Here is a 123,788-nt window from a genome sequence, read left to right on the forward strand (position 1 = left end):
AATGTCTTTATTGGTACCCTCTCTGCCCCCCTCCAAAAACAGTGAGTGATCCAATTGCAGATGTTCACAACAGAGGTGTTGTGTTTTGGGTTTAGTATTTATCCTCTACTTCCTCTAGCAACTTCTCCAGAGGATCAGCTCAGGAATGCCAAATGCACACTGTCTGTTGCCTCTTTGCTTATGGGGAGAGCCTGCTAATGGTGTACTGAATTACTCAATCAGCTGGTGGGGCAATAAATAAAAATGAGCAACAAATGATATTTGGCACATTACAAGAGCTATGAGCTGCTCTGGGCTGTCCTTTACTGAAGGGCTGTGGCAATTCTCTGCTTAAGGTCTGCATGATCTAGAGGTCCAAGAATGAGGAATCCCTGTTGCAAGTTTTCCTGGATGGATTTGTCTGAGAAGTCAAAAAGCAACTGTTCCCGTGTTTCAGTAAATGCATCTTGGCATCCAAGCATGAAAAGGAAGAAAGCACAAACAGGGAAGAAGTGTTGATTCATTCATGGTTCATTAATTTTTCATCAAGGGCAGCAAAAAGACAAACATTAGTGTTAACATCTCAGATTCAGAGAATTGCTTCATTGTAAGAGGTATTGAAGCTGACTGATAAGGAAGCAGCAGAAAGTACACCAAAAGAAAATTGATATTTCACAATGCTACTGTCAGACCATTCATAATGTTAGCAAAGGCTAACAAGACCATGAATTTCAACTTCCCTTATACATGCAGCTGGATATGCTGCAAGTCTCTAGATGATATTCAAAAACTTCTATACATGACTAGACTAGACTTCCAGTCCAGTACTTTCTTTGTTCATAGCTACATGTTGGGACTTTTCAGGCATGTGTGTGTGTGTGTGTGTGTGTGTGTGTGTGTGTGTGTGTAAGACAAAAATGTGTATGCTGGCTGTGTACAGATGGCCATCTTCATCTTGCCTACTGCCACTGCAGAGCCAAGCTCATCCATTCTGTTCAGCTTTGCAGCAGAACATCAGAGCAGCCCCGCTCAGGCACTGAATCTCAGCAGAAGTGCAGGCACAGCCAGCATCATGGAGCCACACCTGACTCTTCCCCATCACACTCCATGGAATCCAGTGGAATCTGCAAGTCTGTGGACAGAAAGATTCCACCCTAGTTTTTCTCAGGAGAAAAAGAAAAGCAGGTTACTGATCAAATCTTCAACTTCTCACTTTATACTGAGACCCCTGACATCCTCAGAGATCCTCAGCATAGGCCCATCCTCAGCAGAGACCCTCAGAGACCTCACCAGATCAGGTGCCAAAGGAAATGCCTTTCTTTCATGGAGGAGGAGTCACTGTCACAAGAACAACAAGAACACAGAGAAGAGAGACCAAAGCACAGATCTCCCTAACTTACAGAATTATGTACTTTGAGATAGAAAGGGCCAGGGTGCTGTCCTGTGATCCCCAGCCCTACAGTTTATCACCTGATGCACATTGATACATGGGGAAGCAGGAAGAGCAGAATGGCAATAACATTAAACCAGTTAAACTGACTACTGATGGACCAGACAAGGGGCAAATATGGAGTTGAAACACACACAGGCAACCTAATCCTCATCCTGCCCTCTCCTGGGCAGGATGAGGATTGGGCACATACCTGGAGAACTTCAATGAATAGAGATTTTTTGAGGGGAAGTTTCAGTTGCATCAAGTGGAAAGAAAATCCCTGTTTACAGTGGAAATGTCAGGGTATTCCCCCCCTAAAATGGTCACCTTGTTACAGCAATGTGGAAACCCAAAAGAAATTCCCAGGAGAGGTAATGCAAATGGAGACATCCAGCTAAAACCCATGTAAACAGAGTAGAAGATGATCTCTTAAAATTTCACACCTCTTCTTTCTTTTGGAACAGCCACATCATTTTGTTCTTTGCATTTTCAGCTCCTTTTGGAACAGCCACATCATTTTGTTCTTTGCATTTTCAGCTCCAGCTCTCAGGAAAGATAGAAGTTGGTAGGAGACAGACACTGACAAAGGCTGTACTGGCAAAGTGTCAGGTAAAGGGAAGCCATTTTTACATTTCTGCTCTGACAAGAGAGGACAATATATTCTAGCCTGAGAGCTTAGATGGCAGAAGCAGCAGTGATTAATTGGTCTAATTAGGGCTCCAGATAGGAAAGAGTGAGTTTCCTGAACTATTGCATGCTAAATTTCCTCGCTTCTATGAATAACTGTATTGCTCAGAGGAGATGGGCATCAGAGTGCATCATCAGAACAAACATTTACCCACTTCAACCTAGGAATACCACTACAACCTCAACACAACTAACTAATGCAAAGACACAACAGGCCATTTTGGCAGCTGGGAGGTAGCATAACAGTCCAGTTTCTCTGCTTCCCTGAGGGATCATAAGTCAGAGAATCACAGAATCATGGAATGGCCTGGGTTGGAAGAGACCTTAAAGACCAACTACTTCCAACACCCCTGCCATGGACAGGGAGACCTTTCACTAGACCAGGATGCTCAGATCTCCATCCAACCTGGCCTTGAACGCTTTGGGGCATCTGGCAGCCACAGCTTCTCTGTTTCAGTGCCTCAGTACCCTTACAGTAAAGAATTTTTTCCTTATATCTAATCTAAACCTACTTTTTTCAGTTAGAAGTAATTTCTTCTTGCCCTGTGACTACATGTTCTTGGAAACATCTCTCCTCTTCTTTCTTTTAGGCTCCCTTCAGTTACTGAAAGGGCAAATTAAATCACCCTGAGGCTGCCTCTTCTCCAGGCTGAAAAATCCCAATTCTCTCAGCCTTTCCTCATAGGAGAGATGCTTCATTCCTCTGATCATCTTGGTGTCCTCCTCTGGACTTGCTTCAGCAGGTCAATATCCTTTCTGCACTGGGACCCCAGAGCTGGATGTAGGGTTCCTGTACTCAAATGCATGCATGAAAATGGGTGAGCTCTTAGTCTACCACACCACCACTTGCTGGTTTCAGTGAACTACGAATTTCTGCTGGCCACCCACGCTTTAACAGGAGATTTTTCTATAGCAGGGCTGGCATCTTAATCCTTTCGTGTTCTTTACTGGTGTTTATACCCTTCCACCTCCACCTGCCTTTCAGACACCAGTGAATAAGTGTCAGGTCCTGATTCTGACCACTTTGATGTGGAAATGGAAATAAAATCACTACAGTCAATAGAATTACACAAAAAAACCTACCTCATATCACCAGAAGGAGGAAAGAACATATAAAGTGCTGACTGTCAGCTTTACAAAATGCATTATGGGAAATTCTGAGTACACTTCTTCAAAAAAAAAGCTGGAAAGTGTTTAGCAAAAAAAATCCCACAACATTATTGTTGGAATATATCCTACACAGCCCAGGAGTCAGCCAACTTTAGCAACACTCTTCTCTCATATGCAGGAAAAAGCTTTTGCTTCAGCTGAGTCCAGCTGCTTCTTATTGACAATCAGATGTACTGGCACAGAGAGCATCTAATCTGGATTGTGGCCACCTACAAGTAGCTAGAAGCACACAAATAATAATGGTTCATCACTGCACACTGATTTATATGAGGCAGGCAGTGACATGCATATATCCATTACTTTTCTTTCAGTCTTTGTTTGAACTCCTCATTGCCTGACTAATAAAACACACTGATAGAGGCCACCAGAAAAGGAGGAGCTTAGCACAGGGGCATGCCAGCAGCATTTCACATTCAGTAAGTACAGGGTTCCTTTCACTGCCTGTGCCTGTCAGAGGAGTTTCTACAGCGCTTCATCACTAGAGAGGCTGCCATCAGGGCTGCAGAGGATTGCAGGCTGGTCTGAGAAATGTTCCTACTGGTGAAGCAAAGCAGAGCAGAAATATGCAAAGCAAGCCTCACTACTGATTGTACCCTCTCATTTGTATGCTCAGCACTCTTCCAGTAATGAATCATCAGCCCAAGTTCTGCTCAGCTCATCATGGCTGGAAATGCTGCAATAGCACCACACTGGGTGGGGGGACACAGATTCATCTCCAAATGACCAAGCAGAGGAGATAGTGCATGGCTATGAAAGTGGCAAAATTATACCTTGCTGATGTTGAAAGTGTCATAATATACAGGTATCCATGGCAGAGCTGAATAGAGGAGAGATACACCATGACAAGGTGTCTGCAGTGCAATGTGCATCAGTGGTGAAGCAAATGTTATTCCCCTCTAGTCAGAGTACTCTAGAGCACAGCAAAATTGCACAGCTGTGTCCATGTTTCCTTTAGTGAGGAAAACTTTTCATGTCAAGGCAGGGGAAAGCAACGTATGCCACAGAGAAAGAACACTCTATCCCTTTCCAATCACCCAAACAATCTAGGGAAATAACACAATGTTTTAGACAAAATGCTTCATACATTCCCAGCCAGAAAGGCACGCTCTGTTCCAGGTGTCTGCAGCACTTACCTTAACATGGTGCCTGGAAATTGCACCCTGGTGAGCAACAGAAGGGAGCTTCCAGTCCCACGGATGCCTGAGACCCACCATGAACTTTTTCCTAGTGATCCCATCTCTGTAAAAAGATGCACCTGTGCCTGCCAAGAACAAAGCTTACATGTGGAGATAACAGAGCAACACAGTAGGTTTTTTTCCAAGATTTTATTATGAGAGTGAGGGAGTTGTTTTTTTTTTTTAACAGCTCAGTTTTGGTTACAGAGATTTATGCATCAGCTTAGCCAAGTGGAACAAAGCAGAGGGCTGGAAGAAGTGGAGGGACACACCAACCCTCAGGTACTGCCTTTTGCCAAAGTTGAACTCATACAAAATTTGCTTTGTCTTGGTGCCCTTCAGGGAAATAGGAACAGCTGAACAAGTCCCAAGTGCAGAGGATATTAAGGAGCACTGATGCCATATATGATAAAGGGGAGACATCTCTAAACACAATTTCAAAATTAAAAATCTAGAATCAGTTTTGTAAGGTGACATTTTGACATGGAGCCATTTGCCTCCAGTGTCAGTGGTCTCTCAGTTCCTAGACATTAGGCCTTTGAAAGCCTGAGGAAAGCCTTACCATCAAGGAAATTTGGGATCCTTTATAAAGCCAGTCCTGAGGGAACAAAGATTTCCCGTTTTGTCATGATCCACTTACAGCAGAGCAGTAAGGGGAACGATTGCAGGATCACAAATGTCATCTTCAGAAACAAGGAAACATTTTATATGGATAAAGGGATAATGAAATGGAGATAGGAGAGGAGGAAATGAGAAAAGGTGTATTTTTAGGAGAGCAGGGGTAACATAGATCACAAAAGCTGTATTCTATAAAATACACAGACTGGCATGCATCTCAGTTAACGACTGGAGAAGTCTTTTCTTTCTCATGAGTTGACCACGTGGTTCCTTAGACTATGTATGCTCCTTTTCCTCTGTCTTAGTTCCAGAAATTGCTGCCTTTGCCGTTTTTGCTGCCTGGCAGTATTGTGGGAGGAGGTAGCAGCTCTCCATACCATTACAACCAGGACAGATAGAGCCAACAGGCCATAGCTTTGCACAAACACATTAGCTCCAGGGATTAAGACACTTCCTTTTCTTGCTGTATTGTTGCTAGGGAGCTCCTGAGGTTCCCCTGGATACCATGCAAGAGATAATAAAATGCTGTCATCTGTCTGAACTGAACGGTAACTGCTACCAACAGTTTCTCTTGTTTTCTCTAATTTTTTTTTCCTTGTTTGTTTTAACCCTCGTTTGTCCCCAAAACCAAGGTACTGCCTATGGCTGGTTTGGCATAGGCAAGAGAGCAATAAAACGACATACATTCAGCCTTGCTTATTGTGCAGACACTGAAGCAACACAGAAGCAGCACTGAAGCTGCTGTGCATGTCAGCAGCTTTGTCTGAACCTGCTGGGAGAGGCAGGGATGTGTTCAAGGCTGTAACCTAATGTTTACGTCGAGCCAGGTCCTCATTACATAACACAGCAGCACTTCCAGGGTGCATCTGCAGCACCTCCTTGCCTCTTACTCACTGTCCTAGCTTGCCTGAGGTGTCTGCTTATGTGCACCTCAAAATGCATGTGGCAAATTAGATTCTGATTTGAAGCCAAAGACATAAATACCTTCTTTGTAAACCACTGTGACCCATGTGTTGCCTGTGAGGATGCAGGCTGGGGAACAGCAGGTCTGAAGCAGAAGAAGAAATGTCAGATTGGCTGGAATCGTGAAGTAAAGTCAGAAAGGGAGAAGTGCTCCATTCATACATCTGCCAGTAAAATTTGAAGATGGTTTCATCTGTTGGATTTCCAAATGAGCCAAGATCCAAACATGCAGCATCACTGAAGACTTGTTCATGTGCCTTTCAGCTTCCTAAAAATGTCATTGTTTCTCTATACCCCAAATATTTCATATTCAAATCACAGCACAGATCCTATCTGCAGAATCTGCATGATTGAAAAAACTTCACAACCAGAACAGCAGGTACAGATAGTCACTGTATCAGATCTAGCTGACAGCAGGTACCAACAGTGATGCATCATGTCAGCTTAAGCAATAATAAAAAAAGTCTGCCCAAGGCTCTCAGTGGCCTAACACATCTCAGGTATAATAAAATCCCAACAATATTAAAATTATTCTACCAGCCAGCTCCAAAACCTCCTCAATAATCATCCATTGTTACTGGGGCCATCTATAGCCCTTTGGTGAAGGCAGATAAGACTATCTCCTGCCTTTCAGTGAGAGAAATACTGCCTATACTCAGCAGGTACTTCTACTGGCATCCCCAGTGAAAATTAATTTCCTGTCTCCTTTCAAGGAAAAGTGAACCTTGGAGTCCCTGAGATCAGCCAGAAGATAGGTGAGGACCAAGGTAGTGTGACCTCTTATTCAATGCATTTTTCTAAATCAGGACAGAGATGCTGAGTGACTGATATTCAGGCATTTGTTTTCCTGTGCTTTTCATATGCTTTTCCTATGCTTTTCCTTCACCTGTGAGAGGAGTTCCTATGTTTCTCCTTTTGCAGCTACTTGCCCTGCAGAAGAATGACATCAGTCCCCACCTTGGGACTGCACTGGCACACAGAGCCCAGACCCTGGAGCAGAAGTGGGATACAGCAGAAGGTTGTTTGCCCAGGTTGTCTATTACCAACTGGCCACAGCACCACTAAGCATCCACTGGTGCTACAGAGGTGCAGGCTTGTTCATCTGGTGCAGGAGGAAGGGAGTGCCAAGTCAGAGATCCTGACAGCCAGTCCTGTCTCTCAGCCATAGAAAGTGGCTGCTCCAGCAAGATGGCATTGCAGCCAAGCTCAGCAGGGTGTGTGGGGTGATAGCGCTCCTGCTCAGGAGACCTGCTGCACTCAGGTCTGCCTCAGTGCATTCACCAGTTGAAAGACAGAGCAGCAGCTGGGATAAATTGCCCAAATTCAGCTCAACACTTATTCAAAAGCCAAGGGAGATATTGGGAGGAAGTCTTGACCCCATCAAAGGCAGAGAGGCTCTGCAGGGAGACCTAACAAAGTACAGGGCCGCACAGGCCCAGCAAAGCCTGGCTCTTCACAGGCCGCAAGTCCAACTGCAAGGGATTACCTCAACAGAGACATGAAACCCTCATCCTTTGTGGCCCCCTTGTGCCCACCCTTTGTGGATAATAACTCAAAAATGCAAAACCAAAAATTATGATGGCTATGTTCTGCATAAAAGGTGTGAAACTGGCAATGGTGAATTAACTGCTACATTTCACCTCCTCTTCTCTTCAAAGAACTTTAAATGACAAAAAGGTGACCTTGGTTCATCCATTTCTTCCTCAAACACCAGCTTCAGGGCTGTGATGAAAGAAAAAAATTAAAGTTTAAAAAAAACTGTTAACAAAATATCTGTAAAATGAACTGATTTTTATACTTCCCCACAGACCACCATTGACGACAATGGCTCCTGAGAATACAACTCCAAGAACTCCCTGCAGAGAAGGAAAGCCAAGCCTTTGTAAGTGTTATTAACACTCATGTCAGCACTGCTCTGATCTTCTCTCTTTCTTTGTCACCCTCAGCCTTATATATCATCTCCCATCCTATTTTCTCAGCTAGGCACATCCTTGATCTGTGTTTCTGAGATGATGCCACCTCACAAGGCCAGGAATAACCGGTAGTACATACACAGCATAACTATCTTAAGCATGTGAGCTGGAAGCATGTACTCTGCAGTCATTAGACAGAGAAAAAACACAAAGCAAGACAGGAACCTAATTTAGCTGCACTGAATTGCCCTCTGAAAAAGAACAAGGTGCTTGATGACAAATCAGGAAGATAATCTCTCTAGAGAGTTGAGGATTTACCAAATATGCCCAAAATGATGTGGCACAGAAGCTCACAGGCACAGGGACTGCACTGAGTGCAGAAATGGAGACTGGCTGCACTGCATGAGGCTGATGGGGGCTCACCCATGGGCCGGAACACACCACTGCTCAGGCATGGCTGAAATCAAGAGGGGAGGCCACTTGCAGCCCTCCATGCCCCCATGCCCTGGGATGGCCAGCAGGTGCCGAAACTTGGACAGCTCCCTTAGCACTGTCATTTTCCTGAGCTCCAGCTCAGGGGAGGGCTGTGCTGCAGCACATGCCATCACACAGCGCCTGGAGATGAGCCCTACCAGCAGGCAAAGCACAGCCCTGATCCTGCTCAGTGGCTGCTCAGAGGGTGGTTTCCATTACTGCCTGACCCCCGCGGGCAGGGAAGTGGAGTAATTCAGCTGCTTGGCTAAAAATAGAAGGAGAGACTTCCCTTTCTCCCTTTGGCCTGTTCAGTGAAAGCTCTCCACACTGATTTCAGCCACTTTAACTGTTGTCTGCCTCTTTCTTTCTCTAGCCTTTCACAGGTCTGATATTCTCTGCCCCTACATTTCATACGCAGACTTCCCACCTCTTTTCTGCCATGCCACTTCATACTTTTCTGTCTCCTTCTGTTTTTGCAGCTGCATCCTACCCCTCCAAGTTCCCTTTTCCCATCACTATTTGTACTGTCATGTTTAGGGCATCACAGATGCAAATAGAAGGCATATGACACCATCATTTTGAGCACAGCCACATTGCTGCCTTGCCCTCTGATGGTGACAGCTGGCAGGAGTCAACATCTGCTTCAGGCACCTGGGCTGGTGGACTCGAGGTTCTGCATAGCCAGAGAGCAAACCAAGTTCCAAGAAACACGAGCCTGATCCTTCACACAGCGTCCACCCTGCTGTGACAGCACAACAGCATCGGGTTAGCAGCTGCCTGAGCACTGGGAGGAAGGCTGAGGGGATGGACTGAGGCATGTGGCAGCTTGGAGAAACTGAGACTCAGACTGTACAGTAGCTGTATATGAGCTATCTTTGTTTAAATTCTTGCTTTTCCTCCACATAAAAGTTAATCCAAATGAGAGCAGAATCTGGCTTTACTTTTCATGTGCTCTACATGTTATTACATAATCCCTTCTGAAAGTATTTAATTACACTTGTAAACACAGTGTCTGTGATAATAGAAAACTCCAGTGGTGTACCCTACTAAAATCCTTTAGCCAGCATCTACTGCTCCATGGCAAGACACAAAACTCTTGGGCATTAAGTTATTACCAAGTAAGCTGCTTGTAGGTTGTTTCTTTCCAGCTTCCAATGAAGCTAAAGGATAATCTCTGCCTGAAAGCATAGGACAGAATGTGCTGATTGCTTTCCTTTAACTCCTTTTTTATAATTTAAGCAGAGTACTGGTTTTGATCCTGATTACAAAAGTTGTGGGCTAGATGCTAATAAACAGTTGGGAAAGAAATCAACAGAACAGTACATGCCCTGCTCACCAACTTTGGCACAAAGGAGTCATCATGGAATTTCACTGTCACTAAAGTACCTAACATTAAGGCTTGTAAGGTAGAAAGATAACTTCACGAGTCAGTATCCTGGTATCAAAGCTGCCACATCATACTTATGTAAGACATAGACTACTGACCACTTTTGTGGAAAGTAGTCCACACATATAATGTTTTTCCAAGCACAATATTGTCAGAACTAGATTATAAAACAAACAAACAAACAAACAAATAAATAAAGGCAAGTTTACTATAGTAACATTGGCAGAATGGAATTATTCTACTGAAAATATAAATTACTGCATATTTACTTTAGACCAAAATGCCAGAATCTGTCCCACTTCTTTGCAAAAATTTCAGTGAAAAGCAGAATTTACACTAGATGAAGCAAAGTATCCCTGGTGCAGAAGATGCATAACTACACAGAAAATTTATTTCCCAGAGGAAAAAAATAACCTACAACTTCTCATTAGGTAATTGCAGATACTGTCATGAGATGTGAGTTATCTACCCAGTGACTAAATGTCATTCATCCTTCCCAAAGGTAACTGAATAGGTTTACCACATCTCAGGAGAAAATTACAGGTTATTCTTGTGTGGTCTGTATTGCTGACTTCCAAACACAATTTCCTGGAGTCTCCCATACAAACTCTCCCTCATGCCTGATGACCATACACAGGCTGGTGCCTGGACTCATGCTAAACATGTAACTGTGCAGCAGGTTTTTACTGATTTTGGAAGGAAAAGGGTTTTCTGAAAGAAGAGTTGTTGGCTTCCTTTTAGTTCTTGTGAGCATGAAGGCAAATGAAAGTAAGAACTAAATTTGGTGTCCAAATGCTTTGCATTGTTCCAGAAAAGGTACGGTGCCAACAGCAACCAATTCTGGTGCAGCACATTCACAGTGATAGTGGCAGTCACAGACCATGTCCAGGCCCTGTTTTATCAGATTTCTCTAACGCACTACGTCCTTTGCAACAGGTGGGACAGCCTGGGCAGCACAGGAAACTCATCACATTGAAAAGGAGTAATGTCCTCTTCCAACTGGAAAATAGGTAAAATCCAGCTGAGGCTTCTCTTGAGCAACTAGAGTTTCCACAAGGGATCAGGTACCAGGACTTCTCTCTGGGGAGAGAAGTCTCTTCAGCTAGAAGAGAACTACTGCATTAGAGGTGAGACCAAAAAGAATCCCAGCCAAGGCAAAGGAGACTGGAACATACTGGTGGTGCAACAAGGGTGTTCTTTGCAGCTACTCTGCAGTTGCAAGATGATCATCTGCAACTACCTCAGAGACAGCACGATCTGCAAAACCCCAGGTGAAAGACACAATTCTGCTTTGGTAAAGTTGTCAGACATTACTCCCAAGCTCTTATTTTAACAACTGAAACCCTGAGTCAAAGATTAAATTGAAGAAGGGTAGTTAATCAACACTAGACTTTTCTTTAGCTGAAACAAATCAAAACAGCATGTTTTGGGAACTTGCAATATCATACCTCCTGTATAAAATAAGTATTTTTACTGACATCCTTACAAATCCTGGGATTTTATCAAGAGCTTAAGTGTTTATTTTGTTATTCAGTTTAAGATTCAGGAATCATACAGATACAGATTTTGGTCTCAAAGTTTCTATCACTTATGGGATACATGGAAATTTGGAAAGCTTCATAAATCCCTTTCCCTGTCTTCTGCCTGTCCCCAACCTTCCAGGCCCCCAGGAATAAAATATCAATAAAAGAAAAGAGGCCCACTATGATTTTGCATCTCTGTCATAATACTCAGATGCCACTTCAACAGTATTTTTTCTTGGATAATTTATGAAATTTTTTTTGCTACCACCAAAGTTACATTCCTTGATAATAATCTAAGCTATTAAAATAGATTTTTCTTCAAGAAAAAAGACTGGAGCATTTCAATTAGCCTTTGAGAATTAGATAGAGATAATTTTCTCTAATTAACCATTCCAATTTCTTCCTAAATTACTTCCCCCAGTAATTCAAACATATTTCCCTTCTTAATTCTGCTACTACTGTGTCTAAAATAAGTCTACACTCAGTTTTACATTTCATTTTCTGCTACAGTGGATCTAATAAAGCACCCGATTTACAGAAGAGAATGCACAGTCCTTAGGGGCTGCAGGGAGAGGTTGTCCAACCCATTGGTTTCAGAGAGTAATTAAAATTTTCCCTCTCTCCAGCTCACAGCAAATAACAGACATTTTGCCAGCTCGCTTCCCAAAGGTCAGCAAAGATGGCCGTGACTGGAAGAGGAAGATGCTTGAGGTGATGTGCTCTGAGGATCAGTGATTAAGAGATGGGAAAGAGTGGGGAGTGCTGGTGCTCACACAAGGTGACCTGCTGCTTGGTGCTGCAGGGGCGGCCACACCGGGCAGCACAGCCAGAGGCAGGCAGGGGGCCAGGGAAAGGACACATGCCCTGCGTGACAACTGGTGGCACAGTGTCCCTGGGGAGGGACAGCTGGGGGGTGAGGGCACTCCTGGAGTGGCAGAAATCACTGAAATCCCACACCACAGAACAGGACCCATCACTGAACTCTGCAACAGCCTAAACACAGAATGGGAAAAAAGATTTGTGTCAAAAAAACTCAGCTGTCAGAGGTATCAAGAAAAGGATTTTAGGTGTATTGCCAAATTGTCTCCAAATATTATCTCCCATATTATCCTTGATCAGAAGAACATTTGTGACTAGTCATTGTCCAAGACTGAATACTGGAGCTGGGTGATTTGTAGTCTCTGGTCTCAGTCAAGCATTTCCTCCATTTCATTTATAGACTTCTCCAGAAAAAGGGGAGATCCTAGTCTCAGGGGGAAAATAATCTCTCTTATCTTCTGAAGCAGAGATTTTCAATATCCTGTTAATCATGAAAACACTTTAATCATTCAGTATCATACATATTCCCCCCAAACAGGCCTGCCATGTTTCTCCATTTTCTAGGACAGAAATCATGTCCATGCATGGAGAGAAAGTTTTTATAAGGACATGCAGAGATAGGATAAGGGGGAATGGTTTAAAATTAAAAGATGAGAATTTAGATTAGTTATTAGAAAGAAATTCTTCCCTGTGAGGCTGCTAAGGCACTAGAAGAGGTTGCCCAGAGAGGCTGTGGATGCCCCATCCCTGGAAGTGTTCACAGTCACGTTGGATGGGGCTTTGAATCATGTGATCTAGTGGAAGGTGTCCCTGCCCATGGTGAGGGATTTGGAGCTGGGTAATGTTTAAGATCCCTTCCAACCCACCCCATTCAAATAGAAGTGATTCTATGGTTCTGTGTCCAGCTCCCTGCACAGAACAAGTCCTGTCACAGACGAGATTGTGCAATGAACCCCTGGGATCCTGACCGACTTCCTCTGCATTGTGTACTGACAGTTTAACACGCTCATTTCAGTGTGTAGCAAATACTGCACTTGCATAGAACAAACCAGCTCCTCTGCAGTGCTCCAACTTGAAATTTCTGCATAATAACTCTGATCAGGACATTGAACATCTGGAATTACAGGCAAACATCCAAATATGGCAGATTTCAACCAAACATCATTTTCAGCAGAGATGGTATATGTGAAAGAGCTGGAAGCATAACAGTTTTATTAGCCCAGAGCCAGCCAATCCTGCCAGAACTGAAATCTCCTACTCACTCATTATAAAATCAGCTTTTTTTCACAACAGAAAGCAAGTATTTTTGGCTTTTTTCTTTTTTTTTTTTACAGAATTTTTTATCAAAGACCTAGAAGAGCCATCCCATCTCTCTTTCTATTCTCCCTGTGCTTCTCAGGTACTAATTCTCTGGTTTTCCATGCTGTCACTACCGGCCTGACTTTCCATGCCTTATTCAGAGCATAAGGAGTCACTGGAAGTTTTTCTGCTGATTCAAGCCCTGAGCACACCTGCAGTCTCCAGAGAGTTTGTCAGGGAAGGGTTTACCTTTATCCAGTCCAAAGCCATTTAGATTGCAAACTCAAGAGAGGCCTCTGGACTTAATAAAAGGAAGCTGCAAGTGTCTCCTGAAGATCACTGTGTCCCAGCCCTTGTTGTCTCCTCTCTGCCTTGTGAAGCAGCACGGACATGAGCAGAACAATGGAGAAATGAGGCTGCCACTATGGGAAGCACTATAGGCAGAGGAAGAGAAAGAAAATCCCAGGAGCTGCAGCCAGTCTCCCCACAGACCAGGGGAAACCTGGACAACCAAAAAACATGTTTTCCTCCAAAACATGAATTTGGCATACACAGCTGTGGGGCCTCTGGAGATGCACATGCAGAGGGCACATCACTTGGGTCTACAGCTTCTAAACTGAAATGTTTATGACAGAGGAAGAACCAGCATTAGACCTCTGGTCAGAAGAACATTACAGCTTTGGGTAACAGATAGTCACTTCCTGTTATCATGTCTGTGGAATGTGTTAAAACTAGATAAAAATGTAGGTATAAAAGCAACTTCTATCATGCCTGTAGTAGCCTTCTTACCTTTCTCCAAGGGAAGAAAGGCTGCACCCAAATGACTCTTACAATCTTCTTCCTGGCAAACAAAATTTTCCTCTTTAGAGTATTTCAGTGTTGCAGTGCATATTTCACAAAGAGCAGAAAATCCTTTGCTAGGGAGCAGCAGTTTGCTATTAACAAATGCAGAGTGTTACTGCCTAGTAGAGCAGAACGGCTCACAGAAAATCTCTTTTTCCCTTTTGATTCAAAAGGTCATACAATGTCTCAGAGACAGTATCTCCTATTTTCATAGCTGCTTCCATTGCTAGGATAGAACTTTGCATAGCTGCCTGAACACTAGAATTAGTCCTTGGCATAGCAGTGAAAATTTGGCCATTGAGCTACCAGTGAGAGCTTGGCCATTCAGCTAGCTAGGAAACCATCCCTGAACTTTTGTGCAACTAATAAAACATTAATATATCCAATAGCAGGAGTAGCAGTAAGGTTCAATACAGCCATAGACAAAGCCATGTCAACAGCCCAGGTCCAGGCTCCATCTGTTTCACTCCCAGACTCTGATCCCAGACTGATAGCAAAGATTTCATTTAACTCCCTCTTGGAGGAAAAATGCATAGCTGACAAGATAATTTTTCCATTATTGTCTCCATCATGATCATCCAATAGACCTGCACCCCTAAAGGTTTTTCTGTTTCATGGTGCAGACAACAGAGCATGGAAAACAGAACACCTGAGAGTTTGTCTACCATGAAATGGGGACATGCTAGTTCCCACAAGCAGGAGAGAGATAAGTCTCAGCCTAAGATTATGTTTGTCTTCTTCAGGCCATGTAGAGTCATGGCAACATAGCCCAAATGTACATGCTTGTGGTGGTTTGACCAGAAAGAAGTGGGAATTCTGGGATGTTCTGGTCAAACCAATGGGTGCTTGGATTTTGATATTGGCACCTGGGGTAGCCAGTGGGTTTTAGGACACACCTCCGAGAACACCCAGGGGTTAAAAGCAGAGCTTCGGCGCGGGGAGGCTCTCTTGGGACTTCGAGGGACCGAGGTCGGAGCTCTCCCCCGTCCAGCCGCTGCCGCTGGGCGGGGGAGGGGCAGCCATGCGGTAGGCCTGGGCCTGGACAGAGATGGGAGTAAGGAGGCCTTGCAGGATGGAAGGGTGGAGGAAGAGCCCCAAGAGACATCGGACAGCCTTCCCCCCCCCCCCCTTCCCCCGGAGACAGAGAGAGAGAGAGAGAGAGTGCAGCCTGTGTGGAGTGGAGGAGGACGAAGGAAATGAACCAGTGATGGAGGTCTGGACCAGAGAGAGAGAGTGAGAGATGTTGAAAGAAGGGAGAAGATGGAGTGGCATTTTATGCTGGACTCTTTTGTGTAGCCATGGACAGAGCCATGTTTCCGTGAGATACAGAGACTGAGTCCAGGGGGAGAAATGTCCCAGTGCCAGAGAAGATTCAGTGTGGGTACCCCTCGGCCCCAGGGGGTATATAAAATATGGGGGGGACGGATGTCCCAAAGGTGAGAAGGTGAGATACTGTGTTTTTCTGGAACTGGACAAAGCATCCTTAAAAAAAGACAACCCTGGAAGCAGCCCTGATCCCTGTTCGGTGGTGAGAGCACCGGAACAAGGACGGAAGACGCCACCACGACACACAGAAGGACTCCCTCTCCTCTTGAGGAGCTGAAAGTCTGAGCAATCTGAAGGGTGGTGTTGGACCTAGAATTGGTGATTTGGAGGATGTATTGTATTGGGAATTTAGGGGGGAGGAGGAGGAGAGTGTTTTTGTGAGGTTTTCATTTTCCTTGTTTTTTTTTTTTTCTTTTGTGTGTAGTTTAGTAATTGTTTGTGTGTAGCTTAGTTAATAAAATTTTCTTTATGTTTAAGTTTGGAGCCGGCTTTGCTTATTCCTGGTCCCATCTCACAGCAGACACCGGGGAGAAGGTGTACTCGTGGGGGCTCTGGCTTTGCCAGGCCCAAACCATAACAATGCTTTAACTTCATGCTTGTAATTCCGTGTGCCTTGCCAATTCTTCTTCTGTCCATGGCCTTCCTTGCCTAGGCCAAGGAAGAAGTTTCTGTATAGTCTTTCTGTTCCTGAAGTAGCACAGAAAAAAGGCTGATCTGGCATCCAGCTGCGGCCCTTCTCTCCCAATTCTTCCCTCTCTCCCTTGCGCTTGAGCAGGACAGACTGGCTTTGCACTTGGATCAGCCAGGTTTGGGGCCCAGGAGGGGCTGGGGGAGCAAAGGGTTATGCTGAGATAAAGGAGGGAAGGGGCATGGAGTGCGATCCCTGAATCTGCAGACAGTCCCCTCTCTAATATTCAAGTGTCTGGGTACCCTGGGGGCTATCACCAGAGAGGCAGTGCCTTCCCCTCAGACCCCTGGCCAAGCAACCCATGCCAGGACAGGGCTTCCTGCAGCACCAGCACCATGCAGGTTGTCAGTGGTCCAGCCTGCCCCGTGCCTCCAGAGAGCAGTAAAGCAAGCCCTGAGATGAGCCAGGGGGTTGATGCATTGCTGCTGCATTCCTATGTGATTCCTCCACTTTTGAAGGATGCAACACCTGCAAGTCACTCTGGGGAAGAGGACTGAGCCACAGTGGGGGTTAAGGCAAGCCCACAGGGCCTGCCAGACCTCCCCAGATGAACAGCAAGGTGGGCATTGCTGCTCTGCTAGACGCACGTGGCAGGAGTGCTGAGGTTCAAGGGCAATCTCTGGAAGATTGCGACTCCATCACAGCCCTCAATTAAGCCAGATGGGAGAAACTACCCTTCATTTCAGCTTTGAATTTGTTTTGTTTTAATCCACAGCAACTGGGCCTTGTTATCTGTCTGCCTGCTTTACTGAAGTGCCCTCTGTCATCACATCTCTGTTTCCAGCAGGTACTTACAGATTTGGATCAAGTCAGCCAGTGGCCTCCTAGGTGATTAGTCAAATAAGTTGAACTCCCAACTGTTTCATTACAAAAGCAACTTTCCTGGTGTCCTACTTGTTTTTCTCCCTCCTCTCAGAGCCTCCTTCAAATTAGCAGCATGTTTCTGAGCTGCAGGCTCAGGGCTGGACACAGCATTTCTGCTGCAGTCAGCCCAGTAGTGTGCACAGTGGTGACACTGTTGCTCCACTGCTATCCCAGTGGTGCTCTTTTCTTTCCAGACTCTCTCTAGGATACTCCTCCAGGTGAATACCAGCGTAAGATCTGTCATGCTGAATATGGGCTGCCTTCTTCATTGACAAGATCTTTGTCCTAATGGTCTGTCAGCACCCAGCTCACATGGTTCCAGGTTCTTTTATAGAGTAGTGCAATATCTCAGTAATTATTTTCTAATCTGTGTTTATTACAACCTTAGTATTGTAATTTCTTTTATGCCCCCTGATGCCTTGATCCAATCCAGCACCACATCCCACTGATAACTGTCCCCTTAAAGTGGACAGGAAAATTCCTTCTCCTCCTAGGCAGAAAGACATATTTACCTATCAATGGATACGTTGGCACACATCCCAGGCCATGCCAGCAGTTTTGTCCCCCTAGCTGTCAGTGCGTGCCACCAGCACACCCTTGTCATAGTTGACTGCAATATGCCAAACCAGCCAGAAGAAACTCCTGGAAGAAAGTTTCTCCAGCACAGAGTGGGATTCAGCCCCAAGCTCTGTACCTTGTGTAGCAAAAGCCAAGAGCAAGGAAGGAGGGAAGTGGTTCTGTGGCCATGGCCTCTCCACAGAACAGCGGCCCTACAGGGAGGATCCACGCTCCTGTCCCCTTGCCATGTCTGCTGTGCCAGGCTGCAGCCATTCCCAGAGCAGTGACACAGCTCAGCAACTTCACTTCATCGTGTGAAGGAAGATTGCCTCCCAGATCCCACCTCCTTTTATATTCCTGCATCATGGCCAGTGTGTATTCCTTGAATCCTTCCTGGGGCAAGCAAGGTTTGACCGAGGTGGCAGGCTGCTGGTCTCCAAGCCTTTGTCATTTCTTCATCCAGCATGCACCTGCAGCAGTGTCACAATCACTGCTATAAAGTTCAGGGTGGCCCCTTGCAAGGAAAAGAAGATGCATCAACATTGTCTCTCTGTGCCCAGCTGCTAGAAAAAACTTGAAGGTATTTCCAGCTGTTTGAGAGGGAGTTTAATGCATGGAAGAGTCTGTCCCAGCTCTGCTCCATGATCGCATCCTATCCAAAGGCACAAGAGGATACCTCCAACTGCTGTGAAAGGGAAGATGTGCTTGGAAATCTGACCTAATTAACCCAGCCTGTCATCAGAGAGTGTTAAAAAAGAAGAGCCACTCCACAGAGACAACCAGGGCTTTTCTTCTTCATTATGTGTTTTCTCCAGGATACTTATTTACCACAGATTTAAAGATCTTGCTTAGCACTACTGTGAGCCCAAAACACTCCAAGGCATTGGGGCATGAAGGGCACTGGAAAACATTTTTTAGCCAAATAATTGTTTAATGCCTTTTCATTTAGAAGGTATTCTGATGACATGTTCCACAGGGCTGTATTCAAACACTCTCTCAAGATTCATTTAATGGCCACGTGAGAAATGACCATAATAAGTTTCAATTTGATTTGGATTCATTTGATTGCCCTTCCAGAACTCTTGTACATTAACAAATGTTTGCTGTATGAACTTTCTAACTAGTAAAGTATTTTAATACCCACCAGTAGCTGTTTGGCTTGACTATTACTCGAGACACTCAAAAAGCTCACATTTCCTTTGATAAGCATGGAGGCACTGTTGCAATGCAGTGAACACAATACAAAGGAGCTTGAGGGCTGAGTTAATTTTGTGTAAGGAGAAAACCTCAAATGCAGACATTATCCTTTGTTTCTAAGAGCAGGTTTGTCAGCTCATTACTGAAGGAAAAGAAATTAGCTCAGAAATTAGACTATGGATAACGTTTTAGAATAAATGCAGATCAGACATGTTTCATTTTTGGGTTTTGGATGACAAGCCATGCAGAGCTATGAAACTGTATGTAGGTGTGTGTGTGTGTGTGTGTGTGTGTGTGTGTGTGTGTGTGTGTGTATGTGTTTGCAGTGAATTCATTGACTGAGTAGCAGTGAACTCTGTAAGGAGGTGGGCCAAGAAAGAGATGCAGCAGTCCAAGCGGTGGACAGAAACCTCTGTCCCTCAGGAATGAGCATTCACATAGCTATGCCTAAATTGGTGGCTTCAAGCAGCAGGACAAGCAAGGAGGAAGAGCATATGGCTTTTTTCATGTTGTGGCTTATGCCAAATATTTTGTCATGCATGTTGAGGTTTTGGAGGGATTTAGCACTTTACAAGCACGCATTACAGGAAAAGGCCCATAAATGGGGTCCATATGATTGCATAAATAGAGGAAGGTGCATTTGGATGCTGTGAGGAGAGCTTCAGGAGTGGTCCTGTGACTTAAAAGAGAAAAGAGGCATTAGTTTTATCATCCCTACAGATTGTCCCTACCTTGCAGTTCTTCCTTATTTTCAGAATAGCTCCCAGAAGCTTACAAGAGTACTCCTGCACATTGCAGATATTCCAGCCTGTAATACAAATATCCCACTCCCTTCCTCCCAGGACTCCTTCGCCAGATCAAGATCTGGTGAAGCTTCAGGAGATCCTGAAGATATCTCAGGTTTTCAGAGAGAAGCAAATATTAACATTTCCAAAGTCACAGGGTTCCTAGGGGGCAGCAGGGTGGCCAAAACCATATCTGACAGAGTCTCACCCCTCTGCATCTCCATCCAGTATCATGTGGCTTCCTCCAGCACTAACTCCTCCATCCAGAATAAAGGCACAGGCAAAAGGGTATTCTCCTTGCTGTGGAAGCAGTGGTAATTTCCCCTCTGAAAGGAAAATTTCCTCCAAGGTACAAAAAGAGAAACAATAAGACCGCCTATATAATAACAAATAATATTGTTTGTTTTGAGTTGTCATAACTTAGTTTAGTATGTCTCCATGTGAAGTTCTCAGACCACAGAAACTGACTCTTATAGTGAATAGCTTTTAAATCTGTTATCTATGAATGGATATTAGTAATGCTATAGCAGTAGGCTGGAAGAGTGCACACACAAACACTTAATCCTAATCCAGAACACATACATGACTCCATGTCTCTACATTTCCCACTCTGTTTCTTTCAACGGCAGGAATTTCACATTACGATCAGTTCCAACTTTAGGTATCTTAATTTGGAAATAATCTTTTCAAAATATGTTAATGCCTTAAGCATCCCACACAGAACTGGTTGCTCTGAGTTCTCCATTATTCTTTTAGCATAGTGAATGCACACTTAAAATTTCCTAATAGGTACTAAGAAGCTCAAGGCAGAAAAGATTTCCAAAATAACTCATGCTATTTTCAGAGAATCCAATTTAAACAAGTGCCAGCTAAAATATTTCTGGATTGAAAAGTTTTCTATAGTAACTTGCAAATACAAAATCAGTCACCAGGACAGTTCTAGCTGCTGTCTTTTTTGTCACAGACCTATACTTCTGTCCAGTTAAAAATTCCTAGTTTGAAAATAGAAAGGTGTGAGATGAGCACTGATTTTTATCTAAATGTTTCAAAAAACAGATTCATGTTTCTAAACCACAGGTGAGATTACAGGTGAGGTCAAAGGATAAGTCTGTCCAGGGGTTAGAACAAGGCTTGCTCCTGCAGCTACTGGAGGAAATGGAGCTATGGCTTCTGAACACAGGATTGATGGTCAGGTTCCGGCCAGTGCAAGTTTGGGCCAGTTGTGGCCCACAGCCTTTTGTGTGGATCTCAGAGACCTTGTGTTGCAGCATCCCAGACAAGTGCATTTGCAAGATCAAGACCAGACCCACTGCACCTATTCTATTTTTCATCCTGGCTCCCTCTTTAAATTCTCACTGCAGAGCAAAGCAAAAGCTACTTCATGATACAAAAAGGGGAAAAACTGGAGCTGAACATAAAGAGAAGCTCAAAACCGGGTGTCAGTCACGCGAAGCTATTGGGTAATTCTGTCATTTTGTTTCCAAATGTTAAAGCCTTTGGTATGTTCTCTGCCCATCTGAAGGTCAGGCTACAGATCTCAGCCTCTCTGTGAGATTTTAAGCCTTTCAGCAAGCAATTTCCAGACTCCAGGCTCTTCTCACAGACTCCTGTGACCCTTACTGTGTGCACCCAAGTCAAAGAATCTGTTAGGAGGAGGTACGAAAGGTATGAAGGGTGTGCTTGAATGCTCAGGCAGGCAGGGAAACATGGCTCATCCTTTTCAACATCTGCTGCTGCTGTGAACCCTCCTGCCCACACTGGGGCTGGGCTGGGCAGAGGGCAGCCCCTGCTCGGCACGTTCAGGTCCCTGGACACAGGCTCCTGCTTCTATTCTGAACAGCTCGGAGACAGCTTCTCTCCCACAGCAGCTCCTCGTGTCCCTGCACCTCTCCCCAACCTCCCTGGCTGCCTTTTCATAGCTCAATCTTTCTATTTAGCTGCTTTACTTCCAACACCGACGACAGGTCCCCTGGGGCAGCTCTGTAAGTAGAATCAGCAGATGGAATTGTCTGCATCGAGAAGCAAACAGCAAAACCCCCTCTTCTTTAGCCCTAAAGAAGTGGATGCCAAGCCCTTCCCTTCCTGGAGAGATGGGGACTATACAGGTGTCTAGTGTGACATTCGCTGCCACAGAGCAGACCCCAGCACTCAGGAAGATTTGAAAGCCTACATCCTAGAAACTCAACAAGATCAATCCCACTGGGGATGGAGGAGCCAAGGCAGAGCACTGACTAGCACCCACATACATCACTTCCTCCTCTGTCTCAGTTGCACAGACAGAGCACAAGCCATCAGGAAAGTTCACACACTGTTGCTTTAAATAGCAGCTAATTCCCAGACCCCAGAACTCAACAGAAAACTGCCTGAGGAAAAACATTCAACAGCCTGAAAATCCCAAATTAATTCATTCTGATCTCTGCTGCCAAATAAACTGAAGTGGATTCATGGCAGCACATAGCAGACAACTGAATGTAAGGGCTGGCTTTTGCCTTGTTGCTCAGCTCTCCAGAAGACATCACAGCACAGATCCGTGCAGGGAGCTCCAGCTGCTCTGCCCCCAAGCAGCATTTGTGAGACAGGAGGCCAGGGGCTGGGGCTAGGGCTCCACAATCTGTGTGGGCATGCATCTGCTTTCAAGGACATGTTGAAAACACCCCAAAATCTGCCTGTGGAGGACCAGGGCTGAGTTTACACCTTGCCCCACAGCCCCAGTGGAGTTGCTCACCTTCATACAGTCCCAGTGCCACTGCCTCAGCACAAGCCCTGAACCACCTGCCCTGGCCCATCCCTGTCTGCAGAGGGTGGCCTCCTCACCAAAGATCTCACACTAAATTCCCTTCCTGCCACGTTCTGCCTGTGTCAGACCCTCAAGGTAGATCCTCTTAAGACAGGGGCAACAAGTTAACTCCAGGCAGGGCTAGTGCCCACGTCATGGATATGGGGCTCTGTCTTCCCTCATAACCCATCCGTGCCAGAACTTCACACACTGAAAATCAAATCTCCTAAATGAGCGTGTGCACACCTGGGAAAATGGTGGTGGCTTTCTGTAAAGCACAGAAATTAAGAGCTCCCCATCTTCCATTTCATTTGGGAGCCTCATCCTCTGGCAGCCCTTAGCTCCTTGAAGCAATGTCCTCAAGGAGCTCCACCTTCACCTGTCAGCACCTCATCAACCAGCTTCTTGCTTTTGTTGGGTGCACCTGAGAGAGCAACATGGCCAGAAAACTGCTCCCCTCTTAGATTAGACTGGAGATCCATGTACACCTTCAGATAACTCTATTCTTGGCTGTGCACAAGCCTCTTGAAATTCTGTGCTGCTTTTCTTTCAGGCTTTTTGTCTGGACAAGATGGCCCTGCTCACTTTGTGCAGTTTAAGAAAGTTTTTGCCTTTTCTTCACATATTATCTTTGAGGTCTGGAAAACAGTTGTTTTCAGGTCAGTGAAGTCTCCAGCTGGAAGGAACCCCAGTTGGAAGGAACCACTGAAATGTTGCTCTCACACACCAGAGGAGCAGACTCGCCAGAGAAATCATTTCTGTTTAGATACTTACATGAACATGGACATTCACAAGTATGAGAGGGACTGCTGAGTACTAGCTTAAAGGACATCAGTCTCTAAGAGCACCAGCTGAAAGCTTCCCACAGAGCTGCAGGAATTACCAAGCTCTTCCTTCCTGCAGGTCAGCTGGCAGTGAGATGCTGCAGTGTAGTAAGCTGCCTTCTTCCACAAGCCCTTGTAGATGGCCATATCAAGGAATGTTGTTAGTTGGGATTTCTGGGAGCTAGCACATGTTTTCCTTTGGCTTTCTGACTTTTTATCACTGATATTTCCCTCACATGCATATTCTTTGTGTAGACATTCATACAAGAACTTACCTGATTTTTGCCTTAGCTAATAAAATTTATTCTCTCCCCTTCATGCCTTGCAAGAAATCAAGTCATTTCTAGAAGATCTGACCTGGCCTTGTGCACAGGGACATCTCTCTGGGTTCCCTGCAGGTCACACTGCAAGCTGTGCTGAGGGCAGGGCTCCTTGCTTTCCCTCTCAGTTCTTCAGCTTGCGTAAGTAGTGTAAATATTCACAGCACAGAGGAAAACAACTCATTATCTGAGGGAGGGACCTCAGCTCTGGTGGACATTCAGCTGCTTCATACAAAGGAAAAGACAATCAGCAGGAGGTGGTTGTACTGGGTTTGTTTGGACAGGATTTGGTAGTGGGGGCACTACAAGAGTGGTCCCATGGCTGTGGATACCGACAGCCTGGTCAGAGAGGGAAAATTTCCCAGGAATTGTTCTGGGAAAGGCTGTGAGAAGGTCAGAGAAAAGAATTTAACAATTCTTACATTTCTGCGCCTGGTGTTTGTGAACATATGGAACGTGTTATGGGAAGATGTTTACCAGAGGGAGATGTCTTAGTTAGCCAATGGTGATGGTGTGTTGATTAAAGGACCAATCAGGTCCACCTGTATAAAACCATGTATAAAAAGAATGGGCTTCCTAATAAAATTATTATTAGCCTCTGATCATGTACAGAGTATGTGCCACCTATCCTTCTGAGTCCTGACTCAATGGTGACACATGTCAAACAGAGCCAATGCCAAATGGCTCTGGGATGGACCTGCCACTGGTCAGGGCTGAGACAGCCAAGAATTATAGTACTGCCTCTGTGGTAACATATTTTAGGAGGGAAAAAAATGTTACTGTGGAGATGCAATTGCAGCCAGAGAAGACTGGGATGAGAATATGAGAGAGGAACAACTCTGCAGACACCAAGGTCAGCGGGGAAGGAGGGGCAGGAGCTGCTCCAGGTGTCAGAGCTGGGATTCTCCTGCAGACCCTGCTGCAGCCCTTGGTGAGCAGCTGTGCCCTTATAGCCCGTGAAGGATCACCAGGAGGCAGAGACCCACCCACAACCCATGGAGGAGCCCTGCACTGGAGTAGGTGGATGCCTGGGAGGAGGCTGTGACCTCTGGGAGGCCTGCGCTGGAACTGGCTCCTGACAGACATATGGAGAGAGGAGCTGGAGCAGATTTCCTGGTAAGACTTGTGACCCTGTGAGGGACCCATGCTGGAGCAGACTGTGCCTGAAGGACTGCACCCTGTGTAAGAACGACCCGTGTTGCAGCAGTTAATGGAGAATTGTCTCCAGTGAGAGGGATGCCACACTGGAGCAGGGGAACAACTCCTGCCCCTGAGCAGCAGCAGAAACAATGTGTGATGAACTGAACCCCTTTCCCTGTCTCCCTGCTCCTCGGGGGAAGGAGGTAGGTCTGGGAAGGGGCAGGGGGAGAGGAGGGTAAGATGGTTTTTAATACTTTTTTTATTTCTCATTATCCTCCTCTGATTTTGCTACCAATAAATTCAATTAAAATCCTAAAGTGCAGTCAGTTTTGCTCATGATGGTATTTGGTGAGTGATCTCTCCCAGTCCTGATCTCTCCTCATGAAAACTTTTGTTATATTTTGTCTCCCCTGTGCACTGTTGGAGAGGAGTGAGAGCGTGTCTTTGGTGGGTGCCTGGCATCCAGCCAGGGTCAAACCACTTCAAGGGTAAAAGCACACTGCAGTTAAAGCTCCTGGCTGCCTAGAGCTGGAGGGACCCAGAGAACTGTCTCCTCGTCTTGGCCATACTGAAGCTCTAATCAGAGGACTCTGGAGAAAAACCTGCCTCTGCCAGTTTTCTCTCCCATTTTGTGACCCATCTCTAAGCATGAAATCAATGCTGTGAATTCAGCCTGGACTGAGGAAGCTGAGCATGGGTAGAAGCTTATTTTCCTGTGAATACTTTACACAGCAGAAGAAAGGATAGGCTAAGTGTTTCCCTTTGCCTTCCTCATTCCTCCTCCTGCAAGATCAGAGCTAAACCAGCTGCAGTTTCCAGCGATAGCATGCTGTCAGCCTCATCAGTTAGCAGACTGAAATACTAATGTTTTTGTGTTGTTTTACACAACAGACAGCAGTTATGGAGAAGCATGCAGAAGAGGATGCGTTTGATCTCTGCCATTTAATTTGGGAAAAAAATTAATTTTTCATTAAAAGGAGCAGAATCCCAGAAACTTCCCCCTACCCCTTTTGTCTACGTGCCAACAAGGCAGTAATGGCCCTGTGAAAGTAGGGGCACAGCACTGCTGATCTAAACTAGCTTCTCTCAACATAGCTGTGTGAGATGCAGCAGAGGGACAAACACATACACAGAAAGGCATGCATGAAGTTGTGAGATGCACCCTGAAAGAGGCACATGGTAGTGGTGCTCCCACAAGCTGGTTTGTGAGCAGCTGAGTAGTGCAAGGACTCAGCAGTTAAAGAAAGAGAGGGAAAAAGTTTCCTGAAAGCTAGAAGCCATGACACAGAAACAAGCAAAACAAGCAAATACAGATGCTGTCTTCCTCTTGGAGTGGTTTTGCATATTCCTGTAAGAGGCTGTGCTCCCTCAAAATAAGGGATTTCTAGATACATATCTATTCATGGACTTGCTGTGTTCTTCTTTCACCAGTAAAACTCTCTCTCTTTAAAGCAATGAAAAGTCTCAATCACTTTCTAACTTTGTCCTTCTTAAAACAAGCTTCCCTCCTTCATTCACAAGCAGGGACAGGACCTTTCTTGAGATGTTGCCTTGAGGGAGGAAGCAGCTCTGTGAAGTGGGAGCCATAAAATGAGTGTTTTGTAAAACATTCATGCATGAAAAAGGAAATTGCTCTGTACTATCAATTCTAGCAATGCTCAGGGTGCAATGTCTATGGATATTTGTACATTACATTTACAGCTTTCCCACCCTATTCCTGCTCTCCATAGCATCGTAGAAAGATTTGGCTTGTAAGGGATCTTTGAAGATCCTGTAGCCCAAGACCCCTGCAATAAGCAGGGACACCTTCAACTCTATCAGGTAGCTCAGAGACCTGTCCAACCTGGCCTTGAACATTTCCAAGAATGGTGCATCCAACACCTCCCTGGGAAACCTGTGCCAGTGTTTCATCACCCTTATAATGAAATATTTCTTCTTTACATCTAATCTAAATTTCATAGAATCCTAGAATCATAAAATGGTTTGATGTAGAAGGGACCTCAAAGGTCATCTAGTTCCAGCCCCCTTGCCATGGGCCAGGACACATTTCACTAGTCCAGGTTGCTCAGAGCTAAACCCAGCCTGGCCTTGATTGCTGCCAGGAATGGGGCATCCACATCTTCTCCGAGCACTACCCTAACAGTAAAGAACTTTTTCTTAATTCTAAATCTTCTTTTAATTTAAAACTATTGCTGCAGATCCTAATAAATTGTTTGTCTCCATCTTTATAATAAAGTCCCATTAAGTACTGGATGGTGCTGTAAGTCTTCTAGGATGTTTTTCTTCTCCAGATTGAACAGCTTGAATTCTCTCATCCTGTCCCCCTAGGAGAAGTGCTCCAGCCCTCATTCTTGTGGCTCTTCTCTGGATCCACTAGGTGGACCTGCTCAGGTCCATGTCTCTCTTGTGCTGTTTTTCTACCTGCACTACATCAAGGCACATTGCTCTGTGCAGGTCTGAAGCTGCACAGAGGGTGATCATGACAGGATCCCATGAAGTGCTTGCTAGTCAGCAAGCCAGGCTAAACACAGTGAGCCTGGCCAGCACTCAGATATTGTACTGTGGGATGCTGCTCATTAGAAATCATCCAGTGTGGAACAGAATGAATGTTCCATGAGATGGAGAGAGAGAGTTCTCAGTAAGAGCAGAGAGTTTTAATTGGTAGTTCTTATAAATGCTACTGGTCTTCAAAATAACTTAGTTTTCCATGGCTAGTCATTTTGTCCAGCCTATGTTCTTAAGCCCCCATTAGTTTTCTTTGTATTTCAATTCACAAATAGAGTGGATTGAAGTTGATCACAAGCCCTCAAGAAACACCTTGAAAACAGATTTCAACCCAGCTTTTTCACATTGCCACCAATAAGTTGAAGGATCACTCTCTGACACTGAATTCACATATTTCAGTCTTCCTCTTTTGCCTCTGTTCATTTGCCTTCCTGGTGTTTTCTATGTCCCATCTGGCTACTTCCATCTGATTCCAAACACTCTATCCACACTGCTCTTTTCCTGCCTGCAATTGTTCTCACCACTTCTCCTCTCCTGCTAAGTCTCTCCCTCCAACGACCGGCCCTGCTCAGGGGTAAGATGGAGAGTGCCTCTCCTGTGTCAGTCTGGCAAATGCAGACCCAGCCTTGAGCACAACAGTAGCTGGATGTCTGTGTCATCCCTTGGGAAGGCCTTCTCCACATGCTTAAGCATTTTCAGGATCTGGATCTTTTGTGACTTTGAATTAGAGAATGCACCATTCTCTTTGCAAGATCAACAGCACTTAAGGCAATTACACTCGGAAAATAGGACTTAATATGCATTTGCCTACATAAAATCAGCATGGCACTAACATTTCAAATGAAGAATTAAACTGATTCGGTCTTTATTTTCTAAGAGTACTTCATACATCTCAAGCAGTACAGCATCAGGCAAGTGAGAGATTTCAGGGCAACTGGAAATTATTTGCAAGTTAGGGCTCTCTTGGCACTATGAGAAAAACACCGCTGATTTCAGTGGGAATAAGCAAGGCTCGATTAAAAAGCCCATTCCAGGGAAACAGTACGTTTAGTGGAGTTGGGGCGGGGGGTGGGGGAGGCACGTCACATGTAACAATGTAAAATAATGTAATTGGTCTGATGAAAAAAAATCCAGCAATTTGATTTAGGCATCTAACAGCAGGTGAAAAACACTTCCAGGGAAGTTACACTTGCTCTGTATGCAGCTAAGATATTTTCAAACCATCACATATCAAAATACAGACTAATTATAGTCTTTGCATAAAAGAGGAAAACTGCCCAATCTCTGTGCTTTTGTTTCATCTAATCTACGTTCATTGCACTCCTCATGCAAATGAGCACATTTGTTACAAATGGAGTAAAATTACTTTGCTAATCATCTAGTATTTTATCATCTGAGTTGCAGGCTTTAAATATCTTGTTTGTCTATACCTGTCTGCTAGCTGTGGTATATAGCACGTGGTATACTTTTGGCATCATGATTTTTGCTGTGCAAAATTCACCCTAGGGCAAGCCAGCAGGTTCCACACAAGTGATCCTGAAAAGGCAGAAGGAAGTCAGACCTTTGTCTGTCTGTGCTGATCTGTGAGCTAGGACAGTGTTGAGTGTCTCCTCGGGTGCAGACAGCCCCCAGCCACGGCCCTACAGCATTCAATGAGGAGGAAAAAGCGTTCATTCCCTGCTCACTGTTCAAGTCTCAGGCAGGCTGTGTGACATTCCTGGCTCCCTTTCTGCTGAGATGGGAATGCAGCGCAGACAGTGTCACATACCCTGACAGTGCAGCAGTGTGGGGGAAAGATGGAAAGTGTGACTCATTTTGATCCTGCACTTGTACTCAGGAATCAAAACAGGCAGCAGCTGTCCAGACTCCACCACAAGGATGCTAAGGCAGAGGTGCAGGTGTTGGCCATGGTTGTGGATAAGAGCCTTCACCAAAAACCCAGCAAAATTCCGCTACTGAGGCACATTTGTCAGATGACTGTCTCTTTAGTGAGTAAGGAGGAACTTGTAGGAGCTTCTTCCCTTTGCATTTAAATAAGGTTGTTCCAGGACCAGGGGAAGTAGCAAGGTCAGGTTCCAACAGCTGTTCTTTGTCCAAAGCCTATGTGCATGGACTGGTCAGGCTGCTGTTATGTGGAATGGACACTACCTAAGTTCTGACTGCCCAGAATCACTGAATTTTTAGGGTTGGAAGGGACCTCAGAAGATCACCCAGTCCAGCCCTGCTGCCAAAGCAGGGTCACCCTGAGCAGGTGTCACAGGAACATGCCCAGGTGGGTTTTGAACACCTCCAGAGAGGGAGACCTCATGACCTCCCTGGACAGTCTGTTCCAGTGCTCTGCCACCCTCAATGTAAAGAAATTCCTCCTTGTGTTGAGGTGGAATTTTTTATGTCATGGTTATGGCCATTAACCCTTGTTCTGTTTCTGGCACTGCTGAGAAGAGTCTGGCAGCATTCTCTGGGCATGTGCCTTGGAGATATTTGTGTGCAATTACAAATCTCCCAGTCTTCTCTTCTCTTCCCCAGACTAAACAGGTCCAGCTCTCACAGTTCCTCATTTCTCATAGGAGAGATGCTCCAGGCCCCAAATCATCTTGGCAGCTCTCCACAGGACCCTCTCCAGTAGCTCCCTGTCTTTCTTGCACTGAGGAGCCCAGAACTGGACACAGCTCTCCAGATGTGCCTCGCTAGAGTGGAGAAGAGGGGCACAATCACCTCCCCTGACCTGCTGGCCACACTCTTCCTGATGTCCCCAGGATCCCACTGGCCCCCCTGGCTGCAAGGGCACTGCTGGCTCATGGACAGCTTGTTGTAAACCAGGACCCCCAGCTCCTTCTGCACAGAGCTGCCCTCCAGCAGGTCACCCCCAGCCTGTGCTGGTGCCTGGGGCTGTTCCTCCCCAGTGCAGGACTCTAAACTTGCCCCTGTTGAACCCCATTAGGTTTCTCTGTGCCCAGCTCCCCAGCCCATGAGGGTCCCTCTGAGTGGCAGCAAAGCCTTCAGGTGTGCCAGCCACTCCCCCCAGTTCTGCATCATCTGCAAACTGGCTTAGGGTTCATTCTATCCTTTCATCCAAGTTGTTGATAAACAAGCTGAGTAAGACTGGACCCAGTATTGATCCCTGGGGAATGCCACCACTAGAGGCCTTCAACTGGGTTCTACTCTGCTGGTCACAACCCTCCAAGCTCTGCCATTCCAGCCAGTTCTTGATCCAGCTCACTGTCTGTTCATTTAACCCACATTTCCTGAGTTTACCTACCAGGATTTATGTGAGACAGTGTAAAAAGCCCTGCTGAAGTCAGGGTAGTAGCAGAGGCCTATCCTGGGAACTTCCTACATTAGACATTGTGGATGTTTAGCCAAGGGATATGGAAACTCAGAATATCCTGCAAACTGTTTTTCTCCAGGTTTGATTTAAACAGGTCAGCAGGACAGATACAGTCACTCACATACTTTTTATTTCCTTCTGTTCCCCTTTCTCTCCACTAGCAAAACTTTTTGAGTAGGATGTTGAAATCAAAGCCTATTGGAAATCAGCTGTTGTGAATTTATATGTAGCTAAACTATTGGTTCCAAGCAGACAACTGTCTTGATTATTGTGATTGGGTTTTTCTAGTTGGCGTTTGGTTTGGTTTCATTTGGTTTCGTTTGGTTTGATGTGGTTTTTGCTTAGTTGGTTTTTCCCTTTTTAAAAATTCTGGTGTTTTCATAAAAGGGATTTATTATGGCTTGCTCAGAAACATGTGTTGAAAGGGCAGATGGCATTGACAACACAACCCATCCTGCAAAAACTACCCCTCAACAGAAAAGTTCCACATCATTGCTCTCAAAAACTACCATTTTGTTTCATTCTTGCACATCCCTTACCACAGCTCTACTTTCCCTTAAATGTTCTTCGCATCCCACCAGGGAATCCTCTCAGTCTGCCACTGTGAGCCTCACAAATTACTCCAGTTCTCTTAAAGGGGTTTCCTGGGCTGCCCTCTGTGCACCCAGACCTGCCAGGCATGGAGATCTTAATCACACACAGCTGAGAATGGCTCTCCACATATCCATCTTTCACACGCTGTACACATCAGACTGTGCCTTGTAAACCAAAGCTGTGCCCCATGCTGCTGATCACCAAAGGATTTATCACTGCAGTCACCTCAGTGCAAGTGACCACACAAAGTGCTGTGCTGTGCTGTGCTGTACTGTGCTGTGCTGTGCTGTGCTGGGGTCCCTGAGGCAGTGCCACCCATTTCCCTCCCATGGTGGATCTCCGCAGGGCTGCCCTCACGCTTATGGCAAAGCAGGAGGGAAGCCACTACTTATGTGCTGTGGCACACCGTTGAGCAACATTAAACACGCAGCGTTGGAGAGTTTCTGCCTCACAGAGCAGAAAGATGTTCGCGCTCCCAGAAGCATGTCTTTGTCAGAGCTGTGGACAACAAATCTCCAGTCGTAACTGCACCTCCAGCTGTGAAAATCCTCTCTAACAGGCCTCTGTCTTTTCTCAGCAGCTGCCTTGTGTTCCAGTTGTGAAAGGGAAGGACCAGAGACCTTACTCCACTGACAAGGCCCCTCCAGCAGGGCTTTTGTGGAGGATCTAGGCTTTCATTGCCACTGCCGAAAGTGCCTGACCACTGATGTGCAGGGTGAGTTCATGTGCAAGCAAAATCTAAGAAGCTGTTCATCCACTCCTAAGCCACTCACTGCTATGGGGGTTGACTCCAGCCATGTTACTCTTCTAAACATTTATCCAAAACAAAAAGCTACCCACAGTACAAACCAAAAACTTGCCAAACCAGCAAGCCAGACACTACACGGCTCTCCAATGCTGTCCCTGTAACTAGACTCAGCTTCCCCAGGGGACCACCCCATACTAACAGCCTATGCAGGTCAGCAAAAGCCTAACACCATGAAGGGCTATTTTGGGAATTCCTCAGCCTCCAAAGACATCAGCTTTTCAGGGCTTTTTTCTATTAGGAAAAGTTGACCTCAAGTCTTCCTACCTACACAGATAGAATCAGCTCTCAGGGTAACAGGTGCAGGGTCTTCTGAGTGTTTGGGACCTCATGTCTTCCTGCTGGTGACTGACACACCAACATGCAGCACTGGGTGCACATTTGCTGGGTCCCATTTGAATGGGACTGTGTCAGGTTCTGCATCACAGGTAGCCTTTGCAGCAGACATCAGCAAATACAACACACTGCAGTGGAAATGTCAGAGGTCAAAAAAAGGCTTAGGTGGTTAAAGTTTTGCCGTGTACAGTTCATCTTGAGACTAAGTACCATGCTTAAGGCCCATCTCTAGTGGCTGGCATCCTTAGTTCTTAAATGACAATGATGTTATGCAAAAACAGTGGTGCTTTGAGCAACAGATTGAACTTTTCTCTGAGTTACACCTTAACCACTGTATCACAGGGAAAATGTGTCCTCAGCACCCTGCAGGTGGGGAGGACAACAGTGTTATACTGAGTGGGAGAGACAGCTGAAGGAACAAGGCTATTCCTCATGGCAACCCAAGTTTTCACCAAATGTTGAGGGACAGGTAACAAGTCCTTTGGGATGACCCTCTGTCCCCCATTAGGAAAACAAAAGGAATGAATGTCCACAGGCCTATTTCTCAATCTGAAAACAGTAAGTTAGTCACCTATGTGTGTCCTACCAAACATACTCAATTTGGGCCTGCAGAAATCACAGTCAGGCCAAAAGTGTCACTTCAGGCCTGATAGGCAAGTTGAACACTTTGGGGAACCATCTGAATCCTAACAGAGACAATACAGAATGGGGAACCTTTTGCAATCAAGTCTGGAAATACTCAAGCTACAGAGGCACTGAAGGGCAGGTGACATTACAACTAGGGTGTAAATGCATGGCTACAGAAACTAGTAACAATTTTCAACTGTGAGGTTTATCTGGTTTTTTTTATTGACACAGATATTTTCTTTTTTGTTGGTTTTTTTAATTATGAAATCAATTACAAAGTTTTTGACTTCAGGAAGTAACCTGTGAAATGGTCAGTAAGAAATTGCAGAGACGGCTTCAAGCACAATAAAAACACAAAATCCTTGCTGACTGTTGGCTGGAAGAGAACTTCAGAGCACACACAGTACAACTTCCAACACACAGTGGGGGTAACTAAATGAGGTTGCTCCAGTGCTGGAAGATCTCCCAGGGTGGACACCTGGGGCTCATCCCCACAGTAAACACACAGGTAAGAAAAGAGTCCCCTGAACTCCTGGAAATATCCTGTACTCCAACTTGTGCCTGTTGTCTTTGAGGCTCTCCCTCTCCTCCTCTGAGAAAAGTTCACCTCTGTGCCTTCCCTCTTTGGAGCTGATGGCAGCCAAAAGGTCTCTGATGCATCCTCATGCCCAGGCTGAAACAAGGCACAAATCACTGTGAAGTTAGGTGATAACAGACTGTTCATGATTGCACAAAGGTCAGATGGGCAAGGACTTGCTGAGGATCTCAGCTATCCTAATTGCTCAATCAGCAATTTATACTAATTTATTTAGATGACAATATAATCACTCACTAAGCAACTGGACAATTATCCCTGGTGTGAAGTACACCAGGATTAGTAAAAAAAAAAGAAATGTCTCCTCCTGAAGACCTTGCAGACTCAAGGAATTTATTGCCTGGAGGAGCACACAACTCATGGGATCCACAGGGAAAAGCACTTCAGGATTCAGTAAAATTTTATGTGTGTTTAAGGGGATTGATGGAACATGCAAGTCATTACATAATACTTAGGGAAGAGACAAAAGGACAAGAAAAGGAAAGACCAAGATGGCTCAGAAAGGAATAAGCATGGAAAAGCAGAGGAAAATGTAGAGAAAAAGTGCTGACTCTGTATAAACAGGCCTCTAGTATGCATACTTCTGTGTGTGTCCTTCACTTCATCGCTGCTGAGTGTTCCCTCCTCTCATTAAATCCTACTTCTTTTGAGTGCATCCTCTACTCTTGATAGATGTTTATGAATAGCAGTGAACTTCAAGCTGGGCTCACTCATAAGAGAAAAGGTTTGTATACCAGCAACAGAAGCTGGAAACCTGGGGTTCCCTTGTCTGACTGACGGCAGCAAGGCAGGCCACTGGGATCTAGGCCAGGTACTGGATACACTGTCCGTCCATGCAGACATGTGTGCGCCTGCTCCTTGAACAGTGATGAGCTGGGGAACAGGATCAGGCTGTCAGGGCTGCTCAGCAGCCTGTGGGCACCATCCTGCACCATCACCAGCCGGGACATGTGCCCAGGCTGTACCGCAGGCTGGCAGCAGCGTGCCAAGCTCTCTCCAAAGGGTGGTCCTCGCTTTAGCATATACACAAGTCCCCCTACTCGGTACCATTTCCAGATTTGCTCTGGTCTCTCCCCTCAGCCAGCTTAAGAACGATCCTAAAGTGCCTTGCCCTAGTATCACTTCTTCTCTGACAAACAAGGCTGAGATGGGGTGACTGAGACATTGAGCCCAAAGATCCAGTCCATCCTTCAAGCCTACTCATGTATTAGCTCAACATGTGGCTGCCAAGTACACCCTGCTAAAGGCCTTGCTCAAGTTGTTCAACATCCACGCTCTTCCCTTCTCCACAGAGTCTGTCATCTCTTAAAAGAAGAAATCAAGTACCAATGGGCCAAACACATTGGGCGAACTCCCTCTCAGTCATTTTCCCTCCATCTAGCTCTTGGCAAAGAGTGTCCCTCTGTATTATCTGCCTGTGGACTGAAGAGAGGCTATTTCCCAGACTTTCTATACTTCTGTTAGATGGTGCAATGCCAGCCTCACAAACATCACCTGAACACAGTCTTTCACAGTCAGGAGAGTGGGATGCCTCTAATGACATCAGCCAGCTCCTTCTCCTGCCCCACTGACCAGTGGGATCACAGCTCCCTTACCCTACTTCTGCTGGTGAAGCACTCAGGAAAACTTTGGTTTTTCAGAGGAAGTCTTTCATGGTATCTTGCAACTGTGGCCCCTCCTCTGCAACTGTGCAATTGTGGAGCTAAATCTTGGATCTTTAGTTTGCAAATGCCTGATGTGAGAGATTCCAGAAACTGCCCTGACCCTTACAGAGAGAACCACAGAGGAACAGTGGCCTAACACACGTGTCCTGCCTACTGGAAAGGCTGGGGTTCTCACTGTGGATTTTGTGCTGGCTTATATAGAAGCAGGGAAAATGGAGGCTTCTTTTCCTAGAGAGCAGAAATACATCTATGCAGAACCTGAAATACAAATAGATTTAATATTTTTTCTTAAACCTGAATTCATTTACAAGAATGAAGCTCAAGCTTCACCATTGCGAATCCATGGGACCAGACCAGACATCAGCTAGGAGCTTTGAGTTGTGCTGGCTGGTGGTGACCTAGTGAAATCTAGCAGAGCAGGCAGTAGCCCACAGTAACTGGCTGCACTGTCTGAGCAGAAATATTTAACATGGCAAAACTTTATCCAAACAGAGAAAACATCCCTGCTCAGAAGGTATTTAAAGGAGGAGTCTGTGCCTATGCACAGGGCACTACCAAGGAATTCCAGTCTGATCCCACACTGGAGCAGGGACTACAGGTGACTTGGACAGAAGAAACTGATATGCTCAGAATGGCAAAAAATATCCCCAGTGGCATTCCTGCTTCCCACATCACTTGTCTCCTTGTCTGAGGGTTTAAAACATGCTGAACATGACAAGAAGTGAGGTGCAACAACTAACTAGTGAGATAAGAATTTGTATTCAGGCATTTGCTTCATGTTGATTAAAAATAACATTATTGTAACATAATCCCTCAGTTAAAGCTTGGTTGCCTTCAGCAGGAACTAATTCATTCCTTCACTGCCTAAGATTTGCATTGCTACAGCCCAGCAGCTCATGAAGCATTATTTCATTTGCCTACACGCAAAGGGAAAGGGTGAAAAAGAATTGAAATGTCGATTCTGAAGCTGAAAGCACCATGTTTCTTTCATATATCACGCAAACTCATGAGCTGACTTGAGACAGAGATGCAGTCTCTTCTCCTTCCTCCCCCCTTTCCTGGTCTTGAAGACCTAAGTAACAGCTTTCCCAAGCCATTTAATCCTATATCCAATCTGGACATCTTTCAACTTCAGAGGGGAAGGGGGACACTGATCATTTAACTAAGTAATCTGAAAAAATTCAATCTTAATACACACACAATACTTTAGATTCCACTATTTGATAAAAGAGATATACTAGAAGCAAAAAAAAACCCCACAAAAAACAAACAAAAAAACCTCACCCAAACAAAAGAAACCAACCAACCAACCAAAAAAAAAAAAAAACATAAAAAAAACCCAAACAAAAAAACCAAACAACAAAAAAGCAACAACAAAACAACAACAAAAGACAAAAACAAACCCAGAAGGAAGCAATAAAAGACCTTGTAAATGTCATCCCACATTGTTTTAGGATTCTGTTCACCAGAAGCTCTGCTCTATGCCTTCCATCTCTTTATTAGCAACCTCTTCCACTGATTTAAATGTCTTATAAACATAATCTGTATGAATTTTAGGGAGGAATGCTTACAAATTAACAATGTAAGTAAACAGAGAATATGTTGATAATGCCAACATGGCTGCTAGCCAGCAGGTAACCAAAAAAAAAATTGAGCATTGGGAAAATGGTAGATGTACATTCACAAATACAAACTGGTTTAAATAACCATAATTGCCAGTAAAATGTGATTTATTAGAAGTATTTAATTTTCAATCTTCCAGCAGGTCACAGTAAAGGACATTAAGATGGAGTATTCTCTCCTTCAGGTAATGAGCAATATGCTGCCAGTATATTGAAAATTTTAGTTGTTTTATAGCTGAAAAAATATTTCATTATGAGTAATCAAGATGGCCTAGTATTAATGTATAAAAACTAAAGGCCTACATTTTGAGATCTGCATTATCTGTAACATGAGACAAAAAGCGCATCAGTTATTTTAACTGTGCTGTCAGCTATATAGGTCTTGAAAGCTTTATTTTTCCTTATTTGTAACAAAAGTTAAAAGGTCTGCTTCTATTCTGATATACCTCAAATATAGAGTAACTCGATGGACAAAACATGGACAAAACTAAGAAGTAAAAAGACCCCACATGAATACTGACAGTCAGTATAGTCATTAACATGTATCTTCTTTACAGAAGAAAGGAAAAACAACATTGTCAGAAATTAATCACAGCAATTACAGAAATTACAGAAATTAATTCAAGTGAGATGGCTAGACAGGTCACTAGGAGGGTGGTGATGCAAACTGCAAACACACCTTTTACACATTTTATTCTGCTGCTAACTTAATCCATTAAACTGTTTTCCTGTTTACTGCTCAAAACTCTGTACCCATGTGTGGAAAACATGATCAAATGTTCAGCATAGCAGCACCGACCTGATTTGTCATTTATACATTGATAAGAAGAAACAACATTTTAGCCGTGAATGGACTCCATAAAAGATTCCTTACTTTGTTAGACCATAAGTGTTTCTTATTCAGTGTCTGAAGTGCAGATCGAAATCCATTACAAACAATGATGGCACTCATCCTACAAAGAAAAATGCTGCTTTTAAACAGAAATGCTTGCTGCTTATGCAAAACAAAATCTCTTACCTGGGATGTTTGTACACTAGAAGTTTCAATGCATCCACTAGAAAGAAAACAAACACAAAAATTCCCTGAAGCTAATGGATTCAGGATCTTTTGAACAGCACCTAGAAATTCTGCACATTTTTAGGATTCTGTAGTCTAAGAAAGTAAAAAAATTATATGCACACAGGATTTCTTCTGTGCCTATGAGGCACTGGTCTGTATCTATATCAAGATGTATATTTTCAAATTCAAAACATGTAATATCACCAATCTGTTATCTGGGAAGTGCTATAATGACAGCTATAGAACAAAAGGTATCCTTGAAAAGACAGTTTATTTCAATTCAACATTTCTAAAGCAAGCTCAGTTTTAACACAAGACTGATCTTGACTAAAATAAACAACTCTTTTAACAATTTACTCTTCAAAATCTCCACAACAATTTAAAGCCAGTATTTTCCTTCTTCCAATCCAGTGGCACAGTGGACATTGCAACGCAGAACCACACACCACACACCCATTTTCAGTCTTGCACTTTGTAGGAGTGGTTCTGATCCATTGCTGTGAAGAACAGGCAGACAGCAGCTGTGATGAACACATGCACTCCCTCGTAGAGGAGCTTTGGCGAGAAGACGCTCCATATGAACAGGTGGTAGCGCAGACCTGTCACCAAAACAACGTAGATGGCAACGGGGATGGAACGCATCAGGGCGTAGCAGAAACAGCCGTGACCCACTGCTGCAGAGTTCCTGGGAACAAAAACACAGGAGGTCATTCTCAGACAAACTCAGAAAAGACACCTGAGTTCTCCCCCTCTGCAGCATTACTTCACAGCACAAGGAGTATTCAGAGATCTCCACTTTGTTTTAGGAAACTGATTGTTAATGCAATGATGAACCAATAAAATTTGTTCTTGTCACCTCTATATATCCTATAACGTGTATGTCAGATGTAAGCATAGATTATAATAAAGGTGCCCAGTAGTTCACTTCAACCTTATATTGTTCTGTACTTTAATGTATTTTATTCTAATTGTCAAAGTTTCCATTAAGCAGTTTCAAGACCGCTTTGTCTCCTGTTGGATTTATAGCGCCATTCCACCAAACCTGAATGGTAGGAAGAAGAGAGGACAACAGTACTTCTCACAAAGCTTCTAACCTGTTCAACACACAATCAGATGGAGCATGCAGCCCCCTCTTAAAGGGCATTAAACTTGTCAGAGTGCACCACTGCCCCTATAGCCAGCAACACTGTACAGAACAACATAAAACCCGTGCTATTGGAAAGCTTCACAAAGCTAACTAACATAACAACATTCTCCAAGTACCACATTCTAAGGCTCACAGGAGTGATACACTGCATTCCTGTCACAGGTGCTTAGCTCAGCTGGGTCCACTGCATACCAAGAAATGTCTGCCCCACGTAACTTACATGGACCATATTTGCCACATCGATGTATTTTGGTGGGTGACAAGAGTCAAATGAAAATGGAAGTGAGGTGTTCTGCACTTTGATTGTCCTCTCTCTCCTGAGGCACCAACTCAAAGCAATGCTGGGTTGGCCCCTGTTTAATTTCCCCAAAATACATCTGCTGAGATTAATTCACACTAAATTCAGATGTTTACCCCTTCAGATAAAAGGAAGGAAAAAACTATTTCACTGGAATAATAAGCGAACATTTTCCTCTCCCCCTCAAAATATTTTACATAAGCAGTTCCCAAAAGAACACACTGGCAAAGAGTGGATATGTTTTACAGCGAAATCCTGATCTGAGAATCTGTTCTGCTCCTCCCAGTTTTTAATTCTAATCTTGTTCCAAGTAATAAAAATTTAACAAGGCTAGCACTTCTGCAAAATGTTAATTAGTTACTTATGACTAAGTAAGCTACAGAACGCAGTATTTTATATAAACCATTATAAACTTCTTATTTTTAAAATAAAAATAACTTGGATACAGCCCTGTTTTCCAGTGAAGTCAAGATCTAAATTCCCACGGCTTTCAGTAGAAGGAAGAACAGGTAATGAAAGCAGTGTTTTAAAATCAAGAACAGCAGGCATGAATGACTGAAAAACATATATTCAGTTCACAGAAAACTATTTCCCTTGCTGCTTAGCCAAGAAAACTGAGACTTGGGAGTGAATTAGACTGCTCCTTGCTTCGCATAACTATCTTAATCTTCAGTGAGCTTGTGTAAATAATCAACTTTATATTTAATAACTGATTTTATTGACAAGGATTAAACAAAGTTCAGTTCACTCAGTCTTAGCTGTTTTGATGCTGATATGAGTTCAAACAGTATTTGTAGTAAAATAGTATTTGTAATAGTCAGATGACCACTGAATAAACAGAGGAAATGGCTTTTCAGTCAGACAAACAGGCATTTTTAAAAATATTTTCTAGAGTTAAAAAATGCACTTAATAGATCGTATAGATTAATCTCCAGGTCAATGATCCAATTCTTTCTGTATTCTGATATCATAAAAACAGCTAACTGTTTTCTGCTTACAGGATATCTCTACTTACAAAAGCTCTCAGCATTCACTTCAGTTCTCAAGATAACACTGACACATACCTTTAGAGGGAATATTGGACAGTTTTGCTGTATAACTCAGTGGCGCAATTTAGAGAAGGCAGCAAAAGCACACTGTATCCACAAAGTTAAACTGTTAGTGGGGTTCAGCAGCAGAATAATTGGGTTTATCTCAGAGCTGGTGAAAGTGTTCACACATGCATCGTTGCGGACAGAGCACTGGAGTGACTGAGCAGAAGCAGTGAGACCTACCCTGATCCTAAGGCAACAACTTAGCACATCATAATCCTTTTCTCTTACTTTGGCCAGGGACAAAATTTGCACAGCGAGTAGTAATATCCTTTGTGTGCTCCTTCTTCTCATTCTACAGACACAGTGCACACAGCATCTCCAGGCCACAAGGAAGGCAGCATCCATGGATTAGGCAACTATTGATAACATGACCATGACAATCCAGCTAGTTCTGCCAGTTTCTGAGTTACTCCGAACTAATTCACCAGAAGAACAGAGAAAGCTGTCTGTGGGATGCCACCCATGTATGCTCATGTTTATGATCTGGACCAGCCAGTAATGAACAAGCTTGCAAATTCTCAGTGCTGTTTCAATTAAAATAATGGAAGACTACAGGACACATCTAAAGTATCAAACTGTAACTAATCCACACTGAGTCGTTCTTCAGCAATTAATACCTTTCATAATTTAAAGGAGAAGAGCACAGACAGGTATAAACTACCTCCATGTTCTGACAAAAACAGCCCACTATTAAGGCCTCTGCACAATGCAGGAGTAACAAAAAGGAATACTCAGCTTCTAATAATCATCTCATCTAGAAAGTCAGCTTATGGGGACTTGAAAGAGAGACCCATATGTGTTACAGATGACAAAGCATATCCAAACTTCATGTGAGATCCCGGAAAAAACGTTTTTTGAGAGTTCTGAAGCAAAGAACACCACAGATTAAAATCACTAGACATGCTGTAATTAGAATGCAAACATTAAGTATGGTCTAGAAAACATTGGCTTTCAGCAAAAACTGTCTCTTAACAGAAAATATTTAATGTGTAGTAAAATATGCCCAAGAAACTGTTATATTAATAGGTTTACCTCTTCTTTTGATATCCTAAACCCTAGTAGTAGATGTTCCATCAACAAATTTTTCACCTCTCAATCCATCTCTAAGGTGCCACTCAGTAATGCAAGTCTTGCAAAAAGAAAAAAAACTACAATGTAAAAAAAAAAAATCCACGCTGAAAAAACCCCCACAAAACAAAAAACCCCAAACCACTATTTTCTTGTGAAAACATGTCTCATAGTTATACAGAATACTTGGCAGTTGGTGGCAACAAGTTTTGTAGCTTAAAAATCAAGAAAAACATCTCCGCTAACAGCCCTACAAATGCATCCACAAGGAATTTTAAAATAATCTTTACAGTGTTTACAGTGTTCCAACCCTTTTTCCAACACACCATACCAAATAAACAGCATAGAAACATGCAGGCATATGAGGGTGGAATACCCTAGCACTGTCGCTCTTCTGGGGCTGGAAGAGGAGGCTCGCTCTGGAGGGTTTCACTGCGAATGTGCTGAGTCCTTTCAATGCAAGTTACCCTCTAGCATTTCTGCCCTTCCACCCCCCCTTTTCTAGTTGAACATCACTGCCTAAGTTATCTCCTACTGGAGATCCTGAATTTGCCTATTTGAAGGCAATTTTTACTGTATTAACATCTTCTACAGTATTAAGTGGCACTTCTCTTTCTAGGCATTCTGCAGTTTCAAAGATCTCCCTGTTTAGTGCCCTCTGAAAAATACTCAGGATTTTGTTCATCTGCCCCATACATACTAATGAAGGGTTGCACTCAGAAACAAGCTGTGTAGCATTCCAAATTTCTCCATCATCTTAGTGTATCTGCAATGTGTATCTGCAATTTCTCTGATCTAAGCAAGTATCCATCAGTTCAGCAGCAAGAACAAATTTGCTGTATCTCTCCCACATGTCCCATTCTCACTTAGTATAATTCTACAACACTATTTTAGATTACAGAACACAATCCTGCGTTTTCATGGAAAAACACCTTATATATTTAGCAGTTCCAAAGGAATCAAGAGTCCTCTGGAAATTTACATGATTAATTCTGGTAGAAACTATCAATCAGAACCACAGTTTTAATGCTATGAAGTCACGATTTTTGTCACCACACCCTATCAATGGATAGATGTCAAAAATGGTGCTTGCCAGGAAGATAAAAGGGCTGTAAAGTGTATTCTGCTGCCATGGAAATGAGGAACTTGGGGAGGACTAATTTTTCTCTACCCTCTGCATTTTTTTCCCAGTAAGAAAGGCAGAGAAGGTACAACTACCTGAGCAAGGTCATGTCTGTGGCAGTAAGTTACAGGGGACTGTAGGACATGTGGATTGTAGTACAGCGTTCAGCAGGTTCTCACACCGACTTAGCTGTAAAAAGCTATTAGGACTTAAAATTTCAATTCTCTTGATTTCAGCATCAAGAGTATGAAAAGTAGAATTGTATCAATGTTTTTTCCTGTTCTCACTGCTGGCATAATCAGTTGTGCTGTGAGCTTCATGTCAGCAAAATAAGCAAAAAAAACCCCCAACAAAACAAAACAAAACAAAACAAAACAAAACAAAACAAAAACCCCATATACACACACAAAGAACCCAAAACAAAAACATACACACACAAAAAAAAAACCCTGAAAAAACCAAACCAAACCAAAAAACAAAACAAAACCAAAAAAACCCCACAAAAACCAAAACAAAACAAAAAAGACAAAAAAGAAAAAAAACACTAAACCAAGTCAGTCTACTCCTTTGACACTGTCCCAGATTTTATTGCAGTAAGGTATAACCAAACTATCCTAACAAGCAAAACACAAACCCTAAATATTTGAAAGCCCAGCATCAGTCAATTTTCTGTGATGATTCTTCCAAAATTCACTGAACACTTCATAAGGTTTCCAGTAGGAAAAAAACCTGAAGCATTTTACAATGGCGTCATACATGCAAGGAAAAACAAGGAAATTCACAGGTTGATTTTCTATTAAGGTGCATCTGCACAATTTCCTGCCCATCTTTGTAAACAAACAGTTATTCTTCATGACCTTAGCTAAAGGTGTAAAGAAAAATTGCATCCGACAATTGTTATTGACAGATGGGATCTGAAGAAATTTAACACAGACTGTTAGTGTCCAAGTTATTCAATTAAATTCAAATGTAACATGTTAAAATATACCAGTATACCAAGACATATTGACAGTGACACAAGGCATTTCTAGAAAGGTAAAGCACAATTTATTTAAGCGTGGATAGGAAACTGGCCAGCAAGGCCAGAATAGGTGGTAATCTGTGTTTTTTACTCACTGCGGCAGTCAGTCACAAGTAGGGTATCACAGTGAATGCTACTGAGCCCCAAATGGCTGAACATTTTCATAAATACATGATTAATTCTAGATAAATTATGTCTAGATGGTGAGGACTTGAAAACACCTCTGCTAATGTGCTGTTGGGCACTAAACTGGGCATTGAGGTGGACAGAGTAGAAGGGAGAGCTGTCTTACAGAGAGATCTGATCAAGACCTATATGAAGTTTCACAAAGCCCTGCACCCGGGTTGTGGGCTAGGATGCACGTGACTGGGAAATAGTGCTTTCAAAAGGGACCTGGGGGTACTGGGGAAAACAAGCTAAACACAAGTCAGCAGAGCACTGCTGCAGCAACAGGCAAATCATGTTCTGGGCTGCATTCTCGAGGGCACTACTAGCAGGGAGAGATGTGGTTAGTCCAACTCTACTGAGTGCCTGTCAGGCCATACCTGTAGTACCATGTTCAGTTCTGTTCCCCACCCTTCCAAAAAGACATGGACAGGCTGGAGGGGCTCTAAAGAAGGACTCGAGAGCATGAAAGAGTTGTACAACATAAGACATTAGAAGTTAAGTCTCTTCTTCATGGAGAAGGCTCAGGGAGACTTTATCACAGCATTCCTGTACTTTATTATTTCAAGATGGCAACAAAGGATGGAGATGCTTTCCTCACCAGGTGGCACATGGAGAAAATATAGGGCAATGGGTACAAGTAGCACTGGGAGAGGTTTCATCTCAGTATAAAAAAGATATGTTCTATAGTGAGAACTATCACTCACAGATACAATCTTGCCAGGGATCTGGTAGAGTTCCCCTCATTGCAAATTCTCAAGACAAGACTGGACAGCATGCTAGATAATCTCATGGACGCTCCTCTTCCCAGAAAAGGTTGGACCAGATGATCTTTTAAGGGCATCTCCAACCTGGGGTGTCTTGTGGTTCTGTGAAGCAATTCTCACTCTTCTGCACTGAGGGTAGACTCAATTCTTTCTCGTGTTTTTTCACTACAGTAACTATTTTTAAACTTACGACTTAAATAAAATAACAGCTCTCTCCTCAAATTACTCCTGCCATCCCAGTAACACACACATTCAATAAGAATTTGTTAACTTCAAGAAAAGGTGTGAGAAAAGAAGATAGAAAAATCCTAGATAAATGCAGAATGACAGTATGTCATGCACAATCCTATCCACAGCTACCAGAACCAACCAGTTATGTTGGTCATGGAACAGAGGAGAACAGTAAAGTAATGGAGAAAAAGGAAAAAAAAACTTGTAAGAATAGTAGGACTAGGCCAATACCAGCAAAAGTACAGGTTATATCTAGAAACACTGCTACAATAAATAGGTATAAGTGGTATAGAGGTAAAGAGGTATAATAGGGACAATAAAGAGGTATATAAGCAAAGCTATGCAAGTATGACCCTCTCTTTCCAGCAGGGCTCTTCTGAAGGACTCTGCTTGTGCTTGAGCAGCAGCAATAAACAACTCAGAGTCCAACATCATCACGCAGCTCTTGCTGATTTAAGAGAGGAAACCAAGTTGGTACTATTCTCCAATCTGTTTCAGAATAAATAGGGAGGAATATGCAAAATACTGAAGAGAAAGGGACAATGGAATAATTTCTTCAGTGAACTGTGCATTCATGCATTGTATCAGAATATTGCTCCCAACTTTCTTCACAGCTTTTTCTAGCACAATGCACAGCATATTCATCTTCAGAGACTTTTTATTCCTTGTGGTGCAATGAGATGCCTTCTGGGATTACACAGGGATATTCTTAATAAGCCCAAGTGTCATACACACTTTTTACTTAGGCAAGTTTATAGGAGTGTTGGACTTCTTAGTAATTCAGCTTTGTCCAAATTACTTTTAAGAGCAATACTCAGCATTGGGATAAAGACTGCAGAGCCCCACATACCTCCTCTGGGAAGCAAAATGGATTACAGCATGATCTGTAGACCTAAGACCTCTGCAAGGATGGAAAAGATGAAACGCTGCTAGTAACATTAAGTGCAGAAGGAACGCTGAACAAAATGTAACTAATTGCAAGATTAATCTGATGTTTTATGAAGATACCTTGATTAGTATCTGCAGATCCTCCTCCTCTTTGGACCCCAGCTGAGAAGAAGACAAATCAGAACAGGATTTTTCATGCCCTAGTTTTGGTGATACTGTAATTGGAATGGCTCTGAGACAGAAAATGTAAACAGACAGAACACAACTTTCAGAAGATTGCAGTTGTTAATTTGCAGAAGGGAAAGGAGGAGGGAGGGAGGGAGGGAGGAAGTGGCGGAAGGAAGGGGCGGAAGGAAGGAAGTGTCGGAAGGAAGTGTCGGAAGGAAGGAAGTGTCGGAAGGAAGGAAGTGTCGGAAGGAAGGAAGTGTCGGAAGGAAGGAAGTGTCGGAAGGAAGGAAGTGTCGGAAGGAAGGAAGGAAGTGTCGGAAGGAAGTGTCGGAAGGAAGTGTCGGAAGGAAGTGTCGGAAGGAAGTGTCGGAAGGAAGGAAGTGTCGGAAGGAAGTGTCGGAAGGAAGTGTCGGAAGGAAGGAAGGAAGGAAGGAAGTGTCGGAAGGAAGTGTCGGAAGGAAGGAAGGAAGGAAGTGTCGGAAGGAAGTGTCGGAAGGAAGTGTCGGAAGGAAGTGTCGGAAGGAAGTGTCGGAAGGAAGTGTCGGAAGGAAGGAAGGAAGTGTCGGAAGGAAGGAAGTGTCGGAAGGAAGGAAGTGTCGGAAGGAAGTGTCGGAAGGAAGTGTCGGAAGTGTCGGAAGGAAGTGTCGGAAGTGTCGGAAGGAAGTGTCGGAAGGAAGTGTCGGAAGGAAGTGTCAGAAGGAAGGAAGGAAGTGTCGGAAGGAAGTGTCGGAAGGAAGTGTCAGAAGTGTCGGAAGTGTCGGAAGTGTCGGAAGTGTCGGAAGTGTCGGAAGGAAGGAAGGAAGGAAGGAAGGAAGGAAGGAAGGAAGGAAGGAAGTGTCGGAAGGAAGTGTCGGAAGGAAGTGTCGGAAGGAAGTGTCGGAAGGAAGTGTCGGAAGGAAGTGTCGGAAGGAAGGAAGGAAGGAAGGAAGGAAGGAAGGAAGGAAGGAAGGAAGGAAGGAAGGAAGGAAGGAAGGAAGGAAGGAAGGAAGGAAGGAAGGAAGGAAGGAAGGAAGGAAGGAAGGAAGGAAGGAAGGAAGGAAGGAAGGAAGGAAGGAAGGAAGGAAGGAAGGAAGGAAGGAAGGAAGGAAGGAAGGAAGGAAGGAAGGAGTGGGGAACCTATGTTGACTGAGAAAGACCAAGAGAGTGTAAAAGTGATAAACATTCACAGTAGAGACAAGGGACACTTGAGCAAATCAGAGGTAAAGTGTGTATGGGAAAGTGAAAGAGCCTGTCAGAGAGGGAATGCACGCAATAGAGCAAGAAACTGAGGAAAAGAAAGTACATGAGAGAAATATGGGAGAAAGATGAAAAACAACAGGGAAAAGGAGGGAAAGCATACCAGGAACACACTGAATGTGTCTGTGGGTGTGAGCATATGGGGACGCCAGAGAGAAGATTAGAAAGTATGTGCACAAGAGAGAGGAAAGGTGTAACAGAAAGAATGAAAAGGTGTCAGAGAGGGGACAGGCACGGGAAAATGGATGAAAAAATGAGAGAGAATTTACATACAAGATAATTTTATTAGGAATACACATGTGGAATCACAAGCATGTGACAGAGCAGGAAAGTACACAAATGAGATGGAAGGTTTCAAGTCAGCACTGGAAAGGAGAAAAATGGCTGCATAAGGGAGGGAAAGCATGCCCAGGAGAGGGAAAGTAAAAGCAATAGAGAGGAAGCGTAAGACTGTGAGATGGGGAAAGTGTACCAGAGAGGAAAAACCCATGCAGAAAAAGGGGGACACACTATAGAGAGAGAAGGAAAGCACGCATGCAAAGAAGTAGAAACTTAAAAGATGAGTAAATCAACAACAGAGTATGAGGCAGAGAGGGTGGGGTAGCATACACAAGGGAGCAAAGTGTACAAGGGCAAGCAAGGAAAACTGCAGCAGACCAAAGGAAAAGCACATGCAACAGAATTCTAGGAATTGAAAGCATTAACTAAAAGGAAAGCATAAAAACAAACAGGGATGGAATGTGTGAAAGAGGGATGGAATGTGTGAAAGTGACAGAAAGCATGAGCAAAAGAGAAGAGGGGAAGTGAAAGAGCAAGTGAAGACATGGGTAAGAAAAGGCAGTGTGCATGTAATTAGAAAAGTACAAGCAAGAGAGACTGGGATACTGCTCAACTGAAACTAAATGTGGTCAAGAGAAAGCAATAAAGGCCATGAAGTACAAAAGAGAAACAAAATATGTGAGACAACCCACAAGGAAAGGAAAAAAACATGTAAGGAGTGCCATAGGAATAGAGAAATGCATATGCAGAAGAGCGGGAGGCAAGACAAGCATGGTAGAAAGGGAAGAAGCTCTGTGAGGCAAGTCTGAGAAAGCAAGGAAGAAAGTGATAGAGTGTGTGAAAAAGTAAAAGAGGGTAAGAAGGTGAAAGATGTCTGATAGTGGGAGCCAAAGGTACAGTGGGTGGGAGGGATGTCCAGAGAGGGGTGAAGGGAGAGGGAAAGACTCCAGGAAAGACAGACTGATGGAGAAGGAGCATGTGGGAGTGACAGAACCTGTGTATGCCAGTGAGTGCCAGGGTGTGTGAGAGGCAAGAGTAAGGAAGCAAGAGAAGGAGTGCTAGGGTGAATTTTGGAGGGTAAGTGAGGGGGCAGCAAGATGAATTAAATTATGGGAGAGAGAAATGCAGAGAGAGGGAACTAGCAAGTAGACAGTGAGAGAAGTGCTACTGAGTGAGAGACACACAAGAAGCACAACCAGGTGGCAAAGTGAGAGAGCCCACGATAGAGGGAAAAGTGTGGGGAAGATGGAGACAAACAAGAAATCGTGCAAGAGGGAAGGAAAACAAGAGAAAGAGAAAGAAGGGAGAAGGGAAAGCAAAAGGGATAAAAAAAAGATGAGAGAGAAGGAGGAAAGGGGCACAGGAAATTGACAGTAGGAGTAAGAGAAGAAGTACAAGCAGAGGAGAGGAGAACTGTGTGCTTTGTATAGCAATGCAAGAAAGGGAGGCAGCAGAAGAGCAAAGGGACAGAGGGCAAGGGTGTGCAAGAGAAAGAGGATACATACAAATGAGTGAAGACATGCAAGCAAAGGGGTCAAAGAGCATCCAAGACAGAAAATGCACACTCAAGAGAGAGGACATGAACACTGAGGACAGCAGTAAGGGCAGAGGCCAGAGAGGGAAACATACTGTGAGAAATGTAAAGCTAGAGGAAGTGTGAAGGGCAGCAAGTGGGACAAGGACAGAGAGCAATAGAGAGGGAGGTAGCAAGCAAGGGGGGAAAGCATTAGACAGAGGCTGGAAGGATAAGCAAAAGGGAAATCCAAGAGTTAAAATGTGAGAAAGGTGAGAAAGCGTGAGAGAGGAGGTTAGTGAGAGAGAAAGACTTAACACAAGATAAAAAAGGGAACAGTATAGCACAAGGGGAAGACAAAGCATGCAAGGGAAGCAAAGCATTAGAGACTGAGCACAAAGTGCACGTCCAAGACAAAAACCACATACCAGACAGACAATAAAACTGAATGACAGCATGAGGGAAGATGTGTGTGACAGAGGGAATATGGATGAGGTGAAGATGGGGAAGAGGTGTGAAAAAGTGCAAGGTGAATAGAACATGACATCAGTAAATCATGAAAAGTTATGGGGAAGCACATGACAAAGAGAGGCACGGCAGGTGAGAAGGAAGCAAATCATATACTGCTGGGAAAGTGTGTGAGAAAGACGAGGCAAGTGACAGAGGGTGGAAGTTGAAAAAAGAGAGAAGTAAGGGGGAACTGAGGACAATAAGAAAGAGGGAAATGAGGAGAGAGGGAAAGCTAGAGAAAAAGAGAAGGAACGAGACAAAGGTGTAGTGACAGCAAGACAGGGAACAATGACACTAGACAAGACAGAAAGCACAAGTGGCATTGAAAGTGCAAACAGGAAGAGTAATTTTGTGAGACAGAAAGCACACAAGAGAGGAAGGAAGACACAGAAATGAAGAATAGCAATACATGTAAGAGAGGGCAGTGCCAGAGAATGAGAACAGCAAGCAAGAAAAAGCATACATGGGAGATAATGTAAGCATGACAGGCGGAATTTATGTGAGAGAGGAAACACATGAGAGTGAGGAGGATGCATCTGAGAGGGAGGCTGTTGAGACAGATAGGTGCACCACACATGGGTAAAATACACACAGAGAGGAAAAGGGTGTGGGAAGCCTGTGAAAGGGTAAGTGTGAGGGAAAAAAAGTAGAAGAGGCAAATGACAGAGCCAAAGGGAAAGGGATAACAAAGGGAAAAGAGAGGGATACTTAGGGAGAATGACAGAATCACAGAATTAACTAGGTTGGAAAAGACCTTTGAGGTCATCAACTCCAACCTATGAACTAACACCACCTGATCAACTAAACCATGGCACTGAGCGCCACATCCAGTCTTTCTTTAAACATGTCTAAGGATGGTGAATTCACCAACCTCCTGGGCAGATAGTTCCAGTGCCCAATCACTCTTTCAGTGAAATTTTTTTTTCTGACATCTAATCTTATCTTCCCCTGGCGCAGCTTAAGACTGTGTCCTCTCGTTCTGTCAGTTGTTGCTGGGGAGAAGAGACCTATCTGGTTACAAACACCTTTCAAGCAGTTGTAGAGAGAGGTAAGGTCTTCCCTGAGCCTCCTTTTTTCCAGGCTAAATAACCCCAGCTCTCCCACCATTCCTCACAGGACCTGTGTCCCAGACCATTCACCAGCCTCGCTGCCTCCCTCTAGACACATTCAAGCATCTCAACATTCTCCCTAAACTGAGGGGCCCAGAACTGGACACAGCACTCGAGGTGTGGCCTCACCAGTGCCAGTACAGGGGCAGAATGACCTCCCTGTTCCTGCTGGCCACACCATTCCTGTCACAGGCCAGGAGCCATTGGCCTTCTTGGCCCCCAGGGCACACTGCTGGCTCATGTCCTGCTGGCTATGGACCAGCACCCCCAGGTCCCTTTCTGCCTGGGCCCTGTCCAGCCACACCATCCCCAGCCCATGTGCTTGCAGGGGGCTGTTGTGACTCAAGTCTGGGACCTGGGACTTGGACTTGTTAAACCTCATATCCTTGGACTCAGCCCATCCATCCAGCCTGTCCAGGTCCCTCTGCAGAGCCCTCCTACCCTCTAACAGATCAATACTTGCTCCCAGCTTGATGTCATCTGCAAATTTATGGATGGTGAACTCAATCCCCTTGTCCTGATCATCAATGAAGATATGAAACAGGACTGACCCCAGCACAGACCCCTGAGGGACACCATGGTGACTGCCCACCCACTGGATGTGACACAATTCACCTCCACTCTCTGGGCCCGGCCATCCAGCTGGTTCCTAACCCAGCAAAGAGTGCTCCTGTCCAAGCCATGGGCTGCCAGCTTTTCCAGGGGTGGAAGTCCTGTGGACAGATGGTGTCAAAGGCATTGCTGAAGGTCAGGTGGAGAACATCCACAGCCTTCCCCTCATCCACCAGGTGGGTCACCTGGTTATAAAAGGAGATCAGGTTGGTCAGGCAGGACCTGCCCCTGCTAAATCCATGCTGGCTGCATCTGAGCCCTGGGCCATCCTGGAGGTGCCACGTGACCACACTTGCGATGATCTGTGCCATTCTCCTGCCAGGCACAGAGGTCAGGCTGACAGGTCTGTAGTGTCCTGGACCTTCCTTCCTGCCCTTTGTGTGGATGGACATCACTGACCAGCTTCCAGTCATCTGAGACCTCCCCAGTGAGCCAGGACTGCTGGTAAATGATGCAGAGAGGCTCACAAGCTCATCTGCCAGCTCTCTCCTCCCCCTGGGATGGCCACCGGGCCCATAGACTTGTGAGCATCTAAGTGGCTCCGCAGGTCTCTGAGTGCCTCCTGCTGGATAACAGGGGGACCATTCTGCTCCCTGTCCCCACCTACCAGCCCAGGAGAACAGCTGTCCTGAGGACAACCTGCCTTTCTGTTAAAAATTGAGGCAAAGAAGGTGTTAAGTATCTCTGCCTCTTCATCACCTTTAGTTACTAAATTCCCTCCCACATCTAATAGAGAATGGAGGTTATCCTTGCATCTCCTTTTGCCATTAATGTATTAAAAATAACATTTTTTATTTTCCTTCACAGAAGTGGCCAGATTGAGTTCCCATGGGGCTTTTGGCTCTCTAATTTTTTTTCTACATGACCAAATAAGCAACATTTCCCTTAAACATTTCCTGAGACACCTGACTCTCCTTCCAAAGGTGATACACCCTCTTTCTTTTCCTTAGCCCCTTCACAAGTTCTTTGCTCATCCAGGCTGGTTATCTTCCCCGATGGTTCAATCTTTTGGCACATAGGGGACAGCCTGTTGCTGTGCCCTCAAGATTTCTGCTTTGAAGCATACCCATCCATCCTGGACCCCTTTGTTTTTAAGGGCTCCTTCCCAAGGAATTCTCTGAGTAAGTCTCTTGAATAGGCCAATGTCTGCTCTCTGGAAGTCCAGTGTGAACTTGACCCCCCGCTCCTTGTTTCACCAAATACTGAAAACTGTAATTTCCATGATCACTGTGCACTGGGTGGTCTCCAACCACCACAGCTCCCACCAGCCTTTCTCTGTTTGCAAACAGCAGGTCTAGCTGCTGTTAGGCTCGCTCACCAGCTGCGACAAGAAATTGTCCTCCACACACTCTAAGACCCTCCTAGACTGGCTCTTCTCTGTTGTGTTAAGTTCCCAGAAGGTTAAAGGCACCTACAAGAACAAGGGCTGGTGATTGTGAAACATTTTCCAGCTGTCTATAGAAAATATCATCCACCTCTTAATCCTAGTTGGGTGATGTATAACAGATTCCCACCAGGATGTCAGCCTTGTTGGCCTTTCCCTTGGTTCTTAACCATAGGCACTCAACCATATCATCACTAATCTCAAGTTCTGTGGTATAAAGAGCCCCCCTAACATACAGGGCTACCCCCTTCCACCTCTTCTCCCTTTCCTGTCCCTTCTAAAGATGTTGTAGCCATCCATTGCAGCGCTCCAGTTATGCAAGTCGATCCACCACATTTCTGTAATGGCAACAAAGTCACAACATTCCTGCGGTACCATGGCTTCCAGCTCCTATTGTTTGTTACCCACGCTGCACACATTAGTGTACATGCACTTCAACTGGGCTGCTGATTTCACCCTTGACTCAGGCTTACCACCCATGGGCTTGTTTGTGGAGAGCCTAGTTGCATCTACTTCCCCCTCTGAACGTAGTTGAAAGCTCTCTAAATGAGTCCTGCCAATTCATGTGCTAGAATCCTGCCCTTAATAGATAGATGAAGCCCATTTGACTCCAGCAAGCCATGTGGTGTAAAAGCAGCCCCATGATCAAAAAACCCAAAATTCTGCTGATGGCACCAGCCTGCTTGGTGAAAATGTGGGTTCGCATGTTCCTTTCATCATTTGCCCTGCCACTGAAGGGACTGAGCAGAACACCACTCTACCCCACCAACCACTTGACCCAGAGCCATGAAGTTCCTTTTAACTGCCCTGACACTCCTCTTTTCAGTCTGATCACTGCCAGCCTGGAGTATCAGCAGAGGGTGATCAGAGGGCTGAATCCGCTCAGGGAGTCTCCTGGTGATATCCCATACCTGGGCCCCAAGGAGGCAGCAGATCTCCCTGTAGGATGGGTTTGGTCAATATACAGGGTCCTCTACTCCCCTCAGAAGGGAGTCACCTACTATGACTACTTTTCTTTTTAATGCTAGTGATCCATTTGACAGATGAAATGTAATCTGGAGGCTCTCCAGGCAGATTATTTTCTTCAATATCATCTGGCTGACCCTCTGGATCCAGGCCTCATACCTGTTCTGTATGTGGCACCTGGGCAGGTAATGAGGGTCAGGAAGAATTTTTTATTAAGTCCCCAAGAAGGAACCCATTTCCATTCTCCTTCATCAGAGGTCTCCTCCTTCTGCCTGATTGTAGGAGGCACAGGGGTCCTCTGGCTCCTGGTGGGCTTCTCTCACAGATGGAAGGGTGAAACTCCACAATATTTCCCTTTCACTTTCCGTAATACTCCTTAGTCTTTCAACTTCCTCCTTAGCTTGACCACCAGACAGGGGAGATCATTCAGCTGTTCACACCGCAGGCAGGCATCATCCATCCTTTGGTACTTCTCACAGGCTCAAACACTCCTTACAGGAAAGGGTCTGGACAGATGTGTTGGGGGGTTCTGTTTGGGTTGGCACACTTTTACTAGCTATGGCATCGTTTAGAGACCATTGCTGAAAAAATCCCAAAACTAACTAACCAACCAACCAAAATAAAAACTCCACTAGGAGGATGACTGCCACCCTGCCTGCACAAAGTGCCACGCTGCTCCCTCAAACACAGGCCACACCCTGTTCACCATGCTCCTTAGAGCCTTCTTTTGATTGCACCTCTGCACCTCCCTGCGTCTGAATGGCTGCTGAGAGGAAGGAGACCACCTGCTCAGCTCCCTTTGAGAGAAATCTGTGAGGAAAGGGGAGAACGAGCACATCAGGGAAGAAAAGCGTGCCTGAATGGTATGGGAATGGGAAGAGATCAGGGGTAGGGAAAGTATAAGCAAGAGATGGCAAGCATGAGCAAGAGGGAAAGTGAGCACATCAAAGTAGAAAAATGTGTCTGACATGGAAAAGCAACCAAAGGGGAGGAAAGAATGACAGAGAGAAGAAAGAGTGAGAAGAGGGAAGTGCAAAACAAAGTAACAACACTCAAGAGAGTCAAAGCATGTGACAGAGGGACAAAGGGCATGTCAGAAGCAGAGAGAGGTGAAGAAAGTAAATAGGGAAGACCATATGAGAGAGTGAATGTGAAAGGGAAAACATCTGAGATAGAGTAAAAGGAGGGTAAAGAGAGTAGGGAAATGGGAAGATCAAAGGAGGGAGGGAGGGAATTTGGAGACAGAAGAGAGAAAAATACACAGGGAAAGTGAAAGCAAGAAAAAGAGAAGCCAACAGGATGACAGCAGGGAGGAAAAAGTGAGGAACACAGAAAAACAGAAAAGAAATATATAAAAGCGTGAACATTCACCAAAACATAAGGGAAAAGCAAACCAAGAGAGAAGCAACATGTGTTTGAGATGTTATGTATGTGAGAGAAAGCAGATGTGTTTAAGTTTACAACCTTAAACAGGAGGGCAAGGTCTGTGAAAGAGAAGGCTGATCAGAATGGAAGAGAAAGAGCCTCTACAAAAAGGAGACAGTTTCTTTGGGAAGAGGAAAACATGGCCAAGAGGGAGGCAAAGGTTGAGAGGCAAGAGGGAATTGACTGAAAAAAGCACACTGCTAAGAGGGAAAACAGGGAAGGATAGAGACTAGTGGAATGCAAAGAGGAGTCCAGAGAAAGCCTAAGACAAGAAAAGACAAAAGCAGAAGCTACACAAAGGGAAGAAGAGAGTGAGACTGAGAGGTAGTTTGTGAGGAGGGGAGGGAGAGAAAACACATCTAAGACAAAGAAAAAGCCCAAGAGACAGATGGATAGAGAAAGGAAGGCAGTGGAATGCCAAGAGCAGGAAATAGTAAGCAGTGTAGGGAAAGCACAAGCAAGGAAATGAAAGCATGAAGGGAAAGTGCATGCAAGAATGTGTCAAAGAGGTGGGAAAGCACATGAGGAATGGAGAAAGTGAAAAAGGCAAAGCAAGGAAGAATGTAAAAAGGCAAACATGGGAAAAAACATCATGCAAGTGAAGTGAGTGAGAGGCAAAATATGTCTGGAAGACAAGAAAAGCTGCAGGGCAGAGATACAAATGAGAGAGGAAAAGCCCATCTCATGGAGGCAGAAAGAAAGGAAACAGCAGAAGAGATGAAGGAAGAGAAGGACAGAGGTCAAAGAGACACAGATTGATGGGGAAGAGGGAGGCAAAAGGAGATGCAGAGATGGAAAGTTCAGGAGGGAGAGGAATGGTTGGGGGTGTGACTGAGAAGAAGGGATAATGAGTGAGCAGGAGAGAGAAGTACAGTGAGGCAAAGAATGAGACCGCAAGTGACACAAAGGGGATAGTGAGAGACAGAAAGCTGTCATGAGACAAAGTCCAAGGAGAGAAAAACTGAAAGATGGAAATGCATGAGAGAGAAGAATGTTAGACACTATAAGAAGAGAGACTAGGAGAGCAAAATGCCTAAATCGACACAATGACTGCAAAGCACAAAAGACAAAGCCGCAAAATGCATTTGTGGGAGACAGAGTGGCAAACCACACACAAGAGTCAAAATGCACATACACAAGAGACAAAGCATGAGTGCAAAACACTGAGGAGAGAGAGAGAAAGAGGAAGTGGCGGAAGGAAGGAAGGAAGAGAGAGAGAAAGAGAGAAAGAGAGAAAGAGAGAAAGAGAGAAAGAGAGAAAGAGAGAAAGAGAGAAAGAGAGAAAGAGAGAAAGAGAGAAAGAGAGAAAGAGAGAAAGAGAGAAAGAGAGAAAGAGAGAAAGAGAGAAAGAGAGAAAGAGAGAAAGAGAGAAAGAAAGAAAGAAAGAAAGAAAGAAAGAAAGAAAGAAAGAAAGAAAGAAAGAAAGAAAGAAAGAAAGAAAGAAAGAAAGGTGAAGCACATGACACAAGGGACAAATGAGGGAACAGCAAAGCATGTGACAGATAAAGCCCACATGAAAGACAGAGAGTATGTGAGAGAAAAGGCAACGTGTGTAAAGATGACAACATGCAGAAGGGAATGAAAGATACATAAGAGATGAAGTGTACAAAGGAGGGAAATGCATGCAAGAAGAAACACAGAAGTGGAAGCAAAGGTCAAAGCACAAGAACAAAGTGACAGAATAAGAAAGGGAAGTTCAGAGTTACAAGGAAAAAAATGGCACATGAGAGAGGCACAGCACAATATTCAGGCGAAAGGCAAGAGAGGCAAAGCACGCAGAAGAAAGCAAGCACTGGATAGCAGGGAAAGCATGAGAGGGAATGTACATGCAGAAAACATACAGAGTCATTTAGGCTGGAAAAGACTCTTAAGATCTTTGAGTACAACCATGAACCCAGGTCAAGTCCACCCCAAACCATGTCCCAAAGTGCCACATCTGCACATCTAAATACCTCTAGGGATGGTGACCCAGCTACTTCCCTGGGTAGCCTGTTCCAGTGCCTGACAATCATTTCAGTGAAGAAACTTTTCCTTAACATCCTATCTCTAAACTTCCGCTAGCCCAGCTTGAGGCCACTTCCTTTTGTCCTATGACTTGCTGCTTGGAAGTAGAGACTGACCCCCACCTAGCTGTAACTTCCTTTCTGGTAGAGAGCCTCCTTTTCTCCAGGCTAAATAATCCTATTCTCTAAACTGCTCCTCATAGGACTTGTGCTCCAGACCCTTCACCAGCTCCACTGCCCTCTCTGGATATGCTCCAGCCCCTCAATATCCTTCCAGTAGTGAGGGGCCCAGAACTGGACAAAGCACTCAAGGTGTGCCCTCACCGGTGCCAAGTACAGGGGGACAGTCACTGCCCTGGTCCTGCTGGCCACACTATTGCTGATACAGGCCAGGATGCCATTGGCCATTGTGACCACCTGGGCCCTTGATGTTCTATGAGTACCCCCCTCCCAGTCCTTTCCCACCAGGAAGCTTTCCAGCCATTCTGCTCCCAGCCTGTAAGGTTGTTGTGATCCAAGGCTAGGGACCTGGAACTTGGTCTTTTTCAGTATCATACCACTGGCCTAGGCCCATCAATCCTGCCTGTCCAGATCCTTCTCCAGGGCCTTCCTGTCCTCCAGTAGATCAACACTTCTACCTAACTTGGTGTCGTGACTTAATCCCCTTGTACATATCACTGATAAAGATAGAGATGAGGGGCAGGCAAAGCAAAGCACATGAGAAAAAGGCAAAACCTATCAGAGAGAGAGAGGGAAATGTGGGTGCAGACATAAAGAGAGAAAAAGCTTCACAGTGAGAGGGGGAAGAGATGCAGGAAAGGAACAACAGAGAGGAGGAAGAACAACTGGAGATAATGACAGAGGGGAGAGAGGAAGGGAAGCCACTCTGCTTTGGGAAGGACTCTCAAAAACGCTTGAAAGACAGATAGGAAATCCCCAAGAAAGAGGAAATGCAAATCTAAGAGGGAGGAAAAGCAGGTTCAAGACAAGCCAAAGCAGGGTATATCTGGGACAAGCTCTACAGATTTAGAAGAAAAACTATAGAGGCGGAAAGGATAGAGAACGAGTGAGAAGAAGAAAGCACAAGTGAGACACTGCAAGCTTAAGGAGGCATACTGCATGCAAGAAAAGTATGTCTGTCAAGAGAATACATACAAAGGAGAAAGTAAAAGATAAAGATACACAGAATGAGGGAGGGAAATCCTAGTGAAAAAGGCATGTGAAAGAAGAAGGGTGAGGGAGAAGATGAGGGCCCAGGTAAAAGATTTAACAAGGGGCAGAGAAGGACAGTGCAAGTAGTTTGGATTTGAAAGTATCTGAGTGCATGTGAAAGCTGGAAAATCTGTGAGGCATGGGAAGGCATGCAACAAGGGAGAAAAGCTGCAAAAGGGAAAGGAAGACACAAAAAGGATAAACAAGAGACATAAGGATGCACAAGAGAAAGAAACAAGAGACCAAACATGCACAAGAAAGCAAGAGAAAAACAAAGCACATTCAAATGACAGAGGGAGAGCATTTGCGTGCTTGCAAGAGGGAGAAAGTGCATGAGCAATGAGAGTTGCATGCATGAGAGGGGGAAGCATACAAGGGGGGAGCTGCAAGATGGGAACACTCAAAAGAGGAGAGAAGTGTGCCAATCAGGAGAAGAGCATAAAGGTGAGGGGAAAAGGCAAGAGAGAGGGAGAAAGATGTGTGAGAGAAGGGGAGAAGTGTGAGAGAAGATGTAAAGAGCACATAAAGCAGGAAGAACACATACATGAGAAGGAGCAAGCATGACTGAGAGATGGAAAAAGTGAGGAAGAAAGGGGAAAAGCCTTGATGGGGAGTCAGGGAGCCATGAAGTGTGAGTGAGGAAGTGTGTGGGGAGGAAAGCTCATGCAGAAGCATGAAACAGGAAGAAGCGTGCTTGTGAGGGGCAGAACCATGAGAGTGACAGGAGGGCACTGAGGAGGAGAGCACAAGAGTGGGGAAGCCCAAGAGAGAGAGGTAAGCATAGCCAGGACAGGAAGAACAAGAGGCACAAATCAAACACATGTGGCAAATAGGAAAAGTCTGCATGTAAAAGAGGCAGGAAACCCAAACACAAGGGATGATGAAAGCACAGCCATGAGAGACAGGCAATGTGCACAAGAAGGGTACGTGTCTGACAGGATAGGAAAGCAAGAGGGAGGAGGGCGGAGAGAAGACAGGTGTAGCAACACAGACAAAGAGAGAGACTGACACAGTGAGAGAGAGGAGAATGAACAGAGGTGTCAAACCACATCCAGGTGCCTCTGTTTTACTGGGACACCTCACTCATATACATAAAAAAATGTTTACTCCTGTAATTCTATGCTTTCCATCTTGGTCTGTCTCAGTCTGCATGCAGCGGTCTTATCTCGATTGAAGTGTGAGAGGGAGAGATGTGTTGCACATGCAAGCGAGAAAAAGCATGAAAAACAGGTGCAAAGTGTGTCCAAGAAAGAAGGGAAGTTTGGGGTGGGGTGCTGGTAGCAAGTGGATAACAAGAGAGGTATAGGGAAGACACCAAACAAGCTAAAGAAAAGGATACAGAAGAATGAGCGAAGAGACAGCAGGCAAGATATAAAGAAGGACAGTGAGTCAGAGACAGCAGGAAAGCACACGGGAAAATGAAATCTTCATTTTTTAGCAGCACCAAGCTTCACAGCTCTTCATCTACTATCAGCTGGGCTAACTAATCAAACTTTTCTTACATGGTAGTGTAGAAAAACCTAATCCCTTCTCCATGCAAACTTACTAAAATTCCTCCTATTGCAGAATGATGTGGTTGCTTTAGTTTTCCTCTGTTAAGTTCCAGTAAGCACAGTTCAGTAACAATAGGAAGGACTGCTATAAGTTTACTTACAGACACAAAACTTAACCAACCTTTCATTACTATCTTTTCATCTTTTCAAGTCCTTTTAGAATCCTGCTAACAGTTTCTGACGACACTGTCATTATTCTCTGAGGATACTCTGCACGCTTACCACTGGAATACAAAACTTTCCCTAGGCTACTCATGTCCAACACAGTTAATACTGATTGTCTTAATATATTCAATAAGCTTTGCATGTATTAACATTTAATGAACTCTTTTGTGCAAGCAACTTTGGGAAATCTAACCATATAGGATGGCAGAAAAATGCTGTCTCACAACACAGAGGTTCCAAACAAAAATAAAGAACAAATACTTTTTGTACAGCAAAGTGCTACTACATACTTGCACTGCAGGTAGTTGCAGTCTAAAGATGCAATGAGAACTGTCAACTCAGCTATGTGCTCTTGAGCAAAAGTCACATGAAAACCAGAAGAACAAGAGGAAGAAGACAATGTAACCATGACAACCTCAAACCAGAGCTTGGGCAGAAATAAAAAAGATTTTCAGAACCCGTTCAATTCAGTATTACCCACAAAGAAAAAGTGATAGACCATTTCAATTTAAAAGTGTAGCTGATATTACTCAAAGTGGTCTCTACCTAAGACTGCAGTTCTGCTGATGAGAACAAATCTCATAGCAATTGCAATAAACAGTATCCATAAGACCATTTAAAAGCCAAGTGAGTAAGTCTCAATGATTTGGGCAGTAGCTAGCACACTGGAGGACAAGTTCTCAATTAGGGTCACCAGTCATTACTGGAAAGCAAACCTCATGTTGGATATGCTAACTCCACCAAAAATTAGATTTTAATTTTTAAGCTCTAAATCTGTTCAGACACTTAATTTTATCTACAGAAAGCAAAAACAACCTAACCTACCCCCAATCTGTTTACTCATAAATTCTGTGCACACAAGTTTCCTTAATACTTACATAGAAAGTGCTTCAGCTCCTAAAACTGATTAATGGAGCAAAAGGATGATATTTATTTTGCAAATGGCTTGCAGGTAACTTGTTACTTGTTTATAACAGAAGCAACCCTACTTTGCTCGATCACTTTCCAATTAGAAAATACTTTTCAACACTGAAAGTCATGTATGCCTGGAGGAAGCCTCATAGGAAAAATCAGTGTCTCAACAACATGAAAAAGGAATGACTGAAGAGGTATCCATCACAGAGTAGTAACAAAGTCCAAGAGAAATCTTCAGCCATCTCTACAATGACAGCATCTCAGGAAAAACATAAGTGAGTAGAATACTCCTCTAGCTCGTGGCAATAAAACCCCCAGCCTAGTTTTAGCCAATCACTTCCAGATTTCCATACATTATCAACAAACAAGTAGATGACCTTCGTATTTCTTTTTATTTATTTAGAGAATGGGACTGCTACAGTATAACAGATAACAAGTATTAGAATTTTAGAGAATGCAGCAGCATATACTCATAGATGCCAACATTTTTTCAGCTTACACGTTGTTCAGCTAATCTAAGTAAGACAGAATGAATTTAAACAGAAGAATTAAAAACTGTTTTTATAAAATATTGAAGGGTTCAGTGGAAAATGTTTGGACTGTCCTTTGTCTTTAAGGAGACACTTTCTACCTAGGACTCAAAAAAAGGTATTGAAACACTCACTGCATGTCCACCTTATGTCAGAAGGAAAAGTTTTAATGCATTAATGTGGGTAGTGAATGGGGGTGTCTTAGATTGCAAATGGGGTTGTCTATTCTATTGCCATCTCTTAGAGGTGGGGCAGTTACCTTCTCTTAATTGGGCATGACCCATCCTCCCTCCAGGAGATATATTCTGTTTTCTTTATCTTTTCCATGACCCATCCTCCCTCCAGGAGATATATTCTGTTAATAGGCCACTGAGTCTCCCTGCATGATTGATAAAGTGCCATCATCCCATTGTGAGATGCTTCATTCAGGGGGAGGAGCCAAGCATTCCTTCCAAAATATAATCTGAGATATGGAACACAACAGGCAGCCTCTTCCCACTGGGTTCCCACAGGAGCAGCTTTCTTCTCCATTAGATTCCCAGAGGAAGACCAGGCCCATCTACACCACCGCTGGACCTTCAGAGGAAGATCATGCCCTTCTACAGGATCCCTGCTCCAACAGAACCACCCCTGTCACTGCAGGAGGATTGCAGCCACCATTCAATCAGACTGCTAACAACACGCTGACCCACGGGGTGTCAGGTTGTATTCTGACTCTGCCAGTGCTCTTTTGTATTACTGCATTTTTATTTTTCCTGATAAAGAACTGTTATTCCTACTCCCATATCTTGCCTGAGAGCCCCTTAATTTCAGAATTCTAATAATTCAGAGGGAGGGAGTTTACATTTTCCATTTTAAGAGAGGCTCCTGCCCTCCTTAACAGACACCTGTGTTTTCAAACCAAGAAGGGGGACTCAATCAATCAAACACATTAGGCTGAAGATAGCAAAAGCTGATATGAACTGCTGAAATTCCTTCAGCTAGAAGAACACTTTCCTAATTCTGTTTAGATCAGCATCATAAAAGAATTCAGAGCAAAATTTAAGTTTGATGTGCCAGTGCTCTACATTAACAGAGTCAAGGCATAACATTGAAGTTATGCAACTATTAACACCCTCCTGTTGGGCATACATCCATGTTTGCTACCTGAAAGCCATTTGCTAATGTGAAAGCACTGTTACAACTTTTGATATCTGAGGAACAAAAACTAATAGGCATGCAGGCTTCTAGTGCTAGGAAACACCCACCAGTTCACCCTGACACCTAACTAAACCAACTAAAACACAGATTTCAATGTGCTGGTAATTTGAAAACTATCACGATGCCTAACTGAAGAGTGGTAATTACACAACACTGTGAACATCACCCATATGACAATTTTGTTTGGGTAGGAGCTCAGAAACTGAATCCATATGGAGTGTACTGCACAGTGAGGTCACATAATATAGGTTAAATTATCCAACAACACAGCCCTTTCCAGTTTTAAGGAGCGAAAACCCCAAAGTTCTAATCTAGATCAGAGCAATAGAGTGGTCACTGTAAAAACTACCTTTTATATGAACCAGGTACTCACAGGAATTTATGCAAGTCACACACAGAACACTTGGTTAAGTTCAGGCATCAGTTTAATCAGTACTCCCCATCTCAAAAATAGTTTCAAGAGTTATTGCACAGTTTCCATGGAGACTGAACTTAAAGAGTTCTTTCTATTTCTGTCTGTGAAAATCCCTTCACATTTATGCTGCCAAGTTTCTCAGGAGAGCCTGAACGATTAAAAGTGGCAGTAATATCCATGTTAGTGTCTATCACATGCCACTTAATTATTTTAGAAACACATTTACCTTTCCATATGAGGAGAATATCTTATAGTTTCACGAGTTTATTCAGATGAGAGCAAATTGTTTAAGGACTTCCAACTACATTTCCACAGCAAATGTACTATCTGAAACCATCCTTATCTTCTATTCCACCTTATCATACCAGCAAAATACTGGTATGACACATGGGCTACACGTATCTAATGCACTTTCATCTCACAAGTAGGCTCCTAATGTCTCTTATCACATCTCCATAAGCAAACTGCTATTTTCTGATATTTTCCTAGCCTAGTCCAGACTAGGAAAAGTGGACATTTAGGTGAACTGATAAACTATTGAGATGCTGTAGAAATTCCATCTGAGGGCCAGTCACCAGTGGTCAACCACAGGATGTCACAGAGGGGCCAGTACTCCTTAATGACTTCACTAATGAAGTAGGGGATGGGGCAGTGCCCCCTCAGCAGGTCTGCACAATACACAACTGGGAGGAGTAGTTTGTGCGGGAGCTGGCTCAGCAGATGGTCTGCTACTACTCAGGGGCATCTTGACAGGCTGGAGAAATGGACTGACAAGAAATTCAACATGTTTAACAAAGGGAGATGCCAAATTCTGCACCACACACCAGAACAGGCTTGGGGCTGACCATCTGGAAAGCAGCTAGGTAGAGAAGGACGTATGTCATTCCTGCTGGACAACAAGTTGAGCATAAGCAAGCAATGTTCCCATGAACCAATCCAAGGCCACAGTGCAAAAAGTGGAGCCAGCAAGTTGAAGAAGGTGATCTTCCCTCCCTGTTAAGTAGTTGTGAGATCACACTAGGGTTCTGGATCCAGTTTTGCGGTCTCCAGTACAAGACAGATATGGGTCTACTGGAGAGAATGCACTGAAAGCTAACAAATATGTTTCAGAGACTGGAGCATCTGACAAAGTGAGAGGCTGAGAAAGCTGGGACTGTTTAACCTTGAGCAGACAAAGTTTGGCAGGGTTCTCACCAACGTTCATAAATGTCTCACAGGCACAAGAAGATGTACTCAGACTCGTCTCACTGGTGCTCAGTGAAAGGATGAATGATGCACAACAAATTGCCCTTAAACACCAGTGAACAACTGTTTAACTCCTGGAACAGGTTGTTCAAGAAGACCCTGGAATATCTCTGCCTGCTGTGACTGACCCTCCTTTAAGCAGGAGGGCTGGACTCCAGACTCAGGTATTCTGCGACTTCATAAATGCAAAGTGCCAAGAGAGGGAAATGAATGTATGTGTACTTGCACCTATGCAGAGATGCTCAGTGCAAGAAGGTCTGGTAAGCCAACCCAAATGATGCAGCTGTTAATTACATGGACTCTGCTAGAGTGGTTAAAATTAAAAAAGACAGTCCTGGAATCAGGCTTTTCTATCCAGGCCAACCTCCTCAGATGCAACAGCTGTTAAACAGGCTGCAGAATGCAAGGCTCTTTGCTAAGAATGATACTCCTGAGTGGTTCTGGGCACATCTTAATCTTGCTCTCAGAACCACAATCAAAAAGCAGAGGTTTGAATTCCACTGACCAAAGCATATTGCTAAAAAGCAGTTAGTAAGAAGCTTTTATAAAGAACATCCTAAAGCATCTAGCATTTTTTTTTAAGAAGTTCAGTGTCCCATACACTTAAGAAAGCATATGAAGTAGCCAACCCCCTGCCTTCTCCTTCAATTTCAGCTTTGGTTCCAAGGAGTAACAAGCAAGTAATAAGAACCATTTGGACAGCAATGGCAAAGCACAAGAATAAAAAGCATGTAGACCAAGTTCCAAGCAGATTAACATATCAATTTAAGCAAGTCCCAGCAGCTAGAGATTCCAGTCCATATTTATGGACTGTTTCATTGAGGAAACAACCTTACCAGTTGAACGAAATGAACCTTAGAATGGGTAGAGACACAAGCTGCTTGATGGAATCTACTTACATAAGTGATGTGGGAGTTACTGGCCGTAGCTACCTGCTTGAGAGCAGGTTAAGCCAGCTCTGTACCTAGCAACACTACTAGCTGAGATTTAATCTGCAAAAATTCAACCAGGAAAATATCAGAACAACAAGAAACACTATTGTAGAAACAATAATGTAGAGGCACATTATTTGAATTAATATTAAACAAGTACAGACACTCAAAGATTTTGTCACCTAAAGTTTTTTGTTATTTTGTTAGAAGAGCTTTCCAAAACATGCTGCATGTTATCATTTTCTCTTCATTGTATGCTAGTGTTCATCACAGTCTGCAGTCTAGGTTTTAAACAATAAAATTGAAGTTCTTTAAATTACACAAGCTAAATTTTTTTCTCCTCCTTCCCCAGAGAATGCCACCAAGGCAGTGCTCTCTACTCTGCTTGGAATCCTCCAAGCTCAAACCAAAAGTGCCAGTTCAAAAGCACCTAGAGTACAACGACGAAGAATGGAGAGTTAGACTACAAGAAAAAAACTCAACATGGCAGAAACACGGATGCGAACTCTTAAAACAGCACAGAGCTATTTTAACAAATCACACTAGAGGTATAAAGGAATTGGGAAAATCAGGACATTGAAAGAATGCAAGCAATACCCAGATTCATGGGTAACATATTTACCAGAAGACAAGTGGCAACACTTTTTATATGTACAGGTTCACTATTTTGTAAAATAGAGTGAAAGAATGGAGAACACTTGAAGAGTTTGGACACTGGAAAAATGTATTGATTGAGCAAAGCAGTAACTAAAGCTAAACTGGGGAGCATTTAGAAATAGAGTTATAACTCAGTCTGGTGTCAAGTCAGCAGGCAGTAAGGAAAATTCAGGAAAGGGCTTTCTAAGGTTACACAAATCAAAACAACAATATTTAGTGTACTCCACATATACTCTTGCTGAAGCAAAAAAATGAACAGGGTGAATGAACAGAGAAAAGCCTGGCTTTCAGAAGTATTATATTCAAACACCAGTACTTAGACCAAAGTATCAACCTATTTAAGACCAAAGACAACTTCAGGGTAGCTGGCCTCAGCCTAAGAGGTAAGGTTCTACAGTGAGTCTCAATTTACACTAAGAAGTGCATGAGTAGATCAATACAATGGCCCAGCACTGGTCTGCATAAATCCACAGCAACAAGAGACTGCTAGACATCTTTGCAGAGACATGTAGCAGATAGGCAAATCAGTGAACAAAGGTTAATAATTCTGAATACCTGTTAGGGGCCTGTTAATCCAGAAAAATGGACACAGTGACTGGGCACAAATTTAGTCTGGTACAACAGGTCCCTCCTGGCTCAAAAACCTCCACTGGTCTGTGCAGTTTTGTCAGCTGGTGATCCCATCTCCCTACACCTTTAACGAGCCAACACAAGTACACAGTGTAGGCCTAGCACAAAACAGAGAAGCAAAAGGAGAAGAGAGAAGCCAGAAAACAAAAAATCACTGACAAAGTGAGACCAATGACACTGTGTAGATAAAAAGGAGTCAGAGGTTTACAGATGTTGACAAGTAAGGTAAAAATTTGTGATAAACTAAATACTGCCAAAAATCCCACCTCCTGAGCCTACTGTAATATTTTTACAATCACTAAAAGAAAGTAGATAACAGAGAAAAGACTCTGAGATGATAAGAATTTTGTCACTGTCAAATGTCAATTCTGGGAAAATTCATTGTTTGGCATCTGTACATTGATATGATACAATAACTCCCCTATTTAAACATATTGTACCACACAGTTTAAATACCCTGAACGATGAATTAAAAGCAGTTTTAGAGAGTCCAATCGGATGTTATATGCACACTCCTAAATTACATTACCTTTTTACAACCGTCTTAAAATTCTAATTCCAATGCAATAATTCATTTTACTTTAACTCATCCACTACACAAGATACCCAAATAAGTACAAATATTTTAGCTACAAATGACTGCAATAACCAGTAACACACAATAATATTAATGTGTTTTATTTATAAAACTTGGCATGTCACTATGTCCTAGGACATTCAAAGAACATCATGTTAGTTAAGTTTGAATTCTATTCTAATACTTTAAAAAGCCCTTCTCAGGTCTTAAAATCTCAAAAGGTTTCAAGAAAAAATGTTTTTAGGCAGAACATGCTGTCATAAAAAGAAAAAAAATTAAGTAATTTAGCACAGCAAACTGAGAACTCATTAAGAAACACAATTAGGAAAACATGCATGTATATTCCCAAAGCAAAGCTTCTGCAGATAAAATGGAACTGGTAGAGTTAGGTGAACTTATACTAGAAAAATTCACATGCATTTTTTTAATACAAGACTAACTTTCAGGGAAAAAGACTATGTGAACAAAAACTTCTTTGCAAACATATACACTTTATAGATGGTGTTTATAACTGCATTACTTAGAGGAGCATTACTTTAGTTCAAAAATTATTACCTCCTAACTTCAGAACTCAAGTAGCAGAGCAGATGAATGGCCCAAAGGAATGGTCCCGCATATGTGGCAAATGCTGTGAGGAAGATAGCTGGTATCTCCACATAGCTGTCTAGTCCCACAAAACCTGCTGAAATGTCCACAGTAGCAATGCCATTTGAATTTCCCTGAAAATAGGGATAAAATAGTAAATATCCAAATACCTACAAAGATACATTTTAAATACATTAGAATAATATTAATAATTGCACCCATAAAGGACTTACTCTTTGAATTGCTTTACAGTACAGCCATATTCTTTACATCTGACTTTCAATAATACAGCTTACCAAACAAGTGCTTTTAACTAAAATTTACAGATTAACAAAGGCATAAACAGCATGCTACTTTGTCAGTCTTATTTTTTCTGCAAATTAACATGCCTATTGTTTAATAAGTTACATTAAAAAAATAAAGAATTTAAAATAAACAGCTCCATTTGCTGATTTCAGACACATTAATGAAAAAGATGCATTATTTTTGTCACACAAGGTTAGAACACAAGATTTTAGGTCTGCTGCCTAAAATTATACCAGGAATAAATATTTCTTGCCCTTAGAGACAGCAGGACTCTAAATCAGAGCTGTAATGGAACATTACATCGCCCACCTGCCTGCCTCACAGCACAAGTTCCTGCATGTAAACAGATTAAGACAGGCAAATTTAGAGAGGCTTCTCCTTCTCAAGTCCCTGTACTACATAAGATTGCATTGAAATAGACCAGAAGTCAGTCTATATAGCCTGAATCATCAATAAAAGGCATTTAAAACTACCAAGAGAAAAACAGAAGGAACATACAGCAATTAAAGTACAAAGAGCTGTCAAAGTCTGGCATGTTTTACCTAGTTTTCTTTTCCAGTGACCAGGACCACTAAATAACAAGAAACAATGTAAAATTGAAGGAAGTATTTTCCATTGAAAATCCAAAAGTACTTAACTTTACCCAAATACCTAAAATAACAAACACACCCTATGATTAAGGCAGAATATTTCTTAAATTAAAAGGTCACAGATAAGTTTCCTCAGACTAGTGAGAAAGCTCTCAGATATTCTTGCTGTACCCTGAGAAACTGATCAGTTTCGACAGCACTGATCTTCTAACAGCCATCAAACACTCTTTTTCCACCTACAGAATCCCAGAACAACATTAATGTAAGGACAGCTGTCACCACCAATAGCCTTGGACTCAATCCCCACAGAGCATATGAGGAGTGGTAGCTCTCCATTTCCCTCAAAACTGACCTCAGGTCACCTGAGTGACTGCAGTCCTCTTGAACTGCAAGTTAACCCAGCAAGGAAGTGCTATCATCAAATACACATTTCTGTCACAAAGCCCAGAGCACACAGGGAAGCATAAAAGATAGGCAGCTCTTTTAGGTACATAACTAATGAGGCATCAGCAAAAAACCCTATTCCTGAGACAGCTCTAAAACCTAAGAGGAAAAAAGGCATCTGTGCTGATGGAACCATTCAGAGCCCATTATGAGTAGTCACCATCTCCATCAATCTCACCATGCAGATATCCCCAGAATGTAAGGGGAGCCTGAAGTTGTAAGAGGGCTGTATGGTATAGACTTTACCAAGATATCATACAGTATAAAATTCTTCACTTATGACTATTAGTCTTCCTCATTTTGACTTTCATCATGTAGCATTGTAGTAAATCATTGCACCAGCATATCAATTATTGTTATGCATTTAGTGCAATGCTCAGAAATGCCAGGAGCAAAGCACAGCACAACAAAGGACAAGCAGCTAAAAAAAAAAAGCGTGTCTGTGCCCTAGAACCTGTAATATGAGACTGCACAAGGAAGATGCAAAACAAGACTACTTCTCAGGTTTAACCAGTACAGACTGAGGTCATGGCAAGAGCAAAAAGGTAAGTGTAAGTACTCTGAGTGCTGAGCAAGGTGCTGCTTCTCAATAAGCTACAGTCTGAGAGGGACAGGTAGGGAAGGAACCTGCTCCATTTTTCTCCAGTCCCTGTCAACAGCAGCAGGTCTTTTGCCCACCTCATCTACTTATTTTTCATTGCCCTTCACTGCATGATGCATACACAGTAGAAAAGCTGAGATATTAGGAGATCCTTCCTGCTTGTATCATGAGGAGCTGAAAAGTCTCTTTACACTGCTTAATCCTCACGCACATGGTTGATCTTCGGCATCTTGGGGCAACTCCCCAGGTCACAGTATATGCGAAGAAGCAAGAATAAATGCTACCCTGCAGCGCATGTCACTGATCCTACAGACCTGGTGTAGGCAAAAATATGTACTTCCCTATGGAAGATAGTCAAGGCAAGCAAGGAAGTTGGAGGAAGGAACAGGTTCTCCTTCTCCTCAGCTCCCTGAGTCCCTTCCCCACAGGGCTCACTCCATCTGTCTTTGACTTTGTTTAAAGTGACATAGCTGTAGAACAAGGACGCACACATTTGGATCCACACACAGCTCCAATCACACTGCAAAGTTGTCCAAACATCTTATTCCTACTGTGAATCTGAGTCTCATGGATACTACTGCCACTGTTCTACTGGAAGAGTCCCAGTGAGTAGGAAGAAGTACTTTTTTCTTCACATTAAATATCTTTCTCCAAGACAAATTAATGTATTTACACTAAATTTTCAAAGCTATAAATTCTAATATGCCACACAATAATAAATAACTGACAATTCAGAATGCCTCCTTTTATTTTAACATACCACTCTAGTATTTCAGAAAAGATTGGCCAGAAAGGTTCTGCTGTCTCCGGACAAACCTTGGAGGTTTCAAGACCCTGAGCCATCTCGTTTGACCTCACAGTTGACACTGTTCTGAAAATGGGACTGAACTGTGAGTCCTTTCCAACATAAATTATGCTACAATGCTTTCAAATCATAACAAAAAAAAGTTAAAATCACTTTAAATAGTGACTCAGTCCATCTCTTTACTTAAAGGCAAGTCGAATTAGATCCAAATAATTCTAAATATACAAACCTATTTTGGTTTCTTCTAGTGATTAAGAACCACCAGAAAGTGGAATTGTATTTTCTTTCTCCCATTCTGCAGATATACTGCTGTAAGCATGGCAACAAAACTCCACAAGACTAATAAATAAATACATCGAATTTTTGTTCATTTATGAGCATTCACACAAGGAAACAACAATATTTTTAGCAATATTTACAGCAAAATAAGTTTTTTATGAGCTGGGCTACTAAAGAGAAAAAAAACCCAAGTAATTTATTTCTATTCTTACTGTATTTTAAGGACAAATATTAACGATAAAGATACAACATACTTTTGGGAAATGACTGCTGAGTTATGAGATGTGCACAACTCAGGGCTTAGGAGAAAATAATCAATTATTCAAGCTGATTGCAAAATTCATCAAGAGATTCTCAAGCTTGCAATAATATCCCGATAAATAAGTAGTATTCTGACTAAATCTATTAACTTCATCTATTTTTGACAATACTGGAATATTTTAAACTTTCCTTCACTTCATCGATTCACACAAAGTGATAAACCAAGTCCTTAATTACTAAAACAAGACTAGAAAACAAACTGGGTTTACCCAGCTCCATATTAATAAGACAACACTTTATCCAGACAATCTCTAGAAACCTCCAAGCATGAAGACTACACAACCTGTGTGAGCAACCTTTTCCTCTGCTTAATATTCACAAAAATCTTGCTAAAATGCTGGAAAAATGACATTACACATAGCCTTCCCATTTAATTTACAACTGTTTAACAAATTTGCCTTTTAGATCCAAACTGCAAGAAAGCAGAAAGGGACTTTGGTTCTGCAAATGAAGATAAGCTGGGAAAAGAGTGTGAAAACAAGGCAGGTGAGCGCAGTAAGTCAGGACTCTTCAGTGGCATGCCCACATCAGGGCTGGATCCAGAAATAATGATCAGGGCTAGATGTAGACCAGGGATTGCAAGTCTGTAGTGACAAGGCAAGTCCAAGATTAGGCCAGAAAGCTCAGCCATCAGGTCCAGGTCCAAGGCAGGTTCAAGAAAGTTTAAGACAGGCACACACATACCTGCTTACACAGCTGGCATAAAACACAGGTGGTAAAGCATCAGATTAAAGCAGAACCAGAATGGAAAGAAGAGCCAGGCCTTTCCTGCTGCTTTTCTACCATCAGATCCTCTCTCAATCAAGGACATGACCCTGAAGTCTGCTAACTAAACTGAGACAAAAGATGCACTCAGAGTTCAGACACAGACGAAATGCAGAATGCAAAACCAAGTGTATTATCAAGGTATTTGTCTTCAACCCATCCTTATTTTTTTTTCCTATTACATTCAAAATTAAAAAGTTAACTTCCACACCCAGGCACTTCATTTTTTCCCCCATGTTCTTCAGTTATAGCAACTGATTAATAAAAAGTAGTATCTGTTCCTGTCAGCCTTGCTTATTCTGTACACTTGGGATTTTTGCAGATCTACTTCCATGAAGTCTTGAAGGACTCTACAATACTTTTTTGAAAGAACAGTGCCTCATTCATTAAATATGCTATCCTGAACAAGGCTATTTTTACTATCATATTCAAAAGGCCATCACTTACAATCCACACTCAGCAAGACAGAGTTACTCCTTTAGTCATTATGTAACATATCGTCTACCAATACTTAATAAAGACTCAGCAACATGGGCAACTCTCATTTACTTCATAATCACACCAAGACATGTGCAAAAAGTAGTTCTCCAAACCTCTCTCCTACTTCCAGATGGAAGCATTCCATATCTCATTTATTTTTTGCTTCTCCTGCCTCATTTAGCCAGCACAGTATAAATTTAGCATCCAATGTGATCTACATCACCAGTGAATTTCAGTGATACTCAGTTTTTGTATTTCAACCATAAGCCTGCTATTTTTTTGTATGCTACATTACATCTTTATGTCTGTCTGGAAATTAAAACCTAAGCATCACTCTGAACTCAGTAAGTTTCATACTGAAGCTCTAGTGACCACAAAACTTGGAGAAATAAAGGAAGACATTTAAATCTACACCAGCAGTACATATCATACCTAATAATACAGTTGTGCTTCCTTCACATCTCTCCCCTAGAATTCTAGCATAAGTATTGCTTGCTCCTGAGGCAGTAAACAAATGACTGTTACCAGCAGCAAGCAGAACAGAGGTCAATACTGAAAGGGAGAATTTGACGGACTCCTCCCTCCAGAAATAGCCCAGCTGTACTTCTTTTATGTTTATTCAGTGTCTGAGAACAAACCATACATGCTCAGTCTGAAAGACAACCCTGTCCTAACTCAGTCAAAATGTATGAACTCAGCACTGATGGACATGGACAGGACAGGTAGATCCTAAACCTGGGACACCTGAACTGTACTCAATAAGAACACTGTCACTTCATGGGGAGGCACAGAAGTAAGGTGGGGATCTGAATCTGCTTGTCACTAAGCAAAGATCCTCCTGGTTTTCCCACAAATAAAGGAAAAAGATCAAATGGCTTATTCAAACAAGTAGAATTTGTTACTGAACCAGTATGGGTACATCCAGACCTCCACCCTCCATCACTCACTTAAGCAAGAGCTGGAGAATGTACAAAACTATGCAGAATCATCTCTAACTTCACCTGAGTCACTTGTCTACAGTACTATCAAGACACATGAAGGAAGTTTGAGTGCCTGCATTTGTCAAAGGAGGTGTAAGTAAACAGGGAGAGGCTACCTCCATGTGTTTGGGAGCCTGGTGTCCCAGTGCAGGCAATTTTTTAGATTTTTTTTCCAACTCAGGTACACAAAATAGCATAAATATTGGTAAAAGCTCACCTGTTGTATATCTGGTATGGAACCTGCATCTATAGTCCAGTGACTGGCAGTTCATTATCAGTATAAAGTTGCCAGTTAATTATGTGTCACAAATAAACTAAAGAAACATTTCAATTCTGATTTTCAGCTGTACAGAGTGAGCACTTTTCCCTTTGCAACAAGTCATTAATCTCTAGACAGAACTCAAAGGAAAGAGAAGAAGACATTTAAATACATTTTTAAAAAAACTAATAATGAAGAATTTGGTTTTGTATGTCACCAGCTTTTTGATTTTCCCAGATAATGCAGATCAGAATGCCACACAGAGAAAAACAACATAAAAGAGGCATAAAATTACACATCATTTTTGGAAGAAGTTCCTTCCGTCCTTGGAAATATGGACCCAGACTGGAAAAACTATTCTCAGCATAAACTGAGAGAAATTTACAAATTTAAGAAAGAGCATTCATTAGATTTTGAAGCACCTTTGTAGCCTCTGTAATTTATGAACTACCAGCTTAAACATTCTACTTTTCTATACTAATATTCTGCATATCAGATAACTTTTTTTCAATTGTGAAATGCAAAAAAAAAAGGTCCCTCTTACCCTTGTATGAATTAATTTGCTTCTTTCCATACCTTCAGAACAGTTTTTTCATCAGAGAATGAAAGAACAAGCCAACATCTAAAGATGGGTATTTTGGTCAAACTCTTAATCTCCACCCTAAAAGGCATCTAATATGAATGTACTTACAACATTTCTAAAAGAGAATCAAAAACTTGTTCTCTCAGGGGGTGGGGGGGGAAGAAAATTCCATCTGACTTGACCCTTAAAAGCTGTTGGTTTTTATCAGAAGAATTGATTTCTCTATTTCTGAAATATTTCTAAGATGTTCTGAAAATAGAAAAACAAAAAGAGAAATAAAGAGAAACAATAGAGGAAATCCGTCCTGTTCTATTACAATTCATTTTTCATTTTAATCAGCCTTGGGCATCATGAATAGGCATGCACCTTCGTTTTTGTGAACCAACACACAAAAAAATTCTAGAAGACTGTTAACACGTTCTTCTGAAATTGATACTTTTTAAAAGGTACTGTGCTAAAGAATTTCTCAAAACTTTTGCTAAACCACTGCTAGTCAAAATAATATTTTCAAAGCTGTGATGGGACAGAAAAAGGCAGCTTCTTATCTGGGCCTGTTCTATTTCATACACAGCAGCAGGAAAAGCAATATGGGGGGAAGAGCTTTGCTGTGCTTCTAACAGAAGTTCTGATAGGTAAGTATCACCCAGATCACATAATTTTTCAGATCTTACAGTGACGGGAGATGCACAAAGACTCATCTAGAAATCTGGCTCATAATAGAGCAATGGAGAATTTCTCATTTATGAGATTTGGATGCTGTGACTCAGCAACATGTCTATGTGGAAGAAACTCCCCTGTCAGATCTAATTTTTCAAATATCCTGAAGTTTGCTGAAATCTGTATCATACTTGAAGTTATCATTTCCAAAGGAAACACTTCTAGAAGAAATGTCAAATTTGCCAGCAGAGTGATAGAACCTAGGCAGATGCTCTGAAACTGCAGGATGTGCAGTAACACAATCTGCAGTCAAGTAAAATGGAAATCACTTCCAATCTTCTAAAAATGAAAAAATTCCTCAATCACAAGGGTAGTTAAAACTGCAAAACATTCATAATGAAATAGAGCAGTCTTCCCCCTAACACCAGTTTAAGACCACTAGAAAGCTGAAACAGATGTTACTACATCATGTTATCTTCTGTTGGTCTTGCATAAATATGTTTTTACTGGTGTAGAAAAAAACCCCTTGACACAGCACAGTAAAATAGAAAGATGTCTCAAGCTCTTCATAGCTCTAATAGCTCATTTCCGGAAGATGTTTATGGCTGCTTCAAAGTTGATGTAAATTCTTCCAGAAAAGTTAGTCCAAAGTTTTTTGCATCATTCAGAGCAGAAAAGACACAACATTTCATCTGCCACATTAAACTTCCAAAACAAAACTATTACTTTAATAAGCTTTTGTTTTCCTTTCCATCATGCAATACTGGTTGAAGATACATGGGCTACATTTATCTAAGGCACAATCACCTCACAAGCACTTTTAAATATCTCCTCAGGCAAACAAATGGATGCAGTCCAGGCTAGGAAGCTGGACAGTCATGTGGACTGGAAACTACTAAAATGCTGGGTTCACAGGGCTGCCGTCAGCCACAAGGACTGACAATGGGGCTGATACTGTTTAACATCTTTACCAATGACCTGGGCAGTGGGCAGAGAGCTCTCTCAGGAAGGCTGCACACAACTGGGAAAGTGGCAGATACAGCACATGGGTCGGCTGCCATCAGAGGTGCCATCAGAGGCACCTCAACAGGCTGAAGGAATGAAATGACAAGAAATTCAGCAAGTTCACCAAAGGGAAATGTCAAATCTAGCACCTGGGGAGGAATAAAATCATGCCTTTGGTGACACTGGGAACTAACCATACGGAAAGCAGTTTGGAAGAGATCAGCCAGCCATTGTCCTTTTTGCGCAAAGACCAACAGCATCCAGGACTCCATTAAGCTATATAAGGGATATCTCCATTCTCTCTAATAAGCAGTGGTGAGACCCACATTTGGGTGCCTGGGTCCAGTTCTGGGCTTGCCACCATGGAAAAGCCAAGGGTGTGCCAGAAAAAGTCCATGGAAGCACCACAGATGACAGCAGGAACAAAACACATGTCATACAAGCAACTCCCTGGATCTTTTTACTCTCAAGAGGAGAAAGCAGGGATCATAACAATGTGTATAAATACCTGATGAGAGGAAGTACAGAAAATGTAGCCAGACTGACTTTTCTCACTCACCCAATAGTGACTAGCAAAGGAATGAGAAGCAATACAGAGAAACAGAAATGCAAGAAGTTCTGATTAAAATCAGAAAAAGCTTTTTTTACTAGCTAGGGTGGTCAAGCCCTGGACCAACTACCCAGGGAGCTTGCAGAGTCTTCACCCTTTCAGGCATTTGTAATAGGGAATGGACATAGTTCAGACCAACCTGGTCTGTTTGATCTGCTGCTTCATGTCAGGGTCAGACTGGACTAACTGATCTCCAGAGGCATCTTCCAGCTTCAACTCTCCTGTAATTTCATGGTCCTGTGAAATTCTCAGCAAAGTATATCAAGAACTCAACATCATTGAAAACATGAACCATTTGCTGCTTTATGAAAAAATTGGAACCATTCTTTTTTAGTCTCTTCTCCACTAGGATTTTCGTGCCAGCCTCCCCACCATTAAATTTTCAGTAGCTGTTATGGTTTGGTCCCTCAGTACAGAGATGGCTCTGTCTTCAGCATTTAGCCAGCTGCACTAAGGGGTGCTCTCAGAAGACTGTAATCAAAGCTGACTGCCTGAATAATAACATTCAAAATATGCAAAAGCCACTCAAGCAAGACATGCTAGGCCCTCTGAAGAGGAAAAGTGGGGACAAAGGGATGAGTCATGATGATCTTACCTGCATCAGCAGTCCCCTATCTGGACATACACTACTCTCAATCAAGCCAACCCTTAATCTGCAGTCATAGTAGCCTAAGCTTGACCAGAGTTTCAACATCCCCAGCCATGGCCCAGAGGTAGTCAATGGAGGTCCCACACTGAAATTTTGCAAACCCCACCTTTTAAACCTGATTCCCAGGTTAACAAATGCTCTCTTTAGACAGCCTGCTACGCTAAGGTTCCAACAATACTAGAAGTAGAAAGATCCTCTCCAGCTTCAGCACAAAGCAAAGTTTTTGTGGAACTGCAACCTTATTTGCAATGCAGAGACTAGGTTATTGAAGTTAGTAAGGCTCCTCAGGAAAGAAGGTATCATTTGATGTAATAAGAAAGAAAATTAGTTCTGGTTCTCATAAGAGGTATTACAAACCACAGCACTTTCTTTCAGTCTTAAACAGTATATAGACCTATCATAATTCTCAATAACCAGTGACAAAAGCCACTTGTCTTTTACTGGTATTAATCAACTCAGATGACATTTTTAAAGTAATTATCATCTGAAAAGTACTTATGAGGCCCATTAACAGACCAAAATCATCTGGGTGCAGCTCTCTGATCTTTGTAACACTTTTGGAAATCTACAATGAGGATAAGACACTAAGGAATGCATCTTTCCCTGATTTTGAAAATTAAACATTATTAAAGCATTTAGCAACTAAATCATTCTGAGAACTCAGTAAAGTCTTCCACTGTAATATTTAGTTACCATTTTATTTACAATGGGGAATATTTCTCTGAAAAATTATACCATCTCCCACCTCTGCAGCGGAGAGAGTATTCAGCTTACCTGAAAATAGAAGAAAGCTTGGCCAAACCAGTAGTGCATGATAGTAATCTGTGCTGCATCAAATTTCAAAGGTATCCAAATATATTTTGTCATCATTGTCTGAATCAGCAGACAAAATACCAAGACTGGTAAATTGTGAGGTCTAAATAGAAGAGCTGCCAGTAGAACCAATCCACTATATACTTCCCATAATCCTGTGCTCTTTGTGTTGGAGTCTGCAGAAATAACCTGTGACTTTAGTAAATCTTTAGTGCCAGTGAAGACTATGCCAAGAACAAAGACATAAACAAAACGAGCTTCAGTAATCCCCCTAAAGAAAAAATAAAATTGAAAAAAAGTTAATAAGTAAATATACCAGAAAGATTAGTTACTTACTAATACTTACTTCAGAACCTTTCAAGAGAGGTCAAGACCAACCAGTTCTGCCAAACAGGTTAAATCCAAGGCTAGTATTTTTGAAATCCCTAAGCAATTCCATTACAAAAAAATGTACATTTTAAGTTGTAAGTGTAATTAGCACTTACATTATCTTCAAACCACTTATAAATTCATTTGCCTCTAAATTTCCAGTGAAAGCCAGCTTCTGACGGAAACACAGCATGCTGTTCAAAAAAGCTGACAAGAAGGAGGATCAGTAAGCTTAAAAACTGTAACCTTATATTCTAGAAGTGCAAGGTCTGAGAAACTAAGACTAAAAGAGACTACAGCAAGTCATCTGATCCAACCTTCCTGCTCAAGCTTCAAACAGGGCACACTGCACAAACTAGAGCATGTTGCACAGGATTGTTTCCAGATAGTTCCTGAATATCTCCTGTGAGGGAGACTTCACAACATCTCCATGCAACCTGTTCCAGTGTCTGGTCACCCTCACAGTAAGGAACTTCTTCTTCATATTCAAATTGAACTTCCTGTGCATCAGTTTCTGCCCATTGTCTCTTGCCCTGTTGCTTGGCACCACCAAGAAGAGCCTGGTGGTTCTCTGACACCTTTCTTTCAGAGACATTGCTGAGGTTGTCTCTCAATCACTCTCTTCTCATGGCTACACAGGCCCAGCTCCCTAAGCTTTTCCTCATTCAAGAGATGCTCCAGTCCCCTAACCACTTTCAGAGTCCAGCCGTAAACTCACTCTAGGACCTCCATGTCTCTTGTCCTGAGGAGCCCAGAACTGCACACAGCACTCCAGATGTGCCTCACCAGGGCTGAGCAGAGGGACAGGATCACCTCCCTCAACCTGCTGGCAATGCTCTCCCTAATGCACCCCAGGGTCCCACTGGCCTTCTTGGCCCCCAGGGCACACTGCTGGCTCATGGACAGCTTCTTGTCCACCAGGACCCCCCAGGTGTTTCTGCACAGGCCTGCCTCTCAGCAGGTCACCCCTCTTTCTCTGCCCAACTCTCCAGCCTGTTGAGGGCTGCCAAGATCTAAGTGTCCACTCATCCAGTCCACACTACTTGAGCTTGTCTACAAGGGTTGAAATGTGAGAAAAAGTGTTGAAATCCTTGCTGAAATCAGGGTAAACAACATCCACTGCTCTCCTCCTGTTCATCCCTGTACTTGTTTCATAGCAGAAGACAGTCAGGTTGGTCAAGCATGATTTACCTTTATTGAAAGCCCATGTTATAGAATACTCAACTGCAAAAGTAAGGTATGGAAAAGCAGCTCTCTGAACTACTAAGCACTATTAAAACTAAGAAGTAGCTAAATGAGCTTGGCTTGTGCTCTGCTAGATGTGGCAAATCCAACTGAAAACAAGAGAAGGTCCATTTGGAGGTTTTAGTAGCAAAAAATATAGAGTATACCTACTAGATTTCCCTCATATTAATGTTTATCTGACTGGCTTCTCATGTGTCACAGTGAAAAGACACTTCATGTGGCTTAAAATTAAACACGCATCACAAAAATTCAATGCTGATTACCTACAACTCACAATTCTATTCCTAAGAATGTAATTCCAACATAGAACATCCCTTCCACCTCATCCCCTGACAGGCAGTGTTCAACACCTTGTTAGAAACAGTTACTTATCTGCTGATGAACTTACTTTGAAATATCTTTGCCATCATGTTGCCATGGAAATGTGACATTTCCAATAGCTGCCCGGTAACTGTAGACTCCCAGGAGCCCAAGTGCCATAGCAATTTTTGAAACCAGGGAGCATCTTCTTTGAACCAGAAAGAAGATCATAAGAAGGGAGACTGCAGCCAAGAAGGAGAGTTCAGATTTATGTTCAGAGCTGGGGAAAAAAAAAAAAAAACAAACAAAAAAACCCCTTTAAAACCAGTAATTAGTGCTAAACACATTTGATAAAGCCTTAGCTACAGCACTGTATTAAACAAACTGTATTAATTAATGCAGCACCAAATTAATCACTGCAATGGTGTCTGTTATGAACTTTCCAAGAGGTATGGTAAAATATTTTAGTATTTTTAGAAAAGCAGTTTTATTAATGAGGTTTTCTATTCAAGCATGCATATTAAAAGTGTAATTATTGTGTTCCACCATATGCTAGTTATTCTGTTAATTATATAAAACTGAGCTGCATATTGCATAATGGAAAAGGGTCTACTGCTTTTAAACTACAGTTTTGTAATTTATACATTTTGAAATTGTGTGTTTTTCTTATACTACAGTATTTTATTTTCTAGCACTCTACAAATATTTCTGCACTACAGGATTAGAACTGTCTTTTGAAATAACTACATATGTATTTGCTTCATTTTAGACACATTACCTACCCTACCACCTATAGAGCACATTATCTACTCAAAATGACCAAAAATACACTTACATAGTTTAAAACAGACACAAACACACACACACAAACTCATTGGCACAATATGATTGCCTTAAGAAACTACAGAACATTGTATTCTGTCAATACATTCAAGAGACAGACAGAAAATTTGCATCACTGGCAGAGACGATCACAGATACAGCTTGTTTGTTTGTTCCCCTGCATCTTAAATAGGTAACACTCATTCCAGAAACAAGGGCATTCCACTGAGCATGCTGCCAGTGTTATATATTTAAATCTTCAGTAGTAGGAGCCAGCAATGCAAAATGTAATAGGGTAAGGCAAAGATCTGCACCCACTCCTTAACATGTAGCTTCAGAAAGCCTGCTGTAGTCCAAGAACTGCCAACCCATGCCTGAAAATATTCCCAGTATCCCAAATAACATAAAACCACTAATTTTGTTAAATCTGCCTTCAGTTATGAACATGTAGATTTTCCATAGCCCACAGAGCTAAAGGCTCCATCTTCTGTTTTCCACAACTCAAAATTCCATGATAAAAGATCACTAACTTCAAGAAATCAACAGTGTGCCTGGGCTGTTAGCTGCATTGAATTCAATCACTTATGAAAATACAGTTTTATCTCTGATTTAATAACAATTATTGTACTTCAAAAACAAGTTTACTTTCCTATTCCCCAGTATACACTTTATCAGGAGCTTGATCAATAGCTGTTCCAAGTGTGGTGCTTGAAAAGTCATGGAGGAAAGGTTGTAGGGCAGATAAATTGTCCTGTTAGTTCTGCATGCAGAACCCAGTCAAGTAGCTTGTACACCTTAACAAAATTCCCAAGAGATGAAGTATTCTCTGAAACCCAGTGGAGAAAAGTGAGAGGCACAAAATCTAGAATACTATGAAACAGAAAATGTAGTCTTGATGTTTCTCGTCCCAATTATTATTCCTCTACACATGGAGAGAGCAGAAACAGTGGACTCCTGCAGCAACCTATGAAGGTAACGCAAGCACCACCTTCTTTATGATCAAAATATAACTAACTAATTTAGTAGCCACTTTTCAAATGAGCACTTACAGAAAACTCTAACCATTCTGGTTATATTCTCCTTGGCTAGTGATTGTGTGAAAGCAAGACAAATTAGGGATAAACAACAGCACACCCTCATCATCATCTTTGTCGCTTTATCTAAAAAACTCAATACACATTGAGTTTACATTCTTGACTGGTAGCACAGGGATTAACACACATCTCATGTCCAGGTCTTCTTGTAACAGTCTCTTGTGATCTTGTTTGGATTTTTTTTGAATCATATAAATCTGCTGGAAAAAACCCTACCCGCATGCTTCATAGCATTTGCTGACGAAACAAGGAAAGGATTTACAGACAGCCAAGTCAGGTCAGCACAAATCACCTAGTGTTTTAAGGTTTTCCAGTCAAGGTTCTTACAGTTAGGCAGTTAAAAGCACATGTAATTAGCGTACATTTTGAAAGATAATGGAAAGCTCTACATGGTTTTGATAGTCTTCTCAGAAATACAAGCACAAACAAGCTATTCTGATCTCAGCTGCCCTATCCTGGGTTTTGGACAAACCACAAAAGTGAAAGTGAAGAACCAATAGCCCCCTGAGAAGAAAATCTGGTGAGAAGGGAAGGAAAAAAGAGCACTTTGGCTCTATCTTCCTACTGTAACAGCTTGTTAGGTCTACACTCATACTTCTGGTAATAAAAGGAAGGTTGAAGACGTTTTCTTCCACTGTTTGTACCTCACCTCATTACTGCAAATACAAGTAGAGTGAAACAAATTGTAAATGTGCATGATTAATAACTTAAGTGGATGTGGTCTTTTTAAATAGTTTTTTTTCATTTTACAACCAAATACACAGAAGTCACAAGGTGTGCTAGCTTTGAGGGGAAGGGCATTTGGGGATGGTTAATATATTGTTTAATGAAAATGTTATCATCTTCCCATGCTGATGCTTCTTGACACTTCTCTTCAAGCTGACACTTCCATGGAGGAAGTACATGGAAGATACTTTCAAGTATCAGCGCTGAACAAGATTAACAGCCAAATAAAGCTAACTGAATACCAACCAATCAAAACGAAAACTTGACTTCCAGCCAAGATTTAGATTGCATGTTTTCTTTCATTTCATCTACTGTCTGATTTTCTTTTGCTTTTTGTCCCATCAAAATATTTTTTGGGTTTCACAGTCTGTCTGCAAGTAACAAAGAACATTTTCCTTATTTTAGCACTGCTGAATGCTTTCCTAGTAGCCAAATTCAACACACTATAGGTATATTGATTTTCTGTGTTTTGATGCTTACATGAAACAGGAAAATCTAGACAACAGTCTCTCTGTTTTAAATGCTGAGCCCTTTCAGCATTGTCTAGTTAAGCAAAATCCTAGTCTGAGCATGAGCACAGATGTCCAGAAAATAAATACAGAGGAACAAAAAAAGAGGGCTGTTTGTTCATTAGTTTATCTTAGAGACAAAACAGAAGGCTGGCTAGAAAAAGTCTGAGTAGCCCAAACTCAAACTAACAACAGCACACAGGATCTAAGTAAGGTTCCTAATTCTTACTAGTAAAAAACATGCTATTAAGACATAACTACACCAATTAAACTAATACTAAAAATAGAATAACAATCAACCTTATAGACTAGCAATGTGTTTTGGGAAGAAGAGTAAATGCTTTATGCAACTCAGTTTATCACCAACTTTTAATTCATGCTATTCATCTCAATACTGATCAAATCACCAGGGAAACAGACATCTCTACAACCCTAATATCATGTGAAGGAGAAGAAACAAAGATGTTAAAACCCCTGACCAAAGAAAATGTAAGCATGCTGGCCAAATAGGAATTCCCAGACACTTTACAGACCACAGGATGTGTAAAGATTTAGCTGCATCATAGACTAACCTTTCCAAAGCTTGTTCAGTGAGCCATAACAGAGTCATACACTCAACTACATCCCATCATTCAAGTTCAAAAATTGTCATACTTCAAATATTACTAATCTTTTAACTCCATATTGCAACTGAAGTTTATGTCACCATGGACACCTACATAATATTCTCCTGTTAGGCTGAAAATTGCTCCGTTGTTTTAAGTCAATATGTAGTCCCACAGCAGCCTGAGCAAATATGTGCCAGGGCTGCCAGGGCTCAGTTCTTTCATTTGGTCCCTAAACACAGAAGAAGTAGTTGCACCAATGAAAGGGAGAAGGCAGAACTGTAACAGTGACAGTCCTAATCATACATCCTCTTAGCCTGCCATGGCACAACACTCTGAACTGTTGCATAAGCTTTTTAAGCCTCCCAAAGTACAAGGTAGGGAATCATTGCTTCTTTCTCAATTAGATTTGAAAGGCAAGTGAGTTTTGTAAGGAATGCTTGACAACAGCAGAAAAAAAAACCTGTTTGTCTGGATGCACTTCAAAAGACACAGACACTTCCACATTCTCTTCTTACAGTAATTCCAACAACAGCAGTGCTGACTTGTATACATTTCCCATCCTGCATTCCTGTTACTAAGTCAGCCCAATTGTCTGCCAAGACTGATGGTAAATTAGAGTGAAAAGTGAAAGTCCAACTGAAAGCCAAGAGTTTCCCATACCATCTTGAGTTATTTTTCCAGACACGTCTATGCAGTCACGTAGTGGTTCACCATACTGACACAGGAACAAGTAAAATACAGGCCAGTGAGGTGAGGAGAAAGAAAGCAAGTTCCTTGCCTTGTATGGCAAAATATAGCATTTTAGCCAAACAATCAGTCATAGCCTAAGACTACAGACATAGAATTTTTTCTCTTCTACTTACTTCAAGACCTAAGCAAATATACTCAATGTGAGGCCATAATTTGACAGGGAACAGAGGAAGAAATTAATCTGTAAAATTCTGGTGGTTTTGTTTTGATGTCTAATTGCTATTCTTCAGCCTTACTGAAGGGGGAGGCAGACAGTTTTAATAATAGGGTTGTGATGGCTTTAGGAAAGAGAATAGTTTATCAACCTGACAGATTTTTGTGATGAGACAAGCTCAGTGGAAGAGCACAAAAAAAAAAAAAAAAAAAAAAAAAACCCACATTGTTGTTTATCTGTGCCTTAACAAGGTTTTTAACCTTGATCACCAGCTCCCATAACAGCTCCCATAACATTCCCATAGGCAATCTCATGCTAGATAAGTGGACAGTCAGGCAAACTGAAAAATATTCAAATGCTGGATTCACAGAGTTGCCGTTAGTAGCACAAAGTCCACGTGGAGGGCAGTCAGTACCTGTCAACCCTAGGATTTGGGCATTGGCCCCCACCAGGGCCCATAGTGTTTAACTAATCCCCACTAATGACGTGGGGGATGGGGCAGTGCCCCTTCAGCAAGTCTGCACACAATACACAACTGGGAGGGGTGGTTGGTACAGTAGGTGGGTCTGATGACATTTAAAGGCCCCTTGACAGCCTGGAGAAATTACCCACCGGCGATCTTATGAAGTTCAATGAGTGTGAGAGGAATGTCCTGCACCTTGGAAGGAACAGCTACACATATCAGGACAGACTGGGGGCTGACCATCTTCTCAGAGGTGACTCTAAATGCCTGGGTGGACCCTGACTCAACAATCAGCATGCAACATGCCCTTGTAACAAAGGCAACCAACAGCATGTGGAGCTGCACATGCAGAACCCTACTCGAAGACAGACAAAGGTTATTTCTCACCCTGGGTTCAACCATGGCTCCAGTTAGGGGTGACCCAGTGCAGAGAAAGATATGGACATATTCAAATTGACATGACTTCCAATTCACAGGGACAAAAACCAAACACAAAAGTAGAATCCTCTCTCCCTTCTCCCCTCTCCTTCCTCAACAGCAACAATAACAAAAAAAAAAAAAAAACCAAAACAAAAAAAAAAAAACAAAAAAAAAAACCACCCAAAAAAAAACCCCACAGAGACACACACACACCATAGTAAACCAAAAAGATGTAAAAAGCTTTTGGTTTACCTGAATGGGTTGCTTGGAAGTTCCGGACAGGCAACTAGTGTTAGAGCTGGGCATACAGGATTTCCCACTTTTGTTATAAATTAGGAATCACCTGCTCTACCTACAGCCTACACTCCATCTGTGTTATCCCCCTGAGACCCCTACAGGCCAAAGCTACAAAAAGTTTAGCTGCTTTCCAGGCATACTTAGCACCAAGAAATCAGAGGTGGGAGCATATTAAAGCAAGAGAGGATTTTCGAAAGTTAAGTCCATACACACACACACAATTTTTATAAGTCTGGTAACATTTCCAAGAGTAAATAAACATCTCTGGCAGACCACATGAGTAAAAGCATGTATCTAAAACAAAACAAACTTTTCAGCTGCAGGAGTATCAGGTCCTTGTTTCATGGCCTTGTGGCACCAGCACACTCCAAAGAAAAGGACTGTCTGAAGAAAAAAATCTGGCTCAGGACATAACTGGAGAAATAAATCTTCCGCAGATGCTCAGGATTGATTGTAAAAATTCGCACAGTCACACCAAATCATACCTCATCCTGCTCACACATTGGCTTAGCTCATACTGAAGAAGTGAGTTATCTATCATATGGACATGATATAGGAAATATGACTTTTTTTCCTCATTTCCTGACCTCAAGAGCAGAAATGCATGCTGAAAGCTCTGGTGTGACGGTGTTCACAGGGATCCTAGGATGAAGGAAGAGACGAGGATCTGACTCCATGTTTCAGAAGGCTTGATTTATTATTTTATGATATATATTACATTAAAACTGTACTAAAAGAATAGAAGAAAAGGTTTCATCAGAAGGCTGGCTAAGAATGATAACAGAGGTTTGTGGCTCGGCTCTCTGTCCGAGCCAGCTGGGCTGCGATTGGCCATTAATTACAACCATCTAACATGGGCCAATCACAGATCCACCTGTTGCATTCCCCAGCAGCAGATAATCATTGTTTACATTTTGTTCCTGAGGCCTCTCGGCTTCTCAGGAGGAAAAATCCTAAGGAAAGGATTTTTCATAAAAGATGTCTGTGACACTCTGGTATAGAACAACTGCTATAATGCAATAAATTCCCTCATAACTCATGTCTTTCAGCACTTATGCCTGTCACTGCAATTAGCATTTCATCTGTGACGCTGCCAATAAATAACAAGTCTCATATTAGTCCATTTCCTCATGTCATTTTTAATGAATGATGAATGACATTTCATCCATGTGTTGTAAAATACTGGCAAGAAATCTATTTATCTTACACAGCAGAGCCTCTTCATCTGCTGTTTGCAAAACATTGACTAGACAGTCAAAAAGTATTGCATCTCTATCCACTAACTGAAGTACATAAGACAGTTCAAGTATCACTGAATAATAACTTTAGTCCTTAAAAATACTGAAAGGCATTAGAAAAAACAGAAGCCTTTCTCTGCTGTCCTTTCAGTTATAAAAAATCCTTTTCATGTTTATCATATTACACTCAATAAATTCCTTCAGCTTTTCACCCACACATTACAAGCATGTGATAGATAAGGAAGAATTCTATGTGCGGCATCTTCTCCTGTGACTTCAGAAAGTTTGGAATTATGCAGAACCTTCCTGCCTGAATTTCAAAAGTTTAATTCTATTAAGCAATTTTTAATTTCTCAAACCAGACACTGTTGACTTACACATGTAAAATATTTACTTTTTGCTTCTGATAAACCTATCATGTATTTGGCATTAATTAGGTATGTCATGGTGCAGGGCAAAGATTATAAACTATTGATAGTACACAAGGAATTACTCCTGCATGAAACAGAAGTGAAAAAATTCCTTATGTCACTTCACCATTTATCTGCTTGTTTGCAGCACTTCCTGATCAGAGACTATATAGAAAAATACATATTCCACCAAATTCAACACACATTAATTTTTAAATAAGGCAGAAAGTGTGACAATAAATCAGATACCAACCTTGTCAACCAGTGTCCAAAGTCTGGCCGATGAGCCCACTGAACACCTGTCTGATTCAAGGATCGAAGCAGCCGACAGCAAATAAGGATGATCCATGGAGTTGCTAAGCTTATCCACTTATCTGATCCTTTTATGAATTCAGAGGAAGAGGTAGCCTTGCCCAGTTTTGAATTACTTGCTGCTGGAATGTCTATATTCTTGCACTCAGAGGATTCCTCGACACTATCAAAATTTTGTTTCACACTGGAGCTATGTTGAGGGTCACATTCTTTCAGAAGAAAATTATTTCTACAAAGTTCCTGACACAGCACCAAACAAAGTGTATTGATAAGAAAATACCAGGTTTGATGTTCCTCTTCTATAAAACTGCTTGCCCCCAAACTCAAAACATGGCCAATAGTTCCAGCCAGAATCAGGACATCTATTTCTGACCAGCTATAACTGGAAGCAACAGGATTCTGGAAAAAAAAAAAAAAAAAAAAAAAAAAAAAAAAAAAAAAACCACAAAAACAAAACACAAAAAAAGCAGTGGTGAAAAAGTATGTAAAACTTTCACTTGTATGTATTCACCAATGAAAACAAAATAAATAGCAGGATAACTTATAACTTATAGCTATCTTTAGAAATTCAAAATTTCAGTGAAGCATACTCAGCACTACAACGTAGTAATGATTTTTAAAAATCTGCATTCTGTTTAAGGAATAAAACTTCTCTATGAATAATCATCCCAACTTTACAGATTAAGATTCCCTACCACTCTGTAACAGAAGGTTCAAAAGAAGTTCATGCCCTGTTGCATATTTGTAGAAGTAAAAATAGAAATCCGGCAGAAATCTTGAGATATAGATAATAGGTAATTCTCTAGTAGTTGAAATCTGTGATATCTTCAACTCAATGCAGTGACAGCCTTCACTACTCAAGCTAACAAAGTTGCTGCCTGATGACCTTGGCACCCCATGACCTTGTCTAGCTTGAAATGCGTCTTTCACCATAAAATCTACTTTAAACCATCTATTACTTACTTTACAATCTGTGCTTATCTAAAAACACAATATTTTTTGTCTAATACCTTCATTAGCTCAATTTCCTGTTCTCAGCAGCTAATTGGAATTGCCTTACCATTACTACCTCCAATGGTAGGGCAAAAGAGAAAGCCTAAGGGCATGAGGAAGTTGAGAGTACCCAGTTTATTGCTGTTATCAAGTAAAGAACCATTTCAGTACATAAAGAAAGCCATAAAAAGACCACAGAGAGACACAACCATGGTAAGTATGCACTAAGGAAGATCATAAAGATGACCAAAACTCTTCAGCCATTAACTGACAGGCCAGTAAGAAATCACAGGCACAGCTCTGAAGAGCATCAGTCTGGACTCTGTAACAGATAAGGGAGAAGTGACAGCACATGGGCGTTACAGGTATCTGAGAGTGCCTGTGGATCTGTACCAACTCATTAAAGAGAGCTTCAAGAATGTCAAGGGTGGGGAAGAGGGGGTGGTGAGGAACATGCTAGAAGCAGGGGCAAAGTAAGAGGGGAAAGGAGAAAGGATTCAGTTACATATAAGCAGGAGCCAGTGCACATCTCAGACTGAGCCCTGTGCCTGGTTACTGTGGTCTATCCTCTCTTACTAAATCCTCTCCTATATTCTGTTCAAGCCCATTCCCTGTCCCACCTGTGGGTGTTTCAAGATGCAACTGCGAGTAGCTGGGGACAAGCCTGTATGTCAAAAACTTGAGACCAGAGCAAGTAAAAGCAAGAACCAGAGGACAGTGGAACCACCAGGAGCTTCCTAACAATACCTTAATGAATAGGCTAGCATACATGCTTGTGAAGAATTTTGGGAAAGACAATGTCAATACACTGTCTCACACATTACTATTTCTTTTGTCTAATTTTGCACTATTACAGAATATTATGCAGAATCTCTTATAATGTATTTGAAGCATCTAGTGAATCAAAAATTTAGAAGCCAGACTGAAATTACTGCATGCCATTTTTACTTCAGAACAAAGATATCTGAAACTACTTTCACATTCATTTCTTTAACTGCGTATTTTAACTACATCATCCTCCTACATCTGACCTATGAAAAAACTTTTTTAAAAATCTTGAATATTCACAGGGATAAATTTCACAGAGAAACTACTAAATTTAAAGATGCACAGTGTACTATTATACCTGCACAGTTTAAGTCATGTTAGTAGAAAATCAAACCAAACTGACCTTTGAGCCAATAATAAGTAAGCAGGTATAAACAATACAAGTAGCTCTGAGCATCTTAAATGCAAGTATCACTTGTGTTTATGACTTACTGACAGCAGCATATGTATTTTTGTCAATAAGCAAGACAATGTAACACCAAGAGGACAATAAACACATGATGCAAGAAGACAGTAAATGTTATTAGGAAAAAAAAACTTTTTTAGGAAAAAGTTTTGCTTTAGGAAAAAAAAACTTTGCTTTAGGAAAAAAATAACTTTTGCAAAATTGAAATTTAATGAGATGTATGTGAAAGAATGCAGGAGCTATAACTACAATTATGACCTATTCACTTCTTCATTTCTTGTTTTCTTAAAGAATACATTACATCAAACTCATTTAACTTAAAACAAAAACCAACACAACACAACAACACAAACAAACATACAAACAAAACCCCACACAACCAAAAAAGTCTTCATGAGGTTACACACAACAATAATGGAGAGAAAAATACCAATAATAAAAAAAAAATGCCCAAATTCAATCTAAATTTACTAGCATTTGAAATTTCTTTGGTGGAAGAACAAACTCAGGTTTGTTTAGTACTCTATTCTGAAAAGCAAATACCATGAGCTGGTATTTGGAACAAAAGGACAAGGTAGTCTCTGCAAAGACCAAAGAGCATGAAATTCACAAAGCTGAGACAAGAACAGTACATGACGGATCTTCAGCAAGTTAGAATCCCAATAATTCTATCATGCTGACCTTAAAGATCTTGGCTAACTAAACAAATGAGCATGTAAGCACCATCAGCTTGCAGAGACAAAGGAATCTGAGATCCTAAATAAATGAGAATGAAAAAGTCCACGATATAATTTGTCTTCTTTGTAAGACATAACATAAAATCCATCGAAGGACTGGTCTCTTGTATCTGGTTTCTGTCAGCAACCAACGTGAAAACTGAAGAAGTGATGCATTATCAATGGGGAACATACAAAAACCTCATGATGGCATTAATGTGAAATGTCCCAGGATCAGAAATCTGTATTTCTTGCCTGCTTGTCTCTCCTAACTTCAGTGAAAAGAGAAAAAAATTACTCCTACATTTACATCAAAGGATTAAAATCCAATGACATTTACTGATAAACCACAACTCATATCAGAGTTAAATCACTATGCAAAATTAAAAATTATGATGCAAATTATAATCTCCCGAGCCCTGATAATCTTCAGAAATTCTAGAAATATCTTCATCAAGGTTTTCCACATTTACTTCTAATTCCTTATGTATTAACTGTGCCTTATTACGAATGCCATGAGTATGGAGTCATATACAGTCTGACCTTCGATTTTTTAGATTGTACCTATTTTTTATATTTGGTTTAAAGGCATTGAAATGTAGGTCTTACTCTGATATTCACAGCTCTGTTTTTCCAGCTGCTGAACATTTCCAGCCCTCAGGAACTCAGCAGACACTCCAGACACTAAAAAAACAGTATTACTCTCAGTTTGTTTGGTATCTTGGCAAAAAAACTTCAAATAAAAGCTTTTGTTTAGAAATCTTTAAATGCCAGGCTTCAAATGATGTAAACATATCATCTCCCAAGCCAAGGCAATTTTAACAACTGATGTATCAGCACTAATATTTAAGCAACATGGAAACTGACCTCTCTGCCCCATCTTTGAACATACCTTGCCAGCTTGCAGAAGTGTCAGTACATAAATGACAGAGTACATGCACCTTTGATCATTAAATTTTGAAACTTCTTCACTTTGAAATAAAGCCTCCTGCACTCTAAGTCTTATTCCAGTTACCTTTTTTTTTTAATTTGTGATTAACCATCTACAGCTAATGCCTGAGAAATTCTGCAACTACTTTTCAGAGGAGAAACATTTTATTTTTCATGCTCACCATCACTCACAATTTAAACACTTATCATTATGTTCCCTTCTGATACTTGAGCTCCCTGAACCCATGATTCTCTATGATGGTAACTTTTCCATGCCAAAGTACTACAGATCACACTTGCTCCTACATTTTCACAGCAGTTTGGGATAATTTTTGAACACTACCTGGTAAAGACACTACCCAATCAGCTTTTTTCTCCCCAGATCAGAAAATGACAAAAATATTTTAGGTGCAATTGCATAAAAATGTAACATTGTTCAATTCATCAAGAATATCAAAAAAGGAGGAAAATCAAAAGTACTGTTATATGAACAGGTGCTTTAAAATAAACTGAAAGAAGGACATTTTGTATATGTGATAAAAACCCACTATAATTCTGCATAATGAAAATTCTCAAAATCTCTACTTGACAAGCCTTAACTTCTGTATTCTAGTTCAAAAAAATGGTTAGTTTTTATTTCTAACAGAAACAGGGAAAAAAACCCCCATAATTAGTAGTAGTAAATACCATGCTTATATCAACTACCAAGCACTTACAGTGAAACTATGAACAAGAAGTTAAAATTTTAAATAATTTTCTGGAATTCATAATGGGCTGCAGAACTATTTAAAGCCTGAAATATCACTAAAAGAAGGGACTGGTTCTGCTAGAAACACAGCAATCAGAATCTATAAATAACCATCAGGAAGCAGATGCTAACACTCCCTGCACTGGTCTTCAGAAAATTCATGAACTTGGTAATCAGTTTCTATATTCAGCCACAGTGGGGAAAAAAAAGCATTACAAATGAGAAGCACTTCAGAGAAATCTTTAGAAGAGAACGGAAACAATTTGAAGGAAAAAAGCTCTGAAGCTATTAACAGGAGAGCTTATCTTAATTACTTTTAGAATACCTGCATTTTATCGTATAGCTTGAGCTTAGAAAAGGCTTTTTAGCTTTTTTTTTTTAACCAGAAAGGCCAAGATTCAGGATTCTATTCCCACCATCAGAAGATGAGAGCTTCAGAATTCTGTCAGAAGTGGACTCCACAGGCAGATTCACAATATGGAGATGCACAGGTCACAAAACACTTGGATTCAGAGATATTTTAGCATAAGCGATACTCACAACTCACACAGAAGGCCCCTCGAGATCAACACACAGCATATGAAAACAACCCATTTCTCCCTGAAACCTAGGCGCTCTACTGGAAAGGGCATGAAAGATGTAGATGAACATTTGGAACACATCTTCATGACAAGCAGCGCCAGATTTATACACTGCTCCTTTCACCTTCTCCAGACTCTGCATTTGTCTAAGCAGACCCAAAAAAAACCCCACCACATCATTCTACAACAGCCCTGAGACTGGTAAAAATGCTATTCAGAACCCAGTCACTGTTTTTACACATATCTGGAATGAAGGCACATACTAACTAAACCCAAGAAATATTTCAAGCTTTGTTTGGAACTTGAACAGACACAACAAAGCCTCCCTGACTGATGAGATGAGATACATCCAGTAATTCAGTCACCTATGGAATAGGAGTGAAGACAGGATGACAAAAAAGTATTTCTACTGGTCTGAATATAAAGTCATGTCTGCCCAACCAAAATTACTATTGCCTAAACTTCATAAGATTTACTTAAGCTTCCCCATTTTCAGATATATCTCAGGTAGGAATAAAATCACAAGACCAGCCTGGGATGGAGAATCCAATATTTTTTATTTCTATCTGCCCCAGCCCTGGAAAAACAAACATACAAGCAAACCTGCAAAACATTGCTGAAAATCTCATTCGTGTATTATCAATTTGAAGCAGATGGTCTGAGGGTAGTGAGACACTAGAACAGGTTGCCCAGAGAAGCTGTGGATGCCCCAACAGGGTCAGGCTAGACAGAGCTCTGAGCACCTGGTCCAGTGGAAGGTGTCCCTGCCCATGGAAGGGATTTGGAACCAGATGATCTTTTGTATCCTTTCCAACCCAGACCATTCTATCATTCTGTGATTCTTTGAGACTATCCACCTGGAGAAGAAATGTATCATCTCTTGCAATTGCTTTCCATGCTACTGAAGTGGTATGTACGTAAATTTTATGCAGGTCCACAAAATGCATCGTATTTAGATTTCTACTGTTTACTAAAATTAGAAAACCTAGTAACAAGATGAAAAACAAGTTTATCTTTCGTAGTTGTGCTTGTCACTGCACACCAAGTACATGTGAGATTTCTACAGTGAAGCATTAATACTTATTTCAAGATTATATTTTTCTTCTTTTTCTAAGGAAAAAAACCACTTAAATTATGGAAACAAAATTATAATCTGGCATAGTTTGAATAAAATATATTAGCAACCCTACTTATAAGAATTTAAATCTACACTCAGGAATTATAGCACATATCTGCACAGACTGCAAAATAAATCATTACTCAGGAATTCTGAACTTTCTGAATTGCAAGAAATATAGCTGTTACAAAATGTTTCTTCAAGTTGGAAAGTTTGCTCTTTTCTTTGATAGAGCATGTTGTCATATCATAAAACCAATGTACTTGCCGTATTTTGTCAGACACTAAAAAAAGGTACTAAACCCCCAAGCCTGATTCTACGAAACAGATTGATGAAGGACTGTACTGCACAGAGGCTGCACCATCAAATGGAGTACTATGAGCAGTGAAGCTATTGAACATTAGAGACCTTTGAAAAATATGACTAACAAGAAGTAGAAAAACCAGCTAGAAGCTTATTTTATGATCTGACAGACAGCTCTTAGCACACTAAGTTTCACAGTGGAAGAAAAGGCATTGCAAATTCTCTTTCCTTTGAATTTCCTGTATTCTACAGAACACAAACAATAAAACTCATCAAGTAACATAGAGAAGGTAACTCCTCACACTGAGAACACTTCAAGAACTCCGAAGATTTTAACAAACTCTATTTTTAAGCTTAAAAAGTAGAAAAGACAGATTAAATTATCTCTCTCTGTTGCATTTTCAAAACTATTTAAAAAAACCCAAACATTAGTAGCACCAATACAAGAAAAGGTATACTTACAGCCTTACTCTCTGTTGTATCATCACTTTTCCTTTGTTCATATTGTTGTAAAGCATTATACATCTTGTTTTAATGGCAATTGTGAAACCTAACTATGTAAAAGCATAGGATTTGTACAATGCATAACTGTTTCCAATCTCATAAAGTCAACCAGAAAATACTGTACAATATTTTAAAAAAATTCTTCAAATCATGTCAAAAAAAGCACTTCTTAGATCTTCATCAGATCAGTATCATGCCACAGCGACAACAACACATTTCAATTACAATTTTAAATAATAATACATATTCATATTACATTACAAATAAGAATTTCTTTAAGCACACGCAGAGAAAACACAATTTTAACTGACAATATTATGGAAGATAGAAGACAGTATATGAATGATAAAACATTTTGAAACACAATTAATGCACGCTCTCACCTTCGGTGGAAGTCTGTAATTCTCTAAGACCTCTGCAACAGCAGATAAAATACCACACATGAGTGCAGAAATCAGCATCATCACTCCAACTGCTGTTAACCAGGACATACTGCAGAAATAGCACAAACTTTCTGCTGATGTGCATACAATGACATGAACAGCACACAGCATCAGACACATCAGGTAAAACAGCAGAGAGAACAGTGGAGGGGAGAGGGGCACTTCAAATTCTGCCCGCTTGCTCAAGGCTTTTGGAACACTGAGCAAAAGCAGTATCAGAACCTAGAAAAAAAAGGAGAATTAATACTTTGAAAATTGGGGTTAGCTAAAGCATACACTAAGAATTCACATAAAAAATCATGCTGCTGTCATCCATGTCACTATGCTAATATGCATACTTTGTAAAAAAAGCTATGAAGAATTATGTTGGAATTCTTTTCCCTCAGAAAGATATTACCATATAAATGGGAGAACCCAATATTGTCTTTTCATTTATTAAGGGCTTAAACACACAAGTTACCAAGTTTAATAAATCATCATTTGCCTCCTCACCTGTGGCAACCAATCATATGTATGACCTTCATTCCCTGTAAAAGATCTTGAACTCCCAGTATCAAAATAGCTCCTAAGCAAGCAAATTTGACCCATTGTTTGTCACCTGTAAATGCCTGAAGTTAATACACTCTGTCAAAGACAATTTATTTCCTGTATGAGAAATACATATGTATGAGATCCTGCTGAGCTAAATAGCTTCCCGAACGAGGGGAAGTTCTCATACCATCACACAAGTGTATGCTGAATTTCTAGTTTATGAATTCTCCCAGTACTTCTTTTATCTCTCCTGATCTTAGCTGAATTTATAGTTTTACTTTCACTTTGCTCTGACCTGCACACAGATCAAGCAGAATTCCAAGTTTTCTCTTACATAACTGTGGCAGCAGAGATGATCAACACAAAGAAACTTTCTGCAACTCGTATACAAATCTTTACCAAAAAGTGGGAAATTTCAGCCACACACTGAAATGTTTGCAAGCTGCAGAGATGGAGCAAGGCTAGACTGACCTCAATCAGCTGGTGCTAGAGCAAGATTAAAACAAATCAAAACAAAAATAACTATATCAGAGCACTGTCAACCTGTAATCTTTCACTGTCACTTGTGAAGACCTATGCCTAAAATTTTTCCCACACTACAGTGAGACATAGTAAAGTAGACAAAAAAAAAGCTTTGCAACAGTCTGCTGTTTCTTCATATTCTACTGCATATTTCATTTCGTTATGAAAATATGCAGTTATGGCTTAAGTCTTACATTTCAGCCCATCACTTAAAACCAAAACAGCACTCCTGGCAGGAAAATGCTGAAACTGTAGGTATCTACCAAACTAAATTTAGGTCTTTTGAACAAATGCACTGTTATCAGTTTACGTCTCAGAGGTATTCTCCTCATCCGAAGTACAGGATAAATGGCATTTATAGCATAATGTAGTTTGAAGAGACATCTGAGTTTCTCTACTCTTATTTATTCAGTGAAGGTGGAAAATCAATATCAAGGCAAAAACATTTTGGAGAGCAAGGCAGTTTCTTTAGTGTTGCACTGGAGAAAATAAACAATTCCAGCCATTTTGCTGGAGTCTTACAGCTACGCTAAGCATACACTTCTCAACAAAAATTTCTGTGGTTAGTAGCTGCATATTTCTTTGATGAAGACTGATTGTGTATAACACCTAAGATTTGTTTTCAAGAAATAGTAAGCATCTACAACTGCAGTCCAAAAATAAAAATCTAAAGTAACATTCAACAACTTGAATGCACAGGTTCTGAAAATAAAGGAACAAAGAAAGATATGCACCTTCAGCTTTGCCACCTCCAGATCTTCCATCTGTAGAGCAGGAACAGAACCTACCATCCCATCTACCTAAGGGCACTGTGGAACTCATTCGTGTGAAGTGACCAGCAGAGTGACTAACCCCACTGAGCACTCTACCAGAAAGCCATTTCAGAAGCTCTCTGTATGCAGAGAGCAGCGCATGGCAGACAAGGCACAGAGCCCTGCCAGGACAAAGGAGACCCAGTACTTGAATTTTCCCCAAAACATCACTTGGAGTGATCCACTTAAAATTAAAGATTAGGTATATCTTATCTTTGTAACTACAGGAGATATGAAGAGGTAACCCTACAGCAAGTATTTATTTCAGGCCTCTAAATCTATCAGTACAAGGAACAATTCCTGGAACTGTGAGAATTTTCCATATAAGGTATTGCCTGTTTGGAGCAGCTATACTCAATATTAGATAAAGAGGAACAGCTAGGGATTTACTTGCCAGACTCTTTTTCTTTTTCCTAATGCAGTAAAGTCACTCAAAAATAGGAAGCTAACTAATATAGGAGTAATTAAAGTTGCAGCACATCTGCATATCTACTGTAACAAGATACACTAAAATGTAAGTAATTCATATCAAAAGCGCTCTTGAATAATTTCAAAGGCCAGATTTTACTTTAAAAAGAGTATTGATCATGCAAGAAGAATGTCAGCCAACCCTAAGAACCCATATTCAGTAATTTTAAAGACTAGTAAGTGTATACATTACATATCCAACACCAAGATACTTTACTTTTGTGCACTTAACTTTTACACAGAAAAGATTTTCATACCTCCATGATAATCACAGTCCCCACCATCATTGAATACATGTCATATTGTGCCACTTGTCTGCTTAATGAAGAACTCAAAGTCTTGAGGGCCTCTAAGTATTGCTTCAGGACCTTCTTGCCAAGATTTAAGAGTATTTCTGAATTATTCCCCTCTAAATACAGTTTGATCCAATTACCATGGGATTTTTCTGCTATCTTAAAATGTTCATACCCAGGATCTGGAGAGAGATAAGAAAAGAAGAAAGAGGGTCCATGAACAAAGATTATTTGGAGATGTGATCATATTTTTATATTTGCTTGTAAAATGTATAAAAACATATAATTGGTATGGCAGTTGAGAAGTTTTTCATGGGTACAAAATTACACTATCTTTCTGCAGCAATACCAGCTACTTGGAATAAAAGCAATTAATTCTAACCTAATAAACTGTCAAGACCTCTAACAATTGACAAACTTATATAGAATAACAATTCATTTTTACAAAATGTTTCCAGGACAAACAATTTAAATGCTTCAGATACTGGAGGGGGAAGAGAGCAATGCTGTTGACCGGAACACATTGTATAAGCAAAGCAGGAAATTATCAAATAGCTGATAGGGGAAACACCAAATGACACACGTCACATCAGCTGGTAGTACGAGTTGGATGAGTGGATGGTGAAGGTGGACTGAGAACTAAAAAAAGGCAGAGCTCAGAGGTTTTTAATCAGCAGTGTAAAGCCTATCTAGCTGGAGGCCTGTTAGTAGCAGCATCCCCTAAGGATCAACACTGGGTCCAAAGAAGTTTAACTTATGCACCAACAACTTGGATGAAGGCACAGAGGCCTCCCGTGAGCAGGTTCCCTAATGACACAAAGCTGAGGGGGTGGCCAACACCCCAGAGGGATGTGCAGCTCTTCAGAACTACCATGCCAAGCTGGAGGGACGGGAAAAGAAACATCTGAAATTCAACAGAGGCAAGAGCAGGGTAATCCTCCTGCACCTGGGGAGGAACAACCCCAGGCACCAGCACAGGCTGGGGGTGACCTGCTGGGAAACAGCTCTGTGGAGAAGCACCTGGGGGTCCTGGTGGACAACAAGCTGTCCATGAGCCAGCAGTGTGCCCTGGGGGCCAAGGCCAATGGGACCCTGGGGTGCATTAGGGAGAGCATTGCCAGCAGGTTGAGGGAGGTGATCCTGTCCCTCTGCTCAGCCCTGGTGAGCAGAGGGACATCTGGAGTTCTGGGCTCCTCAGGACAAGAGAGACATGGAGCTCCTGGAGCAGGTCCAGTGGAGAGCAAGAAAGATGATGAGGGACTGAAGCATCTCTTCGACAAAGAAAGGCTGAAGGAGCTGGGCCTGCTCATCCTCAAGAAGAGATGGATGAGAGGGGACTTCATCAGTGTCTGTAAGTATCTGAAAGAAGGGCGCCAAGAGGAAGGAGCCAGGTTCTTCTCCACAGTGCCCAGCAACAGGCAGGAGTCTGCTTGTTGACAAGAGGCAACAGGAGCACAGGAAGTTCTACCTAAACATGAGGAAGAACTTTTTTATACTGTGGGTGGCTAAGCACTGGAACAGGTTGCATGGAAAGTTTGCAGAGCCCTTTTCTCGAGATATGCAAAAGTTGTCTGACGCATTCCTGAGCAAGGTGCTGTAGGGGATCCTGCTCAAGCAGGGCAGTTGGAGTAAATAACCTGCAGTGATCCAGTCCTATTTTACCTAATCTGTGACTGCTTTTCAAATACTGATCATTTAATACAGTATGCATTCACAATACAAATTCAGTTGATAACACATGGAAAGCAAGAGCATAATTTTCAGAACATCACAGCTCACTGGAACTTATGTTATGCATGAATATTCACATTTATCTGCATTTTTTCTGAAAAATATATGTTTAATTTCACTTCACACTAATAGTATTTGCTATTTCCCTGCAATTTGATTTGAGAGGTAATGATAACTTAAGTACAAAAAGTCAATTTGGAAATTTTATATAACGTGCAGTTCTTCCCTCTTTAGCTTAAAGTAGGGTGAAACATTTGCTGTACAGTTTCAGACAAGAAAGGTTAAAACAATGAGTGAAATAACTTTGCTGTCACAAAGACTTAAGTTGCAGTTCTTTTTCACTCCTTGTAGATGATCAATGTATTCTACTTGGAAAAAAAAAAACATTTATTTTTTTAAGCCTTCTCAGCAAAAGTGCATTATTAAATCTAGAAATATTTTAAATTTTATTTCAAGTGAATGAAGTTAAATGAAGTATTTCTATTCTCAAATCACATAGTCATGAAAGAATTGTGCTTACTATTTTCATGTCTCTTACCATACAAGACATTTCATCATTTACTGTGGGCTGAATTCAAGGTGAGAATTTTAAAAGGCAGTGTTTAACTCAAAATGTGCAGTTTGTTTTCCTAAGACTTCTAGCAGACACCAAGGCATGCTGACCCTGCTAATCAGGGGACTTGCAGGAATCTGCCAGAAAGCACAATCCAGCCAGCAGCAAACACCCGTTTATCAAGATAGCTGCCAGTGCTCACGGACAATTTTATTTCCTTCCTGTAATACTTTTAACTTCCCTGTAAAGTTTCTCATTCAGTATATTTGAAATAAGAGTTAAATATTCATACGTTTGAGGACATCCATAAAGGATCATCTAAAATGAGCTTTAATCAAACTGAGATTTGACATGACACTTTTTCATTATACAGAAGACTGAAATGAGTTCAAGCTGTATTTTGAAACATAAATAAATTCTCTCCACATCTTCTGCTCCCTTTTCATGCTTCTTGACTAGTCTCCCTCTTCAGCCCCTTCAGCATTTTTATTTCATTCTCATCTATTCCTTTCCATGCTAACTGCCCACCAAAACTATGGTGTCCCTGCTATGAAAGATGACTTTTAGCCAAACTCTCATGAATGAATTATTTAAAGATCTTTCAGACAGGAACAGAAGACCATGTTTGCCAAATTTCATTGGAGAACTCCAGTTATATTGGTTAAGTGGCACATTTATATGCAGAAGGCATAAAATAATACGGGTCATGGGCATTAAGTTGTTGGAGACGCATTTTGGTAACAGGCAGGTAATAGGAAGTCACTCTCATACAAGATACTTCTAAAACAAGTCAAAATTGAAGCAAAATCCAAAGAAAGCTTGCCCAGCTGCATATTTCACAAAGCACTGGCAATGTTTTACTTGCATATTATTACATTAGCAATTTCTGCTTCAGCCTCACTACCAACTTATCACAACCAGATGGATAAGCTTTGCAAGCATGTTTGACAATAATTTCACTTAGTTCCAGTCACAGGCAACAATAATTTAAAAAGAGTTATATGAAAGAATGAATAATGTAAAAGTGACTTCTCCAGTTTCAACATATACATGTCCCAGTAAAAGTCAAATTATTTTAATCTACCACCAGTTCAGGATCAGTCCCAAATTGAAAAGCTTGCACTCATTTTAATAACACCAGCCAACTTGCTCACCAGAATGGCTCTTCATTCCACTGTAAAATGTCTTTCAAAGAGAGGTCCCAATTTATCATTCAACTACATGTTCAGAAGTTCAGAACATAAGGGAAGCATTGCTAGATACCTAGGACTGCCTATCTTACACTGAGGTATGAACTTGCTCAAAAACCCAAAGTGTGTTTTTAGATAATTCTTCTTTCAGCTTTTTAATTTTTGCTAGCTATTTTTATTCTCCTTTTTCAGACTTTTTCTTTAGCTGCATGTATCCACACCTATCAAAAGAAAATCTCATGCCTCACATCACAATTTATTAGCATGTTTCAAAAATATATGTTTTAAATAATAAAGCCTTTAGTCAACCTCCAAGTTTCTCCTGCAAAATTTCATTTAATTGATATGTTTAAGTGTGAGGATTCTTTTGAACCTCAATAAAGCAAAGCCCAAGTCCCATTAAATGTTGTGCAACATTTTTGTTTGAAAATGCGTGTTTATGCGAACAAACATGGGGGGGGGAGTTACTCACCTACCTTCTTTCTGCTCTTTATTTATTTTAACAGATATATTTAAAACATACTTGAAGATTAAATTTTTGTGTACTGTTACATTTGCTCTTAACATTGGAGCAGTTGAATTCAAGGAAATCCATGGCTTCCTTATGAAACAGCTTGTTAAAATCATTCTGCCTTCCCATCTGACAGCAATTCAACTCAACTGACAGCTGACTTCATATCACTGTGTTAAGAAGGAAACCAATATTCCACCAAAAATGAATGTACATTTTATGATGTAGCTTAAAATGGGTGAGTCTTTTCCTGACTCAGTCATCATCCTCGTGGTCCCAACAGCTGGCGCTCTAATCTCTGTGCTGTAAATTACAGCACTGGACAGGACTTCAAGAATCAAAAACATATTTTTTTAAAGCAGCAAGGCTTATGCTATCCTTGCAAGTGTAGGCATTTCTCTTAGCATTGAAATGGAAATGTTTTGATCCACTAGTTGTTACTAGAGGAGAATCTGCACTGGAAAGCTTGAAACTGCAGCAGCAGTTTCAATATGAGTGATGTCCAACTAAGCAAATGGGAGTGATGTCCAGCTGAATCCAACTATCTTTTGGGGTTTCTTTTACTCCAAAAAACCTGGCAGAAGACCTTACCTGTGGAATTCAGAATTTATACAGCTCAAGAGTTGTCAGCACAACTCCGCTGAGTGCTCAGATGTTCCATAAATACAGATTAAAAGGCTCTGAGTAGGGTGAGTTAAAGAAGATTGCTCTGAACCTGTGTCCCATCAGGTTTTGAATGTTTACTCGTATGAAGCCTCCACAACCTCTCTTGCCAACTCATTCCAGTGTTTGACAAACCTTACCTAAAAAGGTTTCCTCCAAATTTTTTGTGAGGACCACCAATTAGACCTTGGTCCCATCTTGTTTATTGCCTCCCATCATATATTATCTACATTGACAAGACCCCTCCTAAACAGTCCTAGCACCCTCACCCCTCCTCATATGAAAGACATTCCAATCCCTTCATCACCTTCATGACCACACACTACACTTACTACGTTACATCCACTAAATTATGGTACTGAGAAGCCCAGCACCAGACCCAAGACTCCTGATGCCCGCTCACCACAGCTGATAGAAGAGGCAGGACTGACCAGCTGATGATTGTCCTCCTAATGCCACCTTGGATGCCTCCTATTGCCCTTCCTTCTACAAGGGTGTTCTGCTGCCTGATATTCAACTTGGGATCCCCAGTCATCCCATGGTGCTTCTTCCAGCTGTCTCCAGTCAGCCAAAACCCAATCTGCTACAATACATTGGGATTACTTCTTCCCAGCTGTAGGATTTAGCATTTCCCTTTGCTGAACCTTAAGAGGTTCCTGTCAGCCCATTTCTCCAGGCTGCCAAAGTGCTTCTGAGTGGCAGGAGACCCACCTATTGCATTCTCCCAGATTTCTGTTGTGTCCTTCCTTTGTTGAGATGCCACTTTGTACCACTGGCCAGATCATTGATGAAGATGTTGAATAGTTCTGGCTTGAGTCAAGCCCTGTGGTTGATCACAATAGCCTTCAGGGGGACTTTGTGCTGCTGATCACATTCACACGAAGCCAGCAGGTAAGCCACTTTTCAGTCCATCTCACTGTCCAGCTATCTAGCCTGAAATGCAACGGGATGGCTGAAGCATCACATGAGCACCGTGGATGGTGAAAGTAAGACCTCCTCTAGTTGTCTGAAAAGCTACAATCCTTACAACAAAAGCTACAATTCCTTACAATCCAACTGTCTGCCCTAGATGCCCATAAAATATTGCCCATGTTGGTCTGTGCACTAATCCTGACCCAGAAGTTCTCTACTATTTCATCATCCCCTCCCAGGAATAGCTACATGCCTGTCACCACTCTCTCACATTAAGATAAATTTTCCCTCCTCACATTCCCAACTTACAATCTTAGAATAGTAGAATTATTCAGGCTGGAAGCTGCTTTTAAGATTATCTCATTCATTGCCAGCACTGTTAATGGAGACATCTTTTGCTACATCACCACTCCTTATTGGTTTCCAATTAGACATTAAGCCACCGACTTTACACACATGCAGCCAATTTCTTATTCATGACACAGTCCATTTGTCAAACCATATCACTCTAACAACAGCAGCATGAATGTTTAGGGATGCCTTACCAAAGGCCTTACAAAAGTCTAAGTAGATGCCACATCTTTTGTCCATTGATGCATTTACTCCATCATAGAAGGACACTAAATTAGCCAGGCTCAATGTTCCCATGGCAAAGTAGTATCAATAATTTCCAACAACCTTTCTGTCTTCCACATGTTTTAATATGTCTTCCAGGAAGATCTGTTTTGTGATCTTAACAAGTACAGACGCAGTTCCCAGAAGCCTTCTTTTTACCTTTTTTAAAGAGCAGGCAACCTTCTTGAACATGAATCAGACTACTGAATATAGTAACTTCTCTGCAAGGTAACCTCCCACTAGGGGAATCCGGAGAGATGTCCATGTTTCTGTAGTGGGATAGTGGGATGGCTTTTATCTCCACTTAAAGGCTATGCAAAACAAATGGCCATCCATGCAGCTCTTGAGTTACATATGTACGTCACTGAGATACTGTCTTTAGTACTTCTAGGCCTGAAGTATCCACATCAATCAAACACTAAAGAAACAGAACATACTGTTTCCCTGCCAGTCTTAACTGAACAGACCAAAGCCTTGAACATCTAGGACACTCTAAGAAAAACAAGATCCCTCTAAGAAGTCAACAGAAACAGGGGAAATTGACATTAAGATTCTATAAAAAAAGCTTAATTTGCACCATGTTATTGAGACTTTCCATTACTGAAAGGAGAGAAAGTCACTGTGGGTGCTTTGCCACCCAAACTCTTTCCAGTATGGTAGCACCTCTAATAAGTTTGCAGTCACAAGCAAGCACCATAAAAATTTCTCACATTTTTATCCTCAGCAATTTTGACTTTCATGTTTCAGATGAAAGCTACAAGTTGAAATTAAATTGTTCCCAGACAAGAATAAAATGAAAATGAAGATATAAACAAGAAGCTGGTAGAAACTCCAGCCTGTTTCATCAGTGTTTTCAGAAATACTGTCAGATGGGAGTTTCGTGCTGGCATTTTCAGCAACACAGTCATATCCTGAAACCCCTCAACAGGGCAAGTTCCTCACTTGACACAACTGGGTTAAGTGAAGAAATTTGTGTAGAAGAAAAATGTCAGAAGACAAGGAGCATGGGTCCTGCTATAGGCATGTTGTTGCTACAAGCAGAATTTGTTCTGTTGAGATTCCTGGACAAGGTTTAATTATGATTTGAAGCTGTGATGTTGAAAGATAACTGATTATTGACCTAGAACAATCATTTTGCTAAAATCTACGTTGGTATCCACTTTAATTATTCCTAGCAATACAACAGCTCTGCATTCTCATCTAGTTATTTCAATAATTCAACAGATTACAAATCAACTGACAAGCTTCAGAATCACTTTAAGACAACTTCTTCTAATGTCAGTGGTAAAATATTCTCCTTCACCCTCTGACTCATTTTTTTAACAAAATTATCATATTAACTTCATTATTTATACTGCAGTTTGTATCATGCTTCCTAATGAAATAGAACATTTTGCTAGGTTTGGTTTATTTTTTCTACTTGTTTTTTATTCTTTCCTCCAAATAAACACACACACACACACACACACACACACACATATGCATTTTTAATAAGCAGTTCTCTAGGTTCTCATTTCAAGTAAATACATAAAAATGAAATAAAAAGATAACTTACCCTAAATTATTTCCCAGCTTTACGTGAAGCATCTTTTTATTTAAACTAGAAAATTCAGTCCATTGTGTTAATTCTCCAAATAGCTCAGAGTCAGTGCCCTATATAGAACACCTCACAAAGAGCAGTTATGAAACCACTGAGATTTAACTACACAGGCAGTTTTACTTTAATCTTACTCCATCTTTATTTTTGCTCTTTTGCCAACTAGGAATATTAGTAGTCATTAAAAAAATTGTATTCAGAAGCAGTATAAAGTAGGTTGCAGTAAAGATTGAATTCAGTACAACTGTTCTGAATCCTGCTCTCAAAAGAATAGCTAACTCGCAGTGCAATGCCATACTATTGAATTTAAAAGTCCAAACTGTTTTATAAACAATCTCCTTTTAGTATACCTGTAACATCTTTTTAGCTAATTTACCTTTTTCATATGCAGGCGTATTCTCTTGCAGCAATCTGCTAAGCTGGAACCCATTCAAGTGCACAAAACGTAGCTGTTCTCTCATTGTCTTGCCTCCAACAACTGGCAATATAAGGTTCCCAACACTGTTTCTTGAAATTGGTAGGCCAAGACCTATTGCCAGTGTGCTAGCTAAATCTGTTTGCTGCACATGCTCAGGCTGGGCTGGAGGAGCTAGAATGACCAAAAAAAAAAAGAGAAAGAAAAAGAGAGAGGAAAAGAAGTTTCAATAACAAGCCCATTCTATTTCTCCAGAGACAGCTGGCACCTTTTTAGATTCAAAATTGTTTCACCGGTGTTAGATCAGCTATTTTAAGTGGTCTACAGAGAGCTGACTGATCTTTCTCAGCTGCCATCCTCTGCTGCTGTAAATCCAATATTTATTAAATTCTTAGCCAGTGCCACTCTTTAATGCTAATAACTACTGTAAACATAAAATAAATGTTATACAAGTAGAAGTAAGAAAACAGATGGTCCAGGACGTCATCTTAATATCAAATTGCAGCCTACATCCTAAGAGGGTTTCATAAGTTTGACATTAGAAAGAATAGAAAACACTACAGTAGGTCAATTTAATATATGAACAAAGAATGAGAACCTAAAATAATGCTGACAGCATTCCAGAACCATCTTGATATAAGGACAACAGCTCAAGATTTAATTAATATCAGGTTGCTAGGAAAATAGTTAGACATCAGGTAAAGAATGTTGAGGCTCCAAATCCACGGCTCCCTGCAGGAAAACCTAGTGATTTTTTAAGGGTCCTGTGTAAGATTCCATTAACTTACTGCAGTTATCAGGATTAGCCTTCAGTCCCACAGAAATCTACAGACATGAATGATTTTATGAACATAATGAACCTTCTGTTTGTTTTGCCAGCTGTTTCTTTTCATGCTAAACTAGTTAGGTAACAGTGGTTTTCTATGTGCTTTTATTTCATCCTCTTTGTAACTTCAAGCATTAAGTGTTTTGACTTAAATGCAGTATAGAAAGAATTCTATATAGTCTTTATTCCTCTCAAGGCTGCTTTTAAGAGCATTAAAATTTGACTCATTTCTCATCGAGCTCTGATTAATCCCGTACTTGTACAGAATGCCATCTATAATCCGTAAAGCCTCTTTGCATGAATGCCTGTATGTCAGCAGTTTTCAGATTTTATCTTTAAAGGCAAGTTCTTAACTGGTAAAAAAAAAGCCAAACTACACAAACACATTTAGCCAATCATGGGTGACACATCTCTGTAGAAGGCTATACAAGTAATACTCTGACAGCATACTAAATGTAAAAAGCCCACAGGATTACTATTTTGAGGTCTACCAAATTAACCACAGTACATTTTGTTTACAGTAGGATCATAAGGAGCAGTCGCTAGAATCCTGATTACTGTACCAATGAAAAGTAAACTGCTGGATATTTACAAAGGCATTAGAAATCACAAATGCTATCCCAAAAGACAGGTAAATAGATACATTTCACTGAATTGTAAGAACTGCTCATTCAGGTTAAACCTCACAGAAACTAATTCCAATGAACAGGAGACTGCATTTACAGAAGCTATACTCTTGTGGCCCGGCTGTCAACACATGCTAGTGAAATTCATAAAATAAAAATTTAGCCAAGAGTTTTGATCCACTCTTGACTTTGTTTTGTTTACAGACCTGAGAAGACGTCAAGGACTCTTTAAGCAGTGCTTTCTACTGCAGCTGTATAGCAACTTTACAGGACAATCTACCTCCACCGTGCTGCAGGAACTTCCAGCAAGATAAATCAAGTTTCTGCACACAGGTTTTAGAAGAAAAGAAATCACATGGAAATGAACAAGTGGCAGAATGAAAGGCAGAAGGGAGTATTATTTTGAGGAAAATATTCACTCCTGGTATAACTGCATTCTACCTATCCACTCAGTCAAGAAGTTTGTTTAAGCACAACTGTACAAAGTAGACTAAAGATTCTCTACCACCCCATTTCTTTATTGCCTCTTGCCTTTAACTGTCTGGTTTTTGGTTTTTGTCATTACCTACAAGTAGAAAATCAGCTTTAGAACCATGTGAACTCACATCAGTTATATAAAATTAAGCAGCCTGTACAGTAAACAAACTCACAGTCCATATTCTATCCTTAAGACTTAGCAATCAATAGTTATGTTATCAGTGCCATCACCTCTCACCCTTTCAAAAGGGTCAGATCAATTTACTGTTAAAAAATAATCAAATAATCCTACTTCCAACAGTCTCTAGTATTCCAAGGGCTTTCTTTCTCCTTCTGGGGGACTCTGTGTGAGAAATTTTCATTCTTCTATCCTAGCTGCCTGAGAGAGAAGAATAGAGGCCAAGGAAATATTCTGGACATGAAAGACACAGCTTCAACCTACTTCAAATAGGATTTTGGATATACACCTATTTATTTACCATTAGCTCAATATTCTGACAACACATCTCATTAGCGCTCAACATTTGGATAGGACAGTGCTGTAAAAGATTATCATCTCAGAAATACACAATTCTCTCACTGGTTACAAAGCTTCATTCATGATTCACCGAGATCAAGAACTTTTCATGTCCTTGATCTGCCAGTGAGCAAGAGAAGCTGGGAGGGAACACAGTTAGAGCAGCTGACCTGAACTGCTTTAAGGAATAGTCCAAGCCATAGCACATCATAGCCAGTATACAAACTGGAGGGAGTTGACTGGGGGCTTTGGATTGTTGCTTGAAGGTGGGCTGGGCACCAATCAGCAGGTGGTGAGCAACTGCATTGTGCATCACATGTTTCTCTTGGGTTTTATTCCTCTTTCTCCCCTCTTTCCCTTACAGTAATAACTACTATAATCTACACATAATTATTATTGCTATTCTTGTTACAGCTATATACAGTAGTAGTGTTCCCACGCTATTAGAGTACACTATGCACTGGTATCTACTGGAGCCTTACACCAAGTATCTACTGGAGCCTTACACCAAGTACCATGCAGCCACTCACTCACACCCCACATCCTGGTGGGGAGGAGAAAGACAAGGTAAACCTCATGGGTCGAGACTAGAACAGTTTAATAATTGAAACAAAATTAAATATTATACCAATAATAGTAATGAAAAGAAGACGGGGGAAGAATAAAACCCAAGAGAAACAAGTGGTTCACAATAAAATTTGTCACCCCCTGCTGACCAATGTCCAGTCCATCCCCAAGCAGTGACTGGGAGCCCCAGTTTATATACTAGGAATGATGTTCCATGGCATGAAATATCCCTTTGGCCAGTTCAGGTCAGATGTCCTTGCTATGCTCCTTAATGGCTCCTCTTGCACCTGCTCAATGGCAGAGCATGGCAAAAGGGAAAGTCCTTGATTCAGAGTAAACACCAAAACACCAGTCTGTTATCAACATTATTCTCATACTGAATCCAGAAAACAGTCCTGTACAAGCCACTAAGTGGAAAATTAACTCTATTCCATCTGAAACTAAGACAGCTCTAAAAAACGTCATGCGTCTTTGATCCTTACCACTTCTCTTCCCAAAAGCAGAGCTGATAAACAGAAGGGGTGTGTGCACTTCTTCTTCTGAAGAACCACCATGACTGCCTGTTTCAGACATTCCATGATCCCCACAAACAACTAACAAATTGGGAAGAGAAGCTTCCTCCTGCAAATCACAGAAAAAAAATCTACGTTACCATACAAACACAATTCATTTATATTCATTTCACTATCTTCATCATTTTCAAACACGAATATGTCTCAAAATTAACTTCAGTTTTGAAACTTGCTCACCTTGGGACAGATAATAAGAGATCACTGCAATTAAGTGTAACTCAGTAATAGTAATTTTTAAAAGTTAAGGCATATTCATATCTAACCTGTTTGCCAGTATCTTAGCAAAAAAAAAAAAAAAAAGGAACAAAAAACCTTTTTTAAAAAACCTTGAATTTACAGAGTTACAAGAAACTCTATGGAAGATTAAATAAAGGCTATCACCATGAGAAGAAAATCAGGCATCCCAGAAGAGCATCATTAACACAGAAATAATCCCCCTCTTCATTCCCTCAGCTTCACCAAGTTTTAATATAAATGCCAAATTACTAATATTGTGAATACTAACATAATATTAATTCAATATTAAAAAATAATCCTGTTTCTAATGGTTGATAGTTTCCCAAGGGCTTTAGGGATGGAAATCTGACTGATTTGGGATTTAAATCTAACAGTCAATGAAGACTAATTGATAATGATTGTTGAAGAATTATGTTGAATGAGGTGTATGTTTCTGAATAAAGAGAAACAGAAACTTAAGTGAGGCCTGTCCAAGAATTTTGAGCTAACAAACCAAAGCGGCAGAAAATTAACAGTCATTCAACAACAAAGTACTTTTGTATCATCTCTAGTTATCACCAGTACACATGCTATCCAAAAAATAAAGTGCTTTTACTACGTCTGTATTCTAAAACAGAGATAAAGGCTTGAATATAAATGGCAAAAGCAAAGATACTAAAAAGCAGAAAACTGTAACATTCCTGGAACTTCCACACACAGGATTTAACCTTTTTTTCATGTTATAGTACCCACTTGACTAAAAATATTATTAAAATTTCATGATCAGCTATTCTGAATTGCAGTAGCCAAAAACAAACAATAAAAAGAGCTTCAGGCCACCTGGAACTAGGACTTCGTATTTCAGTATCCAGACTGCTTAGGTAAGTGACAACTAGTATTTACAAATCTAAAAACAGATTCAGATGTGCTACATTTACCATAAAAAATGCAGATTAAGACCACCACTTCCATTTGAATTTATCAGCTATCTAAGAATTACGTATGCCTTCCTAATTCTGGACATCAGAGCCATTAGCTACACATCCCCATTCCTCCTTCTGCAGAATTTCATTACTTGAAAGCACATCAACAACCATTTTAATTCACAAGTGATGAGAGAACTTTGGCAGGCATTCCTCTCCTCTTCCTGCACATCAAGGGGATGTTATTTCCCACAGCTGCCCAGAAGAGGCTGTTAGCAGATGTTACTAAGGTCAGCCACCAAATCCTTACAAATACTACACTGGGAAATAGCCCAGGAAAGCAAAGAACAGAATACACGCTTTAGTCTATGAATAAAGAAGCCAACAACAACAACCAGCAAGCATTTCAATGTCAGTCCACAACTAACAGACACTAACCCCAGAATCTGTATTACCTTTGAAATAAGGGAAATATGAATCTTCTTCAGTATGTTATCCATTTCACGAAGTTTTGGTCCCACTAATGGGCTGTTTGGCCCAGTCATATGACCAATATGGTCCAACCCCAGATAGTGCAGTATTAGGAGATCCCAGTCTTCTCTCTTTAGCACTCTATCCAAATGCCTGGTAACATTATCATCAACCTCAAAGAAAAGGAAAACAACTATAAGGTAAAAAAAAACTTCCCTCTTTTAAAAAGCACAAAAAAATTAACCATATACTACCCATGAAAATTCCATAGAAGTATAGAAGTTGATGAGCTTACATGGGCAATGTTAACAAGAAAAAAAATTGATTAGTTCAATGTCAGGCACTCAAATATATTTGTCTAACAAAATAGATTCTTCACCCCATTTAATCTTTTCTGGTAAGGACACACCAGGTTACATGCAGACAAGGCAATCTGATTGCAAAGCTTCCATAGAAACTTTTAAAAACTGTCCCAAGAACTTTTCAGTCACTTTCACCCTGCACATTCCAGATAATCACTTCACACGTGATACATCATATCACAAGTACAAAGAAAATCTCAGTTTAATGATGGGAAGCTTGGGGGTACAACAAACCCTAATTTCTCAGCTCCCTTTTTGTTAGTGTGCAAACACAAGAAGGTGGAACTTGCTATGAGTAAAATAACGGACAACATAGTGAGAAAGAAAAACTGAAAAGTACTATTCAAACTAAGTCAACTAACTTAACTTTTCCTGCTCTGATTGACAATACATTTTTAGTTGCATGTATTCTCTTCAGTTATTAAAAATCCCTACAATATTTCCCATGTGATACTACTTTGTTGAGTCTGTATAAAACTACCAAAAGAACTGTAAAAACCTGTGGTTAATAAACTACATTGACAGCTTAAGGACTGCATAAAGAGTTTGAGAGCCACATAACCACAGATCTAGTAGAACACTGGTACTTTTTACTCCAGGTAGAAGCTTTTGCAACTCTCAACAATATAAACAATTAAACATGTCTTCCAATTCACATTAGACCTTTTTAACTTTCTTAAATAATAAAATACTTCAGTCAGTAGCAGCAGGTCAATGACTTGAGGTTTTAAAAATTATAAAGGTTCAAAAATTAAGTAAATTTGTCAAAGCATTTACTCTCTAATGTGCTCGGAGTAAAAATTATCAGCATTTGTTTCACTTACTTTCTATGCTCCTTCTTTTACAACATAAAGAAACGCTGCTCCCATTGCAGTTACAAAAGTGATGCAATACTATAAAAGTACACCTTTAAGACACCAAGTTAATATACTAATGGACCTCTTAAAGATTGCACTAATTAAAAATATCTGATAGCAAAATGAAATGTGGTTAGCAGAATTTTTAAACAAAGCAACTAGTCTAACTTCCAATCAGAACAAGTTTTGTGAAAAAACGGCATGCTTAGTTAAATTATAGAGTGATAAATTGATGATTACTGTATCATTCCAACACTTTCTACAGCAGATGCATGAGGGATTCAAATGCTTAGCTTTACAGCACCCACACCAAAATGACATAGAAATTCAATTTCTATTTAATTGCCAGGTGAATATCTCAGAACAAGGGTAGCTTTATTCACTCATTCTCAAAAACTGACACTGTCTGTTTGTACTCACTTCATTTAACTTGAGATCATACAAAACCTCTCACCTCTGTGAAGTCTGACACAAAAAATGATGTTGTTCCATCATATTCCACAAAGTGCTTTGGGAACAATTTGACCCAAGTATCATCACCATAAAATATGATTCTTTTCCCAGCTGTTTTTGCCTGCCATATCAGGTTGTCATCCAAGAGAGCTGGAGAATTGAGGTTCACAACAACATCGATGAAACCAGGTATGCTACCTGTCATCAAAGCCTAATGAAAGAAGAAAAGAGACACACTAAACAGGAAACTTCCAGTGCTCAGAAGACAGTAGCTATGGGAGGAAGGAATAAGCCAGATGGTAGACAAATCATATTTTTGGGAAGGAAATATGACAAAGTAAAAGAACACAAGCTGTCTTGCCACATAACCTCATCTGCCACAACATAGTGCTAGTTTATGTATGTGATTACTGCTTTACAGAAAGTAAAAATATTACTGTCTCAATTAATGGACAGAAAAAAGACTTTCAGTTTTTTCATCAAACAAACAGTTGATGTTTGCTGGTCATTAAACCATCAAAAGACAATTTAGGTGTAAGTAAACTGACTCAACATTAACAACAACAGTACCTTCAAGACACTAAGTAAGAAACTTCTAGAAGAAGCACTGAAGTGCACCTATAAAGAGTTACCAGACTGTCTCTCCTTGACTGTCCTGCTAGTTAGCCTACCACTCATCACTGCCTTGGCCTTTTCAGTGCAGAGGTGCTACTCAGATCTACCACTGATAAGCCTGGAAGATATAGTATTTTGATGACACCAACACAATTCATCTTTTATTTATCTGGAACTTGGCAGAATTTCCTTTTTAATTTCTTCAGAAACATCCCTATGACAAAAAACATTTTACACTTAACTGGATTTTCTCTCGGAAGTTACAAGAACACAGAGAAATACAATAAAAATGTTTCTGGAAAACTGGACAACTAAGAGTCTACTGCCTTCCCATGATTACAAATAAAAAGGCTACATCGATCACTTAAGCCTGGACTAGGGCCTTACTTGTCCTTAACCTCTTGCCCATGGCAAATCAGGAGTCTATCACGTGCACTACTACAGCACAGAGACATTCAGCCATAGATAGCACTAACATCACACACATGTCCTTTATGCCAACTCCAAGCATATGAAACACCTCATACTTCAAAAGCTTCTCCAATGAAATGACAGATAAAAAATTACTACAGTTACCTTAATTCGAGGCATAGTCACAGTGGGTGGCTTGGCTTCAGCAATGAAACTGTAGGAAGTCCCTTTTTCAACAACTTGAGTAGTATACGGCATGAACTGTTTACCTTTGGGTCCAAACACAAAATCATCTCTCAAAGCATCTATCAGCACAATGACAACTTTTTTGAAAAGCGGTGGAGGAATCTTGGTCCAGTTAGAAACCATTCCTAAGCAACAAAAACAGGGCATATAAAAGTCACCAAAAAATTTCACCAAAGACGAGACAGAAGTTAAAGGACAACTTGGCCATATAAATGAGTGCTTTCAACTTCTTTATTAATTCTACACCCAGAAATAAGAAGCTGCACACAGCAAACCTGAGAAGTAATCTGAAGAAGAGTTTTCAAGCCATCCAGCACAGGAATAACACAACAACTCCAATATCACCTTTAGGAAGTAAAATACGATGTGAAAGGAATGTGTGACATGAAATTGAGAAAACTAAGGAAAAGCTTTGTAATGGAGAGCATTCAAAGTAACAGCTGCTACCTTCTCTCTTTTTACTTCAGTAAAGCTGAACTAATTGTATCTGACAGACAACTTCTGTTACAAAAAAAACATAGCATTCACCAGCGCTAATACCCAGTTTTTCACATCACAACATAAACAATGCCTCTGCATGAAATTTCACTGTAAGATAACAGGAAGATTACAAAGAAAGAGACAATTTCACTGAAACTTGAATCAAACAGATTTATGCACATTCACTCCCTTCAAGGTAGAAGACTGTATGACAGGCTACTTCAGTGATGGCAGCTGCAGGGCCAAAATCCAATTCCAGAATTCCCTGAACATACAGGTGGGTACAGAAAAATGCTGCTGTGCATCAAGCAGTAGGCAACGTCATGCCTTCAATGCCACCTCTTTCTCTTGCATGGATTTAATTCTGGCCACAGCAACTCTTCATCTGCATTGAACTTGGTCCACACGGTGACGTTCAGGTCTTACAGCAACATTTTTGCTCCAACCTCTACATATCTCATTTCTCTATCAGGAAAAAACACAGAAGGGCAAAAGGGAAGCAGAATGTATCCAACCCACAGGCCTCTACCCAGACACCATCATGATGAATTGACCACTCTGTAAATGTGTTATATAAAGTCAGGGGTTTTACAGTCCTTCAGAGTAAAGGTTTTTTCTGCAAAATGGCTGACAGTTTGGACAGGTTGCAGATAATGGTGTGTCTAACACAGCAACATCAAAAACAACCTCAGAAATTTTATTTTGGGGTTACACAGAGAAGCATCAACCAACTGACATTCGCAGACTAGTTACTGCTAGTGATTCTTCCAGATTAGGAAATAGAGGAGGAGGACACAGCAGGGAGAAGAAGGAAATCTCAACAACAACAAAATGCTGACTGCAAGCAATCCTAATTAAACTGATAATTTGGGTTTTTTTCAGGACATGAATTATCAACTTATCAGGCATGCTTTGGCTCTCTATGAAAAACAAGAAGGCATCACCAGATGTTCTGTTAGTTACATCTTTTCCCTATCCACTGCTTAGTGAAAGAAAGCTTGCTGGACACCAAAAATGTTCAGATCACAGACACATATGCCCTACTCCTCAATTCCTCCTGCAGTGTGATTTATCAGAAAGCCAAAGTGTTGAGAAGTTCAAATGAATTTGGAGTCATTTACAAGCCATATGAAAATACTGTAAGACAGCTAAAGCAACACATTGTCCAAGTCTTGCCATGCAGCATGCCTATTTATCTCTGCCAGGGTTACTTAAAAAACAGTTACTCTAAATGAACCTAAAGTCTGTGAAGAAAACCACAGGTTCTCTACCAAGAACTTATTACAATAATGTGCTGCAAGCATTCAGCATCAAGCCTTCTTACAGCTACGACAGGATGCACTCAACAGCAGTCAGGACTCACAAAGTGAAACATTCAGGAATTAAAGAAGCACTGGAGAAATATTGTTTTCTGAATAGGTCTAAAGTAGGTTGAAAGCCTTCTGCACAATGGTTTAGTAAGCAATACCCTGCCTTTAGACAATAGCATCCAGACATCACTCTGCAAGCATACTGTAACCAAGTACTACAGAAAGTAAGCATTTTTCTACTGTCACTCCATTTTTGCCTACTACACCTAGACTTGCTTGTGACATGCCTAAATTTAAACTGCTTGTAGAGCCCTGTGGCACACATTTCCACTCTTCAACACAAACCAGTCTTTCCAAAACCAAATTGTCTGACATCTCCTTCCCACCTGAACAGTCTCCTTCTACATTAAGTCTTCTGCTAATAATCACATGTGAATGCAATATTTCACTCACAGCAGCCTTTCAAATATCTGCGATAGTCTTGGTAAACTCCAGATAAAAATCAACCTGTCTTTCAGCAGAAACCACTCAGGCTGTTACCAGACTAGATTCTTTGTGTTCCTGCTTAACCAAAACCAGCACACCACACTCTAAACCACACAACCTTCTGTTCTCTCCACTGTGTCTTGCAGTTTAAGTAAGCCTGTCCCTACAGGCATAACGTCACACACTTCAGAAGAATTAACAGTAAATATCAAGCAGCTAAAGACCCAGTTTGGAAGTTACAGTCCTGCTCCAAAAAGTTAACCATAACCTGGTGTTCCAATCAAGAACTTTGTATAAGCAAAATACAACTCGATCTAGCTGCCAAGTGAAACTGAAGTTTCACCCCACAAGCTCCAAACTGGTGAAAAACAATCCCTCAAGTACACAGTCCTCTTAATACATTACTTTAATACAATTTGTGACTGAACATATGAGACAACTACTTTCTTAGCACATCCTCTATAGGCTCCTTAAAAAGATTTTTGAAAATTCTGCTTTCACAAATTCAGCTCTGGAACAGAGTACGACCTGTAAAGACAGCGATTTCATAGAAACAGTGATGGATGGCAACACTATACATATTGCAACCTGCATTACTACAGTTGCTCTGTCACTACTGAGGTGTTAAAAGTCTCACTGAGGTGGCTTTAAGACACTCACACACCACAGAAACATCAATGAACAATGACTCTCGGGCACAACACAGCCAGCGAATGATCACAGGAAAAGCGTGTGGCGTTTTAGCTGAGGCGGCATCATTAAATGCAAACAAGGAGCCATTGAACAGGCCCGGGTATCACGGCTCCATCAGAGTCAGGGAGAGGGAAACAAAACGACAGGAAAACACACCTTTCAAGAAAGTGACAGCTGACGCTTGAGGCTTTTCGACTGCGAGTAAGTACACCTGCCTGTGATCCATAACTACGTGAAAACCAGTTAAGTTCTAAACTATTCGGGAAATTGGTCTGGAAACACGAGGGCGCTACAGAGAGATGTTCCGCGACACCGTGCGACGGGCGCGCCCGGCAGCTGCTCTCGTTACCTGGGCCGGGCGGGGCCGGCTCGGCGGGAGGGGCCGCGCGGGCCTCTCTGCGGGGCACGGACCTGACGGGCACCGGGAAGAAGCCGCGGAGGAATAGCGCGACGCCCAAGGCCTGCACGAGGAGGCAGGAGGAGGCAAACACCCCGGAGCGCAGCCGCATCCTGGTTCGGCACCAGCTACAGCGGCACCGACCTGACCCGACCCAGCACGGCCGGCGCTACGCCGGCTCTCCGGGGCGGCACCTGCGGCGCGCCCGCCCCGCCCGCCTGGCCCCGCCTCCGGCCCGCCGCCGGCCAACCACCGACCAGCGCGCGCTTCCGCCAAGCCTCGCTATTGGCCAGCGGCCCGGCAGCCCCTCCGCGAGCGCGCAACAGCAACTCCGAACCGGAAGTACAGCCCCTCGTTCCGCCCCCACAGCCCGCCTCACGGGCCCGCTCCCGCCTCCGGACCCGCCTGCGGAGCCGCCTCCTGGATCCTCGTTACGCCTCTGCAATTCGCCTCCGGGGCTCGCGTCCCATTGCGCTTTCAGTCTCTGCGTTCCTGCCGCCGCTTGTCCCTCCCGCATCCCGGTCACGCGTCCCACACCTGCGACCCAACTCCACATCGTACCCCGCGTCCCGACCCCGCGTTCCCCGGCGGGAGCGGAAAGCAGGTTTGAGGAATTGCTGCAGCTAAGAGTGCTTGGCAGGGCAGGAAGGAGTCCTGGACTGTGGCTGCTGCGGGTGTTTGGCAAGCAGAATCTTTCGCCGCGCAAACACATACCTCTTGATAAAACTGGATAGTGGTATCTCTCAATCTTTCCGTTGGAATGGAAATGGACCATGGTAGGCAGATCATATCAGAAGATGAGGGGAAGTAAGTTTTAAACTTACATTTTCTGAAAAAGGAAACCAAATCTCCGCAAAGTGAAGCAGAGTGTATACTGGTCTTGCTATGTATACTGAAATAGGAAGATAGCCTCAAAATTTCATTCTCCCAAAGGAAACTGCTCCTCATTCCTACACAGGAAGGTTTTGTATGGCTGTGCTTGAAAGATGTGGCTCATGTTTCTGCAGTGTGCACAAGTCCTTGGCTTTACCTGTGAGTGGCACGTTTTCCCTGATCTAACAAGCACAGCACCCTGCCAGCTGCATTTCCACTTACACCTGGACGTGTCTCCTTGTGGTCACTCGGCACAAAGCTGTCCTGCCACAGTCTGCTGCTGGCGTGGCACCTGTTTGCAGCCACCACCCACAGCTGTGTGCCTGTGCTCCCGTGCGACCCTGCAAGAACCATGAGAGCAGACACCAGGGTGGTTTTACCACTGGGTCTTTTCCCTCAGCACAACGCATGATCTGTTTTGTGTAAACATAGGCCAAATGCGTTGTACTGTGCTTTGAGAAATGTTTCCCTGCTGCAGTTGGTGAGTTTGTGGTTTTACTGCCAGTTACACTGGCCAGCTGTTAATTCTGGGCTTTGCAATACCTGCCACAAGGCAAAGTTGCTGTGATGTAAGAAGTATGTGTGAGTGGGTTGAGGATAAAAGCTTTGAGTTTGGCCTTTCATAGGGTCTCCAAATACAAAGAAAAAAAATCAAGGAGCCTGGGTCCTATGTTTTCATGCTCTTTACGTATGAGCATCCCTGAGCACTATGCTACCTTTAGGCTACCTTTTACCACTACATGATTCTACCTTGAATACTGATAGCGTTTCCACTTCTTGAGCTGATCCAAACCCATTATTTTTAAAAGAAATTTGCAGCTGATTATGAGCTGTGCAATCAAATTCAGAATAAAAACCATGCAAGGAATGTTGCTTGAAACAGTGGGACATGGCAAAAAGCAACTTTGGGCCATTGTATTCAAACTTTAAAATTACTTTAGGTAGTATGCCTTAAAGTTACATTATTTGTGCATCAAAGAGAAGCTGTATTGGTTGCTTTTTTATGGGTGTTTTTCCTCTCCTTTAAACCTTGAATTAGTGAGACTCTCCAACCAGAAACTTGGAAAGGTTGCCTAACAAATATAAAGCAACCTAATGTAGGAAATGTTTATGCAACACAAAACAGCATCTAAGAAATGTCTGTCTTCTTTTTAATTCATGTGTAAAGCTTACTTTCCCTTTCAGTAAGTGGAAATTCGCCAAACCGCATCTTTCTCCTGTCATTCAAACCTTCAGATTCCCGCAGAAGATCAGAATTTTTGCGTTCAGGAAAAAAGGATTTCTCTACAGACATAAAAAACAGTATCTAGCATGTGATTCACACTCCCTGGGACCTATCACTGGGCATTTACTGGATACCATCACCATTTGGCAAGTTCTTGCAGCAACATGCTTTCAAGTCCATTACTGTAGCACTTAACTGCAGGGGTCAGATACAGAGAGAATCCTGAGCGTTGTACCACACTTTAAATCTGCTTGTCTGTGAGCCTGCAAGCATGTTGCAACATAATGTATTGACAGTCACTGCTGTGCGCTGCTGTGGCCGTTTTACAAGCTCTTGGGTATAAGCCCGTCTGTTGTGCATAACGCATTTACGCCCTGAGAGCTGGTGATTTCATGAGCATTCAGAGGAAGTGTTTGTGTGCTTCCCAGTTTGTAAGCACACAGTCAGCGCTGCGTGCACCAATTCATGTCAATGGGTACTGGCTGACTTAAATAGTCTTTGGAAGGTTAAAGGTTCATGCCAGAATGTCTGGAAAGGTGCAATACAGTGCACTTCATGTGATTCAGAAGGCTTTTGTTTTATCAGAGCCAGCAAACATTTTAGAGCATGGTACAACCCATCCCTGTGGGAGATGAATTTGCATCTTTCTCTATAGGAGAACACGTTGCTGCTGCTGCTGTTGTGAAGAGCCACTCAAGCAAATTTACATCTCTATGTGTTGAGGGAGAAGGAATTTAGTGCTCTGTGAAGAGCCCTCTCTAGAGGCATTTTCCCAAATCTGCTGAGAAATCAGCAGACTGAAATCCAACCAAGCCTTGTCCTCAACAGGTAAATATAGGAACCAATAGGAACACATTTTTTGTGAGAGTGATTGCCACCAGCATTCAAAGCAGCCAGGTGATGCTGTTAGTCGCTCCGGCATCCCTCAGGCTTTTCTCCACAGAGTGAACTACTAAAACATTGGTGTGTCCTGCAAGGGAGGAGCACACCCACATCCAACAGTGTCTGTGTCCTCTGCCACCCCTTAATGAAACGCTGCCCATTAGTCAGCACTCAGCATGTCTGCTTCCCCAGCTCCTTCTCTCCTGATTCTTTCACTTCTTATGCATCACAATTTGACTAGGAAAACAGGCCCTATCTTCCCTTCTCCTCTAGTTTCAAATACAGACGATATGCAGTCAGTTTTCTCAGGGATTTTTTTTTCAATTTTTCCATTCTCTTACTTAGCTTTATTTTGAATAATCCCCTTGTAGTTTTGCTCTCAGGCCTGTTTACCTGCTGTTGATAAGTTCTGGGTATCTGCAGCTCGCCACCTTGCTTTTTGAACTGCCTCAGTCATTCTCCTCTCTGGGCCTAATTTAACAGGATTCCACATCTGAATATGTGTGTTTATGTGAAACCTGCACATCTCTTCTGACACTGACAATGTGAGCACTGACAATATGTGAGCACCTCATGCCAATGGTTTAAACAAGCTGTAAGGAGTGATACCTCTTAAACTTGTCCCTGATACGTTTAATATTGTATTGGGGAATACACAAGTGGAGCAAGAACATGGACAGTGGCAAAATTGGCGTGTATAAGCAAAAGCAATCATTTTTACATGCAAGGGGTGTGAGGAAGAATTAATTCAAAATTAAGTGAAACTGTAATAAAAAATGAGACTTCCCAAGGTGATCTGACACTCTGAAAGCACTGTGATGTAGTTAGAAATTCAGAAGGACACATAGTAATTTTTTCTCTCCTATCCTTTCTCCATTCTCCAGTACATGGCAATTTGAATGTATGTCAGGTCTCTGCTGTATTTAAGACACAGTAAAACATCAGAAAAGGTTATAAAAGACTGTCTGCTGAAGTGTGACTCTCCCTCCTCCATTCTAGTGCACTACAAAGCCTCCAGAGATTTGTAGTTGCTGAGGCAAAAGACAAAGCAAAAGCACTGCATTGTAAACCCAGCTTCTGAAATCTGAGACTAATCAGAAATTTCTTCACATAGGAAAAAAATGTTAAGAAATAATTCAATAACTTTATCCACATCAAATAATTGATTGTCTATCTTTGTGCACACACGCACGTGTGCACACATGCACACATGGACAGAAATCTGCCTTCAGATTTAGCTATTTTGGAAACCCTGCTTGCAGAGCTTATGGGATTTGAGATTGAGGCAACCAGGGATCACTGAAGAAGATAACCCCTGATAACCCCTGAGCTGGTGAGCTGTCAGGAGCCAAAGCCTGGTTTGTTTCTGTAGACTGCAGACTTGTTACTTGCTGCAGTATGAGATTACTTGCTTTTGAAGGGAAAGCAAAGCTGCAGAGCAAGAATTAATTGGAGAAAGAAGCTGCTTGTTAGTTTCCCCCAGAGCCTTGCACTCAAAGCTTGCACGGTTTAGTAGCAGTATCTGCATCCCTCTTTCTCTACACAGGGTTGTACAGAGATGTAACTAGTTATTCCTACTTGAGAAAGCCCTGGCTTTAGAGCTGTGTTTGTGCACTCATCCAGGCACGTTCTTTCAGAGCTGCAGCCATAAACTGGGGTCACTGAGCATGAACCCCATATGTGCTGCTGATTAGAACACATCATGGGATGCTGACCCAAGGTAAGTTTTTCATTCAGTTGAAATGAACTGGTTAAAATGTGAATGAAAACAAATAAAAACTCTAGGAAAACTTCCAAAACCACTTAAGCAGATGGACTGATTCTGATAGTATTAGTGTCTGAAACTTCCTCGAAATGTCAGCAGACTCCACAAGATAGAGTAATAGCAGTCATCGAGTCTTCAGAGCAGGCGCTGAGAGAACGAGCCACATCAGGGCTCAGCTGAAGCAACATCTTTTCATGACACATGGAAACTAGCCATAATCTCCCATCCCTACAATTTTACCCACTAATCTTACTTATCTTTTACCCTCCTTCAATCCCACTTTCTTTCTTATCTCTCTCCTGCTCTTCCTGACAGCCTTAGCTATTTTTTGGAGAGGTAATGAACAGGGAACCCAGTGATACTAGGTTTTTCCAGATTTAATGATGACTGGAGCAGTAAACAGACATTGTCAGTGCCCCTATCAAGGAAACTGCCTGTTGTGTAAGCTAACTCCCTATCAGGTGCCAAAGCATCCCATCCAGAAACGTGCAAAACAACCAAATGTTTGCATCTTGGTTACCAGGGAATCTAGCACCTCCTCCCTGCAACTACAAGAAATCAGACTGTCCCTTTTCCTGCTTAGCTGCTGCTTCTCCATGACATTAATACATTATACTCAGCATGCAGGTGATGAATTCAACTCCCTCCAGTCCTCCTTGCTTGCCTGATATGCCTAGTGCTATAGGGCTTTCTTTATTCACATTGTCTTTATCCGACTGAGAATTTCTCAGGCTGCAGAAATCCTCTCTTCCTGTGTCCCTGCAAGCAATGGTGATGAAAAATTACAACCATGAAGTAGGAAATGTAGCTGCATTCTTCCATGACACATGACTTTACTAAAATAACATTCCTAAAATATCCTAGTAAAGCATTTTTTTATCTTCATAGACTTCTTGCCTCACATCTTTCCCTTCCCTAAGCCAAAACCTTCATTTTTAAGTTATTTACCTGCAGGTGCCAGATGTTCAATGATACTGCCTTTATTTACCTTAGGCCTAGGTATTTTTTACTAGCTAAACACTACACTGTGTTAAAAAATACCAAAACATAACATAAGCACTTCTTGTTTCAGAAACCATCTTCTTCTCTGGCACTTCCTCTTGCAATTGTTTCCAGGACAGAGATCTTTATATGTTGCTTTTCACTGTAGGGAATTGCTGTGCTGTACCAAGCCAGCATCACAAGCCTGCTCATCTTAATGCTCCGACGCTCTTCAACTGTCTGAGCTAAGAAAGCAAAGAGTGAGGGAGGCTGGCAGGCGTTGAGGGTGTGCTTGCTAGCTGAAGTGTGCATTTTGTCAAATTTCACGCTGGATAGCCAAGTCATCGCCAAGAGAAAAGCTGAAACTATGCAAGGAGCCTTAATAAGATGTGTTAGTGGCTGCAGGGAGGTCAGGAAAACAAGACACTGTCAGCTGCTAAATTATCCAAAGCAAAAGTGTCTTTGAGGGGGGAAGAAACAGCAACTTAGCTGTCTTTAGTCACCTAGGGTAATTAATCAGCCTCATCAAGCCCTGGCATCAGCAAATTCTGAAAAAGGTTTTCAAGTGTTTATAGTTTCAGGATAAATCTCTTCCAGTGCTGTGCACCTAGAATGTCTTGCTCTGATAGCTTTATCACAGAGTAACAGCCTGCCATACAGACCTACCCATTTCCTCCCCTGTGGAAAAAGTCTAGCTGCTCCTTCATGGGTCAGTCATCACAGCAGGACCCTCTCTCCTCCATGACCTAAATCAACTAGCTCTTCAAGAGCATTGCTTTTGGGGTTTTCCCA

At 41.7% G+C, this 123,788-nt stretch overlaps 1 protein-coding gene across 1 annotated transcript; it reads right to left on the minus strand.

Moving 5' to 3' along the window:
* Window positions 1-38,150: 38,150 nt before the first annotated feature.
* On the minus strand, window positions 38,151-117,435 carry PIGG (phosphatidylinositol glycan anchor biosynthesis class G). The gene is made up of 13 exons (XM_059492042.1): window positions 117,223-117,435; window positions 113,824-114,029; window positions 112,634-112,843; window positions 110,945-111,133; window positions 109,261-109,399; window positions 105,727-105,939; window positions 97,543-97,760; window positions 94,893-95,174; window positions 87,325-87,782; window positions 79,669-79,860; window positions 77,628-77,937; window positions 67,490-67,653; window positions 38,151-38,581 (listed from the first exon to the last, which is right to left on the minus strand). The coding sequence occupies exons 1-13, from the start codon at window positions 117,380-117,382 to the stop codon at window positions 38,356-38,358; spliced, it is 2,967 nt and encodes a 988-aa protein (XP_059348025.1). The 5' UTR covers window positions 117,383-117,435; the 3' UTR covers window positions 38,151-38,355.
* Window positions 117,436-123,788: the final 6,353 nt, after the last annotated feature.

This window comes from Ammospiza nelsoni, chromosome Z (genome assembly GCF_027579445.1).
Source record: "Ammospiza nelsoni isolate bAmmNel1 chromosome Z, bAmmNel1.pri, whole genome shotgun sequence".
In the NCBI taxonomy this organism is placed as follows: Eukaryota; Metazoa; Chordata; class Aves; order Passeriformes; family Passerellidae; genus Ammospiza; species Ammospiza nelsoni.

Bases quoted from the DNA above. Each gene is read 5' to 3' on its own strand.
- PIGG (XM_059492042.1), bottom strand. From the start codon at position 117,382: ATGCGGCTGCGCTCCGGGGTGTTTGCCTCCTCCTGCCTCCTCGTGCAG. The intron at 79,861-87,324 runs GTTGGTATCTGA...TTTTTTCCCCAG, and splicing joins TTTGGACACTGGTTGACAAG to CTCTGAACATAAATCTGAAC. The intron at 38,582-67,489 runs GTAATAATTTTT...TTTTGTTCCCAG, and splicing joins TTGAGTTCTGAAGTTAGGAG to GAACTCTGCAGCAGTGGGTC.